Consider the following 133,109-nt stretch of genomic DNA (forward strand, 5'->3'; position numbering starts at 1 on the left):
ACAATCCCCAAAAGTGTATTTTTTCCAGGATATATATAAAGACGTGCGTCGCGCCGATTGCGAGCTTTTTTTAAGATAATTAACAACAAAAATGGGGCAAATGTAGAGTGGGGATAACAAGAATCAATCATTAAAACACTTTCGGGATAACATACGCAATGTTTTAAAATTCACATATATAACTGCGCAATCTAAAATGCAACTGTTCTAGAGACTCCACTTCAAATGTACAGAAATCAACCAAAATTTGATGAAATGTTGCTTTTTAAGTCAAAATCGATAGCAGACATTGTTTGCAATAATGAAAAGAACGTCTGCATTTAAATGCATTTCATTAAATTAAAAGGTGACTATTTTTGTGATCGGCTTGTGCAATGAGTCGATTGTTTTATGTGGGGGCCTAAAATATTTATTTAATTTGTTCTTGTATTGCCATAATCTTTTATTAATTATTATCACTTTGTTGAAAACTAGCACAATTGGTTTCCGAGCCAAAATAAAAGGAGTAAAAGCACAAGCCTTGTGAGTATGGTTGTTACTAAAGCGATTTAAGAACTGACTGGGCACTGAATAAAACTTATTCCTCCAGATTTGGTAAGACGCGATTTAGTGAGTCGGAAGTCAAGTAAGATTGAATGTCATACCAAATGTGACTGTGTGATTCATGACTCCTGAATGTTGTATGTTGTTTGAATACTGTTTTGTGATGAGTCCCGAAACCGTACCGTATGCAAATATTATACGGTGTGTTCCAGGTAGAACGCACCATTGGGAAACGGTAATGTATGCCGTTTAGAGTACTACTCCAATCTCTTTCTAGCATGACGTAAGTGCAATTAATAACGTAAGTTGAACGCTAACTTCAAATAAATATCAAAGGGCTCCTTGATCCTTGCGAAAAAATACATTAATTCTGTTTCCCTATGGTGCGTTCTCCCTGGAACATACAGTATATTACATGTTATATAATCGGAATTCCACAGCGAACCAACGAGAATCTATTTTATGCACCGGGGAAATAAATAAATACTGAACAAAAAAAATACATGGATTGTGAAAAAAAAATGTCAAAACGAAAGCGTAATGCATGTCCCAGAAGAATTTTAGGCATTTTGGCCAATGGACGCTGAAATCTTTATTTCTGTAGAGAGGTTTATGTAACCTTTTTACACCTCACTGAATATTTCAAAAAGCAATATTTGTTTTTTGAATACCAAAGTGAGTACACAATAAATGCGTGAGTGGAGTATATCAAATAAACGCATTCGCAATCTTCGTGTTCATATTTTCTCATTAACCCGTTCTGCCGTGCGCAAATATGAAGCGAAATGTACAGCAAAAAAATATTACACATACGACTTTAATATTACCCTGAAATCAAAGTACGTTTATGACGTAAAAGATAAATTTATTTTCGCGTTCTCGTGATACCAAACAAAAGCAAACCATAACTATGTAAATTATCCCGTTATTAATAACGCGTTTTTTTTGTTTTTCTAACATTGGTGTCTAAAATTAGACGACGAACACTAATATTGCAGCCCGTTGCAAAGCTATTTATACATGCACGACATATTAAAATTAATTCATTTTCGTATTACTAACATGTAAACGTTATCTTTTAATCCAAGCAATTTTTAAGCAGAAAAGAATCAAGTAAAAATAGGGATTAATTGCGCTGGTGATACAATCTCGATCGACTAATGTCGTGCTGAAAATGATTTGTTTTACAACCACCTTTTAAAATGCAAACTGCAGTATCATTTATTACGGTACCATAACTTTTCTATTCATTTTTAAATTTTTTTTACACCCTATTTGTTCAAAGAGTTTACTCTTTCATAAATTCACGTGACTTTTTTGTAATGCAAAGCAGACTTGAGGATATTTATTTTTACGCGTTGTCGGATACATTTTACTATTTTTCAACTTTTACATAATTAAAATTTTAATTATTTACATGCCGTAAAGTTGAAATATTACGGGCGTTAAGTTCCAAGTTTGTGCCGTATTTAAATGTATAAATCAATTTTTTCTGTATGTGCTTTGACTATAAAGTGACTTAATCGACCCTTAAGCGTATAATTTATTCTACGGCGGCGGTCCATCCTTTTACCGGTGGAAAGAAGGGCGTCAATTAAAGTAAAGCCTAAGTCTAAGGGATTATAGAAAACCACTGCTCTGTATAAATTGTGAATACGTTCACAACAGGTCATTTATCTAACAATAGTTTGGGCTTTGTCGACCTAATCTCTATCCGCTACGTTTCAGGCAGCTATTTTCAGTAACACCTTCGCGTTTGTGGCCCCTCTGGTTCAGATATACGGAAGAGACATCAAAAGGTATAGTGTATTAAATCTAGTAGAAGTTATTAATGGTAGAGAATACCAGAGGAGGATTAATAAAGTCGGAACACGAATGAATATTAATGAAATCGAATTTTTCTACGTCTGCTTTGGAAATGGACAATAACTAACTCAAAATTATTTTAAATTTGGACAATTACAATAATAGAATACAATGTCAAACAATTTCTTTCATTTTGAACTTCTTTTGGTTTTGCTTTTAATTGGCGGAAATAATTCGCCTCGTAATTCGCGGATTGGTACTCTGATTGGCCGATTATTTTGGCGGTTCGCGGATTTAATTGAATAAATTTAATTATTTCTTTGAAATTAGACTTTGATTTTAACCAATTTTAATTTAATTAATTAAAATTCTGAGAATCTGGACAATTTGTTACCATTATTATTATTTCAATAACAATTAGTGTGAGTATTGAGCAGTTAAGTTGACCCTTTGATTCCACATAATATAAGTTAAATAATTTGTATGAAAGGGAGCGGCAGAGAAAAAGAGAGAGAAAGAGCCATATTGCAAACCAGTTATTTTTTCAAAAATGACAAATTGCTATACACTCTAAAATTTTTACAAGTTCTGACACGTATTTCAAATTGGCGGAGTGGAAAGGGTACGTGCAGACCATATCCACATGACAATTCAGCGAAAAGATGGTGGTTATAACGCTTCCCTTCATAAAGGCTCCTCCATTAGGCTACGAAACGATATATACAACGCTACAATACGCATGAAATTTAGGTGGAGATCGAGATGTCCTCACACAAAAGTGGTTGATAGTAACGTTCGACCATCAGCCGCTTTACTGGAATGTGAGAGAGATAGCCGCAGGAGCTCCCGCTGGTTCATTGCTATCAAATCCGCGATTCGCTTGGGTGGGCCATATGATATCTTATGTGTGGAATTGGCCTAAAAGAACTTTTGAGCACAGCATAGAGCAGTCAGAGGTCACCTGCTTGCAACAGGTTCACTGGCTAAAGGTTTCAAGGACGTGCTGTTTTTCCACGTTTTTAATGAATGCGATTCCCCATTTCGAAAAAGGAAGGTCGCATTTGCGAAGTTGTATCTAAAGTCGCCAGAGATTCAGAAAGGAGCAGCGGTCTTTTCAAAGCCTTCCTCCACCACCGCCAAAGTACAAAAGACGGCTTTGAGGTAGTATGGGGCTCCAGCGAAAGATGTCTCACTCAAAAGCTCAAAATGTTTCTCAGCATGGAAAAATTTGCAGGGGAACTGCTTGAAGTTGACTCCGAGGATGAAGAAGAACAAGAGGATCCTTTGACCGTTTCCCAATGCTCCGATGAAGAAGAAATTGGAGAAAATGAAGACGAGGATTATGGTCATTCCGAGGGTCATTCCCACCAAAAGAGAGCAAGAAATTGTAATGTTTTATGTTAATGTGACCCTTATACAAAACTATCTCGTTAGTAGATGCCAGAGAGTGATTTTAAATCACGTGCATTCTGATCTTGTGCCTGTTACAAGGGGTGTTCCTCAGGGATCTATCCTTGGACCCTTGTTATACACTCTCTACACCTTTAACTTGTTGTCTGGTTTAAACCATTGTAAGTACCATCTCTATGCTGATGATGTACAGCTATATCATTCGTTTCCTTTTAGTGAATTGAATTCCTCTGTGGCAAAGATCAACGAAGATCTTGCAAGGGTAGCCAAGGCATCGGATAATCACTCTTTGAAAATAAATGCAACTAAATCTTGCTTCATCGTGTTTTGTAGCGATAAACTTAAAAAGCACATTCAAGGCAAAATAATCTTGCAAATTGGTAACCAACCTGTCCCAATAGCCGATTGTGTAAAAAATTTGGGCATTTCTATTGATTGTAAATTAAGGTTTACTAAGCACATTGACAACCTTATTGCTTCGGCTTATTATCAGTTAAGATGCTTGTATTCTAGTCGTCACATTCTTGGCATCAAGCAGAAGGCTGTTCTTTGTGATGCACTGGTTCTATCACGGTTCAATTATTGTGACGTGGTATATGGACCGTGCTTATTACTCAAAGACTGTGATAGGATCCAGCGTGTCCAAAATTCATGCTTGCGCTTCATATTTGGAATTAGGAAGTTCGAACGGATTTCACATATCTTACCAATGCTAGGCTGGCTCAATATGATGGAAAGAAGGCTAGTTCACTCTTCTTTATTTTTTCATAAAATATTAAACAGTAAAATTCCCCCGTATCTCTACCGCAAAATTACCTTTCGTACAGACGTGCACCACTTAAATTTGAGGCACAGGGGACTTCTATCTATTGCTATGTTTAAATTATCATTATTCAAACGATCTTGCTTATTCAACATCTGTAAATTTTGCAACAACCCCAAAAATACAAAATTACTGTATCTGCCTGCTGCAGTCTTGAAAAGAAACATCAAACATCGAATCATTAGAGAGGGAATGTTAATGCGAACGTAATTGACACCACTACGATGTTTCCGTTGCATCTCCAAACGATAAGCTGCCTGTCAATAATTGTTTACTTTACAAATAACTTCTATTGCAGAATATTTATTTGTATTTACACAAGGGGGTTTCAAGGGGAAGAACAGGTGACCATATCAACGGGTTTACCTGACCTTGTGCCCATTGGTTATGGTGTAGGAACCATTATTTAACCAATAAAAACCATTATTATTAATTCATTTTGATGTCGATACGCTTCATGTAGGATACGTACCTAGTGCAAGAAATACTGCCTGACAGTAGGTAACTAACAGAGATTTCGAAACTGCCAAGTTAAAGAGTTCTACACCAATGACATGGCATGAGTCCCTTAACACAAATGCTTGTCAAACAATGACACCGAAGAAAATAGTCATAACAAGAATAAAGAATTGTGACATGCCACCAAAAAATTAAGAGTAAAAAATCACGAAGAAGCTGTTCGATGCATAGAAGTCATTGCAGAAATCAAGTATGCTCACAGTGTAATTTTATCCATAAAATTAAAATGCTGAAATATTAATAGAATGTGTTAAATAGCTGAAACCTGAAGTGCCTACTGTAAAACACTCGGAAACATTTATCATTTTGTCAACGACACTACGTGAAACGGACCATTTCCTTTTTACAGCATAATGCAAGACACACACGCCGTAAATTGTTTTAATTGTAATCTAGGACCATTAATTGTTTTCCTTTTGTCAATGGGGCCGAGACGCTCTGCACAAAAGGTTAGTTATTCCGTTCACGTGTAAAGTGTATACCCTCCATTCGAGATTAGTAATAATAGCGCAGGGTAATTTGATTCAACTGGGTCTGAAATAACTGAACACTTCTGTAGTTTAATTATCGTCTTTTAGTAAATACGGTAATACAAACTTTGCAACGGAGTGGAAGTTATGAGAAGTAAATACCGCAATATTAAAAAAGTACTGTTTTGCTTTAAAGAGTATGGATGTTGAGGAAGTTTGAAATTCGTATTGCAATAGCGGGAAACGATATTTTACAAGATTTATGTAATCAGAAAACGTTGGCAGTAAATCAACCCTTAGGGGAAACCCCGTCGCATGTGGTACATGACCTGGAACTCATTTCCTATTGTTTTACGTTCATACTTCTTTCACCACAAACATCTGGCACACGCGACAGCAAATATTTCTTTTAATATCTACAAAAATCCCATAATCATTAAAACGTTTAGGAGACTTTCAGTCCCATTTAAAACGAGTGTAACTCCAAGAAACCATTATTAGAAAGCGAGGTCGGTTTAAAACTAATCTGAAAGAATTAAGATAATCTGCGTAATGCTTCTTTTTGAATTAGCGGGCGAATTTACCGAATTTATAACTATATCATTTACATTTTACATGAAGCAGAATGCTGAACAAGTATTATCCCACGAAAATTGATTGCCTCACGCTATGTAAAATGCGCGTTTCGCTTTTGTTCCATCTAATCGTCTTTCTATTACACTGCCAAAAGAAATTCTAATTACTTTTATATTACGCGAGGAGTAATTAATATTGCCTTCGTGTGACAAATTTATTATAAAGTGAGTTTTAAATGCAAGACATGTTTCGTTGACGAATTATTAAGGAATAGTCCTCTTTTTGTCAAGTTTAGTGTCTTATTTCGGATTAGGGAGAGGCGCGCGAAACGTGTACTAATTTACAATATTAAAAGCAACGTACCTACATAATTAGGAAACTTGGGAACTCGTATTAGAACAAATTTATGCGGAAACTTCATATAAATGCACTTTGTGCAGCAAAGATTGTTAGTTCAATCGAGCTTGTATAGTTATATGGAGAAGATGTAAATTCTGACAAATTAGCAGCTTCCAACTTCTCTAAAAGTTATAACTGCAGCGATTGAAGACAATAATAATGCCGGGTTGGGATCTTCACGAGACCACAATGTCATTAATAACGGGAATCATTTTACTTCGAAACTATGGCAAAATGAGTTCGCATTAATGCACCTCTGATCCACGGAAACACTTACCGCATCGTACTGCAACATCAGTCAGATGTGGGAGACATTCTTACCTGCAACAAATGTACACAAATTAATGCTTGTAAGGTAATACTCAATTTATATCTCATACACATACTGCCAACTTTGAGTTACGTATAGTGTGGCAGGAATCTCAATTAATTGGGAGTCTATTGAATTGCACGAAATATGAAACTTCATTATAAGGAAACCGGAGATTTTATTTTACCTTTAGAATAACCAATTACTAAACTTTCTGAAAACAGGATCCCACATATTTTGAGGTTGCTATTAGGGGTACCTACGCATCAAAGTTTGAGGACGAAGTGCTCATTTGGCAAATTGGAAATATGCACCTTGTTCGATCAGATCATTCTATTAAAAGTACTTCATTTTCTGCACAAATCAATAAGTGCACGTAAATGTGCTAACAATACCCGACACGTGCAAACTAGCACTAATTTTCAACGTCAGTGCACAAATCAACTACGTATTTGCATGATTTCAATTATTTCTGTTTAGCAATGAGAGGATTTTGGTTCAAGATCACACTCTAGAAATCTCCTTTTTTTATTGAACAGCAAGCAACGATTTCAGTATGTGTAGCCGTATCCATCAATTAACTTTTTTCGATAAAATAAAAAAACCAAAACTTGGTGACGTTCAAAGATTTTCGAACACGCCAGATACTACATTTGACTTGTATAAAAAACATAGAGTTAAAGGGCATCAAAACAAACGGGTGCTACTCCAAATTTGTATACCAATTCTAATTTTTTCTCGAAAACTATCAAGAAGGATGGCACCTTTTTGGGTGTGCCGTTTTAGAATATTTAATAATTTCGCTCGTCAAGGAGGAACATTTTCTTTCAAGCTTCTGTACCGGTTTTGTATGTCCGAAGATTAATTTCTGTTGAGTTTCCCCGAGACAAATTTCCGAGGATAAGCTTTACTGAGCGAACCTATGAAAATGAGTTTCTCAGGTCGAATATTTTGCTCCACGAAATCGCGCCCAATTTACTTCGACCTCAAAATACATATTATGAACAAAAACCAACGAGGATATTGATCGTCTGGAGAAAATGCAATCCACACTTCCCGGGGCGAATATTCCGAGCGAATTTTTTTAGCCAATTATACCGGAGGATCCAAAAGAAATTCAATACAGGTTAAATCGCTCTGGTAAACTCTGCCCCTTCTGGAATATTTCATTCAACCAGATAAACACACCCTTCCACATAATTCACTACTCGATCGACATTAATCAAAAGTTCCATATAAAAATTGAAATGTTACATTAAAACACGATTTCGAATAAAATTTAATATAAAACTCGTCAGTAAAATGACATTACTTGACTCGGAAATTAAAGTACTCGGTCCCAAAGGGGCCTCGTACTTCAATACTTCCTCACCAGTAATGTGCCATATTCCTGACTTTTATGTAAATAACTATCACGGAAATGCGATTGTAGCTCCTTTTTTTCCTAAAAACATCAATAAGTAATACACCCCTAATGTAATAAGAGCTACTTTAGAAGCACACAGCATTTTAAAATAACGGTTTTCGTTGTTACAGCAGGAAAAATTGAACACGTCTAAATAATAAAAGAAAACAAGGCTTATCTCTATATCAAAATACAGTGAGTGACGTACACACTTTCATAAAATATAATTGAGTAAAATTATGCGGTAGTTATATTATTCAAAAACATCGGAAAAGTCACTTTATTAGAAGTGTGCGTGAGAAGTGGCGATTAATAGGGTGTATAAACGTCGACACCCCAGTGTAAGGCACGTTGTGGAGAGAATGTAACATTACAGAAATAAAGGGCAAAGTTATTCTTACTTTGTTTGCTATTTTTAAGCGTAGACCAACGTTTGCGGTTTATTATAAAAGCAAATTGATCAATTATTATGTCGGATAAAATGCGTCAGGGGATCATACATATTATAATTATACAGTTTAACGGGGTGCATACTTAAAGAACACTACGTGGTGCAACCAATATAAATGAGTCATGAAAATCAGAAGTGTACAGTTACGTCATTTGTTGGAATTATTTTCCATGATAAATACAAAAGAATTACAAAATAACAATGGCCGTCGCCGAAGTCAAACGAAAAACTAGCCACTAAGAAATTTTCAACTTGACAATTTCCCATTGAAAGTTTGAACACATCTGCAATCATAACTAGCTACGACTTGAGATCTGCTGTGTTTGAATTGTAAAAAACCATGCAATTTGGATTGCGATCATTGCAAATTCTGATAGAAATAGTATGTTGCACCCTCAATAATGCAATGATACGCGATCTCTATTTGTTAAAGCCTAAACGTTGTACAATCCGAGTTTCCACTGGAATTGTAACAGTCGGATGCAAAACAAAATATAAAGTGGAAATTTAAATAGTACACATCAATACAAAAGGAAAACGCAAAGTTAATTAGATATAAACCGTTCCGACTTTCGCCAATTAAAAAGCGAATAACAAAAAAAGGTTTTTACTAATGCTACTACTAAAATAAAACCTTTTAGAAAAAAGCTGTTTCCTTCACTTGAAATAAAACTGAGTTAACGTTTAATTTTTGTTCATAATTTAAAATAAATTCCTGGAATGGACCTTATAAAGGTCTCCGCCCTGCACGTGCAACTTCTACCGTTTGTTCTATTTTTCAGGTGAAATAATTCGTGTTTAAGAGTAAGTGTTCGTGAATTATTTTTGCCCGATTGAAAAACCCGGTTTGGACGAGGAACTAATTTTTTTTAAATAAATTACTTTTTAGGCTATCATCACAAAAACGTTGATTTTATGGTTGCTTTTGCGGCCATAAAGTTTCACTTTATTGTACGCTTCTGTCAAACTTTACTTTATTGTACACATCTGTCAAACTGTACTTATTTGAAACTGATGTTTGAGAAACAGTGATCTGTTTGATACAAAGCGTCTATCTGGTCTCGCCCCATCAAGGATTGGGCCATCCACGTGCGTTTTTTTCATTTTCGTACTTGTAGGAATGTTTCACACCATTTTGCATAATCACAATGTTCACATTTAAAATTATAGTTTGACGTTTCAATCTTTGCTGCTTGCAGACCGTTTTGAAGTATAGAACCAAAACATGAGGAAGATGTTATTGCTTACATTATTATACGAAGAATCACCAGCAATTAACCGAAAACACAAGTAGCTACCTATACCTACCATCAAAGTAGGTAATCAAAGCAAAGATGCTAATTATAATTTATTACATATGACAGGAAATGCTTTGTTTTTAATTGTCTAAGATAACTATGATTTTCAGAAAAAATATGTTTATGAGCAAATTTTTGAATTCTTTTTTGATGATCGCCTAAAAAATGTTGTGTGCACCTTGGCCAAAAGTGATTTGTTAGGCCTCATCTGAATTGCGGCCTCGGCTACCGCCTCGGCCACAAACAGCAGCTTCGGCCAAAAAAGATCACTTTTACGGCCTTGGTACACAAATAACTATTAGAGCTATTTGGCCTGAACTACTAACGTTGGAATAATTAGTGTCCAAACACCCCTAAATTGACGTGAGCCTAAGTTTGAAAATTCTCATGTATTTATTGAAATTGTTGAAGAACTGCAGGTTTCGTATCAATCACCCTGACTATATGAATCTTTTCTCTAAAAATAATTGGGAACCTGTAATGAAGCATGGAAAAAAAATAAATAAATTTAGTGGTTTGTCAGTTTACGGAAGAAAATTGCGCTGGTTTTGGAAAAGTAGTTGTAGTGCATAATAGAAGCGCTTTAGAACGTTATCCTATTAACAAAAGGTTAAAGTGTTTCCCGTTTGAATAGCCATAAGAAAGTAATTTTGTCCTTTAATTCAACAAATCAGTTCAAGTGATGAGTTCAGTGTAACAGAAAAGAAAAGAAGCTTCCTGTGTTAGTTCTACATGCCCTGCATATCGCAACACCACTAGGACGACCAAATTTAGGATTATTTTAAAAAAAACTGTAATGCATTTTAAGTTTTTCCTGAATTATTTGTGATTGGACATCTGAGAGTGGGGTAAATGTAAGAGCGGGCTTGTGCCCCACTTTATTTCAGATTGTTGATTTACTACGTATGTGTTTCGGAATACATTTTCTTGAATGTCATTGTCAATCAATTAATTGTGTGTTTGTTTGAATCCATTGTACGATCCAGATAAGAGTTTTCATGTTCAGATTTTTCTGTTGTGCCCAAGATTTATCACAGGTGTTAAACAAAAGGTGTATAATTGATTATTTGGAATTTTCGTAAGGCTACTGAATCTTTTCTGAGCCATTGGGATTTTGTTTTGTACCGAATGTCAAAGGTGCAGGAGAGATCATAAAAATTCATTGATTTGTTTGAGCTAGCTGAACAGGTGTTTTGTGTGTGTTGTAGTTGACCGCACGCTGTACCCCACAGCAATATTTGTAGAAAATCCTGAAACACGTCAAATTATTCAACATGAAAGTGTGATCCTCACCTTCATTCGCTTTCGAGTGACAGTTGCAACCCCTAATTTTTTAAATAGAAAGTATGGGCTTGTGATATATCGTTTGAGACGTATCTTCATTCCCCATCAAAAAATGTTATTGCTTTCAAATATGTTGCAAAAATTCAAACAAAAATAAAATGTTATTACCAGCTGGTTATTGCTAACTTCACACGGGATTGTCTTGAAAGGAATTATTTAGACTCAGAAATGTAATTTTTGTTTCGAGTTTTTCCTTTTTGCATGGGTACATAGTTGAAAGTGCAGACATTTAGAAACAGATTTTTTTACACGTTAGTGACCTATTAACAAGGCCTTTGGACGATTCAAATTTACGTATAATAAATATTGAATCCATTTTAATTTCGCACCCCCTCTGCCCGTAGTAATTAACCTTAATGCGCTCTTATGTAGGCTGTGGACAGCTTAATGTAATCAGTCTGTTAACTGCGAGGTAATTTGTGATTCAATTTGAGCTTATTTGTCTAACGATCGCAGTTCAAAATCGGATTGAGGCGTCATGAGCAAATGCACTGCAGAAGACAGATCATATAAACGATTGAACATTTACCTTCGAGCTCTATGCGGCAATATCAATGTCCGATGTAACAACATGTATCACTATGCGCGGGTTTATTAAAAACGTATGTACTTAAAATCGGAAGTTGTTATAGATTCAAATGAGGCGTTTCGGTCATCACAACCTACTTCAAGTAAAATTTTGAATAGTCTCGAGAACGGTAAGGTCACACAATTATGAAATAAATCACATTGAAATGGTCTAATTGTGATACATTATCTGTGTAACTGGAAATAGTTTTCCAGATTAAGGAAACCTAATGAAATTAATAAAAATTTCGTATATCTTCTCTGTTTGGAACTCTCGCTATTATTAAGTTCCTCGAAATGAGATTTATGATATATAAGTTAGCACCCAGACGATTTAATTAAGTTACCAACGTCCAAATATAATTTCGTTGTCAAATAAAAGAACGAGGATACATGTGATAAGTTGAACTTTGGCGAAAAAGAATTTTGTAAATGAAGGAAATTTCAGCTCAGAAGGTATACCTATAGGACTGAGGTTTCCCGTACATAACACTGTATTGGCTTTAGAAATAGTAACAACCAAAAGCTATTGGACTCGATTTATGTACACACAACGGTATGCGAATATATCCAATGCAATATAAATATAGGTATTTGATTAGTTTAGACAAACATTAAAGGTAAATAGATTTTTCATATTATTTTGCAAAAAATCAACATGGGCATCTTAACCTCCCCAGATTAAATTTAATATCGTACCACGTATTTCCATGCGGGGATAAATCCCAGATGAAGTCGACAGCTTTCATCTAACAGGTTAATAGTACAACACACGACGTTGCTATCCAATTTAAACTCTCGCTTTAATTAGTGTGGGTGTACAGACAAAATAAATAATCTAATTTTAGGTAGCTATTTTAAGTATGTGAATGGTCAACCGCTTTTACTATGAATTAGTTCAATGAAACTACTGTAGTACGGTTTTGATACCAATTTTAATGGCACATTCGTTAATTTAAACGAACGAATTCAATTAAAAAACGTTAAAAAAAAATGATAAAATCAATTCCCAGACAATGAATAAATAGCAGATGTCGATAGGAAAGTGAAAAAGTTGAGGGAAGTTCATAATTTATAAACGTATGCCGGAACGTGCCTTAGTAATTTTCAAACTTTTCATCAGTTACAGTCCTACCTTTGCGCTGAAAATCGCGACCATCTGAATATTAATTTTTCAATTTTCTACTTTCGGTTCATTTATTGGGTGGGAAATGCTGAAAACAACATTCATTTGAATGGAAACGAGAAAAGGTTTAAATATTTTAGGCAATTCGCAAGGAATTTAGTTTTTTTTTTAAATCTATTATTCTCTCTGGTGACCTTAATTACCGTGCACCCCATTTACAGTTCCAGGAAGGAGTGCTTTATAATTTATTAGGCGCGTTATGTTCCCTTCTACGTTGGAACTAATTTCTTATGGAGTTCAATGCCGAGAAAATTAATTTATGTGGCGTCTTTTTTTCTACAATAAGATTGTACCACAAACTCAGCAGTAAGAATTATTCTCATGCGAAGCAACCGATATATTACGAGTAATTTACCCAAAATTGGCTTAGATCCAATACACTAACTAGACCAAAAGACAAGCTAAAGCTGTGCTACGTTCTGTGTTGCCATAAACAAATCGTAACAAACGCAAATATTTCAGCAGTGAAATGCAAAAAAAAACCGTGATTTTTAAGAGAATCCGTATAGGTATTTTGCCTCTTTTCCTCCTTCCTTAATACCCTTGGAGTAAAGCTGAATAAAATAGTAAATAATATATACCGACGCGACCCGTAGAACGGCTTCTATTTCTCTTTTATGGAAATGCACTCGCAAAAAATACATCCAGGCAAAAGCAGCCTTCAAGAAGGGCTTATAACTTGAAAACTGATGATGCTATAGAAAAAAGAACTCCCAAAGTGAAAAGTGAAGAAATGCTGTTTTAAAAAAATGTATTCCTTCATTTACAATTTGTAAGACGTTAACGACCATCCAAGAAGACTACCACGGGTTAAACGAAGTTGAGCAGATCATCAGGGACATGGCTAGTCAAGGAATAATTGAACCATCCAGCAGCCATTGGACCTCACCTGTGGTTCCAATGAAGAAGAAAGACGGCAGCAGTGTTTTTGTGGCGTCTTTCTAAAAACCGCTAATTTAGGCCCGTAATGTGAACAATTTTCCTAAGTTCTCAAATCTATACTACATTGTAGAAATTATTTATTTTATTTGTGACAATAATGTGCTATGTTGGGGGTTTGCAACCATAGCGCTAGGGTATGAAGAATTTGTGAGTGATTTTATTGCAAATGTTATGTATGCTCCTCCAATCTAAAATTGGCCTTATACCGTCAACAGTCAATTTTCAAAAATTCGATAACAAAAGACTCCCGGTAGACCCTACCTTTGGGAAAGATTTTGTCTTCTAGTGTAGTGGACTAAAAGTCAAAAATTCAACCCTCTCCATATTGAGGGAAACAGGCAATTTTATGATGTAATAAAAATTTACTTATACAATTTAAACAAGACAGAAGAAATGTATGGCTATATCAATAGTAAAGCAAAGCATATAGTAATTGCTATCGTCAACACATTAATATTTAATACAAAGGATCAAATTTATATTTCTTAACGACTTCTTGTTTCTCCTAAATAAATACGAATTATTTATTCTTATTGTACCTTAATGTTACGAGTTAGTAATTCCGAGCTTTCAGTCGACCTTTTTGAGCACGAATTTGATTTAAAGATGCAAGACGTTCTAAGCGGAATTGCGTATAGCTACAATGGTTCATTCCAACTTAAAATTCATGTCGATCGCGACGCTTTCAGCGTAATTTTATTCGCAACATTAAATTTACAAATGCAATTCAGTTTAGTTTAATCATATGGCATGTATTTACGAGTAGGTACAACCGGCTGGAGGGTTGCGATTTTACAATTGCATATGTTTGATGTTTCGGCATTTGTAACGCAATAGAAAGAATTATTCGTCAACAGTGCGAGGGTAATGGATTTTGATTGAAATCGCCGTAACTATTTACGTACTGCTATTTAAATTTGTCCATTGCAGGATATTAATATTTTCAATCGTGATTCACCGTACTTCACCGCAAAATTTGGTTGCCTAGTGATTGTTTATGTAGTCACAGTAGTCGTAAAAATAGTACTAAGCAACATGTTTATTCGAAACAAAGTCGACCATAAAAGTCGAAATTTCGTGATGAATAAAAAAATATCCAAACCGCATTGATTTATTAAGAAAGTTTGGTTCAGTGCAAACCATAAAATTTTGTCATGTACATAAAAAATGGAATCTCTAACACTTTCAAGGCAAAGAACGCAAAGGCACCTTCACGTAGAACTATAAAAACAAAATAAAGAGGGTTCGAGCATTTTATTATTGTGTGATATCGTAAATAAGACACCCCCACATGCATTCTGTACAATTAATTTCGTTTCATTTCTGTTCTATAATCGTACCAATGTGCGAACAGTATTATTAAAAAGGCGCACTTGAATTTCCTTTAACATTACGCCGCCGAACGCATTTATTCCATCAGTGAACGCAGCCAAATGGAAACCGCCTCTGAACAACTCATCTTTGTGTTCAAACCTAATTACAGAACTTTGATAAAAATACGAAAAAAGTTTATATTGCAACGCATTGTGCAATATTAAAATTCCTCGTAAAAACCAACCTACCACGAAGTAAATTAATGGAAGGATATATACGCGGAAAATATTGTTAAATCGATATTAGATTTCCCTGAAAATGAATAACGATGAAAGTGAGCTTCGTGGTAAGTGTGCGCGATTTCAAGGTAATGGAAACGCAGTTTTCATCCCCACGTTACAGTTACAACAGAGCTTTTCGATTATACGTGAACTGTTCACATTGCAACTTTCTTCAAAATTTGCTAAACGTAACTGTGCAATAACAAATATCCTTGTTAGAAGATAGCATTGTACCTTAACGATATATCCCAGGACGACAATTTTTTATTCTTTATTAGACCGATAACATTTTATGCCAATTTTATTCTGCCATAATGGACTATTCAAATTTTACCTCGTTTGTCCTGCGACGAAATAAAGGAATTGTAATGTCGACAATTTGTTACCTACATTTCCTACTATTCAGTTTATTGAATACAGACACTAAGGAGGAACAAGGAAAATTGTTCTCGAATTTTCCACCGAGAGAGAAAAATAGTGATTAATTAAATGTTTTCATTTTCGTAATACTGTGGACAGAAGCTATTCTAGCACACAATAAATCTGAAAAATTGCACATTTTTCCTTTGTTTAGCCCGACGCGACGTAACTGGTAATAAACTGATATTATTCAAAGCAGGGCCTACGGTATTATATTTTCTTGGGAAAATGAAAATAGATAATGAAGAGGAGATGTTTTTTATACTTTTGAAAACTGAATATGGTACAGTCGTAATCGATATTCTACATCTTGTTTTATACAGCTGTTACCTTGCAATGTGCAAAATAAGCCATATTTCCAATGGTAGATTCAACATTTGGTACACAATTGCACTAATTTCAATTAATTACCTCTTTTTTTATTAACACATACTCGCAAATTTAATTTAAGTTTGGCTCAGCTAATAGTTTTCCTACAGTGTTTCACTTCAATTAATGTGTCGAATTATATGTATTTTTTAATAGTTACAATGTTGTACATGATTAAAAATTAGTTAAATGGTAAATGAGTGCACTAATTACATCTCAACACAAATCTTAAATGTTTGTACCCAATTGCAGATGGAAATTAGATATTTCAGATAATGTACAGGGTGGTTCAAATTCGTCGCTCTCACTATTGGAATGTCCGTAACGTTAGCGTTAGGGTTGCAAATCATAATGCTCACCTTAAGCAAACTTACACGGTTCTCGTCGTTTTGGCTTCCCGCTCGATTCCCGTCTCCTTTGGTAGTGTCTTCCTTGACCAAATTTTGCATAACTCTCTAGGTTCTACGTAGCCCAGTCCCGAGGTTGCGAAATGGTGTGCCATATTTACCCGTACGGGTGGGAGATATCCCGATAACTGTTGCAAAAATCTAGTATTTCGCGTGTCGAAATTCGTCAGAAAATGACAGGTTTTTTTGACAGTTAATTTTTATCGCATTTTTGAAAAAAAATACGCTATTATATTCGTTATGGCTGGCTGTCCGGATGAGATCTCAGCAATGACAATAGCTAGAGATTTTCACTAAAAGCCTTCTGATATAGTGTAACTTGATATGCAGGCTCAGTTTATTTTGAGTAAGATTACTCGCGAGATCGATCATTTTAAAGTTTGCTAATAAAATACTAATCTGTATTATCAAAAATGCGCTTTCGCCTATCCTGATTTACAACTTGTTTGTTATGTAATAGAAACATGTTTCAGAAATTGATATTAATGAAATAGACCACTACTTATTTCAAAATCTGTTACAAAATTCCTTCTATTGTAAACAAAATTCGATTGGTTTAAAAAGATGTTGTTTAGTTATTTTAGTACATTCTTAATACCTCCCAAATAATTACTACCATGGCACCATTCCCAACCAAATTAGTTGAACAGTTTAAACAAATAGAAACTAAAAATTCATTATTATAGTACGTGCAAATTCTTAAGATTTAAGTAATTTTATCGTACTAGTTTTATAACATAACTATTTCAATTTCCCTCGCAGTAAATTTCTAAAGCCAATTCGACGCTCGTCATAATTTCTATCAACGTAGCGTTACCAATATCTATGCCAAAGTTGTTCGCAACTTTGCTAATCTAGCTGCACACAAAGAAGGTCTTGATGCTGCTTTATTAACACATATAATTTCACTTTAAGCCACTGTCGGTTTGTTGGATGCCCTTTCATAGCAATGGAAAACCTGATTGCTTTGATATTTTAATTTCGTTATGAATGAATGTAACTAAAACAATTTAGGTGTAAGTTTTTCCCCCATCACTTTGAAATTCGTTACACGCATGTTTTAACATGCAAAATTTACACACGAGAAAACACTAACGTTAATTAGCGATATTGAAAATCAAATATCGGGTGAGCTTCTGTCGGAAATGGTTATTTCAAAAATTAATCAATCAAAATAATAATCATGCGGTAAATGGAATAAATTATATAACATCGAATAATATTGTTAGCTTAAATAATACAATGACCTATTCAAAGCAGACAATTTACGGCAAAAAGTGGCCATAACGCACCACTTGTGGTGTAATGAACAAAAACGCGTCTATGTGTAATCTAATTATGTGGATGATAATTTCGAACATCTGCAGTCATTAAAGTGCATTCACTATTTACATGTACAAGTTACCGCTTTCATAAATGAAGATCAATGTGACTCGAATTATGTTAGTTCGTTATGTTTGTATTTGGTCCAATCCTTATCATGGAGAAAAGTACAGTATCTTGCATCTTTTATAAAACAGAAGAAACAGTAAAAAAAAACAATGTCATGGTTTAAATAAAAGAATCTTTGTAACAAATTAAATTAACACATTTGGGAATTAAATGGCATTCTGGAACTGTAATTGAGAAGAGTTTTATGAAATATTTTTATGAAATTCTAAAGATTGAAGAAGATGCAGCGTTGCCATCAAATCAACATATTTCATATTTTCACAAAAATTGTTCAATTCAGATTGGGCAGAACCTGATAAAGAAAGAAAAAGTCAAAACAATATCTAAGTCAACTACCAGAAGGTTAAAAAAAATTCTAAGAAAAATGTAAGAACAATCTAAGATACCAAATCTTTTTAACATCAGAGGAGTTTATAAAACTATCAATGAATAGTCTCTGAAGAACTTTTAATCCAGTCAGAAGTTTAATCGAAAAAGTACGAATCGTTTTGGATTCTACGCACCAAAATTAATAAGAAAAAGTGTTTTCCCGAGAAATTTTGGTGCAGTCGATTTTTGGTAAAAAACGAAGTGTACACTTGCTTTTTTTGAGGCGGGAAAAAAAATTGTCTCAGATCGACCGGGAAAAAACATTTTCTTATAGAATGTGGCCTGTAGAATCCATAATTTCAAACAGTTCCAAGATTGGGCTACTAGTTCAAAAGTTACAGCCCTTTGAATTTTCTTTCGAAATTGGTTTCTAGTCTATAACTTTTGATTGAGAAGTTATCCAGTACACGAAAAATATAAAAATAGTTGCTTAAGATTCACTAAAAAAACACTGGAGAGTTTTATTTTTAAGTCCCAAGGATTTATCCTAGGTTGCTCTAGCAAAGCCACTTTTTGGGGCTTTTTTAGACCACGCTAATTGGTGGTACACCACTCAAAGGCATTTTTAAAGAGCTTTCCAATTATTTATTAGTCACATTATACTGTGTGGAATTTTTTATGAGGCGCAAACTTCGCTTATTTACTATTTTTCATATTTCACGTGGCACGACCGACCACTATTAACTTTCACTAGTACCTTTACTCTTCCACATTCAAATGTACCCGCTTAAGTTTGAAATTGTCTCATTAAACTAGTGAAGCATTATTAAGCACTTGCAGTTAAATCGAATAAAGAAATAACATTGAAGAACAATCACTGAGGATCTGTCACAACTTTAGATACACTAACTTTTCCAAAAAGCACTAACAACAACATGGCAAGTTGAGATCATCAATCTGATCACTTAAGACACATTTTTGGATTGCAAAAAAGTAGTCTAGTGAGATTCGATCTGTTGCCTTGTGAACGGATTTATAGATGAAGTGCAGAAAGACATGAAAGAGCAACTTTCAAGGCTGCACAAAAATTATAGATTCCTTAAAGAGGTTGCACTCATGAAACGAACCTGGTCGATTGGCTAAAGGTTGAAATGAAAATTTGACCGTTTATATACGAATTTAAAAAAAAATGCATCAAGTTTTACATATCAATTACGAAAGCTTTATTGTAAGTAACGGATTATATATTGTTAAAAATTATTATCTGCGGTTCGGGATGCTGCTTCTCAATCGCCTCCACAACATAATCGGGCAGCTTGTTACCTCCCAAGCGTACTTGACGTAGCTTGGGAAGATTGTTGAAGACGTCTGGATTCAAGTCGGAGATCTCGTTATGCATGAGATTAAGCGAATACATATTTATAAGACCTTGAAATATGTCGGAGTTGATGTGTTTCAAGGTGTTGTTGGATAAATCCAAAGTCAGGATAGACTTTAAGTCTCTGAACGTGCCCGATTTGACGTCGTCAATATCGTTGCCGACCACACTCAAAAATTTCAATTGAGGTCCGCTGGGTATAGAGCCTTTTTCCAGAGACTTCAGCTTGTTGAAATCCAGGGTGAGCGTCGTAAGTGACGTTAGCGTTTTGAAAATATCGGATGGAAAGATCTCGATTGAGTTGCGCGACAGGTCTAATTGGGTTAATTTTGTGATAGTAGTAAATTCGTCACCTTTGAATTTGTGAAGGTTATTTGAATCCAAGTACAAGTACCGTAAGTGTGGAAAGTGGTCAAAGATATCGGAGTCGATTGAGGAAATTTTGTTTTCGCTCAAGATTAGAAGGTCGACCTTGACTAGACCGGTGAACATATCAGCTTTGATTTCGGAGAGATGATTTTGATTTAATGATAGAGTTTCCAACTCTACAAGTCCCTCGAAGGCGCCCACTTCTATGTCCTTGATGTGGTTTTCCGTCAAATAGAGAGCTTTCAAATTGTCCATACCTGCGAAATTTCCTTTCTTCAGTAGGTTTAGCTTGGAGTTCCTAATTGTAAAACTTGACAAGTTTTTCAAATTAGAAAAGCAGTTAGATGGAAAGTTTTCAAGATGGACGCCTCCTATTGTCAAAGAATCTAAAGATGATAGATCCTGGAATGGATCACAATGAAAGCTCTTAATTGGATTATTTGAAATGGAAAAGTAAGTCAACGAGCTTAGTCCTTCAAACATCTTCGGGGAGAGAGTTTGCAGCTCATTGTTACTAATATGCAGTGATTCAACTTGCTTCAAGTTTTTAAAAGTGCCACTTTCGAAATTCTTAATCCGGTTACTGGCCAAGTCTAAACGTTTCAAATTGGACAAATTGTTAAAGATCCCTTTGTCCAGACCCTCGATCTCGTTTTCCCTTAGGTATAGTGATTCTAGCTCTACGTTTTTATCAAAAATTCCCGAAGGAAGCGATGCAAGTTTATTCTTTTCAAGACTCAAACTGGTAAGTGATGATAGATCATCAAAGGACGAAGGTTCAATGGTGGTTATATTGTTGGATCGTAATTCCAGATTTTTCAATCCGCTTAAACCTTTAAATATCCCAGGTGTGATTTTGTCGAATTCGTTTCCAGAAAGACCCAGTTTGGTAAGACTTGATAACCCAGAAAACATACCGTCGGAGATTGATGTCAACTGATTTCTGCTCAGTATAATTTTGTTAAGCTTCGAGAGGCCCGTGAAATCATCAAGTTTTCTAAGTTGATTATCTGAAAGATCAATGATCTCTATATCAAGAGTGCTTTTGAAGAGGTCTCTGGGTAAACTTTCAATTTTGTTATTGGAAAGGTACACTTCCTTCAGAGACTTTGCGTTAGTTAGTAAACCATCTGGTATATTTTTTATTTCATTAATCTCCAAATGCAGGTCTGTTAAAGAATATTGGTCGTTAAAAATTTGCGCTGGTAAGGTTTCCAACTGATTGTCCTCTAGATGGAGCACCTTTAACTTGTGTAACCCTTTGAAGGTATCTTCATCTAAGGCACTTAACGAGTTTTCGGAGAGATAAGCTGTTTCAAGCGAAACCAATTTTTCTAGCAGGTTTTTGGGAAGGTGCGTTAGTTTATTATCATAAACGTTCAGGTCAAGCAAATTCGGTAAATGATCAAATGCACCTTCTTCAATTTCTTCTAAACCATTACCACGTAAGTTAACTTCAACCAATGCGTGCATGTCGATAAACGATTCCTTGGGAAAATGTGGTACTTTTGTTGCGTATATCAGACACTTTTTTAGACTAAACATTTCCCTAAACGCTTTATTCTCGATGTTACCTAAGCTGCTATAACCAATTTCTAATTCTTCCACATTCTTTAGGTTTTTGAAGCTCCCGTTAGGTATATTTGTTACGTTACTAAAAAGAAACCTTACAGCCTTTAAATGCTTGTAACCTTCAAAAATATTGGGTTCAAGAAACCCAATCTCGCTGTTGTGGAACTCCAAACCAGTGAAATCCTCCATTACTATCTTATCCTCCTCAATGCACTGCTGGATACCCTTCTTTAATTGGTCCAATGAATTGATATCCTCACACGAGATACTCTTCCAAAAGCGATAGTTGCAGACATTCGACTGCATACTGACCAATCCAATGAGGAACAACAGTTTCATAAGCGACGTCATCATGAACTAATGTAATAGTCTCATTAGTCTAGAAAGCGACAGTAATGCACTTACTATTTAAGAATATCCACTACAACTCTTAAGCACAAAACAGAAAACCTGTCGATTAAATAGGGAAGGTTAAAAAATTTGCTTCCCGATGATAAGACAAACGTTACTAACTTTATCTGACATAATTTTGTTAATTGGTATCTGTTCATATCAAAAAGGTCGAGAAATGTAATACTTTGACCAAACTATTAACGAATTTGTATTGGAGATATCGCGAATGTTTCATAATAGTATTGTAAATAGATACAGTTTTCGGGGGATTAAGAATAATGGCAAACTTCAGATACCTAATTGGAAATGTTTCTTATTTTTTAATATTCGAATTGCTTAAAGTTTGAACGTCGGTCGGTCTGAATGTTCGAAATTGCGAAAAAGAATCGCAATCTCAAAACATTCAATCTTGAAATCCTATATCCAAAGACATAGTCTACGGTGTTTATTGTTTTGAAATTGCGTAAAGTTGAAACCTTAGACATGAAATATAATCATTATCAAATGCCATAATTCCAAAAAATTAGAATTTGCAAGTTTGGAGAAACTGAGCCTGTAAGTTCAAAAATAGTCACCCGTTTTTTTCCAAAATCCAAAATTCACAAAATCCGAGAATTTCAGAAACTCGAAAAAGTTTTAGAAACACGGTTCCAGTTTAATGACTTGAAAATCTTCCAAATTAAAAAAATAAGTTTGAGTTTTCAAAATGTTCCATTTACTGCTCATTCAAGATTGCACATCTTGCGCGGTTCGGGATGTTCTTAAGCTAGTCTTGAAAACGAGTAATCTGAAAGTGTACCCCTTGAGCATAACTTTTGGTGCTCCAAAAACGTCAAAATTTTTGGACTCTCTTTAGTTTTTCGTTTGTAATTCTTAAACAACGCATCCTAGCGAAAACCTTACCAAGAGACAAATTAAAGAGCATTAAATTCTGTGTAGATTGACCCCCTTAACTTTGCTACTGGACCAATTTGTAAGGTAGTAATAGAGGACTCAAGCACGACAATTTTTCCCATATTCGTTAAAATGTACCATCTGTCACTACTTTGGATATAGTAACTTTCCAAAAAAAAAGCACTAACAACAAAATGGTAAGTCAAGTTTAAATCCACCAATGATCAATATTTTTGGATTGCAAAAAAGTACTCTACAAATCTAGTGAGATTCGAACTGTTGCGTTTTCAACAGGCTTATCACAATAGAAATGAAGGAGCATTCTCAGATCGACAATTTCCAAATTGCATAAAAAATATAGATCTTCCTTAAAGAGGTTACACTCATAAAACGTAGCTAGTTGGTTGAAATTTTGATTTGGTGGTTTGTAATGAATTTTTCTAAAAAATCTCACGAAGTTTTAGGTATCATTTGCAAAACCTTTATTGTAAGTACAGGATTATATATCGTTTAAAATTGTTATCTCCCGTTCCGGATACTTCTTCTTAATCGCCTCCACAACAGAATCGGCCAGCTTGTTACCTTCCAAATGTAGTTGTTTTAGCTCCGGAAGATTGTTGAAGGCTTCTGGATTCAAGTCGGATATCTCGTTATGCTCAAGATTAAGATAATACATATTTATAAGGCCTTGAAACGTGTCAGCGTTAATGTGTTTTAAAGTGTTGTTAGATAAATCCAAACTCACGATGGACTTATAATCCTCAAAGGTGCCGGATTTGATGTCGTCAATATCGTTGCCGATCACGCTCAAAAATTCCAATTGAGGTCCGACTGGTATAGAGCCTTTTTCCAGCGTCTTCAGCTTGTTGAAATCTAGGATGAGGCTCGTAAGTGACGTTAGTGTTTTGAAAATATCGGATGGAAAGCTCTCGATTACATTGCGCGACAGGCTTAATTGGGTTAAGTTGGTGAGAATGGTAAATTCGTCACCTTTGAACTCGTGAAGATTATTTGAATCCAAGTGCAAGTACCGTAAGTGTGGAAAGAGGTCAAAGATATCGGAAGTAATTGAGGAAATGTTGTTTTCCCTCAAAACTAGAAAGTCGACCTTTGCTAGACCGGTGAACATATCCGCCTTGATTTCGGAGAGATGATTTTTGTGTAATGATAGAGTTTCCAATTCTGAAAGTCCCTCGAAGGCACCCGCCTCAACGTCCTTGATGTGGTTTTCTGTCAAATAGAGAGTTTTCAAACTGTTCAACCCAGCGAAATTTCCTTTCTTCAGTGCGTTTAGCTTGGAGTTCCTAATTGTGAAACTGGACAGGTTTTTCAAACTAGAAAAGCAGTTCGATGGGAAGCTTTCAAGATCAACGCCTTCTATGGTCAAAGAATCTAAGGACGATAGATCCTCAAAAGCATCACAGTGAATGCTCTTAATAGGATTATTTGAAATGGAAAAGTAAGTCAACGAGTTTAGTCCTTCAAACATCTTCGGGGAGAGAGTTTGCAGCTCATTGTTACTAATATACAGTGATTTAACTTGCTTCAAGTTTTTAAAAGTGCCACTTTCGAAATTCTTAATCCGGTTACTGTCCAAGTCTAAACGTTTCAAATTGGGCAAATTGGTGAAGATCCCCTTTTCCAGAGCTTCGATGTGATTTTCACTTAGGTATAGTGACTCTAGCTCTACGTTTTTGTCAAAAATTCCCGAAGGAAGCGATGCGAGTTTATTCTTCTCAAGACTCAAACTGGTAAGTGATGGTAGATCAGCAAATGACGATGGTTCAATTGTGGTCATATTGTTTAGTTGTAATTCCAAATTTTTCAATCCGCTTAAACCTTTAAATATCCCAGGTGTGATTTTGTCGATTTCGTTTCTAGAAAGACCCAGGTCGGAAAGATTTGGTAACCCAGAAAAGATACCGTCGGGTATAGATGTCAACTGATTATCCGAAAGATCAATGACCTCTATATCAGGAGTGTTTTTAAAGAGGTCTCTGGGTAAACTTTCAATTTTGTTCGTGGAAAAGTACACTTTCTTCAGAGACTTGGTGTTAGCTAGTAAACCTTCTGGTATATCTTTTATTTCATTATTCTCCAAATAGAGGTCTGTCAAAGAATTTTGGTCGTTAAAAATTTGCACTGGTAAGGTTTCCAACTTATTGCTCCCTAGATGGAGCACGTTTAACTTAGATAACCCTTTGAAGGTATCCTCATCTAACTCACTTAACGAGTTCTCGGAGAGATAAGCTGTTTCAAGTAAAACCAATTTTTTGAGCAAATTTTTGGGAAGATTGGTTAGGTTATTATTATAAAGGTACAGCTCGACCAAATTTGGTGAATTATCAAATGCACCTTCTTCAATTTCTTCTAAATCATTACCATGAAACTTAACTTCAACCAACGCGTGCATGTCGATAAACGATTCCTTGGGAAAGTGTGGTACTTTTGTTCCGAAGATCAGAAACTTTTTCACACTGAACATATCCCTAAACGCTTTATCTTCAATGTTATCGATTGTGCTATATCCAAATTCTAATTCTTCCAAATTCTTCATGTTTTTAAAACTTCCGTTAGGTATATTTGTTACGCTGCTAAAAAGAAACTTTATAACCTTTAAATGGTTGTAACCTTCAAAAGTGTTGGGCTCAAGAAATCCAATTTTGCTCTTTTCGAACTCCAAACCATCGAAATCCTCTATTACCACCTTATCCTCTTCAATGGACTGCTGGATACCCTTCTTTAATTGGTCCACTGAACTGATACCCTCACACGAGATACTCTTCCAAAAGCGATAGTTGCAGACATTCGATTGCACACTAGCCAATCCAATAAGGAACAACAGCTTGATAGGCGACGTCATCATAAACTAATGGAATAGTTTCATTAGTCTAGAAAGCGACAGTAATGCACTTACTATTTAAGAACATCCACTACAACTCTAAGCACAAAACAGAAGACCTCTCGATTAAATATTAAAGGTTAAAAATTTGCTTCCCGATGATAAGACAAACGTTACTAACTTTATCTGACATAATTTTGTTAATTGGTATCTGTTCATATCAAAAAGGTCGAGAAATGTAATACTTTGACCAAACTATTTATATAATTAACGAAATTGTATTGGAGATATCGCGAATGTTTCATAATAGTATTGTAGATAGATACAGTTTTCTGGAGATTAAGAATAATGGCAAACTTCAGATACCCAATTGGAAATGTTTCTTATTTTTTAATATTCGAATCGCTTAAAGTTTGAACGTCGGTCGGTTTGAATGTTCGAAATTGCGAAAAAGAATCGCAATTCCAAAACATTCAATCTCGAAATCCTATATCCAAAGACATAGTCTACGGTGTTTATTATTTTGAAATTGCGTAAAGTTGAAACCTTAGACATGAAATATAATCATTATCAAATGCCATAATTCCAAAAAATTAGAATTTGCAAGTTTGGAGAAGCTGAGCCTGTAAGTTCAAAAACCCGTTTTTTTTCCAAAATCCAAAATTCACAAAATCCGAGAATTTCAGAAACTCGAAAAAGTTTTAGAAACACAGTTCCATTTTAACAACTTGAAAATCTTCCAAATTAAAAAATTGAACTTGAGTTTTCAAAATGTTCCAATTACTGCTCATTCAAGATTGAGCATCTTGCACGTTCGGGATGTCCTTAAAGTAGTCCTGAAAACGAGTAATCTGAAATTGTACCCCTTGAGCATAACTTTTGGTGCTCCAAAAACGTCGAAATTTTTGGACTTTCTTTAGTTTTTCGTTTGTAATTCTTAAACAACGCATCCTAGCCTTACCAAGAGACAAATTAAAGAGCATTAAATTTTGTGCCGATTGACCCCTTAAGGTTTGCAACTGGACCAATTTGTAAAGTAGTAATCGACGGCTGAAGCACGACAATTTTTCCCATATTCGTTAAAATGTACCATCTGTCACTACTTTGGATATACTAACTTTTCCAAAAAAAAGCACTAACAACAAAATGACAAGTCAAGTTTAAATTCACCTATGATCAATATTTTTGGATTGCAAAAAAGTACTCTACAAATCTAGTGAGATTCGAACTGTTGCCTTTTGGACAGGCTTATCACAATGGAAATGAAGGATCTTCCTTAAATAGGTTACACTCATAAAACGTAGCAGTCGGTTGAAATTTTGATTTGGTGGTTTGTAATGAATTTTTCTAAAAAAATCTCACGAAGTTTTAGGTATCATTTGCAAAACCTTTATTGTAAGTACAGGATTATATATCGTTTAAAACTGTTATCTCCGGTTCCTGATACTTCTTCTTAATCGCCTCCACAACAGAATCGGCCAGCTTGTTACCTTCCAAACGTACTTGTTTTAGCTCCGGAAGATTGTTGAAAGCGTCTGGATTCAAGTCGGAGATCTCGTTGTGCTCAAGACTAAGATAATACATATTTATAAGGCCTTGAAACGTGTCAGCGTTAATGTGTTTTAAAGTGTTGTTAGATAAATCCAAACTCAGGATGGACTTACAATCCTCGAAGGTGCCGGATTTGATGTCGTCAATATCGTTGCCGATCACACTCAAAAATTCCAATTGAGGTCCGACTGGTATAGAGCCTTTTTCCAGTGTCTTGAGCTTGTTGAAATCTAGAGTGAGGCTCGTAAGTGACGTTAGTGTTTTGAAAATATCGGATGGAAAGCTCTCGATTACGTTGCGCGACAGGCTTAATTGGGTTAAGTTGGTGAGAATGGTAAATTCGTCACCTTTGAACTTGTGAAGATTATTTGAATCCAAGTACAAGTACCGTAAGTGTGGAAAGAGGTCAAAGATATCGGAAGTAATTGAGGAAATGTTGTTTTCGCTCAAAACTAGAAAGTCGACCTTTGCTAGACCGGTGAACATATCCGCCTTGATTTCGGAGAGATGATTTTTGTCTAATGATAGAGTTTCCAATTCTGAAAGTCCCTCGAAGGCACCCACCTCAACGTCCTTGATGTGGTTTTCTGTCAAATAGAGAGTTTTCAAACTGTCCATCCCAGCGAAATTTCCTTTCTTCAGTGCGTTTAGCTTGGAGTTCCTAATTGTGAAACTGGACAGGTTTTTGAAACTAGAAAAGCAGTTCGATGGGAAGCTTTCAAGATCAACGCCTTCTATGGTCAAAGAATCTAAGGACGATAGATCCTCAAAAGCATCACAGTGAATGCTCTTAATAGGATTATTTGAAATGGAAAAGTAAGTCAACGAGCTTAGTCCTTCAAACATCTTCGGGGAGATAGTGTGCAGCACATTGTTACTAATATACAGTGATTCAACTTGCTTCAAGTTTTTAAAAGTGCCACTTTCGAAATTCTTTATCCGGTTACTGTCCAAGTCTAAACGTTTCAAATTGGACAAATTGGTGAAGATCCCCTTTTCCAGACCTTCGATGTGATTTTCACTTAGGTATAGTGACTCTAGCTCTACGTTTTTGTCAAAAATTCCCGAAGGAAGCGATGCGAGTTTATTCTTCTCAAGACTCAAACTGGTAAGTGATGGTAGATCATCAAATGACGATGGTTCAATTGTGGTCATATTGTTTAGTTGTAATTCCAGATTTTTCAATCCGCTTAAACCTTTAAATATCCCAGGTGTGATTTTGTCGATTTCGTTTCCAGGAAGACTCAGGTCGGAAAGATTTCGTAACCCAGAAAAGATACCGTCGGGTATAGATGTCAACTGATTTCTGCTCAGTATAATTCTGTTAAGCTTCGAGAGGCCCGTGAATATATCGTCCAGTTTTCCAAGTTGATTATCCGAAAGATCAATGACCTCTATATCAGGAGTGTTTTTAAAGAGGTCTCTGGGTAAGCTTTGAATTTTGTTCATGGAAAGGTACACTTCCTTCAGAGACTTGGCGTTAGCTAGTAAACCTTCTGGTATATCTTTTATTTCATTATTCTCCAAATGCAGGTCTGTTAAAGAATATTGGTCGTTAAAAATTTGCGCTGGTAAGGTTTCCAACTTATTGTTCTCTAGATGGAGCACGTTTAACTTAGATAACCCTTTGAAGGTATCCTCATCTAACTCACTTAACGAGTTCTCGGAGAGATAAGCTGTTTCAAGCAAAACCAATTTTTTGAGCAAATTTTTGGGAAGATTTGTTATGTTATTATTATAAAGGTACAGCTCGACCAAATTTGGTGAATTATCAAATGCACCTTCTTCAATTTCTTCTAAATCATTACCATGAAAGTTAACTTCAACCAACGCGTGCATGTCGACAAACGATTCCTTGGAAAAGTGTGGTACTTTTGTTCCGTAAATCAGAAACTTTTTCACACTGAACATTTCTTTAAACGCTTTATCTTCAATGTTATCTATTGTGCTATATCCAATTTCTAATTCTTCCAAATTCTTCATGTTTTTAAAACTTCCGTTAGGTATATTTGTTACGCTGCTAAAAAGAAACTTTATAACCTTTAAATGGTTGTAACCTTCAAGAGTGTTGGGCTCAAGAAATCCAATTTTGCTCTTTTCGAACTCCAAACCATCGAAATCCTCTATTACCACCTTATCCTCTTCAATGGACTGCTGGATACCCTTCTTTAATTGGTCCAGTGAAATGATACCCTCACACGAGATACTCTTCCAAAAACGATAGTTGCAGACATTCGATTGCACACTAGCCAATCCAATAAGGAACAACAGCCTGATAGGCGACGTCATCATAAACTAATGAAATAGTTTCATTAGCCTAGAAAGCGACAGTAATGCACTTACCATTTTAGAACGATGTCCACTACAACTCTACGCAAAAAATAGAAGACCCATCGATTAAATAGGGAAGGTTAGGAAATCTGTTTACCGATGATAACGGAAACCTTACTAACCTTATCATACATAATTCCGTTAATTGGTGTCTGTTCAAATCAAAATGTTGAGAAATGCAATACTTTGACCAAACTATTAATGAATTTGTGCTGGGATATCGTTAATGTTTTTCGAAGATGTTTCTTAATAATATTGTAAACAGCTACCATTTCCTGGGGATTAAACTTCAGATACTTAATCATTTATTTCGTTTATCATCGGAAATGTTTGTTATTTTTTAACCTTCGAATTGCTTAATTTTCGAAACCGGTCATTCGGACTTTCGAAATTGGAAACGAATCGCGTCGCAAGTCCAATCACAGCGTATTCAATCTGCGAAATCCTAGACCCAAAGACGATAAACAGTCAGGGTCTGTAAATTTGAAATTGCGTAAATTTAACAAAGGAAATCATCATAATTCCAAAAAGTTAGACGAACTTGCATTCAATTACCCGTCTTATTCGAAATCTAGGAAAGTTGGCCTATGGGAGATTGCGTATTTGACAGCTGCAATCAATGGATTGGTTAAAAAATCTGAAGCCAATTTGATAATATTAATTCACATCTTCATAGGGAACACAAATTAGCTTTAAGTGTCATATTCTATGATCATAACTGAATGTAATTTTCGAATTCGAAATAATAATAATATAATAATCTAGGAATACAAAAGATCGGAGTTTTAAGAAAGCTCAAAAGTTTTGAGACACGATTCCATTCTAACAATTTAAAAATCTGCTCAATTCAAAAAATTTCTGAATGTTGCCCTTATGGGATCAATAAAATCATAATTTTCAGAGCTGAGCCAGAATTTTAAGTTTCACCAAACAAAGCCACTTAAATACAAGATAATACAAAAAACATTTATTGTATTTTTCAGCAACATTACATTCGCTATTGTTACTACTTTTTGTTCGCCGTAAACAAGAATTCTAAACTTTTTAAAATGTACAGTTACTGCTTACTCAATATTGAGCGCTTTGCATTCTGCTGGGTTTGTGATAAAATTAATTTCTCGCCGGAATTAATTGAGCTCGAAGATTTTAAAATTTAGGAATCTCAAAATGCTCAGTGAGTACTCTGCAGAAGTTTTTAAGGGTCTTTAAAAAGCCTCCGATGAATCTGTGAAAAGCCTCTGGTCAACCTCTGACCAATATGTGAAGAAAATCGTGAAAGGTTCTTATAATCTAAAACACCACTTCTCGCAACTAAAATCTTGTGATTCCCAGTGCGTGTTCAAACACTACAACTTAAAAAAGCGAAGATATAAGCAACAAGTTAAACAAGCTAAACGCACATACTATCAAAAGGTTATATCAGACTCACAGAATAAACCCAAAACCCTGTGGACAATGGTGAATCGTGAAACTGGGCGAAATCGTGAAAAAAGTAGAATTGCACTAAATCATGAAAATACACTAATAACTCACACNGATGAAAAATAAAATGTTGTATGCACCTCAGGCATTACTCAATATTTAACCCTCGGGCGACGTACAATCCATCGGGCCGGAGGCCCTCGGGCTCTGTCGCCCTCGGCATAAATATCGCCTTAATGCCCTTGATGCATAAATAACTATTATAATCTCAGAGAAGTTTATAAACTATCTATGAATAGTGTCTGAAGAACTTCTAAAGAGTCTAGCAATAACTCCTGGAGTAGTACCCCCAAAGAATTATTTCTTAATATTAAATTAAATTAAAAAAATCTCATAGGACCACTGAAGAATGCTACAAGAATAAATAAAGATCTTGTAAAAATAGGTATCTAAATTCCTTCTATCCAATATATGAAAGGCATTAAAAAAGGGTCGTTTAAGCTTAAAAAAAATACTGGGGAATTAGTTTTATTTCCAGCGATTTAACCTAGGTAGCTACCAATATGATGACTGATTAGAATGTATTTTAGTATTCTTTCAATTCAGCTTATACATTTCTGCCTTTTTGGGTATTTTTTAGATAACGCTCATTAGTTGTATACCACCATTGAATCCTATGATTACTTATTCAATGATACCACTAAAAGGCATTTTAAAGAACTTCCCAAGTATTTATTACACGTGCGGGGTCTTTAATTAATTAAGCTAACGAAGCTGGTCGATTTGACAAACGTTGAAATTGTAATTTGGCGGTTTCAGAAGAACTTTTCTAAAAAAAATCAAACCAAGTATCTATTCCGAAAAATTTATTGTAAATTAGGATTTATATATCGTTTAAAACCAGTTCAGGATACTTCCTCGTAATCGCTTCCACAACAGAATCGTCCAGCTTGTTACCAGCCAAACGTACCTGTCTCAGTTCGGGAAGATTGTCAAAGACGTTTGGATTCAAGTCGGAGATCTCGTTATGCTCGAGATTAAGCGAATACATATTTCTAAGACCTTGGAACATGTCGTAATTGATGTGTTTCAAGGTGTTGTTGGATAAATCCAAATTTAGGATCGACTCAAAATCGTCGAACGTGCCCGACTTGATGTCGTCAATATCGTTGCCGACCACGCTCAAAAATTCCAATTGATGTCCGACGGGTATAGACCCTTTTTCCAGCGTCTTCAGCTTGTTGTAATCTAGGGTGAGGGTCGTAAGTGACGTTAGCGTTTTGAAAATATCGGATGGAAAGCTCTCGATTGCGTTGCGCGACAGATCTAATTGGGTTAAGTTTTTGATCATGGTAAATTCGTCACCTTTGAACTTATGGAGATTATTTGAATTCAAGTACAAGTGGCGTAAGTGTGGAATGAGGGCAAAGATATCGGAGTCAATTGAGGAAATTTTGTTTTCGCTCAAGATTAGAAGGTCAACATTTGCTAGACCGGTGAACATATCCGCTTTGATTTCGGTGAGATGATTTTGGTTTAAGGATAGACTTTCCAATTTTGAAAGTCCCTCGAAGGCGCCCACCTCTATGTTCTTGATGTGGTTGTTTGTCAAATGGAGATTTTTTAAACTGTCCATTCCAGCGAAATTTCCTTTCTTCAGTACGTTTAGCTTGGAGTTTCTAATTGTGAAAGTTGACAGGTTTTTCATACTAGAAAAGCAGTTAGATGGGAAGCTTTCAAGATGAACGTCTTCAATTATCAAAGAATATAGGGATGACAGTTCCTGGAATGGTTCACAGTGAATGCTCTTAATAGGATTATTTGAAATGTAAAGGTCGGTCAACGAGGTTAATCCTTCAAACATCTTCGGGGAGATAGTGTGTAACTTATTGTTACTAATATACAGTGATTCAACTTGCTTCAAGTTTTTGAAAGTGGCACTTTCGAAATTCTTAATTCGGTTACTGTACAAGTCTAAACGTTTTAAATTGGCCAAATTGCTGAAGATCTCCTTTTCCAGACCTTCGATCTCATTTTCACTTAGGTATAGTGACATTAGTTCCAAGTTTTTGTGAAAAATTTCCGGAGGAAGCGATGCGAGTTTATTCTTCTCAAGACTCAAACTAGTAAGTGATGGTAGATCATCAAAGGACGAAGGTTCAATGATGGTCATGGTGTTGGATCGTAATTCCAGACTTTTCAAACCGTTTAAACCTTTAAATATCCCAGGTGTGATCTTATTGATTTCGTTTCCAGAAAGATCGAGTTCGAAAAGACTTGATAACCCAGAAAAGATACCGTCGGGGATGGATGTCAACTGATTGTGGCTTAGTATAATTTTTTTGAGCTTCGAAAGGCCCGTGAATATATTGTCCAGTGTTCTAAGTGGATTGTCGGATACTTCAATCACCTGTATATCAGGAGTGTTTTTGAAGAGATCTCTGGGTAAACCTTCAATTTCGTTTATGGAGAGGTACACTTCCTTTAGAGACTTTACGTTAGCTAATAGGTCTTCTGGTATATGTTTGATTTTATTATTCTTCAAATGCAGCTCTGTTAAAGAATCTTGGTCATTAAAAATGTGTGCTGGTAAGGTTTCCAACTGATTGTTCTCTAGATGGAGCACTTTTAACTTGGATAACCCTTTGAAGGTATCCTCATCTAACACACACAACGAGTTCTGAGAGAGATAAACCGATTCAAGCAAAACCAATTTGTTGAGCAAGTTATTGGGAAGATGCGTTAGTTTATTATCATAAACGTGCAGCTCGACCAAATTCGGTGAATTATCAAATGCGCCTTCTTCAATTCGTTCTAACTCATTGCCATGCAAGTTAAATTCAACCAACGCGTGCATGTCGATAAACAATTCCTTGGGAATGTGTGGTACTTTTGTTCCGTAGATCGAAACTTTTTTAAACTGAACAATTCCCTAAACGCTTTATCGTCAATGTCTACTGTGCTAAATGCAATTTCTAATTCTTGCAAATTCTTCAAGTTTTTGAAACATCCGTTAGCTATATTTGTTACGTTGCTAAAAAGAAACTTCATAACCTTTAAATGCTCGTAACCTTCAAAAATGTTGGGCTCATGAAATCCAATATCGCTCTTGTAGAACTCCAAATGATCGAAATCTTCCATTACCATCTTATACTCCTCAATCCACTGCTGAATGCCGTGCTTTAATTGGTCCAATGAGCTGATATGTTCACACGAGATAATCTTCCAAAAGCGATAGTTGCAGACATTCGATTGCACACTGGCCAATCCAATGAGGAACAACAGGGTTATAAGTGACGTCATCATAAACTAATGGACTAGTTCATTAACCTAAAAAGCCACAGTAATTTACTTACCATTTAGAACGATGTCCACTACAAGTCTTAACACAAAACAGCAGGACTGTCGATTAAATAGAGAAGGTTAGGAAATTTGTTTATCAATGATAACCCAACTAACCTATCGTTACTAATGTTATCATGCATAATTCCGACAATTGGTGTTTGCTCATATCAAAACATTGAACGATACTTCGACCAAACCAAACATTAATTTGTTTTCATTGAGGTTACTTAATAGTTCTGTAAACTGCTACCATTTCCTGGGGCTTAAGAGTAATGTGAAACTTTCAGAGACCTAATCATCTATTCTATTTATTATCGGAAATGTTTAAAGTATGAAAACCGGCCGTTTGGACTTAAGGGTTTCCAAAAGCCCCCAAGATCTCTCCCAGAATACCACAAGTTTTTATTTTATTAAGCTATTTACACATAAATTAAACTTTTAAAAGCAAAAACCATTCCGAAGGCTAGAAAGGTCCATCTTTGTGGGCCGGAAAGGGGATTTTGCAAATTGTTGATCGTGAAAAAAGAACAATGGTTACTGACTCTTTTGGACCAGGAAACATTACTGTTTCCTGGGAAAACAGACCGAACACGTTGGTAATAATAATTTTAAAGTGAAAATTGGTTTAAAAACTCTTTGTGCCGCTATCAAGTAACCACTTTACGCTTGGTTAATACAACAAACAATTACCTTAACTGCCTTAGTAAAGACATAAACGTGCGCCATTAAAGGAAATCAATATATCAAATTGCGAGGGTGATCCGATTACAGTATTTATTTTGATAGCACCATGTAATTAAAATGCCGCGTATTTTAAAGAAAAAAGGCCGTAATATCTCGATTATTAAGCTGCCGTTAACGTTTGAAGTTTGAAATAAGCGACTTAACAAAGTTACATTAAGCTCAAACGTATTTATTTGTGTTAATTTACATTAGCGGTCAATTATGGAAGGGGTTTATATTCCTCTTTTTCTTGTATTTCAAAATTATTTGAATTGACCATCAATCGTTTTTAAAACGGAGGGTGGAAATGAAATCAAATTACCTTTTCGTTCTTTGTACATGTTGTATATTGCTTTTGACATTTGTGCTGCTATAAATTCGGTTAATACAGAATGTGTAGCACGAATGGGTTCTTTACTAGTCGCTTTGGTAAAGGTTTCGAACGGAAACGAATGCTCACATTTTGCAATAATTAAAATGCATATTAAAATAGTAAATCTTTGCATTGTACCATATTATATAAAGACGATGGGTAAACGATGATCGCCGAATATGAACGAATAAAATGGGAAGAAGAGGTAGGGTGTGGATCAATACCCCAACAGGCCTACGTTGGTTATATGATACTTTTAATAGGATTAGCAAAATTACAGAGCATTCAAAGAGAAAACATTTAATTCGGAAAATACGAGTTTGCGGTACTAATAAGGAAGCAGCTTTATGGTATTGGAAGTCGAACAATCTTTAATAAATTTCCTTTTAATGAAGCTAGAATTTTACCATATACGACAATGAAAAATAAAAATATAGCCCCATTTTCATTTTTCACACGCCCTTTAAGTAAACCTAATATGAAAATGTTCATTAATGCAATAATTTGTTCCAATTAGAAACAATACACGCCGAATTCACTTGCAACAAAATAAATTAGGGTTGTACTCGCTGTTCCGTGTAATAATAACCAAGATAACGCCGCACGTGACAGAGAAAAATAATTAGAGAAATTACGTGCCGCATTCTGTAACTGACAATAGTAAATTTTCCTCTTAGTAACTATACGTTTTGATTAGGCTCGTAATTAATAAAGCAAATCTCATATATATTACAAAAAAAGGGAGGCGGTATACAATGTGTACCGTTATTTCTTCTGCGTTATTACAACCGCTTCTTTTTCATTTGGCTGATTTATGAATAGCAATCGTGTGTACAAAGGCAATATGACGGATATTTGTTTTACATAATTCATTCGCAATTTATGAATGTTATTTCATATTCTTAAAAGGCCTTTTTGGTTATTTTTCATTGCTGCGGCGTATCCGAAAAAAACAACGTCGAAAACGAATGACTTATTTGCATAAAGATGTCTAGCTTTACTTTCTATGCCAAATAAATTCACAACGAGGACACATCATGGAAACTCCTGTTCCAATGAAAATATTATTCAGTTAAAAGGATAAAGTGTAGAAGCATTCGTTATTGCATTATAATTGCATGATAACGAAGTGTCTAGTATGAAATAATGAAATTTGCCAGGTAGCAAATCACAAATCCCGTTATTGATATTTGCGCAGTATGCGTTCGTATAGTGCCATGTTTTTGTACTAGTGGAAACTGAAATAATTGGAAATTATTATAAATTCGTGTTACCATACAAACTGCAGTGTCAGTATTTACAGCATGTTATTCAACAAAAATTAAAACCAAACGGCAAATAGAAAGCTACACTAGAAACTCCAAAAAATTGTAAGAAAAATGTTATTCCCAATTGTTTAGGTATGTGTTGAAATTTTAAGGTTGTAGCTCTGTTATTAATTAATTAGGTAAGGGTAGTTTTCATCTGTCTCAGTAAAAATATAAAGGGGACTGAATTAAAAAATTGCAGTTTTTGCCATTTGTGCAAATTGCCTTGTTTGCGCAAGTAAATGGTTGCATGAAAACTAAAATCGTTTACTTAGAGGTGATGTACGTAATGAGGCTCATTGCATTACACTTCACTTCCCTTCCATGTTAATCCTGGAAATTAACTGTTTTTGAATTTTCTTGATTTTGTGAAAAAATCTATTAATTTAATTTAATTTATCAATATTTCATAAACCATTTAATCTCAACATGCATTTTTTCCGGGAGCGATATGTCCTGAGAGCGAATTGGCCGGGCGCGTATTCTCCTACAACCATCGGCTTCTATAATAATAACTTACTCTTATGGCTACTGAGAAAAAAATTAAAGAAAAAATGCAAATTTCACCACATTTTTGAGGGTGGCTCCCACACGAAACACGTTTGGAAAACTCTACCACCCAATTTTTTTATATACTTATATGTCACCCCTGTAGATACAAATTTATTAATATTTAGGTCGTTATTGAAACTATTTTTGGATAGTCAAGTTATATGGATGGTGTTTGATTGGTACTATTTGCTTGTGAGAAGTTCCCTTAGGAATCCAAAGTTGGAAGTCTAAAAATGAAAAAAAAACTCTAATTAAAGGGCAAAGAAGAAGAAGAAGAAAAACAACGTGATTATGCGCAATTAGCTATTACATAAAATAACTAGGCACTTTTCTTGCACGGTATTCCACGTTTACGTGTAATTTTGTTAGCTTTTTAGCAATGTTTAAATATTAAATTTATTTGTGTTGTTTTATGGTACAATAGCAGTTGTTTCTTCGTGGTTTTGTTCAAAGGTAATTAATAATTGAAAATGTTTCAATAGTAACTGTGCATAAAAGTTCATTTTTACATAGAGATGTAATTACAAACTGCTTTTATGTGTTTTATGTCTGAAAGGAAAATGGGCTTTTCCATTTAAACATTAAGTTTTTAATTATGAAATTTGCTGGTCATGCTGTATAATTTTTTTGATCATTTGCTATATATTAGATATAGTTTAGTTTAGACATTAGTTCAGCATACATTATCGTCATTATCGAAAACTACTTATTTCTATACCGCATGCAACACAGGTTGATATAACTACCAATTTTAAATATCGCGAAGGGGTAAGACGGTGTACTGTCACAAAAATACCAGTCAATAGCAAAAGAAACCCAGATATTTCTATATAATACCATTACAACCGAAAAATTGAAACAATGCCAGAGAATTCCCCTACGAAATATCGCTATTGCTTAATTAATTAAATTATTTAAAAAAGATTGGCCTATAAACATGGGTTCTGCATATGTAATGCGATGGAGGGCCTGGATCGGACAGCCGGATTAGAAAATATATCGACGGGAAGAAGAAAAAAATATCTAATGTGAAGAGAAGATAAGTTGTGACAGTTTTAGTTCAAGAAATTTTCAAAAAATGTTGATTTTTTTAAATGGATGTTTTGAGGAAATTTTAAAAAAATGTTTCAAAAACGGTAATGTAATTAGTTAATGACCGTGTAGCAAATTTGAAGTCTGAACAACTTTTCTTAATAACATTTGTGCGGATTTCGTCCCCAAAGAGCACTTTACTGGTAAGCAAAAAAAGCGTTTTTTAAACAATTTTAAGAAACTAAAATTATGCCACAAATTCGTTTTCCAACCAAGTAGGGGTGATCCCCAGAAGCTCAAAATTCAATTCGAACATTCTTTGTACTTTATAAGAGACGACCAAACAATCGGGGGACACAATGTATATCCGCCTAAGAACTGTATTCAGATGCCGTTTTCTTGCGACCAATATCTTTAAGTCCCTTTACTGTGACACGTGTTTTTGGGGACAATATTCCAGTTACTTTCTTGGGGGAGAATTTTCTGTGAGAGATTTTTTAATTGCTGCTATACTGCAATATAGTCCTAGCCCAACAAGTGAAGAAAACGCAAATTTTATATTGGACCAAGACAAACATTTTTAGAAGAGATCCACCCACACCCCTCTCAACGTGCCTTCTTTAAAATTTTTTAGCATTTCACAGGAAAACTACGCTAATTAGCAAAAAGAGATTCACATAACCTTTTGGATCAGACAAAGACAATTAATAATGTTGCAATAAAATTTCAAAGCTTGAAACAATTATTGAAGAGAGAAGCAACGCTTCCAAAACTTTACGAGGAAAAGATAAAAAGCAATTTAAAGGAAATCACCCAAATAATTGATGAAAAGGAGGGAGATGCAGTGATGCAATGGCAGTCATATTAGTGACAGAAAAATTGCAGTTACAAATATTATAAAAAAAAGGTGGAATGGCAACGATCGCATATCAAAATTTTAAGTGCGCAAAGTCAAAAAATAAGAGAAAAATTAAATAAATACGTCAATGGTTGCCGGTTACGTACAAATTTGAAAAGTTTAGTTAACAGATAATTCAAAAAGTCGCAGTATTTAATTAAGCCCACATTTAGGACTAAATCTTATTAGCCTATCAATTAAAAACTGATAGTAATGAATGTCACCGTCCTGAAACAGCGAAGCGGAAAGAGAGCAAAAATCTAAGCGAAACCATTTAAGCATAAATACAATTTAGAAGTTTTCGTAGTCAAGCAATTAATTTCATTCCCTGGTGCATAATGTGACATTTCAGACAAGAAGAAGAACTTCCTACATTTAGTTGCAATCGTATCGGATACAAACCCTTGTCGCATTTTCCGATGCCAAAAATGTTAATCGATTTACGAAATTCTTACATTTGGAATAATATCTTGTCGGGCGTTATTGCAATACATTGGTAGTGGTGATATTCCAAAAGAATGTTCAGTAAAGAGACTGCGAAAGAATGTAATTACTTGCTTCAAGGGTATGATTTAGCATGCGGTTAATAAGAGTTATTGTTCATTCACTAGCGTACCGTTGCTAGATGTTCCATTAATTATTTCTCTAAGAAAAAATTGAATTCAATTAATAATAATAAATTAGTTGCATGCGTGAATTGAGGCCACTATCTCTATTACCGTATACCACTGTTCACTTTTCTCCCCATTCACATGCAAAACAACTAGGTGCCCCAATGAACTCTTTTCAGCTTATATGGGGGTAGGAAGTTTTAGTTACTAAAAGCTTCCACCCTATAAGATATAAAGGGTAACTGACACGTATCTAGGGGTGAGTAAAAAGTGCTTCGCTATAAGAATCTCGAGTACGCAAATTAAGTACCGTTTTCGGCTTCGTGTAAAGTTTTGATCAATTATCGAAAAAGTTTGAACACAAAAAAATGTAGAGCAATTCATAGGGCACCTATTTATCTTTTGTTTAGGGGAGATTTACTGCGGCCGCGGCGGGTTCAGAAATTTTAAAGATAATGTAGATTTGTGGATGACATACATAATATATGTTTCCGAATAGTTGAAAAACTCATAAATCTGTTAGTGGAAAATAAGACCGAGAAAAGTATGAGATATAAGAAGGCGCACCGAGCTACTAAATGAAGTCTAAGTTACCACGCCCATTCCTTTTCTAAAAATTTTAACTTTATTACTGCTTTCATAATCTCCATGAATAAAGAAATTACAACCTATGAATAATTTCAAAGCAGTCCATCCACTCTATTAAAATTTCATACCGTTATCACACCATTTAATGGGTTTATTAAAAATAAAAATATCGCTTAAATTCTGAAAGCTAATTTCAGAACTGGAATACTGATCCGTTAATATTTTAAGCGGGTATAAATTACGTCAGGTAACAAAACGATAGATAATTGTTCCACGCTCTACGAAACAAACAATTTCTCGCATCAATTTGGCGTACAAGTAATTAGTTTATAATAACAGACGTTAAAAAATGGTATAATTATTATAAATGTTTCTAGCTAATAATAGAGAGCCCATTTTTCCTGGAATGGATTCTGAATATTTCAACAGGAAGACACAGCGTTCTCGTAAAACATTTTTGTGCGGGTCATATGAAAATTGTATTTTGTTTCGAGTGGGACTTGTCCCAATTGGATGGAATTTTTCAACATGAGCGAAAATTCGCATACATGAAAAAATCCGTTTTTTAAACCAAAATCTACGTTGGCTACGACAATCGAAAGTAAAATCGGAAGATTTTCGGTTTTATTTTCCGCGGACCTAAAAAAGCGACAAAGCACCTCGGTGAAGAAGCCGATGGGCCGTTTAAATACATTTTTTTTAAATTTTCGACTTAAACTTAAGTCGTATTGGAGCCGCCTGTATTTTTAGCATATTTTCTAACTCATGTTGGTCGTCCGTCCGTCCGAGGCCTTAACTATTTTAAGTTTTTCCTTGGCCCTTCTATGAAGGTCTTCGGTTTGCACGATATTACTCGAGCGCGACGCATGACAAAAAAGATGATTTTACTCCCGTCCAAATCATATAGTGCATACCGAGCGATAGGAAGTAATCAGTTAACAAACAAACAAAAGTCTGCTCAAATTTTGTTTAGATTTCCGACTTCAACATTTTAGAGCAAGATCTTATAATGAATAGTTGCATAACTTGTATGGGATGATCCGGAACGTCTGTATAAACAGTTTCAGTGCCTCTGAATGGTCATCCGAAACCTTATACAGAACTTTACAATTCTACCAAATACAGCCCCAACGATGAAGATATAGATTGTATTTTTTCAACCTGAAAATTCCTCGAAAAAATCTTCCTACTTTTTAGTATGTCGCCAGTGAAAACCTTATTACATCCGGAAAAATAATGAGACAAAAGAATGAACCAAAATATTCCTTTGGTACTTGTAATACAAAAAATCCTCAAACTTATAATAGTAATCAAACTTACCCCATAACTTCATTACGGCCAGTTTACGCATTTTCAAAAGTGGGAAAAAGCAGCCAATTTTAGTCGTTTAATAATGGCTACTTCCGTTCGTACTTTGATGTAAATTAAATGTGATTTATTTTATGAACTAGCGAAAATGCGCTAACAGTATTAATGTACGCATTTCTTGCACAAGAAAATGTCGATTATCGTTTCAGATACAAGATACTATGTTTTATAACACAATAAGGTTTCGATCATTTCATTTCGGACGGTTTTGACCGGAATTCATGTTTAAACCTCTCCCCTCCGGAACGTTTTTAATTTTTGTGTGTTTTTTCCATTAGGGCATCTAATCCTCTGGAGTAGGGTATGCCACTTTTGTTTCGTAATATCGCAAAAGCCCTCGCGAACTTAACAAAATACGTAACGAAGTGAAGTACTGCCCCTATTATTTTCAAAATGAAAAAGAACGCGATAAGTTCACCGCACAGCTTTAATGGCACATTAAGCAACACTATAAAAATTTGCTATTTATACGGCAAACGCTCCTGATTGGGTTTAGTATCTATAATTTAGCGATTTTGTGCCAAAAAATTGTAAAATATCCAGTTCACGAAACATCTCCCCAACTCTTAGGTGATGTAACCAACAGCGATATGAATAAATCATTTTTATAGCGTGTAGGGGCACAGCTTTTTCTGTTTGCTCCTTAATTTATGCTTGTAAGTTATTTTTCGTAAATAAAGGAGGTAATTCGAAAAGGATGTTCAATAACAAACCAGTATTTTACCAAACACAAAGGTGCACAATTCTTTCGATGGTTATAAATTTATTCCGGCGGTGTTGTTGGTAGCCTGACTGGAATAAGTTCGCCTGCGTCAGAGGCAATAAACATTGGTTTGCATATATTTGTGGACCGTCTGATTGTGAACGATGAGAGGATCGTGGTTTCCTTTATTTGTTCCTTTACTTGTCTCTTATACGTTACACTTTTTCCTTGTTTTATGCCCGTATAAAAATGTAAACGCGCCCGATTTGTATACAGTCACCCTAAAACTTATGCAGGTTAAGAGGGTGTTAAAAATCCCCTATCAAACGTAAACATGGAATCACGTTAAAAAAGAATAAAGGCTATGGCTTCCTATTAAAAAAGTAGGTTGCTGAAGAGGATTAGACATAATCGAATTATAGGAGAAGGCTACGCATTTTTAAGAACACCGCCTAACAATTCTTTGGAATTTTGATGAATGGGGATATTTTATTCTTCCATTATGTTCACGATCTAGAAAGGATTTATGAGGTTTTATTTCTCTAGCATTTTCCATGTTAAAGTTTTCGAAGATCCTCTTAAACGAACTGAACTAGAATTTTGCTTGAAGATTCAGAACGTTGACTACGATTCACATAAAGAGAATGTCATATTGGATTTATGCAATTTTTGCACCAACCCACTTGCAGCTATAGAAATACGAAGTGACGAATATCGTCAGAACGAGCTCTAACCAAATTTACTATTTACAAAAAGGGAGTCGCAAAACCAGAATAATAAAGTGCGGTTGTTTTGAGATGGATTCTTACACTACCGACCGATTGAGAAACGAACAATGCGAAAGCATTAGGATTAGGACATGCAAAAAGTAGAAAGACAGTAGGCACTAGAAGAGATTTATGCTGAAAGCTGAAAAAACAAGTGTAGTGAATAGCATAAAGAACGCATCGCAATTTGAGGGGAAAAATCGTACGTCTTACCGGCATTCAGAGGGAATTCGCTACCGGGGCGGGTAAGTATAAATGTCAAAATAAATTCAAGATATGTCAGTTGTACTTTTTTTCTCTCGCCCCGATAAATTATTCCAGTTTGCAGCATTTTGTAACTTTACGATTTATATCTTACACGGAACATTATAGGGTCGAAGTGGGATACTGTCCAAATAAAAAATAGATACACAGATGCTTAAATGACCTACATGATTTATTATATAAACATCTAAAAATATAGGCGATAAATTTGAAAGTTAGAAAATCATCATGGAAAAGTTTAACTCCGTCCGTGATCGACAAAAGGAAATGTCAATGTTAGTCTCTCTCACGACTCATCCATATTACAAATATTGTCATTATCACTCCTTTATTAAATTTGGTTTAGTAAATGTTAGGTTAGCTCGTATTTGATCCTACTAAATTAAGTACATAGGCATTTTCTTATTTTTAGCTCTATTTTTATGGAAACATAGCAGATCTGTTCTTCCACATTCCATTACGTTACTAAATTACACGAGAACTTACAAAATTGACATGTTCGATAACATGTATCAATCTTCTAAGCCTTTATTACACTTCAGCAGCTCCGAAGATATTGGACATCTGAGCATAATCTGGATTTATTCATGGTGAACAAAACAAAATAAATTGTCATGCAGCTTCCTTGTTTTACTGTGCTGCAATAGATTACATTCAACCTGATATTTGATAATATGAATGAGTAGAGGCAAGTATAATCAATCTGCAACTCGCTTGGAAAAGTATTGATTTTACTTGCATAAACTTAGCAACACTCCAGCAAGAGATTTGTATAATGCGCGTGAAGAATACTACACCATAATCAGAAAGGTTAAGTTTGCGCACTTTATTTGTCATTGTGTAATGTTTGTTTAAATTGTATCATTTGTGTAATATATTATAGTTAGATAAGACGCTTTAAGTAAGAAACATCTGGTCAGGTTTGCGTACGTTATAAAAGGTTTCATCTGGTTGTTTTGCAGTAAGGAGTGTTGTCGGACGTAATTTAATTAACGCACGTGTTCCGGTGCGGATAGCAAGAGACACAGGTGGTCAACGATGTGCGCATTATTTTCGGCGTAAGTGGGGACGCGTTACGTCGCGGTCGGCGTTATCTAATCTAATTGTAATTGGCGCTTTATTTGTGGTTTATCTGCCGGTATAAATGTCTATTCTTATTTTGGTACACATGCATCCTCGGTGTAAAAATGTACTGAAAAGCTCGTGGCGGATTTTCCTTCATATGGACCTTCCATTTTAATCGGAGTTAAGGGCTCAGTGACGGACAACATTTCACATCTCAAAAGGAGAAGACTGGAAGGAAGTCCTGGCACATTAAAGAAGATTAAGAGAAGATTTAACGCAATCTAAGGCGATTTGAGAAAATTCAAGGCAACCTAAGGATATTTTGGCGAAATCTTATATAGATACAGATAGACGGGGAACCGAATTAATCTCTCGCGTAAATAAACAATTTTCTGAACGTCACAAGAAATAAGACAGTAATAGCCTAAACACAAAAATCCAGAAAAATCGAGAAAAAAATTCAACTGCAATTTTTTCTCCAACACCGGAAAAATATTAAAATTAAATGAATTCATACTTCCGATTTTGGAAATCCTGTGAATTTCAGTTTGTTATAAAATACCTCCGATTTATTTTAAACACCCCATTGCCCATCTGGTATGGATCACCAGATTTTTTTAATCTGAAAAACTATTTTTGGTGAACGGTGCATTTTCTTCGTGTACCTACTTCTGTACGAGTATAAATACTACCTACACTTTTTTACTATTTTATGTCTACATGTGACGAAGTTAACGTGTGACGCACTAAGAGAAAAAGATATTGTACTCGATTTCTACGCAAGAGGATACAGCGTTTTCCAAAAACGATGCAAAGATGATTTCACAAGCTCGATAAAGTTCGCAACGAGCATTTCCAGCAACATAACGCCATTCCGTGGCAAGTTTGTTGCTAACTTTATGGACCTGATTTCGCATTGTTCATCAAAATTGCCTAACACGTATTAAATGAGCTCGAGATTATTAGAAAAAATGAGAAATTAATGTAGACACACCTAACTAGAAAAATCGTAAAATACAATCAGTCTTAAGGAATTTAATTCACTTAAATACAAAAAGCATATAACCTGACAATCAAATAGGCTTATAAGCCTTGAGCTTATTTCGGGGGTGTCCTAAGCTTGTAGGAACCTGTCACAGCACAGCTGTTTAGTCACAACCGGATTATCGTGATATGGAAGGTCTGTAAATGATCAAGTAAGAAAGTTCAGAAAAAAGATAATCTCCAACGCACTTAATAAAAAAACGAAGTGAAGCATGAAACGTTGGGACCCCGGCGTAATTCCTAGTATTTGATAAAATCGAGTCCAGCTAGATCGGCTCGCATTAAGCGGGGAAAAAGTAGAAAATTAATGCGGAAAAGTTTGCGTCGTTAAATTCGGAATTTAGTAAATTTGAGTAAAATATAAGTTTACAAACTGGAAATATCATCAAAATTTTAGCTGGGTAACGTCCAATTAATTTTGAATCAAATTGGGATCATAGCCATCTAAATTCGAGTTGGGAAAAGTTTGTAAGTTAAGTCGAAGTCATGTAGGTAGGTAGGTATGTATTACATGTAGCTTTACAACACCCCCTTTTTAATATGTTGGTATAACAAAACCAATTAAGAACTTTGTGTCGGTTGCTTACAAAAAGAAGTCTCTCCATGGATTTCGCATAATAAAAACGGATCCAAACTTTTAGATCCTGCGTCGTCAATACATAAAAATTCCCATAAATTTCTAACGCAATTATTAAATGTCGGAATATTAAACGCCATTGCCGTTTAACGACAATTAAATTATCACGTATAGCAGAACTCGTCACGAGCACATCACTTCGATTACTTGAGTTTCCCCTATCTAGGGAGACACTTTTACGTGAGCATCCATAAAGGGTTAACTGTCAAGCATATATTGAAAACACAATCATCTCTCGTAAAATTCTGTCAACCATAAACTGGCGTGATTGTAAACTAATTACCCGAACGAATTAAAAATTGTAATTCAGGACTCACAACATACATATTTTAGGAACCCGTGCAATTTTCTAAATTTAAATTACTACCAACCGGGAATAAAATCCGAAAGATCACTGTATATCAAAAAAAAGCTCGTCCATCATTCAAATGAACTGTGCATAAGTTTATATACGGGTTCTCTTATTACGAACTAGGTACTTTCAACCGAATGGTGCTTCTTCTAGTAGATTAATTGCGCAAATTTTTCCCATTTTCTTGCTAACGTTGAAAACTTTCGGACGTTAACCTCAGAATATGAGAAACGATGACGCTAAAACTCGATTGACAAACTGGCAATATCGTTATTTTGTCATTATTTGCAAAATCGTACACGGGGACAACTCAGATTTACAAGCCGTAATTAACTCGGAATTTAAAGTTGCAACCCCCTTTTGGCCCTCGAGTTTAGGTCTGGTGATTTTGATGCAGTAGGTTTTTTTAAATTAAACCTGTCTTGTTTTCTCCTCACGAATGAATCCTGCACAGGAAAATTAGGGTAGTTTGTAACAACATCCATACATTTAAAGAGGAATGAAGTCTTAACTATATTGTTCAATTATCAGCTGAATCGCAGCTGAAGAATAGGATAAAGGTGATTGGGAGTAACACAAACCAGGGAAACAAAATCGAGGAGAAGCTTTTAGACGGGGGTATCCGTGGGACTGGAACCATATGACTGGTTTGCTAAGACTGGTTGAAAAGCATCCAACTCATCCGAATTCAACTATCAGGGCCTCACGCAGCTGCAAGATACTTTTCATCTGAGCATTATACCCCCAGTATTTTAAAAAATTGGCTTCAAAAACGTATTTAGTGAAATCAAGAGGGATACTTCCTGGATGATGAAATCGTAGCTGAAGACCCGTCGACCGTGCTTCACGATTTAAAGAAAATTCAGGACATGGCTAGCTAACTCTAAATCATGCAAAATGCGAACTGGGAATACTAGGATGTAGCAGTAATGAGAAGCATGAAGTTCTGCAGAAGTTTCTCATTTTTTCTCTTGGAATACAGTTGATGACGCCTAAAAAACCAGTGCTTTGGGGAGGCCCACTTACAACTGAATCAACCGAGGAAGTACTTAAAGATAAAATCACTCAGTTTATAAACAAGCTGTATAAAATATCATCCCACTCCGCATTTTGTCTACTCAGAACCTCAATCTCCATCCCATTGCTTAATTTCTTATTGAGAGTTGCTCCTACTTCGAAGCACAGGGAAAAACTGGTTGAGTACCATAGGGCACTAACAGTTCCCCTTGAAACTATCCTCAAATGTAAACTGAGTGAAAATTCTTGGGCACAATCCTCTCTTCCAGTTATGTTAGGTGGCTTGGGAATTAACAATTGAATTGATCTAGCCATCCCTCGCTACTTGGCTACACAGTGTTTTTTTTCACCACTACTCTCTTCCCTCCTCTAAGCCTGGAACAAGTTCATAAAATTAGGCTTTGGAATGCGTGTACGGCTTTTCAACTACCACCCCTAGACAAACGAGAGTTCCAGTCCGCCTGGAGTACTCCCATCCATGTTTCGACTCAGATGACCCTACTAGAGAATACTTAAGAACTACCCGCCAAGACTCAACATACACTCAGCCGGAGGCTGGCTCAAGACTCTCCGGTCTGCCAGCGCCACAGCTGAGAACGGTCTTGGAAAACGAATCTTTCCTAGTTAAATAAGCAAACAGCTTGTTTAATTTAAACAACAGAAAGTTAATAAACAACAACAACCGCCAAGTTCCTAGTTAAATAAGCAAACAGCTTGTTTAATTTAAACAACAGAAAGTTAATAAACAACAACAACCGCCAAGTTAAATCCAGGGCCCCAACAATAAATGTACCAATAATTTCAACACAAACTCTAATTAAGTCGCCGAAACAAGTAACCACCCCAACGAACTCCAAAAAAAGGGGAACAAAATTACCCCATTTATCCCCCCTATGTATTCGACACAAATATACCGAGCAGCAGGGAATTATATCTGCTACAACTGCACATGTACGCAATACGAAATTGAAAACCCGAATAAATATTATCTAAAACTACAAATTAACAAGATACGAAAAATCGCATACGATTTTCAGTAGGGGAATTTTTGACCACTCAGCTCGCATTCGGAAACCAGACTTTTAATCCGGCTCATATTCAATAGCACTGGTATTTGTACAGGTATTTGTACAGCTAAACTGCTGCAGCAAACAAAACGCAAATGTATATAAATAGATCGTAAACTCGGCACGAAATCACAGCAAGTTCAATTCTATCTAATTCTAAGCATGCACAATTGTTATAGAAACCCATTGAATATTGATTAGCAAGCATCCACTGGAACCCGACCCAAAACAATGTAAATAAACTTTACGATAAACACACATAAAATACCTGTATTTGATTTGTCGATCACTCGATAGTAATTATCAAATTTGGTACGTTATTAAATTTCCAAATGTTTACATAACTAATTTGTACAAGTACCAAACATCCAGCCAAAAAAGGTGAATAGGTACAAATTCTTCAAAAGCGTAATCTCTCAACACGAGATGATTTCAACCAGTTACTAATAACGGGATTAAGCCCCCAATTCGACATTAACTCCAACCCGCAGCTTCTCTATTAATAAACAATTTATGTGAAGCTTCCAAATTTCGACCAAAATTTCGAATCGTCAAACGGCATCCAGGCAATTCCCAATCTGTTTTCTGCAAACCAACCAAACGGATGTCCCGATTTTTAACCAAAATTACAACATCGCTATCTTTAATCTTGTCGCGATATTTCTACAAGAAGATCTCGAATCGTGCAAATTCCAAAAGCTCACGAAGATCACCAATAATCATACCACAGCGTACAAAATTTCATACGGGATGATGATACATAAGACCTTAAGGTCGAGTTATTCTGAACGTAAGTGAACCTTGAAGTGAGTTTTCTGGAAAGGGCGCACTTGGAATTTTCTTCTTTTATACATGTCTTTCTTTTTATTTGGTCAGACAGATAGAAGTTTCATGTGGCGATGAAAATCACAATATACTGTCTATTGACTAAATTAAAAAAAATTAACTTAACAAATGCGAAAAATTTAAATTTAAATTGATGTTTTCTACATTTTTATATCGTTACACGTTCTGGTTAGTTAACTTTACACTGATATGTTACTGAACAGATATAATCAATTGTACCTACCTACCGTTGGAAGTTTATGTAAATAGAGAACCTGTTATCATACCGAATCTAAAGTTACTTTCGCATATATTTAAACAAATTTATGCCATAGACTTATTGGTGCGTTTAATTTAATGTTTGTTTTAAATGTTTTTGTTGTGGTGTAATACCGAAAACAAACACATATTAAAGCCAGCGTAAAATAATCGTGCATGTAATTTGATTACATTGCTCTCATAACGGTTCATTTTGCAGTATATATGAAGTCAAAACCAAATTTTAGTAAAATGCGTGCAGGAATGGGATTAATCAGTTGATTGCAGTGCACTTACACTTCATTTCGATTCAAAGGTCGTAGTGCCGTTGTGTATTAGAACAATTTTTCTATTTCTGAATTAAATTGCCAAACGACCTGCTATCACACCGATACAAAAAAACTTACTAGAATAATTAACTTTGTCGTCTGTCTTGGCGCCGTTATGTTACAATACTGCAGGTCAAGTTTGGCTTCTGACCTCATTAAATCAAATCTGAACGTGGGCTATTTGGGATCACTGATATAGCTATAATTTGCATGATGAAAACGAATTCTCGACCATCGAGAAAAAATTATACGGTCACTAAACTTAGATGAAACGAAGATCTAAAAGAAATTAAATTAGATTCAGCTACTTTTGTCGCAATGCCCTAAATAAATATATTCCCCTATCAATGGACATCAACAAAGGGAAGAGTCAAGAATCGAAATTCATGAAACTAATCACTTTGTAACTTGGTACCCTTAGTTTAAGCTAGAATGCTAATTGCTAATCATAATGATGTTAGAGCTACTGTAATTCAATTTAAGTTTGAAATTGTACGCGTCGGTATGTCAATAGTAGGCGCATTCTCCGGAATATTTGGATGCCGTAAATTCTAAAAGGTTTAACGCAATAGTAAATCGCGGTAAATGCCGGTTTAATAAGATCCTTGTTACTTTGAAAGTCGAAGTATTAAGTGTACAATTTTATTACTTCCGTAAAGTATCTTAATTAATTCTCCATTATTTTGTGGGCTTTCGGGCTTCTTTCCGCTATTATTATTGACAATTAAGATTGCAGCGTTTTCGAGACTCGCGAGAGAAACTTTTGTATTGTGTAAGCACACAAATCCCTTCTGTTTTGAGTAGCATGCGAAACCCTCGTTTAATACATTTTTTAACAGTACGTGTATGAATTATTTATTTCGCTTTGTGCGATAGCTAACAAACTCTAAATAATAAAAGTGAACTTTACAAATATGTGTATCACTAGGTATCAAATGACTGTATGATTAGCACTTGGTAGAGAGGGAGTTATGTTGTTTGATATAGGGAATTCGATTGGCAATTTGTAACGAACGCATGAGAATTTCAATCAATAGCAGCAATAATTGGAAAGTTGAACATAAAATATAAAGTTTTACTTTTAACAGTCGTGGCTAAATCATTAGAGCCAAAGTTAATGGAGACCATTTGAAATTTACTCCACAATAAATTTATAATTGAAATAGCAAAGCACTACATTTAACGTTGGTGACACGCGATACCTTTCACATTTATGTTTCATGATTGGTACATAACCATAACTAGGAGTTTATTTGATCAAAATTTATATCTTTGGATTTCGCTAGGCATTATACACGCCGATAATGAAAGCTAACACTAGTATAAAAATGATCATTTATTAAGCGTCAGAGCAAAGTGCAGTCGATGGTGTTCGTCTGTCTGTCCGTGAACACGATAACTTCCTTGCATGTAACAAATGGGTCAAATCCAATGACCCGTAAGATCACACCGCTCTGCCGCTTTACTAGATCCGCTTTACACGCGTCTTATTTGTGTTGCTGCTTATGGCATCTGCAGAATCCTTGACGATAAAGATGAATTCACAAACGTGTTTACGTGCATTTTTGTTGTGCATTCAGTGGTTGGTTTGCAAAGCTCGCTGTTTTGGAATCTCCCAATCCTATGGCCTCCATTGTTTTTGGAGAAATGTTGATTTGTTGGCGTCCCAAATTCGATACGTTTACGGCATACTGTTTTTCCGGACACGGTGAATTAAAATTACAGTCATATTCGCAGAAAATTCATCTCAGTAAATTGGCCCCCGGGTACCCCGAGGAAGATTCGCCCCAAAAGATTCGTCTCCTGGAAATTCGTCCCCTGCATAGTTTCTGCTAATTTTCTTTTCTTAGTTGTATCAAACCCAAAAAAAATGGGTCTTGGTCGTATTGTTATTTTCTCGAGTCTTTGCACAGGCAGTAGCTTTTTAATTCAGTTGCATAAGTTAAGATTGCTATCTTAACGGTAACTAAAAAGTACTAACGACTGCGATATACAGGGTCTCTAACAAGGAACTAATTGATCGTTACCTGCGAAACTAATGCGAATAAATTTCTGAAATTTTTTAGTCACTTTTACATTTGTTATTGATTTGAACAATCTGATTACTATCAATTTTATTTATTTTGAATTCATGCAAATATATTGATTATGAATTTTGGAAATCGCGAATTCTTAAAATTTTTTGAGTTTTCGCCTTTATTTAATTTTGTCGATTGAAAACTGTCGTACATTTTTGTGATATTTTTTGAAAAAGAATTTAATATGCTATTGTTTAGATTAAAATATACAGGGGTGTTCTTTAAAAAAAATGATATTAGGTCTGATAACTTTTTTATCTGATCGCGTATACTTATTCTGAAAACGGTAAATTATTCAGCAATCATTGTAAAGAAACATGTTTTTGTATATCTTTTTACTAAGCAAGTATATGTTGATTCTGAAATTTATCATTTTTCTATTTTCCCCGGGGCTCAAGTAGAACCGGAGAAGATAAAAGAACGAACTCCAAAATGCTGGAATTACAACCCAGCAATTGGCGTGTGGTAAACAGGAAGGAGGATCCTAAGGGACAAACTTTGATTGTCCTTATGGACCAGACTCACTAAGACGAAGGTGGATGCAGAAGAGGTGACAAACACTGTGTGCTAAGTGAGGAGTCCTCAGGGGAACCATAACCAACTGTGCCAACCACCGCATTTTAGTAGGCAAGCCCAGTTTTACGATTTTATTAATGGTAAAAGTAGCACAAATTAATCTGCACCACAGTAGGGTGGCATTTGCACACTCAGTGCGTACATGAGCAAACATCGTTTTAATGTAGCCCTAGTACCTTGAACCTACAAGGGGTTAATACGAGATCTGGAACTGAAAGGAGAGCGACGCATTACTGAGCCAATCAAAATCAATCCCAGATCGTGCATCTTAGCTTAGCGTTAAGTTACTACCACTATTGAAGTTTTGTTGCAGAGATCTGGCGGCAGTAATGCCGACAGTGGAAAGATGTGGGAGCGAGAGGGGGGCTTGTGCTCGGGGTTTTCCTCAGACGTACGTCGGGCGGGTGCTGGAGAAGTACCAATTCCTCTCAGCGCCCTAACTCCGTTCCTTCCGTTCCCATCCTTAACTTTACCTATCCTTACATTCCCGTTCTCTGGCTGAAGACTGCCAGGAATCTCTGAGCAACCCGTCTTCGATTTAATAAAACCTTTTCCGCATACCTCCATTACGATCCACCAATAAAAAAAGCAAAACGTGACTGGGGGAAGAAATACTGCGAGAAAATTGAACAAATTCCAGAAGGTGCCAGACTCCAACGAGCCTTACAAAAAGGAATAAAGGGTAGAATTGGTTCCTTGAAGAAAATTGAGGTGGTTTATACTGAAACGCAAAGGAGACCTTGAAGGCTCAAAGTACTAAACTGAACTAAAAGAGGGTATATTCGCCTTTGAAAATAAGGAAGAAGGTGGTGATAAACAACAAGCCACCAAAGGCAATTTTCAGACATACTAAATCAATATGCCCTTATGCCATGAATAACTTCCCTGGTAAAACGAATAAGTCAATTAGAAACCTGTCACGTTTCTAAATTAACGAATGAGTAGCAAACGAGCACTACTTAGTTCAAAATTGTCGGTTAATGTCCTGATGCGAAACTGCCACTGTCAGTTTTGACATTTTAATTTCACATGGAAGAATTTATTAGAATGTACAATCACGTATATTTAAATCTGTGGTACAATTAACAAATTGAGGGGCGGCTTTCAGTTACATTTTTTCCTCGGCTGAAATATTCATACAAAATGCGAAAAATTATCAGCGATTTGACATGGACTCGGAATGTAGCTAACCGGAAACAAAATTTTTCGCAGTTCTAAAATTTCAACTCTTCAAATGAATTGTAACACTACCCAACTCGTGACTTGCGGCGCTTGATGCATTTAGTAATATGTTGTACAAGGGTGTGTTGGCTCTAGGGAAATGAAATTTCCACTAAGTACGGCCACACTTCATATCAAAAATCGTAAAATACGAAACCATTATAATTAACTAGTATAATGAACATGCGACAAATTCTACCAGGAAATATTGTTGAAATAAGCCATGATATCCTCTCCTACCGCTATAAATAATTAATTTTTTTCGTTTTAGATAATTAAATTGGAAAAGACAGTTAGGTATTTCGTTTGTAATCAAATAAATTGGTGCCTGATTCATAAGACAGTTATTTTAAAACTGCTTTCAGTTTCCTTGTCAGTTGTTACCTATGCACTTACAGAGAATAATCTTGTTAACTAAGATAAACAAGGTTAGTTAAATTTTAAATTATTATGGTTGTTTGTTTTGTCACGCCTTTTACACTCGAAGAAGATTTCACGCCACGAAATTCTCACGTCTTGGAAGAGCCAGTAGATCTTTGTGTAAAACACAATGTTGTAAATGAACAAGTAAATTGTGCACCAGCCTAGACTAAAATTCAAGGTGATTAACTTGTGTATGTTTTGGTTGATCACTACGTTTTACTAATCGATCATCTTTCTAATATTTCGAAACAACCCTCAATCTAAATATAACTTACACATCTTATCCCCCTTAATCCATAACGCAGTTAAGTAAATCAATAGAATGACTCAACCCAAACCACGTTTAAAAACAGAACAAGTCAAATCAGTAACAAAATTAATTAATTGAATTAATAATAAAAGTAAAGAGACTGAAGTGGTCAAATTAAATGTAAGAATGCGTGACTGCTAAACGTAAACCGATTAAAGTTAAATAGTGTAATTGAATGAGATTTTTTAATCACAAAGAGAATAACCTCACTGTCGTAAGAAGAAATTAAAACCATAATTCAATTTCGGGAAACAGTGATTGCTCATCTAAAATAAATTGGCCTGTGTGTATATGGTTTAAATTAGCGATAAACTCGTGGATTTATAAACTCCCAATCCGACAGTACATTCGATCAATAAATAACAGATTTAGAAAGATTAGTCATACTGATCATTTGACCGGCCATAAATTATTTTCGACAGATTTCACGAATTCTTCCAACAATGGTTAACGATGGAAAAACAAATTGTTTTTTAATTCACTAGAGCAGCGCGAAAATACCGAGGAATGCGTATGAGAAAAATCGATTCTTTTAGGAATAAAACGTGAGGGTTACGTAAGAAAATGTTTTCCGAGCTTTTCTCATTCTTTCTTTCCATTAATTTTCATATTTTAAATTTATTGATAATAATAAGAACCGTTTTTATGAAAGAGGTCTGATAGGGCGAGTTATAAATTAGACAAGAAAACTAACATTTCTAAAGCGATCTTTTGTTCCATTGGTTCTTTGGGTGCATTGTTACTCTTGTTCCCATATCATTAAATAACCCCGTTCGAAGGATTTCGTGTAATTAAAATTATGAGTAGCGACTTCGCAGTAACAAACCCGCCGGCTATTAATTTAAATTTCACAATCTTGATAGTGAACGAATTTATTCGGAAAACGTTCTCATTTTCCATAATGTACCTAGAAAAAATGATAGATTGGACTTACCTAATTGGACGTACATCTTAGGCCTGACATTGTCCTGCCAGGCTGCAAAACACGCGGAAAGGGCCCACGCGGTGATAACGAAAAAGCCCTTCATGTTCAATCACTGCTACCACATAATCATGTCAAAAAGCACTGCACTCAAAAGTTCGATTAAAAAACTATTTCGTAACAGTTTTCATCACAGATCCAAAAAACACTTAAAATTCTCACAGCAACCTCATGATTTTAGACAAGCGTCACGTTGCGTTGGGATGCCAAACGTCGACTAGTGTATCGCAACGTCGCGACGCCAGTACCAGCTGACTTCCCCTCCACTGCGGTGGCAGCGTCGACAACCTGCAACAGACACAGTAACTTCATAAGGATAATATTACGCAATTGACAATAGTAAATAAATCATATTTATACAGCTATAACAAAAAATTTCACCCCCTCGTACGCATTTATCAGAAACATCCGCAACGCGCCAATCAATATCGGTTTTGGACTTTGAAAGAGAAACTAGAGCGCGATCAGCTTCTCAAATCAAAGAAACAAAGAGTGTACCAAAAAAGAATCGCAATTTAAATAAAGGAGGGGGTCTTTATTTCGCTAATCAAATTACAACTGTTTGAAATGAAACCGTTAGGTATTAATTAAAAAAATTTGCCCGGCGTTCAAAATTTATAATGCAAAAGCGTTTAAGCGAGAAAAGTGTTGGTGCTATTCATTATAGTGTACGTACCATATAGAGAGACAGGCATGCAACACAAATGGATTATACATGTGTAGGAGACTGAAAGCCTGCGTTTGCTCATACTTTTTGATGCACAATAGTTTGAGGTACGAAAAAGACCCGTTGTTAAATTCCAATACAAAATAAAACTTATTTTCATTAAAATATCCTGAAAATATATCGCCATAAAAAATCCCCACACCAAGTGTTCGGCCCAAAACAGTATGAAATCTTGGTTGGGTCCCGCGTCATACGTAATTATACTATTTCCTCTTCACTTTGACATGATCACTCGATTGCCGATTTTTTTGAGTTTTTTTTTTCATTTTTGGGACTGAAGTACCTACCCTTTTTGGGGCGATTAGAGGATACCAACATGCCACTTTGCATACGTAAAGTATAAAGCGAGGTATAAAGCATGGGACGATCTTCGTAGTGCATTGAGAATTTACTCCACCACATTTTGAAAGATGTCTTTTAAAATACGACATAATTCAAAATTGTGCATGTTATCAATATTGCAAAAAAATAGTACAGTAAGAGATAAGTGTATAATCATGTCTTTAAAGAACGCGCAACGAGTTTAATGGCCTTCGAATACATGTCTAATTAAGTGGACTGTTTATTCGTAATTCCACGATTGCCATGGAAGTGCCGTAGCATGGTCGGAATAGTAGCGGGGGCGAATGGTAAATCGATGTAAGAAAATTATCTTTAATTTTAGAAAATTTCGATTTTTCAATGAACGTTTCCATGACGATGAGATACTATTCAAGAAGATTTATAGAAGGGTTCCTAAACGAAATAAGAATATTTCGAATTTCTAAAAGATTCCTAGAGGATTAAGATAGTGAAAAAAATTTAAAAAAAAATTTATTAAAGGCGATTGAAAATCTCCTAGGAAAACTTTCGATTATTGTAAATAGCTTCTAATAAAATTGATTAGAAGACTTCTAAGGTTTGTACGAAATTTACTAAAATTATATCAAAGGTCTCCAAGAGAAAAATGATTCCTAGGATTGTAAAAACTCTATACAAGACATTTTCAAGAAAACTTTTGTACGAAATATTTCTAAAGAAACTACTAAGAATAATCCCCAATTCAAACATTTCAACTAAGTATACGAAAATAATTTTGTCTCATTTTTAACTTTATCTACACGCAAGTTTCTTGTGAAAGATTGAAAACTCCAAAGACTAAGATTCACAGTTTGGCAAAACTAGCTCTTATTCATATTGTTGTATAAAAACGTCAGCTGGACTTTTTTTAGATTGAAATAATGCCGAAGATATCAGGAGACACACTGTATGTGTCAATGCTTTAATTTAATTTAAATCTAGAGAAATAAGCACGGAATTTGTTATTTTTGTTGCTTAATTTTTATTGTTTATATTGTGCGATGTAAAAATTACGCGTCAGATTGTTAATCATCTGGTCGAGTGCATTTCAGTGATATCTGGTCGTTTTGCGATAAGAAATCTTATTGGACATAATTTAATTAACTCACGTGTTCCTTATCGCGGTGAAAGAGGCAGGTGCACGTTTCTTTTTGGGAATTAATATTGGCGTAAGTGGGGACGCGCGACGCGTTATTTTTGTGATGGATTGAAATTGGCGGAAGTTTGATGGAGTAATGGTGGTGGTTTACCTTAAATAGGAAAAATAAGAAAGGGACGAAGCTGTTCGGATCACGGCAGATTAAAGAGCGTGTGTTTCTTTGCACGCTTAATTATTATTTCTATTTGTCGATGCAGAAGTTAAAGTCTTGCGAAAAGTTAATATGGTCTGGCCGTTTAAGGAAGAAGATAGGTTGTTGTAGTGCATAACGGGACCTTGTTAGTAAATCCATTTGTGTAATAAGAGTAAAAGTTGCCCGTTTGAATAGCCATCCCATTGAAAATTAGTGTTAAATAAACCAGTCTGTGTTAACATTTTTTTCTATTTCGTCGGCTTGTACGAGCGATCGGAGGTTTCTGTCGGAGTTCATTCATTGTATTTGTTCTTGTATTGCCATCAACTTTTAACCAATAATTGATGATACTTTTGGTTTAAATGTAGCATGATTGGTTTTCGAACCAAAATAAATGGGGCAAACCCTCTGGCCTCCCTGGTGTGCCTGCTACTGATGCGATTCAGAGAAACGGACAGGGTATGTGAATGAGAATCATTCTCCCTGAGGTATAGAAGCGACTAGTAGGTTTCTTGAATGGTTTTTCTCAGACTTGATCCTTCTGTGCGAAAATGTTGGCTAGCCGCAAGGAGCCTTCAAATGGTTTAGATTGAGGTCCATGGAATTAACCCTTCTAGATTGCCGTGTTCTTGTTTAGTTTAGAGACCATGTTTAAGATCATATTGTAATGTTTTGTACCTGGAATGAAACTCGGCCTTCGCTTGGTCCGGAAGTCAATGATTTGAATGATACTTCCACTCCTCGTTCCACTCCTTTCCCTCTATTTTATGCCCGAGTATTATTATTATTTATTTATCACGAAATTAAAGAAAAATGTGGAATCTGTATCATCATGTTACAATTTGCTCATTTTTGAAACTGTAGCTACCCCAACAAACAGGTACAATCAAGTCATGAAATTGCAAAAATCATTTATTACAACAAAAGAAAAGGTTAGCAAACATTGAATTTAACGTACAATTTCGTCTACTGTGGAGTAGCAGATTGTTCCAGAAGCAAGTGATAAAGGGTACAAATAATAAGTGGGTGGTTGAAAAAGAACAGTGGGAGGCTATATCTGAGAATGTAATAAATATAAGACCTTTAGGTAGTTTTTTTACATGAATTTGGACAAGAATAAATGCTGGAAAATATCGTTTCATGAAAGTATAGATTTCAGGCGTTAATTCCTATTCAATGCCGCTAGCGAGATCTAGTTGTGTATAATTGCATTAGTATAAAAAAAAAATACGTACCTTTTCATTAGAAGGCGAGTGATATATCAAAAGTATTGTACCTGGGTGTATTTTTTTTAATTACAAGAGAATATATAAACCTTGGTGTTTTGTGGGCTTTATTTGGCAAATATTGCACTATTTAGTTTAGCAGTTCATTCAATCTATGTTTACATTCCAAGGTTCACCTTTCAATGGTACGCCTTGCTCAAAGATCAAGGAGCGACGTTTAGTAGTTCCAGACGTATTGGTTTCAAGCTGTATTCTTTTTACCACTTTTAAGTGAGCGTCTCAGCTTATCTCAGTTACTAATTGAGAAAAGTTATTCTTTTTAGCTGTCAACAACTGAGACGAACTAAGACATTTTACCTCCCCCTTTACCCCAACTGAGCTTGCTGTTAGGTAGAGTTTTAAATTGAGCCGGATTGAAATTTTAAGTTTGAGGTTATAATTCTGAAAATGTCAATAAACTATAGTACCCATTCATTCAATGCAGTGTATATTATTTTCAGTTAGTTGTGATGTGACTATTAACATTTAAAAAAGACAAAGAATTAATTATCACTCATCAACAAACATTTTAAGGATATGTTTTCTTGCTTGTACCAAAAAGATATTCTTTTTAGCGAGCGATTGACTCAGATAAATTCAGCTCAGTTTGTCTTAGTTAAGTTAGTCGATTTCCTCACTTATAATGTAAAAAGAATACACCTTAATTGCGGCCCTTTACAAGACAAGGTTGTTGAAATCACATTATTGTTTCATGTACCTCCTTGTGTCGCTGAATTCTGTATAATTCGATTTTTCTTAACGACAGGCAGAATAAATAAGCGCTACCACACAAAAGTCGTATTTCCATATTGAATCAATGCCTAGAAAGCGCGAACGCTCAATAAAACAGCTTCACTAACTTACCCAAAAAATAATCATCCGACGGAATACCGAGACTGCGGAATTAAACAATCGAATAATACACCAATATGTTTTCCACATTTCTCCTTATTTCATATAATATTAACCTCAGAGTGCCTTTCACAGTTAATTTATTGAGTTTCCATCAAACAATGGGCAATTGGGAATACAAGACAAACGAAATTAGGGAACGTCGAAAGCGAAACACTATAAAAACTCCTTAAATATAGATTGCTGCCGTCCAATCAATACTTTCAAATCAGTTTTCGATTATCTTTTTAACCCCATCTCAATAGACCACCGCAATAATGCCAAGAGCGTGTTAAAAATTCAGCAATTTGTTATGCGCGGGTCAGAAAAAAAGGGAGAGAATCTCAATAACATAAATATTATGTATAACAACGATTTCTAAGAGGAAGGGCAAAAAATAAAGGCGAGAAAATACATTTCTTCTCAGAGGTAATAGTTATTTATTACATCGCTTTACCTCAGAATAAGAAAGTATGGACATGAAAACGCTTACAAAATACGAACCGGGGAGAAAGAATAAGACGGTATGAAGAAACAGGATTAACAAAATGCGTCATCCATCATTTAGAAAAAAAGCAATGAAACGTTATTTAGATTGTATTATTAAGATTCTTTTGGTTGTTTATGCAATTTTCTTTACTGCCGTGTTTTTCGTTTAAGATCCCACTAATGCTACACGTACCTATTTATCTATACAGATAATTTTAACTATTAATGGATACGCCATATTAGATTTGATATCCTTATATTAAATCGAGCCAACGGCACTGCAAATTATGCTGTAAGATTGGAGTAGGATTATATAGGATAGAAGGGAATTAAGTAGGATATAAGAGCGTATATAAAGGATGTGGTACGATATTATGGTTTACGTTCATTAACGTTTAACTTTGACATTATTGTGTTACTGTAATACATAATTCTGCATTGTCTTATTAAAAGTATAAGACATCCCCATAATCCACGAATCGCCACTTTGTGGCAAAGAATTATTATAATGGCCCACTTCACTTTACGTAACGCCACAAAGGCGCGTTCGCCGTAATTCTAAACTAATTATTTCGAACGCTTACTGGTCGACGCCCTTATTGTTCCTTAAATTTAGAGAAAGTGAAACCGTCATCATAGGTGCAATAATGACGGAGAGTAAGTTGGATTAAGTCAATGGTCCAAAGAAGGGTCTTTGTTTACATTTCTGGCTCGGAATAAAAAGAGGGTACTTGATTTATAATACGTGGCATTACGCTTTACACTATTTATTTTGTGCAATTTTGTGCCGCCGCGATTAATGATGCCATAAATTCATTCAAAATAATAAAATTTAAACAAAACAATGATACATTTTCTTGAGACGTGACAATAATCCTTGCGTTAATATCGTCCGTCCAGTTGTGCAAGAGAATTTTTAAGGACAGATATGAGACATTATAGTAGTCACAGTTTTATATTCACTGCAAATTGTTGTTTGAGATGCGCTATCGTATCTGTCATTTCGTTGTAGCGTTGTTTCCATGAGGTGAATTGCACAATTAAATTAGAAGCTTTTCTACCGTTGGCGATTCATTCATTTTGGGTGTGAGCTCGAAGTTTCAGTTGGGTCTCCTGTATGGTGGCTATATTTGGTAGTTAGCCACAATTTTCGCCATCCAATCCATGTTGCATTCTTTCCGTTGACTCTATTATCTTGCAGCTTTTGTGCCAGTAGAAGTTCGGAGTAATTAATTCATCATCGTTGCGTTGATAATCATTATTTTCTGGTAACCCTCTCGTGGATTAGAGGATTGTGGGAAGTAGCGATAGAAGGGATTTTTGGTTATGTAACTTTTTGTAGAGGGTTTGCGTACGAGCTTCAATTCAATCTATGTCCGAGTTGAAGGTATAATTTAAATACGAGAATCTACCTATCAAGAGCAATCAAAGTAGCCACTTTGATTGAGATATCAGATCACTCATTTTGTGGAAACACGCACTCATCGGCACCTTGATATTTAGAAGTAGGTCATGTCTAGGAACATAATTAGTTTAACGAATTACGTATTTAAATTTGCTTCACAGATTAATGTAATTGTCAGTAGTCGATCATTGTTGAATTGAGATTTCAATTTTGAAGTGATTTCACTTGCCATTAAAGAGAAATGTACTCGTAGCCCGGGCGCTAAATAGACTTGAGTGTGCAAAATATGAGGACCGCATTCTGTAAATAGTGTTGAACTCTGAAAAGCTTGCAGAATATAATTCTGGATGTTGCCAGCAGCTTTGTTGGTCCAATTATTTTTTATACCCCTCCTCTTTAGATATCAAGTAAATAGACTGAACCAATTATGCTTTGGAAGTATTTTAATGACAATATCCAATTGCTTCTTATGTTTAAAGATTAACATAGGTAGTCAATTGTTACAATATAAAATAATTGAAATAAAAACAAGAACTGTTGACAAAAAAATTATTTAATACGAAAAAGCAAATGTTAACATAAGTTATCAAAAAAGCAAAAGAGCTTTCTGTACAAAATTCAACGATGCAGCTTGTAAACTATTTCGAACTCAATCTGCTAGTTGAATCACAGAGTGTAATGATGGCAAAATACGACAAATGTTTTCGCCAAGGGATTGAGCAGCCAAATGACATTCTGAAATGTATTTCCTCTTATATAAGTCATAAGAGCATTCAAACTATACACCTAAACAACCTAGACGAGCTAGCTTCTTCCAGAAATAGATTCCTAGGATGAAACCATCTGTATCAGGCTAAGGATTATGATGTGAGCAGATTGGGTTTTTACTGCGTGAAATATGTTATAAAACATCCCTGAATCGGCTTCTAAATGGTTCGAGTTCAAGTCAGGTACTTCAAATTATGAAGAGCCTTGAAACATTTCGTTGGATCATCAAATCCTCCACAGATATAGATCGCGATCTTCTTGTACTTGTGTATATCTAGGAGTGGCAGTACAGAGCATTCGAACGAGCTGTATCTAATTTATTTTCAGGTTTTTACAATTTTTGGCTTTTTGTGCGATCATTTGAAATTATCAAATTTTTAATCTTTTGACCTTTACTACGTACCTAAGGTTGACTCTAAAGTTTTTATCGAAATATCATCAATTCGTCTTATTATATTTAGCTGCAACAAAAGGTTACAGATTTTTTTGAAGAATGCCTCAGAAAATCACCAAAGGTGTTGAACTTTTTTTAATTGAATTCAATGAACAAGTGCCATTCCATTAACAATATTAATTTTTGTAGTATTCAAATTTAAAACGTCCTCTGTCGCGTGTTTGTGGTTATTTTCAATTTCGAGAGCGAGTTCCCATTTTGAAAATTTCCTGTAACATCCTTCTGCGTCCAAATTTTATATTTTAAAGCTATATTATCATATTTGTTGCTGCTATATTTCGTCTTCCTTGTAATTACTTGTGAGTTTGCGTTATATTTATATATTATTTTTATTGACGTGTAAATAATTGTTATTGCAATTTCTTTTGCAAATATATGATGTGCTTGATATGATATCTAACAAGGACAATGTCGACAATCTTTTCACATTTTCTCATATCAATATATTTGCATTTTTTTGAAGATTATTGATTTTTCACGTGTACCTATTGAATTTATGAATTCTTTATTCATCATTTCTGTTTTAATTTCATTTTCCAACCTTTAAATATGGTTAAACATTAAAAAAAAACAATAATTGTCACAAAATTATCATCAGGATAGAAATATAACATGCACTCAGGCAACTTACTCTCGGCGCAAGAGGAGGGGGTATAACACAAAATTGGACCAAGAGGTGTTCCGGCAACATCCGAATTATTAATCTGCAAGCTTTTCTGAACTGGGATCAATTGGCAGAATGCGGTCCTCCGTTTTTGCACACTCCAATCCATCCAGCGCCTGCACTATCGTATTCTTTTGTTAATTTTGATTGTCACTTTCCTTGTATTTTCCTAGTTTTTTATTTATTATTACCTTATACTGTCGTGCGAGTCCCATGATCGCCTCTTTTCGTTTATTTCGCTTCATAATAAATTATTTTTATCGTGCGGGGTGAAACTCACCCCCTTAGGCTGGCGGTACGAGTCATTTTGTGCCCGAGTAGCAAATCTACAACCCCGAAATTACTTTTAAACCCCGACGCTTCTGTCTTTTTATTTTTCCACTTCATAATAAATCATATTACATTATGCAGAATAGATCCCTCCCTCCTTAAATTTTTGTGCGACTGTTTTCGTACCTGAATAATAATTGTACTAACCCGCAGTTAATTACTTAGCTCTATGGCTCAGTGGTAGAGCGTTGGAGTATAAATCCGGAGGTCGGGTGTTCGAACCTGGGTTGAGGTTTTTCATCTGTGGCAGAGATGGAAATTACATCGGAAATTACCTTAGACCAGTTTCGAGCATTCTGCCGGCTAGTCCGAATTAGGTTTTCCTGCAGTTTTCCTAATTCGTAAGGTAAATACCGGAGTAGTATAGAACAACTTAAAACCTTCTGCAGAGGCACCTCTAAAAAGCATTATGCGGGTCACTCTGTAATTGGGCGCAAGCCCGTTGAGGGTCCAGAACAAGAGAAGGATAATAAACAAATAAAAAAAATAAAATGATACCACAAGAATAACTGAAATTTCCAGGTTAAGAAACTCTATACTACCCTTTTTACTCGTACCACATTCTTAAATTGTGCAAAGGCACTTTTGGTGTAGCTTGCATTGTATTAGATATATCTTCCACCCCAATCGTTGCGGGGCGATGTCGAGGGTGCCACCTTACAATGCGCTCGTTTTGTTTGCTTTTAGGTATTCATCTCTGGTCTCGACGTAATTGTCTCTTGTAGTGTGGATTCCATTTCGGTTACACTCTTACGTTATTATTTTTCGAGTACCTGTTAATTAGCTGCACACAAACGTGCTGTAATCAATTATCCGTCCTTTGACAGTGTTCCGGAGAAAACGCTCGAACTAAATAAAACTTGTCACAATGTAATGCTCTCAATTCGAATACTTTTATATTATTGTTGCGCAATGAGTATGCTAGGAATGTAACATTTTAACCCAATTTTTATAAATAAATCTACGCCAGTACTAAACTCAATTTAACTTGCTTTCTATTATGTCTGTGTTAGTCGCAGGTGTTCCCACTGTCGTAAATTTATTAGAAATTCTCACCTTGTTAAGAAATTCATAGCGCACCCTTTATTAGAATTCCATAAAGCATATTAGAATAGCACAAACGTTAACAAAACAGTCGAGTTTTGCTACTTAGGTCTTTCCTATATAGAGAGGTTTCAATTTTATGGCAGATAAGTTTCATTTCAATAATAAACAAATTCAAATTATACTAGGGTCAATGAGTTTTAATGTAAAAAATAGCACGGGTTATCTTTTGTTTATTCTAGATTGCTGAATGGTAATTAAGAGACTTGCAAAAAACGTGCACATTCGTTGGGACGTAAACATTACAACTGTAGTAAAACTCGAAGAAAAAAACTAATAACACTAAGAGTTTCTGGGTTTATATTACCGTTATTCTTTAGTTAGAGTATGGCATAAGGAGTTCTAAGGTTTACAATTTGATTAGAACAGCCAAAGTGCACATATTCCTAGATTATGGCCGTCTCTAGTTACTTGTTCGCCTGTGACGATCGTGGGTTAGGTGCTACAAGGTAAAGTTTGATTGCGCATTACACGAGGACTCCAATGAGTTGCCGTTACCTTAATTAAACGCAAGCAAGGTGTATAAACCTATTCTTTCAAGTCGAACGACTTGCCGGGTTTAAATCGTCGTGTACACACAATTTATTGTGCTACCCTCTCGCTATTTCATCAGTAATAACAATAATAAACTGTACCTTCATTAGAATCTTACGTAAGCGCCTCTGTAGGCCATTTAATTTACAACTGTCATTCATCTAATGCGTCTTTGTAGGTGGTGGCATTATCCTTTCTCTGAACAAGCGTGCTTTCCACTTATGTGTGCTCTCAACATGAGAGTTTTAAACCTTATCAGTTATGTCCAATGACAACACCAACCGTGAGAACGTTCCCACTGTGGTTATGGAGATGAATTTTCTTGTTCAAGTTTACTTTAATAATGTGAAAAACGGACGGAAAGGCTTTTATTATGTATATACCTACATTTTGTTTTAATTTTATAACCTAGGAAACTGCAAATGGTATGTAGCGTTACTTTTCGACTAAATGAAAAATAACAGTTGTTAAAGATATGTGTTGCACATTACGTTTATTATGGTCTCGTATTTCGAAATGGTAAAAACTGATCTTGATACGAGAGGGGTAGTAAAAAAAACATTTTCAAATTTGACATCGAATTCTTTTGTTCGGACAAAAAGTAGGAGCAATGGTTCTACTCTCCAATTACAACGAAATGCGGCCACTGGAAGTTTTCGGGATGAAAGAAAAAAATTTTGAAGGTGTCCTTTTATTCCAAGCGCTTCTAGACTGTCTTCTAAAGCTTTAGTTTCAGTAGCCACCCAAAAATTGATGATATTGAATTTATTTTACAAATGTTTTGTTTTCATTTTGTTTAATTGCTTGTTTCCCTCCGATAACGCATATAAATTAAAGAGTGAATTTATCAGTTTTGCAACTTTTCCTGTAAGAATATTTAAATTGTTTTTACCGCCGCCGAATCTTTCTTGAAGAGGCAAATTAATATTTTAGAATTTCAAACATGATAAAGCCATTATTTGCAGCTATTGTTTTCTATGGTAAATTTAAAGCGTGAATTAAAACGGAAAGATCGTGAAGTTTTGGTAGATACCAGGTCATATCGATGATTTCATTCCGACTAATTGAATAAGTATAATTAAGTACTGACATTTAAATGAGTTTCAGCAAAACCTGTGCGTTTGAGCCAGACTTTATTTCATAAGAAGCGCGCTTAAAAAACTTAAAGTTTGACATCAGCCCCATATTTTTCCGATACCGAGGAAAGGAGTTATTACTTAAAAAATGGTTTAATTTGGCGTAACTTATTGAAGGTATAAACGTAATTCCAGTTACTCTCTACTCGAAATGGACATTTAGATAAACTAGAAAACGCAATATGACTTTGGATCTTTTGGAGTTTGCATTTTCGCCCCTACGTTTTGTAAGTACTTACCGAAATTTTGAGGTTTACCGTAACATTACCTTTGCAACCGTAACGTATTTAGATCTTTATACTTGTGCATTTTTGCCTATTACACATGTAAGTACCGTATTAATCTCTATCCTTGCCGGAAATTCATTTTGCATTCGTACCGTTTTATTTTGCCGATGTGACCTCCGCCATCTTCTGGACCCGTTCGATTCCTGGCTGTCGTTTCTCCGATTGCGTTTGCCCGAGTCTACCGAGACCAGCCTGCTGGTACCGCCGACCTGGAGCAGGCGCGAGATTTTTCACTTGGTAGCGGCCGAGTCCGACACTCCGTCCGTTTCTGCCATTTCTTGCCACCGTTTCACCGACAAGTTAGGTTGCCACCGACTGCCGCTGCTGTGTTTAATGAATATAATTTGTATATTTATTTATTGTAAATTAAACTCCAATTATTATTCCACTAATATTCTTAAGTTTTAAAGCACACCGCTTGTGCGCGAACTACCCCAGTTCGTCGCAATATACCTTCCACTTCCGGTTGGTGCAAGTGTAAAAATACCATGTATCGTTTTACCACGGATTTTCTGCTACTGCTTCGTTTTTTAACTTGACAAAACATTTTCCGTTAATGAACAACACACGTTAAACTTTTTACTCCACTTTAGTTAACTTATTGCTTCTATATTCTATTTGTTATAAAAAATGACGAACAGCAATAACACAAATCGGGTTGACTGCCCGTAATTTTGCGTAAACACGTTGTAAATCAGCATATGCATGATGAAAGCGCATTTTTCGTAATCCAGATCGGTATTTTATTAGTAACGTTTAAAATTATCGATCTCATGAGGGATCTAATTCAAAATAGGCTAGAGCACATCTACACTATAGCAGAAAGATTTTAGTTGAAAATTTGAAGTCTAACTATTGTAATTACAGAGATCTCAGCCGAACAGCCAGCCAGCCAGGCATAACGAATATAATAGCGTATTTTTTTGTAAAAATGCGCTAAAAATGTACACGCTTTTCAACAGTCGCATAAACTAGCAGCAGCACCAGCCGCGTTTACCCGTTGTCTCATGTATTTAAGGAAACACCTCTTCCACCATGAACGCCACAGCATTATTAAGGAATTATTATGAAAACATTATTCTCGGTCAGACCAAATGTGAGTTTCTGGGCAAATGGGCCACCGTTATACTTTAATGCTGATATTTGGGAAATATCTGAACTATCAGTTCAGCTTGAGGTTCAGCTACAACTGTAATTTCAATCATAGTTATTTGCACTTTTGCATTAAACCGTCAAATTAGTCTGCCATCGTGCTACATTGAGAAGCATACAAAAGGGAAACCTTAAAAAATCATTAGAATAAAGCGCTCACAGCTTTGCCAAGTTATATGCAAACAGTTTAAAGAAAAATCACCCCCTGAATTATGTGGGACAATATAAACTCATAATTTACTTAAACAAGGCCGAAAAGGCTAACACATTCGTGTATAAATGTATTTCAAACGTTATTTATACGCAACCTAGTATTATTGTACAGTGCAGTGGCTGCTAACAGTAATACCCTTTAATAACCAGTAATTACAGTTTATTCCGCAGTATCTGTTTAGTTTACGCTACGACGATTACCATCAGCAATTATAACACGTAGTTAAACCTTGGAATATTTAAGTTGCTAAGTTTATGGCGAGGGCGTGATTACATTTTAGGTAATACTTACGTTCTATGTACATGCATGCCTTCGTTTGTTCGGAGGCCCTTTCAGTTTTAATTAGACGAAATGTATGGTATGATCGAAACCCAATCATTTCCAAAATATAGGGGTACACTTTCCGTATGGTGTGTATCTCACTCTGTGTTTATGCCGTCTTATTGATAGCTCTTTGTTATTCCTTACACCACCCGACTAATATAAATGGTGCATGTCAGATAAGAAAGTTGATTTATTATGGCAATGAGGGAGTATAACCCCGCTCAAATCGCTACCTAATATTCGGCAATTAACACTTCTATTTTAAATCTGAAGTTAATTTGCAAATAATGTTGATTTTTCATTCTGGATGAAAATATCCGCATTGCATCATTTGAGTATAATTCTGTTGACTCCTTATTACTTGATCCACATGTACGTTTCATAAATTTTAATAAAGATGATTTCATGGTTTGATGCAGTAACGAAGGATTACCAATTGTGCTCATGGACGAACTAATTTAAATGGGAAATGGATTAATTTATCCATTCTCAAGTGACAGTCCGGAATCGTCATATCTTTACTACCTCCGATATTCTTCTATTACCAGTGGAGCATTTACAAGTTTAAAGTCTCAAGTAAGATCCAGGAGTTTCGAAATGTTACTAAGAGATCAAGATTGTTTGCGGTTGTTTGATCCACTTAGATTGGTAAGTCCCATTATTGTCAAAGCTAAGATTTTTATACAGAAATTATGGATCGACAAGGCGCGTTGGGATGACAAATTGAACAAAGAATTGAATTGAACCCTAGGAGACAATAATTTTTTGTGGTGACATGGTCCAGATAGTGATTTGTTGAATTATGAAAATCAGGATTCTCAAAGCTGCATTAAAGAACTAAGAAAGAATTGATGCCAGTCAAAAGTTCAGTTTGTTTAGTTACCATTGAAAAATTGAAACGTTTCGACCCTGGTTTCGACATATTCCAGAAAATTCAAACACTTCAAATTGTTGTTGCATTCATGATGAGATTCTACAGTAATGTCGGAAGTCAGTACAAGATCGCAGTTTTGGAAGATCATCAACTATTGAGTTGAATTCTGCTATGGAAGTCCTGGTGAAAATGGTGCAACTGGCAGTGTTTGATAAAGAAATTGAAATTTTACAGAAGAAGGAAGAATTTCCTACGAAACATCGAATGAAGTCATTAAAGTTGATTTTGTCTAAAGGCGGCTCCACACGCAACGGAAAAACCGAAGGCATGCCTCGGGGCGACGGGACTTGAGGCGAACCTAAATTATAGAGGGTCTCCACACACTACGGAATATACGAAGGCCAGCCTTAAGGCACGCCAGTTTCGCGCAAAAATGACGTCGACAGATAACGTTCTTCCTGTTGTTGGATTATTGTTTTGTTAGCTGTCGAAAGTAATAAAAAAGAGTGAAGCGAAAGTTCTGGACTAAAGACTGGTTACAGAAAAGGAAATGTTACTTCCATGTAAATTTATTAAAAGACCTGAGGTTCAGTCCGAAAGATTGGCACAATTATTTGCGGATGGATGAGGACACATACTTAAGAAGGCTCTTATCATTGGTGACGTCGATCATTTACAAAAAGGACACCATAATGAGGACCGCAATTACACCTCATGAAAGATTGAATGCCACATTACGATTTCTGGCTATAAATTCCTCTTGTTTTTGCTTTGCACGGGCCATGACTATATGAAAACTTGATGCAACGGACCTCTTTTCACACAAAACTACACCGTGTGTCAATATGACATTAAACAAAATATATATTTCATATGGATACTCATATTTCTTCTTAAAAATTGTGTAATTTTAAATGTGTCTATGGCCAGGTTTGGTGGTTGACACACGGTATACGTATAAGGTATTATAACGCAATCCCCTCAAGGCCTACCTCCCACCCATCCACACAATACGATCGGCCTTGGGACGCTATAAAAGAAGAGGCAAATCGAATGAGATTTTGTATTGAAATTTCCGACCCCCAGGCGTCAAATGCGCAGGAAAACCTCAACAGAATTCTCCATACACACATAGAGGTTTTCCTTGAGGTCTTGCGCCTCGAGGCATACCTTCGGTTTTTCCGTTGCGTATGGAGCCGCCTTAACGTAGTTTTGGGTGTTGATTGGACGTATCTCAAACTCACGATTTAATTTGGATAAGCGTCATCAGATGCATTTGCCAAAAGGTAATCAAATTACTGAAATGTAGGTGAAGGATCTTCACATCAGGTTTCTGCGTGTTGGACAACAAGGTCTCCTGGCGATTCTATGCGAAAAATTTTGGATTGTCAATGGAAAAAATGACATCAAGAGAATTTTGTAGTCGTGTTTGAAATGTTTCCAAATCAACCCGAAAGATGTTGAAACGTTCATGGGAGATCTTCCAAAATACGTGGTGGGAATAATTGGTGACGCATTTGACATGTGCCACATTCATTGCTTGTTTGCAGCGCTTCATTAGTCGTCGTGGTCGTCCTCAGAAAATGCATTCAGATAACGGAACGAACTTCATTGGAGCCAAGAATGATTTGCAAGAGCTGAAAATTAATAACATTTTGTTACAAGCGCATTGCTGGAACTGAAGAGACCTTGACATTGTTGCTTCATATTGAAATATCCTGAATTCGAGGCCAGTTTATAATTTCCGTAATTTCTCCGATTTTCCACAACAAAAAATTACAAATGGGCACTTTAATATACCCACAATTTGACAACCTACAAAAAATGTATCTACAACTTTGCTGTAAAATAATTACCTAGAGGAGAAAATATTTCCCTATAAATAAGTAAATTACCATTGAGATCTCTATGGTGCGTAAACCGTTTCTACACCCTGTATATGAAGTTGTGGCATTGAACATGAACTGAAATACGTTAATAAATAAATTTCTATTTCTTAGAAATTAGTCATTTCATTTAATTTGAATACAGTCCATATTCGAACATAGTGCATTGAAGTGCTGAAAAACCGAACAACGACAAGTTAAAATAAACCATTTTTCAAAACGGGGATTGAAAAAGTGAAAACAGCTTCGATAAAAAACATTGAACGATTTTTGTGCTCCTGCTTGTCCTGCCCAACCCAAAAATTGTTTGTAAAAAGCGAGGTAAAAAGTAATTTTGACTTTGATATGGCCAATTGGACTCGAGATTGGACTACACTTTATCAAACCACCTCGACGCACTAATTTTTCATTCATTAATAATAAATAATCACGTCTGAAATTCAATTACGGCTCTCCTCAAAAAGGGAATTGCGAGCAGCGCTGTTGTATTCAATTAACTTTAACATTAACTTTCCAATGCAGGAATCCTCCATAAATAAGAAAAAAGTGAATCGTCTAACGTACCGGTTCAAGTGTATTAGCCCCGTTGTAATAGATTAACGTTCTCGTTCAATATCAGTATGACCTGATCAAGTAATTGTATAGCTTTAATTTATAATAACCCGAGTAGGCATTATTTGAATGAGTTTTTGGACTGCAGATACGTAATTCGGTTGGAATAAGGGTGTGTTTTATTGAAATTTAGAGGAAACAATTTCAGTTATTCCATATCCTGGATGCCAAATTATCTTACAGGATATTTGTTTATGCGCAATTTATATTGTATACGTGCGACGCGACGCCGAGCAGAACTGATTTCAATAAGGAAACGAAATGTGTTATTTTTAATTTTTCAATTCGCATAGAACGGAAATAAATTTCCCCCTAAGCGAGTAAAATGCATACCTAGCAGAGATTGCCGTATTAAATCAAACAATTGATTACACCCTACTCTATTCTCGCAAAGTTAAAATAGAAGAACGTATTCCCCAGATTCTATCAAGATCATTCGGTCATTGTTTATAACGCATACGCCATCCCCAGCCAACGAAGTCTAAAGATGCAGAAGAGAATTCAAGTCCCCACCGTCATATTTCCTTCGAGTTTATTATTATCAGCTAACACTGCAAGGTTTACAACTCCTGCAAACGGAATTGATAATGGTGAATTATTTACCAATCGTGCTCGAAGCAGCAACATTACGTGCTGAGAATTTTGATTATGGAACAGAAAATTTCGAAAACTTTGCTATAAACTGCAAAATCTAATTTCCTTTAATTTAATTTTAAATAGACTTGTGTAGCTAACGTTAATAATAACATTAAAATTATTGGTACACTTGGAGCTTGCGATATTGCGCGAATGAAACATGTAATAAGCATAGGATCAATAAATTCCCAACTCAACAAAATACCCTGAACATTAAACGAGATACGAAAAATCGCATACGATTTTCAGGAGGGGAATTTTTTGACACCTCGCACTCGGAAACGCCACTTTTAATCCTGCTCATATCAATAGCACTGGTCATTGTTGTCTCTCTTCGTTCTCGAGGTAAACGAGGAATCGACGGACGGACGGAAGGAGAGACAGAATCATCACATAAGGAGAATTTTTTTTCTTTCGAAAAATTCCCCTAAAAAGGATTTAACTATTGTGTGCAAGTTAATAAGCAAGGTGACAAATTTTCATGCGGTTTCATTTCGGTAACGAAGTAATTACATAAATTAAAATTTCGGCGCGCCTTTATTGTAGCTACACATGAAACACTACAACTGCAAGTATAATTTTTATCCACTAATTTATCAATTTTTTAGCGCAAATTTCCTATAAAATGGGAAAATTAGTTACTTTTAATAGAAATCTTATCTGAATTTAATATATTCATCAATGTATGACTGCACTGAACAGCAAAGGAGGGAGTTCAAAACCGTTTTATTATTTTGAATATTTATCAGATCATAAATTTTTGTTGAGGAAGGTTCATTTCCTCTCAAACTCGATAAAGATACACACAGTGACCACCTTAAATAGATGAAAATTTAAAAAATGGTGACTGCAAAAGACATATTTTACCTTACCCGTGGTAGCGTGAACCAGATATCCCTTCTCTGTCAAACTTCGACAAAGTAGATGTTCAATGAAATCATTAGAGTGGAGAATGGGGTTGGAAAATAGGGTTGATTTTGGTGGTACACGCTTTTCCGTTAATTTAAAAAAATAAATTAAAATATTCCCATAAATAAAAAATACAAAATGTAACCCCTTCCGGTTTTAAAGTTTAGTAAAATTTTAAAAATTGCTCTTAGTCTAGGAAATGAAGGTTTTGCTCTGTCAATTTTTTCAAAATGAATGGATTAACTTGAAATTGACAGTAGGTATCGTATCGTATGGGTGGCACTCCCCAGGTACCTACAGACGTTTTCAGGTCGCATTAACAGCCGTCTGTGTGGCTTAACGACAGTTGTAATTGCCGAGACCGCTAGCTTTACATGCCCTCCGAAGCATGGCAGCCAGGAGATGGTCTGTAGGTAGGGAATAGCCTTAAGGATCAAATTCTATATCATGCCGAAGGGCGCTTTCACATCTCGGGGGTTGCAGTTTTTATTGTAATTTTAACACAGGAATAGATAGAAACATTAATTCTAAGCAAAAAGTGTTCTTGGAAAGTGTTTTTGGAAAGTTAATATTTCTCTAGTTATTCGCGACCCATTTTTGTAATTTGTAGCGTGTTATGTAATTACTCGTCTGAGTTATTAACCTCTGAAGCAACATTCACCTCCATAGAAATCTATTTTCAGGAATTTGATTTGTGAATAGCACAAGATTTTGTCAACATTCGAATTTTTCCCACACCTCCCATTTAAAACTGCGTCGCCTTGGGATTTTAAAGAAAAAATACTGGAAACAACATGCCGAAGTAAACTCCTACGTGTTGTGGTTGCTGAGAAAGAAATGAAAAAGAAACCGCAAATTTTGAAATTTTGGAGGCACACGAAACAGATCGGGTTCATGTTAATTTTTCTCTCTCCATACTTTTATTGACATACCCGTTTCACTCTTTACATGTTTTTAACTTCCCAATCTTAATGTAATCTATTTTTTAAAAAATATTGATCCGATTAATGTAATGAAATCCAAACTCTTTTGCTAAAGAAAATTATCGGTTATTCGTATGCGAAAGTTCTTGCATTGTTATTACTTATTATATTGTTGCTGAACGCTTAATTTCGTGTAGCAGTAGGTAGTGACCTAAACATCATCGTATACAAAAAGGTTGTTCATTTCCAGATGCAAGCTTAAGAAGTATCCCACATTAATGCAATAAAAACCATATCGTTTAAAGCGTTCGAGCTTATAAAGGACCCTGCAAGAATATTATATTACACCCTCTTCAGTAAACGATCGCGAATAAAATCGTGCGAAATAAACAGTGGGCTGTATACCATAATGGCGACTATAGTGATGTCAAGCCTACATTCAACAATCCGTTAGGGGTGCTAAAAGTTCAAGTAGTATTTGTTTTAGGGAATTGATGCGTACAACTGCAGAAAAACCTCAGAGCGATATCGCATCTGTTCCTCTCCTACACTATATAATGGCTACGAAACGAAATAGAGGCAGCATGGGGTTAGCATCCCTACGAAGGTCACTGCACTCACTGCGGGAAGTTTTCCGGTAATCGCTGAATGCATTTTCTAAATTGATGGATAAAAAATAAAAGAACGAAAGATGAAAAATGGGGATAATTCAATGCGTAAGCAAAAAGAAAATTATATGAGAGATTGAATACAAACTACTACAATGGCGAGCAATTTTAACAAATGACGCAAATTTCGAAAGGAATTTCCTTCGGGAATTTTAATTTTTCTCTTTGAACATCCCGCGACCTACCGTATTTAATCAAGAAAAGGGCGCAGAAAACAAGTTTATCTACAACAAATTAATTATTTGAAAGAGAAATAACGAAAGATAAGACCGCATTCGTAGCGGATCAAGAGGTCTTTAGAAATAGCTTTATATTCCAAGGAATATACCCCTAAATCTATCCTTTGTCGTTCTAACAATGCAGCTTTGGTCATTGTCCAAATCATGAAAGAAATTATTATATACTAAGGGCAATTGTCGGAAAATCAAAACGACGAATTACTGTACTTTACGAAAATAATGCCTCTAGCGACTGCAGCGGAAGCGGAAATGTGCCAATATAAAATTATTATAAAATACCTCTAACGTATTAGAGCCACTCATCCTTTTTTTTAAATGAATATGGGTTCGGTTTGGACAGGTAAATTGGGTCATGCTAGTTCTACCACGTTAAAAATATTAAAATCCACAATTATTAGTACGAGTATCATTACCCAATTCCTTAAGCTTCAATGCGAAAATTAAATAATTACGCGAACTCATTGGGAATTACAACGAAATGGTTGTTACATAGTTTGAAAATGCGCATTCTATTTTGCAAAATGACAAACTTCACAAAATTGCAATTTTAAAATGTGAGTAATAACATTCTTGAAAATTGTTAACTACTTTGCTCAAAAGTAAATTAGTTGTTAACGACCACAATAATCGGAACATCAGTAATACAGTTAAATAAATTCGAAGAAACTGCACCTCTAAATGAACCAAATTACACTTCTGTCATCATATAATGAGTTATTTATGGTAATATAGGTACCATGGAATGCTATAATTCAAGTAGGTAGTCACATTTATAATATAAAAACATGAATTAAGCAACACGCATTATATTATTGTAGATTTTATAGGAAAAATAGATTCCATTTATGCACAAATTTGACTAGTAACTCAGTCAAAAGAATTAACTTGTAATAAATGGAAGTGAGAGATGCAAATATCTAAACACATCCCTACAACCCTTAATTATAACCTCGAAGTGTTACGACCACAATTAAAATTTACTTTGAACGTTTTTAAATCGAAGTTATAAAAGTAAATATAAATTTATTGGAACGCTAATGAAAAAACCTACCAAATATGGAGAAACTTTGTGGTCATTAACGTAATTTAGTGCATGTGTGAAATCCACTAGGTTTAAGGCCAGAATGATTGATGAAAGTTCTGTCCCACTTCAGAGGGATGCTGATAAAACTACTCCGATAAGTATGATATCGAAGTTTCTTCTCCCAAAGGGCGTCTCTGTTTGTAAGTGTATATACTTACACATATATAGGAAAATTTCAATAGTCGATGACGACGTTGAAGGCGCGATAGTAATTGCAAAATCGATATTCGCTTTTTATGTATTCTCCAATAATTTTATTCTTTGGTACTTTCATTAAAATATAAATGGTCCATTCGAATTTGACGTCTAATATCTAAAATAACGACAGTGCTTTTATTAAATAAGTACCGTACCAGATTTATAGGCCAGATAGGTATTAAAGTTAATAAAATGCTATTTTTACATAATATCGTCTATGGGATTAATGCAGCAACATTTTTAGAATAAAATAATCCTCGCGTGAAGCCTCCATTATAGCAATAGATTTGTATTTCCTGTCCAGTTAGGAATAAATGAGATAAATTTTGCGATTTTTTTTTAATGGGAAAATGCGTAAAACTGATTGATTCAAGGGATTGCAATTAATTTTTGTCTAAATCGTATTTCTTAAGATCAAAGATCGATCACGAAAAGCGGTGCAGATGATTCAAAAACAAGTGGCCAAGACGATATGGCTTGTGGCAGTTTGTATAAGTTAATTGACGATACGTGTCGCCCCTCCTCATCCCTAAATGGGCTCGTCATCTTGGAATAAATTTGATTAACATGGAGATGAATCAGCATCTCAATCCCAACTACGAACTTCGTACCGTCTTTGGGGAATTCTGGGAAAGACCTGCATCATCCTGTTCAATGTTTCGTTTTGAAGATATACTTTTGCGCGATAGGATCTACCCGTGTACAATAGACCGCGCAGTCTGACAGCACACGGTATGCTAGATTTTATAAGTTCTTTAAATATTAAATCACGAGTTTCTCCATGTTTTTGTACATCATCCATATGCATATTTTATATTTTCGTGCAGCAAAATGATTGCTTTTTTTAAATATATTAAAAAACAGGCATTGCATTTGAAAAACAAAAGTTCCATCGATTTCCGGTTTAAACGGCAGTGATATACGAAGTATGTCGTAAAATAGATCGTAATGTCACATATAAAATTATAGTTAACAAGTTTGTCGTATTTCGCCAAATAAAAGAGATATTTTGGTGACCCTCTTATCATGAATGCACTGTAAATTAATTACATTAGGCCCAGTTGTAGTAGGATTAAAAATGTCGAAATTAAATAAAACGATTGAGCAATAGATACTGTTGGAAGGGTCAATAGAATCTCAAAATGGGGTTCAGTAGCAACGAAGAAAATGATGACATATGGGGAAGGTTTTAAACCTTTAAAAATTATTTAATATATGAATACATTAAAATAATTTTTGAGTAAGAACCAAATTCTTTTGCCTTATGGATTGACAGGACTAAACTCCGTGGAAACAGGCAGGGACAAGTCGCCGTTGCCGACTGGCCGTTGGCAACTCGCCGTCGGGAAATCTCGCCATCGGCCAACTTGCCGTCGGTTAACTCGCCGTCACCGGAAACAAAATAAAGATGATTTTTTTTTAATATTTAAATCTAACACTTAGATGTCTATAACTGCAATCAGTTTAGTCATATAATATTATTTAGCAATCTCGTTTCATCATTGGAATGGTGTAGTTATTTGAAGGTGTTGTGTAAGATCCTTTAATTCTGGATCTAGATAGAGATCCAGATACATTTAAAAATCATCATTTGATCAAGATCCAAGAGCCCCCAAAACGATCTAAATCCTTTTATCGTATGCAAAATAGCAAGAAAAATTGTACCTAAACCGTTGTGAAAAAGACCTTCCTTGAAAATTAATACCCGCCTACACCCTTTTAAGAATTCACAACAGTTGTAAATTATAATTGCACTTCGGTTTTCGTGCTTGGACATCAAAGTATGTTATCCTTTCTTTCTTCTAATGCTGACAGACTAATCCTTTACCTGTACCCGTCGTAAAATACACGGATTGATTGATTGATAGTGATATTTCGGAATATCTTAGGGGGTTATCCCATAATTATGAAATGTAAATGTATAATGATAATTAACCAAACATATTTTTGTAATTTAAGAGTGTTTTGTTTGATAAGAACAAACTGATTGCACTTACAAACATTTAGTAGTATTTTTTATTATTTATTCTGCTGACGGCGACTTGACCGACGGCGAGTTTGCCCGACGGCGAGTTTGTTCGACGGGTCGGCGGTCCTAGACCCCGTGGAAACGCATAGTAAAAATCGTGAAAAAAAGTACCACTTTCCATACGATTTTTCGTTAAAAAAAGTCCGATAATTTCATCACTGCCTTCCGTGGAACTCCTCGACCGAGTAACAGGATGGACAGTACTCGAGAAAGAGAGCTTGAGCGATCATCGCTATGTGTATTAGGAGAAGGTGAAGGGGGGAAAAACATACGACCAAAGCACTCGGTTGGAATACCAACAAACTAACCAAGCGAAGACTAAAGGCCTAAAGGGAAACCTCCAGACCAACTGCATAACGGATGCTGAACATCTAAAGTGCGAGCAAGATGAGGGAAATATGCAATGCCAACACGTCTGTGGGGAAGCCGAGAGGCAGAGTCGTGTACTGGTGGAATACCAAAATAAAAGAGCTTTGCAGAACGTGTGCCCCAAAGAAACGAGCGAGGAAGGCCTCTTGGCAATTGTTGCCCTCAAGCAATCTAGAGAACGTAGCAACGACAGCCTCTGGCAAAGGCTGTGCGATGAACTTGAAAGGATTGGGGTAAAGGGTATAGAATAGGGTAAATTCGGCAAGGAATGGTACGGATTTGGCGTTCTGCGACGTACTATTGACCAGCCCTAGCCCAAACGTGAGCCCCCCGAACCGGTTGAAAGGGAAGAACGTGAATTTGAGGTTACACACTGCGAGGTGGTAACGGAAGCACGGGAATTCTCGAATAACAAGGCCTGGTCCTGGGTTATCCTGGCTAATGGATATTTGATGCGGGGGCAATACGCGGGAGTGCAGACTGCTACTGACCAAGATATAGGGCGATAAATCTTCTTGATTTCTCTGGAAAAATCCTTGAAAAAAGAATTAAAAAATAGTACCAACATATCCACTAAACATCACAAGGAGGGACGGCGGAGGTACCCAAACTGGAGAGAGGAACTACCTATTTAGACCAGAGGCAGGGATTTTTCGCCGTTAATATTTGACCTAGACTAAAACCAATTACACTTCTCTATAGTGACTTTTAATGCTACTTAAGGTGGCGTTAATTTTTTAATGCAACGTTTCATCTTTGCGGAATCATCCACTTCATTTTTGTAAAAACCGCCCTGAAATTGTGATATCACATTCATAAAGCCCTTTTATTCTGAATATGCACCTTATAGTGAAATTCCGGTGTAGCCTTTTTTAGGGCTTAATTAAGAAAAGTATTCAGAACGATGGAGAAAGAAAAAATAGATGACAAGCTGAAAAACCAGAATAAAGGACAAGATACAGGGTAAGAATACCAGAGAAGGTCAGAGGTGTTGTGGACAGTAAAAGGGCACGTATGTCCACTCCCACAAACAGTATTTAGTCTACTCTTAACTTTGTTTTGACTCCTCCATCAGTCAGATCTTGTCGGAGGCTACCACATTCCCATTGTCGGTACCCACTCCCTACGTCCCGTCCACACGTAATTCTCATTTGAAGTTTCGACCCCACTATCAGTCAGATCTTGTCCGGGCTTACTACATTCCCTTTGCCGGTACCCATTTCTGACGCCCCCACAGTCATATAAAAGCACAATTTTGATGGTTCGCTAAAAACCCTCCACAAAATTCCGTCATGCAGGAATTGTGCGCGTTTATATGATAAAAAATTAAAAAATCACCGCGTTAGTCAACGCTCGGTGATGGCAGCCGGATGTCGCCTACCCCACATAATGTAGCTCCGTCCCTAAAGTTGTTAATTACTCGTTCCGACAGGTACACGTATAGTGCTCGTCTTGCTACAAGTTTTTTTCTACGGGCCCGTATTTGCTGCCAAGGAAGAAGTGAGAGAATTTAGGATAGCATATGAAATAATCAAGCACACGTGCAAGGGTGTGTGGCAACGCCACAAAGTGAATGAAACGATCGAAGCCGCTAACTGCGAGGTAAACATTTAATTAGCTGACACCCCCACCACAGAAATCGGGTATAAAAGAGCGTACATCGGCATGAAAATTCAGACGACTTCTGTCCACCCAGAGCGTAGGTGTCTCAGGTCCTATTGTTCACCCCAGTCCCGTCAATACATGTTGCTGACACGAATCTCCATATTTCCTTCCCTGGACACAGAATTGGCTCAATTATCACCAGTAACACCTCATTAAGGTTATCTAAGAGAAGAAATCGCCTGTCGAAAAAAAGGCCTAGGATATAAATGGGAATGTTATGTTGAGAGATACAGAAAAATAGGGGAAAGTGTGGAAGAAGAAATATCCAAACGGGACTGAGACATAGAACAGAGGGAAGAATATGGAACATTTTATTCGTACGTTGATCCCATTTGCATCCAATAACACAATAAAACAAACATGGAGCACTTCAGCACATACATAAGGAGGCAATCATGGAGCGAGTACTTACCGTTCTTATTTTAAAGGATGACGAAAAAAATATAAAAATAATAGGTTCGAAAAAATCTTAGACAAAGAAGGAAAGGAGGAGAACTGAACAAAGACGACTATATACAAGGTCATGTTTGTTCCTAATTTTTGTTAATAGGTATACAAGTGCATCAACCAAACAAGTGATTTAGTAATTTTGAAATGGCAAATTTAGAAAGGAGCTTGCTATCCCAATTAAATTCGTGGAAGGATAGCCGACGTCGAGGCCGACGCTGTAGTCATCGAAACTGCATGATTTTTGAGCATGATTCGTTTAGACGTATAAGCAGCAAATTTAGAGCATAATTGAGATGCCGAATGTCTTCTCGTTAAAGTTTATTAACCATGACAACCTAAATAATGTTTTCCAATTTTAGTTGCACTAATTATGATCAATCCCACTTAAATTGTTTAAAGGATACCTACAGGAGGAATAAAAAATAGCAAATGCAAGTTGGATCTGAAATTTGAATATGTTAAGTTTATCGGCTGGGAAATCGCAATGTAATTAAACATTTCCACAAATTTTCCTCGTTAAAACCTTTACTGTGTATAATCAACATCAAATTCCTAGTAATTATTATTTCTCCTGTAATTATATTTATTATTAGAACTATATAATCATTTTGAAATAATTAACTGTTACAAACAGCGATTGTAGTTTTCAAATTATGCGTAGAATCACCCTCAATTATTTCTGAACGAGAAAGTATCTGAAATTTCCTGTTAACAGAAACACAAGAGAAGTGCGTTAGTGCTAGGGCGAATTTTCAACTTTTGGTTCACGGATTTCGTCGAGAAAACCACAAAACACCTTGCCATGGTGCATAAGATTAAGTGCCCTTCTGCATTACTTAGTTTTTGTGAAATCTCGTTCGTGATACACTGCCCCGTGGAGAGAACCAACCTTTCCCATTATTACAAATCAACTGGCGTACAATATGCATTACATAGGAAGAATGTTATCGTAATCCGCTCGTTTGCGGATTTGATTCTATGATGTTGGGAAAGAGGAAAGTTAGTGAATTAATCAAATTTCTTTGTAAGTTCGGTGTTGTAAACAATTGTCCCTAATCTCATTTCAGCGGATATGCAACTATGCAGAAATCATTGTGATAATAATTGTATAAGGTGAAATTGCACCGCAATGAATGGAATTAGAATTGGGCACATGTCCTACGCCGATTCTATTTAAATTTCACCCCTTTAACTTCGGGCTTCTTTCACTTCCGTACAATAGACATCTGGAAACCGTCGTTGAACTTTGAACTCTTCTGAATTACTTGACATTGTTTTGTGCAGAACTCCACTACGTTTCTGAAATATGCAATTACATAACTTGGGCAACTTGTATAGAAAGAACTTTGTAGGAATTGTCTTTATATTATTTCCTAAAGCGCAATGCTCGTATTTTCTAGTTTTCCTATATATTTAATCTCTATATCTCCGTATAAAACTTTTCACATTGAATATTTAATTTCGAGTTCAAAATTTGCAAATACAAATCATTCGAGCCAGACGATTTATCTTACGGGCGAAAGTTATGTATCTGTTTTGTTTTACAGAATTTGCTTTTTTTTGGTCAACGATTATACGCAATGCGTGCACTACACACGCCCGAATTGCTGGACCTTCTTCTATTGATCTACACATTTTCGGCGATTCGTTGAAACTGTAGCTACGACAAAGCATGTCCATCTCTCTTTTCTTTTAATTGTATTCATATTTTCACTTTATAGCTACGCCCTACAGAACCCACAAAACTTTTGTTCCTGACTCAACACTAAAAAACTACCTACCTACTTTCAATTAAGCTTAGTTTAAAGGTTACGGCGTTTCGTTCATTTTACTTTCCTCTCTAGAATAATAAAGTTCATTCTATCTTGCGATCCGCAATTTGGGTGCAACATTAACCAATTGTGCGTTTGGCCTTTTTAAATTCCCATGATAATGCCCGTCGACAGTTTTAAAACGTGCGTGCTGATTTTATTTTAAGAAATTATATGGTCGTTAATCTTTTCCAGACAACGATTAATTTCTGCGGTAGGTAGGTATCGTAAAAAAACATACGTTTCCTAATATTCTTCTGCGTGTAACAAAAATTTGAAAAGCCAATTACTGCACTCAAGCGGAAAAATCCAGTTCACGTAACCGTACTTATGAAAAACCTTCGCTTAAAAGGATCGACCACCTACATACGGATTTTTTTTTCTTTTAGTTTATAAGCGACCTATATTGATATGCGAGCAGTTTAAATTATTCCATGGAACAACTAAGCAACGATTATAATTAGCAGCATAAATTATGTACGCAATAGAGCGGTACTCCCCTTGTGATATTGTGCGGTTTATACGAATTTCCGTTCAAAATTACAGCTTATGTTCTATTATTCATACACCTGTGAATAGGTATTTCAACAATCTGATTAACCTGAGAAAGTCAATGGCACATTGTTATTAGTTTTGCTAAAGGGTTAATAATTAAACGTCATCTGAGCATTATTATCACCTCTGTAGCCTTCTGATTCCTTAGTTCAATATTGTAGGTTATGTCCTGCTGACTACTTGTATTTTGTCACAGTGGGAGAAGAAGGAGCATCTCATGTAAAGGTTAAACAAAAGGATTGAATGATTGAATCGTAACAATAAGCACTTAAGTTCAACCAAATTTTCGACAATTACTGCATGGCGTTATTACGTATAAAAGCATATGAGAGACTACAAAACTGTTGGTATTTTCGTCATACTGCGACGCTGTGACAAAATGGATTTTAAATCTGTGCAAAAACGTGTATTGTATATCCTGTGGTCTCCAGCCTATTATGGGAAAACGTAGCGAACTGTGTCGGCATTAAAGTCTACTTTAAAATGGTGTGGTACGTTTTAAATTCTTTTACGGATAAACAGTCAGTTGAAAATGATTCTGAATACGTGCGTGTCTTGAACCCAAAATACTCAAGTGCTGTTGAAGTTAATTTGAAAATACGGAGATAACCATTTGATGCAACAGGGCGTTTTTGCATCGCGCTGGACCCAGACCCCCCACTATTGTAAATCAATTTATGAATTATATCCAATTTATGAGTTTGTAGGAGCTTTTCATGTCGCAAACACAAAATTTCAGAGCTGGTTTAAATCACTAGGAATATAAAATTTATTATGGGGTGGCCGAGTCTACTTGGATTCAGGAGGGCACTGATTGGAATTACTTTTTGTTAATTAAATTTTATACTGGAATTACGAGCTATTTAAGAGCTTTTTACAAGTAATTCCGATTTTTGAGCGCCACTCTTAAAGAGCAAATAGATACAATCGTTGGTGCGGCCACTTCCACTTAGACGCAGCTCCTCTTCTGTTTTCCATTAGACATTGTATAGTGTGGTATGGTATGGTACATTTTCTACAAAAATAAACAGGATCAGTTGAAAATATCCCTTTAGTTTAGTTTAATTGGAAGTATGAATGTAGAAATTGCTTTTCGCCCATTTCAGTGAATATAATTAACGGAAGCTAATTAAATGAGTTGCAGAACAGCACCCGATTAAATCGTGAATGGTCTCAAAAAAAGCGCTCTTAATTAATTTGAATTTCAATGCCAATTACAGATTTTTATGTTTATGGCCGCACAATTAATTAAAGAAGTTTTCATTTTTGGATATAAACAATCGAATACGCTGTGTCGACTGAAAAAATCGTCGAGCCCTCATTTAAACGGCCGTAAAAACCAAACAAAATTCATTCTAAAATCTCAAGGGATGAAATTTAACCCACACGGCAACATAATTAATTCTGAGTTGACGTAAAAAAAGTCAAGATCAAGCGTGGTTGAGAAATAAGAAGAAAGTAGTATAATTATTTAAAAATAAAAAGACTGGCACGAAGGTATACAAATATGAAATGAAGTAAATGAAAAAAATTGCCTCAAACATGATTTGAAGTTAAGTTGGGGGTAGTAAAAATGTTATTTAATACCACTAGAAAAGAATCTTCCAAGGTAAACTAAATAAAAACAAAAAAACTTCCACGAGAGTTTACAAGTCGAAATTTATCATGCAATTTTAATGGAAGTAACAAAAGCGTTGTGGATTTTCTTAGGGAGAAGTTACTAATAAATACAACCCCAATTTAAGGGTGGTCGCGCAATAATGATTGTGTTTTATTAAAATTTACTGTACATATACCAACCCTTAAATATTGTCATTGAAATTGATACTTACATTCTCAATTTGAACGTAGCCGGAGAAGTTGTAATTAGGAGTGGTTGGTATTTTGGTTAAAAGTTAATCTATACATTGACGCACACGTTTTCAATTTATTTATTACTTACAAGAACAATATCATTGTTAACGTTAAATTTGGGATTAAGCCCAATTTCGATCATATTAGTTGAATTCGAGGGCATTGTTGATGTATCAGAATGATTTAATTATTTGATATTTGATTTTGTTTAAATAATTTATTGTTTGGTTTATTTTGTTTTGGTAATTGTAAATTTAAATCAAGCGTTAAAAGACTAGATTAATTCAGTTAGGAATTATTTGTTAAAGTTTCTCATGTGTTTCTCCGGTCGTAGATAGAAGTTTTCTTATCGCTCGTAAGCTAATTAATTTCAAGATATGCGGGTGTTATCGCCGAAGTAAGCATATGTTAATTCTTTCGAAAGGAAGTGAGATAGATAAACTATATTCACATTTACCGTAAGGTGTTGAATAATCTTGCACAATGAGAAGGGGAAACTGTCCTAAGTGTGTAGAATAAAGCTATAGAGTGTAAGAAGCATTTTCTTTACGCCGTGATTCGAATCCACTGTACGACCCAGATAGAGTTTTCATGTCAGATTTTTTTCTATTCATAACCGAGATTTATTTCAAGTGTTCAATCAAAACTTTTCGGAACTTGATCGAGGCTCGCAAATTAAGAAATAATTTTAAGTTAATATTGAGATTTTTCTTAATGCGGGATGTGTATGAGGAGAGGTTATAAAAAATTCTAAGTTTGAATTTTGATTGGTCTTGAGCTAGCTGAACACGTGTTTTGTGGGTGGTGGAGTTGCCATTGCACACAGCAGTATAGTTTCAAGATAGGTTAGTACCATTGAATACATTTATGGGGGTAAAATCAAGATTTTATCAATAAGTTCATATTGATAGGGGGTGTTACTGGAGGTGGATAGAATTGGCGAGGAACAAGGACATTTCCTGAGACGATGGATTTTAAATGCAAAACAATAACTAAACTACTTTGTCTTTGTCGCCAAATCCAAGATTATGGGAAATGCGTAGAGGGGTCACGCGTATTATTTTATTCTATGGATTTACTAATATAAATTTTCTTGTTACTGGCAAGAAAAAATTATAAATGGAAGAAAATAAAACAATGTGGCAACGAAAACTTATTGTAACGCCCATAATTCGAATTCAGCTCAGTACTCGTTCTTCTTATACTTCCTATGTTTCAACGTTCGAGCCGTAAGGATTGAAATTATAAGTATTAAATCGGTTTATATAACTAAATCGCACATTTTCCCAAATTTTCATCCTGAAAACACTATAATCAATATTTGTATTACCAAGAGGAAAATATCAATTCGCCTTAAGATCCGTTAAATGCAAAGGAAGTAAATCATTGTCATACAATACGTAAATTTAATCTCGGCGAATACCAAATAAACATAAAACAAAATCTTTAAACAGAAGAATATGTCAAAAAGACTTACGTTACGATAGAGAATAATGTATGTTTTACATGTACCGTAAAATAGAGGTAGAGACTTGTACGTGATCTGACATACAAGAAATGATTTGTGGAAATACGTAAAGGAATAGCTGTTTGAATACTGTTTTTAAAAATAAACCACGTCGTTCTGACATTTTCATTAGTTGGATAGCACTGAACGAAAGAGGCTTGATCCATCAAACAGATAAAATGTTGAAAGTTCATTTTGTTACTTCAGTCGAAAATATGCCAGATTACGTTATATAAATGTTAATTTCGTGGATCTTGTTTCTCTTATTGCGATTGCGAACTACAATCAAACTTGGGACAGACAAAATTTACCTTAAGCGTAACACTCCATATCATCCGTAGGGTTACGTTCAGCCTGAAACAATAAGACAACATTAGAGACGGGAAGCACTAATAATTTTAAGTCGAGACACCAACTTTGGAAATTCGGTTAAGGAAAATCAATGTTATAGGTGGAAAATCGCCACTAACGTAAAGCCACTGACCATAAATGCGTTTGCCTCACCTCGAAGGATAAGGTTACCTTCGTCTATGTACTGTAAATATTCAAAATTGATTATCAACGCATACAGAAGTTGATTGATTAACGAGTTTTGCCTTTTTGCAGGTTACGTGATACACTGCGCTGTTATACTAGCGGTCATAAATAGTCTAAACACAGTTCGTTTAACTTGGATAAAACATTGCAAATTCTGGTGAAACTGAAAGAGCACGAAGTAAGCGTATAATAAAACGTCGAAAAATCTGATATCCGATTGCGGATCATAGTCATACATAATGTTAATTGAACACTAAATACTCATACTGGGATTCAGAGCATCCACAATTTGAATATTTCGTATTTAAAAATTTAATACGCACTAAATTAGTGACCATTTGCGTCACAGCGTTTCATTAATGAAAAAAAAATATTAATCACCCCAATAGCTAATTATTGTTTAATACCCCCGAACCTACATTTCCAATGTTCATAATAATTTCAGTGTAATAAATCACAAGGCAGGAAATCAACGTGACACAAATCACCTGCTAAACAAATTGCAATTTCGCGAGCGTTAATGAAAATGTCCTACAGTGCGCTCGTGCAAAACTACGTTGATGTAACAAAAGCAAAAAGTAGAAGAACGTTTAGCCGTAGAAAATAATACGGCCACCACTAGCACGGCAATAGTGGGTCATGTAAGATTTGAATTTTAAATTGGGACATGCGAAGAGCAAAAAAGAATTTGAACGTTAGCAAACTTCTGAAAACCATTTAATTTAATTACTGAACTTCTTTGTTATAAGAAGAACAACTAATCTTAAATTCACTTAGTTTGCAAGTAACTTTAAAACATCTTATTGCAATATTGTGAAATTTGTTTTCTTTGTTAATTAATTTCTAACGTAAAAATTGTGTACATGATGAATTTTACCGTTCGCTGCTAAGAAAGTTCAAATACAGCTTGGGGCTTTCAGAACAAGCTTGATTTCCACTAAGGTATATAAGCTTTGAATACAATTTGAAATGGTTTCTGTATTTTATGCAATGAACTCACTGATCTCTGAGATACATCATTAGAAAGGTTTGGTTTCTGTAAGGCCCATCGATCCGAGAATTTTTTTTAATTTTATAGAGCCTAACCAAACCAAATACGATCCCTTAATCTACCCTATCTTAACCCTCTGTAACGATCACAAAACGTAACCCACCCCACTCCTTAATTTGCTAACCTTACCTTCAAAGTATATCAACTTTAGCTTTGTGCTGTTTCAAAAGTTGATACCTTAAAGGAAAAGTTGGTGAATAAGGAAAACATATTTGATTTTTGTGCGTTAATACCAAAAATGAACTTTTTAGAATGTGTCTAAAGCAAACGTTAATATACTTAAAACCTTTCTACCTGAAAAATCTGGGGTTGAGTGTTAAGGGCATACAACAAAGTTTTCAATAAACTATTTTGAGCCGAAACTTTGAAACATTAAGTTTCGGAGATCTTGGACGAGCACGAAGAGCAAAAAAGTAATATCGAGCACAGTTGTTTCAAAGAAATTTAAACGTTAGGGACTTTTAGTTTGAAAACACAATTTTCAAATTTGTGCCACGAGATCAAGAGAGGCTAATTACTATATACTGCAGCGCACATTCCAGAAATCACGGTAGATATCGAGGCCCCATGGAAGATTAGTCATCGGCGATCAAGAACGAATGCGGATGTGACGAAATCCTTCCGGAAAACATGATGTGTTTATTCTGGAACATATCGAAGCGTTCTAGAACATTCTAGGACAATAAGCGGGGAGTTACGTTTCAGTCTGTTCCAACTTCGATACGCTTGTGTTATGTTATAAATTATAAGTGATAAATAATAATTACTGTTATAAATTAATTCATTTTTTATAACACTGACATTTTAAAGACTCATTTAAACTCGTTTCTTAAGTTATCTATACTCAGTGACATGAAAATTGCAACACCAAGAAGGAGTTGGAATTTTTTGACCAAACTTGGCAGAAACGTTTAGCTACTAAAAGGTAACAATTGATTAAAATTTAAAAGAAAAAGGATGAAATATAAACATATTTTTATTAATAATAATAGTAGTCCCTCCCTATTGGTTACGCACTCCCTCACGCTTCGTAGCATCGATTTTAGCAGACGGCCGATTTCCTCTTGAGGTATTGTGTCCCAAGCAACTGTGAGTAACCTCTAATTCATTGTGTAGAGCTTGCAGCGTCTGCGGAGGATGCGGTAAGTTCATCAGTCTTTTCTTCATAATGTCCCAAACTTGCTCGATAGGCAATATACTGGGAGATCTGGGTGGCTATGGCAAGAAATTGACATTATCATGTGCAAATAAGTCCATAGAACGTCTTTCAATGTGGGGAGGGGCATTATCCTGCTGGAAAAGTGGGTCTTCCAACTGCTGAAGAGATGGAAGAATATCGGGTTCTATCACGTCATCCACATATCGCTGGGGGGGTCATATTACCTCGAATGAATAATAAACGAGCCCTACTCCCATAAGTTATAGTACTCCATACCATAGTCCCCACAGCTTAGTGCACATGCCTCATAACAGAAAATTCAACATTGCGACGTTCCCCACGTCTTCGGCTGCCCTTCATACGGCCATCATGCATACCCAAACAAAATCGGGATTCATCACTGAACACCACCCAATGCTACTCTAGGTTCCAGTGCAGTCGCAACCTACACCACTCCAAACGCTGCTGGCGGTGTTGAGCTGTTAATGGTAACAAAAGATGTGGCCGATAGGATTGCAAGTCGTAAGCTCTGATTCTGCGGTAAACCGTTCGAAGTGTTACAGGACGACCTTCGTTAGCTAACAATTGATCGGCAATTGACCTGGTACTAGAGAATCGGTTTCTTGTTGCCATAAGTCAAAGATGGCGATCCCGCACTTCAATTGTTCTTTTTCGCCCCCCACCCTTTCCTGCCCCCTCCCTTTCCTCTCTACGACGATCCTGCCCCTTCCCAAATCCATGCCCGATTGCAACGAATCATGGTGGATTGACTTCGGTTAAGGTGACTTGCAATTTTTGTGAACGAAAAACCACCTCCGCCCAAACCAACAATACGACACCTGTCAACTCCTCTTAATTCGCGGTAATTTCCACTTTGGCGTATCTAGGCATGATCACAGCCTCAAAAGAAACGATTAAAAGCGAAAACAATAAGAACTGAACAAAATCTCGCAAAACATACACCATATAAAATTAGTATAGAAAGAAATGAAAGAACTGTCAAATAAGCCATTACCACTTGATCCATATGAACGAAATTTTAATCAATTGTTACCTTTTAGTAGTTACACGTTTCTGCCAAGTTTGGTCAAAAAATTCCAACTCCTTCTTGGTGTTGCAATTTCCATGTCACTGAGTATATAAAATTCATTGTTTCTTATTATTAAGTACGTCATCAATGGCAACGTCCTTTGCACTCCACTTAAAGTACGCTGCTTCATCAAAATATGTCAAACAGGTTGTTAAGGAAACGATATCAAAAACCAAAAAATGTCTCGCATTTATAAAAATTCCTTAATTTGACGATGTTGATACACAATCTACTATTACAATCGGTTTCACAAATTTCTGTTAACGTTACCATCATTCTTTTTTCTGTAATAATTTTCAAACTCGAATATTACCTACGACACGCCATTCTTCTACATCCCTCATTTGAAATGAAAGTTTTTTTTCTATTAACTTCGTGTAGGTTAAGTACCCGTGTTGTTTCTTTAATATTAGTTTTTTTTTTCGAAAATCCTGTACAGACAACTTTATTGGCGAATGGGGTTAGAGGCGACATGTCTGTTCAACTTTCTGCTTTGTAAATTTTCGTTCTTTTATTAATCATTTTTTCTCAAACGATTTAATATGTCAAGAACTGTTGTTCCAAATGAAACATGCGACTTTGTGAAAGTCAAATGAAATTTAATTTTGAACACAAACCTGCTAGTTCCTTTTCAGAATTGAGGTATGTGTTAACTTACTGTTCATACTTTTTTGTATTTGTCATAAGACTCAAGTGCCGTTATTGTTTTAATGCTACACCACTTCTAGCTGATTAAATTGCAAGATTCAAATTAATTGATTCATTGATAAGTTTGAAATTAAATGGAAACCGTTGGGAGGTGCCATCTACTTGCCCCTTTAATCGTTGCTAATTAATTAGAAAATGGCGATAAAAATAAAAGCAATGAATAGAAAAAGGGGCTCTTTGATTAATCTTTTGTATAACAAAACCACAATTTTTCTCAAACAAACAGAGGGCCCAAAATGACCCAAAATTTGGGTTTCTTCCTCCTCAGCAACTATAACAGAAAGATGTAACGACTTTACGAAATTTCTTATGTCGTTCTGATTTTACAGTATTTTCAAAAAATTCCTACTGACAGGTGTCGCTAAATGGAGGTACCAAACTCAACGGCATTTTGCGTCTGGTGTTTTTTCAACATGAAAATAACGAATCTAATATTTTTACAATAGGAGTGCAGTTTTTGGAAGGGCTTTTTTAAACATCACAAGCCTCTAGGGGTTCACTGAATATTAAAAGTGAAGTAATTTTTGTGCGACGTGTCTTCTGAGGGTCGGAATGATATGAAATCAAATTTGCTGTTAAATCTCAAACTGTGAAAAACTAAGTTACGATTCCTTAGTGTCCACAGAGACACAGGCACCAAATTCTGTCCAGATCGAACTTTTTCTTCGCGCCCCCGCAATTTATATGAAAAACATGCTCGCTTTGGTTTTCTCTACCTTAGCGGATTTTTGAGGATATAGATGTTTACTTAGGGTTTCCAAAGAATGTTCAAGTGGTTTCACAAAATAATAGATTTTTTAGAAATTCTTCAGAAGAATCTTTGGAGATCCTTTTTTTTTAAATAATTTTTGAAAATTTTTAGAAATGAAACAAACACATAGCAAAAAAAAACAAGAAACGATTCTAATAATGTTTCTAAGCGGTATTCTATGAAATTTCCAAGCTCATGAGTGATCTAATAGGTTAGCCCTCTGGCCTAGCTGGTGTGCCTGGTACTGATGCGATTTAAACAAACGGACAGGGAACGTGAATGAGAATCATTCTCCCTGAACTGTATAAAGCGACTCCGTAGGTTTCTTGGATGGTTTTTCTCAGACCTGACCCCTCTGTTCGAAAATGCTAGCTGAAAGAGTCTCGCAAGGGGTTTCAAATGGTCTTGATTGATGTCCATAGAATTTTACGCTCGAGCACAAATTATGCTAATATTTTATTATCCTTATGTTATTTTCCATAAATCGGAAACATAATTATTTTCATGACTATGGAATATTTGAATACCATTATGTGATGGGTATCGAAACCCTACTTTGTGTGCAAATATTATACCCCTGTATTATATTATGAGACAGAACATACCTCTATATTGTTGTTATGGTGAGACAGGTGATGTCCTAAGCCCGAAATCTTACACATTAACAGAAGAAATGATATTATGTGTATTCTTCGTACCGTGAGATCTTGGCGTCAATATCGGGCTCCTTTATATAACAGTCTTTCGTATGGAGTGCAGCCGAAGATTAGGTATTGATTTTGCTATACCTCTTTTTTATCTTGTGCTTTCCTTTTAAATTCCAATGTTATGTTAGATGGTTTTCTTTTTCTTGCTAGTAAAGATTAATTTGTTCATGATATAAATGTCAACGGAACAATAAAGATTATTATTATTATATAAAGTCTTAGTAAATAATTTCAAGTCTGTGAAACATGGTGATACAATATCTTAAATATCGGAGTAAAGTCGCGATTAAAAGAGAAATAAAATTGTTAATGTAATTATTACTCAATTTAGGTGGCAGATTAAGCAAAATCCAACGTTGCTTTCGCACAAATACTTAATTAGAGAATTAATTAAGATTAAATAGCCTAACAGAATTGTTGCACATATTCGATCCTATAAGAAAATTTAGATCCACAACCTGCCACGTCATTCAACCGCTTTGGGGAAAGGATCCAAATGCTACTTTGCCACGGACAAGAACCTAAAATGTTTTCGCTTGAAACAAATTTCAAAATAAACATCCGTTCCATTGAGAGCGTAAAAATGAAATCTGGACTTCATTATCTAGCTAGACGATAACAAAGCCAATTTTCCAAGCAAACCCTTGTAAATAAAATTACAAACAAACGCTATTCCAGTAAGGTAGTCTTGTCTTTAAATTCAAAACTACTGAAAGATAGGGATGTACCATACCTTTTATCTTGTTGTAGATTCCATCACCTTTCAGCCATGGTCAGTATAATAAATCAATGATAAATAAATGGTTTGAATAGGAACGCTAACGAAACGACCGGTACCTAAAATGTACACGACACAACTGCATATTAACAAATTGAATTACACGTTATCAGTTGAACAGGTTTCTTTTACTTTAGTTCGTAAAAGTTTTGTGCACGTGTCTTATTACTCATATTTTTAGTGTTGGCATTTTATCTGTTTTCTCTCTTAATTTCCAAATCAAATCAAGAATGGATAAATTTAACGAAAAAAAATTAAGGCGGATCAAAGATCTTTGCTTCATATCTCTTCAGCAAGGAAGGAAAAAGATTAAAATGGTTCAAACCCTTGATAGACCATGTACATGAAACATTTAATATTACACAGCCTCCCCTGCAAAAGTATTAATGCGATTATATTACTTTTGGGGTCGACTGGAAATTTAGGTTGGCATCCAAAATACAAGAACTCGCGACAATTTCTATGTTTACCTTGTCCAAAAGTAATGACCATTCTAAGTCGAATTGAACCTTAGGTGATGGTGGTTAAATAAGGCAATTAATTGTCGAAAAAGTACCTATGTCGTGGAGGCCAGGTGTGTCAAGAACTATTCCAAATGACAAATGCGACTTAGTCAAAAACGAAGAGAATCGAATTTTGAATGTAAAGATCCCAATTTTGTTGAATTTTCGGAGTTTTATACAAAAACAAAAAATAGTCGTACAAAACTGTATGGTTCATTTGTGGTTTCGTAACGCAAACTATGCAATGAGAAGAGTTACTATTGAAATATTAAGAATAAAAAGCGATGTTACTGCTAGACAAAGTGAGATATTCTCTTGAGAGCAATAAACGTACAAGTGTAAAGATCTGTTTTATTAAAGTGATTGAAGAAAAATTCAATTACTTGACGTTGCTTAAGATTACGTCGTAGTATACAGGGTAATAAAAACTACGTATCAGATCAGACGAGATAAGCATTATTATTTAAATAAAGTAAGGGAGCCCGATATACAATTTTCAGTCATTTGAACCAAACACCTGCTTAACTCGTCACCTGAAGAAAACAACGCCCCATATAACGAGGAAATGGAAGAAGACCTGAAAACGAGTCCTTTTAGATTATTATTCTCTGCATATTGTACAGGGTGGTTGAAATTCGTTCCTCGTAATTGGGATTTCCGTAATGGTAAGGGATACAGTGCAGCTCATATGGGGGCAAAGCTTCCCCTTTTTATGATTAAGAAAGCACCTTAAATGGGCACTTTTTATTGGATAATCTGAATCTGTATTCAGGATTTTCTTATTTCTTATAGACGCCATATTGGATTTTGTTTATCGTTCCTCTGTTTTGTGGTGTGCCAAATTGGGGTAAGCATTTTGAAAAAAATTATAAAATAGAGAGGAACACTAAAAATCTAGGTAAAGTCCTTAGTTCTATCCTTCGATGGAAAACCGATAAGGGAAAGGTTTACTCGATTCGTTGATCTGAAGTTACTGGAACATTCGTTTCCTGTTTTACACGACGCCATGACGCCTGCCCGGTGGATTTTTAGCTGCAAACAGAAACCGCAAACACTTGCACTTCGTGTATCTGCAACTAGAAATCCAACGTAGTTATCAGAGCAAACACCCGGCTTGATAACGTTTTCCTGTTGCAAAAGGAAACAACGCGCACCAATTTTCCTCATAATAAAAGCATTTCTAGTACAACTCCAACAACAGAGAAGATCTTAGCAATTGCTCCTCCAAATTAAAAAAAAAACGAAACCTTCAAACATTTGTGCTCGTATTGTGCTGATTTGTGGGCAAACTCTCACGTTTTGTAGTTGTATGTTTTTTGATAGAGCAACTCAATTTTGCTCGTTTTGTGTTAATTTGAGTGGAGGTTTACCATCTTTGTGCTGAAAATACCACCAAACTTTTCGTCGATTAGTGCTCATTTGTACAATTTGAACGGAAATTGTGTTCAACAAAGGTAGCGATTTGTTATCTATAATATTCTATAAGACATTAATTGGTCATTGCCTAAAGGCCCAAAAAAGAGAGGCCTTTCTCGAACTTCCACATTATTTTCCTTCCAATTCTTCACCTTGGATTCTTCAATTGTAGTGCGGGTTCGAATTTTTCTGAATCCATCTTTATTTGACACATTTTTTACAATTTAAATTATAACTAAAATGCGATTTCTGGTCCATCCATAATTCCATAATTTCTTCAAATTCTGCGAATCTCTCTTCGTATTTTTCCGATTCTATTGAGATACTTCGGAGTTATTAGTAATTTGGATTGCTTCAGATTCTAGTATATAAAAGAAAACGAAAGGACCTGAATCTCAATGTTCGGATAGTCCGCTTCTGAACAGAACTAAAAACTCGCTAAAGGTGTAACATATAAGTGTATTTAAAAAAAGTGGATGATGAGGGAAACTAAAGCACTTTTTTCAATAAATCTCAAAAAAGTCCTTCCACAAAGCCACAAAAATTTGCGTTTGAAACATTTTTTTTTTCTAAAATTCATACCTCAAAATCGGATCTTAATCAAATTTCATATCTGGACATTCCCCGTTCATTTTGATTAAAGATGCCATATTTCTTGGATCTTAATATGGATGCACAAAACGCGAGTTGACAAATTAGCATAAAACGAGCACATAAGGTTGTTTTTCTAGAGAAAATGGTATATGAATAAATGAGTGGCCGCACTCGCGCGAAGCCTTACTGCATCTTGACAAACTATTACATTGATTATTAACTTGCTATAATTTAATATTAGGTGTCTGTCTAAATTTATATGTAAAACGACAGGAAGGATGGAGATTAGCTCCTCAAGCAACATTTTCTCTTCAAACGAAACCGCATTTTCTATGATCCAATTTTGAACCAGCCTGTATGTTTTTTGATTGGATCTATACTGAGCTACTCATTTCGTATCGTATTTAATAACTAGATAAGGGTGATAACACCCTCATTTTTACTTAACTGGAGAATTACATCAATTGACGAGACTAATCACCCCCTAAAGCTACGTTCATTAAGATCGTTCATCATTAATTACCATCCATGATTAACTTCAGCGATGAAGTACGGCGTTAGGGATGCTGTATTTTTCATTTAGAAAATGACAAGTTTCGTCATTTACATGTCACACTTACGTGATTCATATTTATCCCTGGATGATACAGGCGAGCATATGGCGCAAAAATTAAGCTCCGTAAACATTAATTTTGTAGCAAGTGCAGAGTGCTGAAGTGAAATATTGAACGGTACGCAATTAGGCGTACAAAACAAATACGTTAGCGTTCAATTACCGATTTACGGGGCGGTTTGGGTATTAGCATTTGCATCCGTTTTTTTACAAGTAGTAGCCTTAATGATTCTGATCGTCCCGATTGGTCCCGACGATAAATTACTGAACAGAACCCCCATTTTTCTTTTTAATGTGATTTCCTCTGTGCGGAACTTTGTAAAAAAATCCACACAAATTCTGTCACGGAAAGTCACGGGAAATTAAGAACACTCATTATTTCGTATACTTCTGACCGTGATGCTGTTAATTGGGGTAGAAACTGAAATGCTCATGAACAGGATGAAGAGAGATTTGGATAGGCCCTAACGGAGTATAACACAATTTTTTATAAGACATTAAAGATTGTCGTTCATTCGGAATTAATCTGGTTTGTTTCGTACGACATAATACAGGCGACTCTGAGGAAAAGCATTTCCACAAGAGTGACGATCTGTAAGCTTTCTGTGTAGGAAATTGCTAGAGCAACTAACATAAACTTTTGCTGTAACATCCTGCTGTACCCCAAATGCGAAAATTCACGGCTTTGTACTTTAATTAGGTCATTGTACTTGTATGTATGACGTATAAAATTAGATGTGGAAACATAACTTGACCTTTCAAGCTCTGTTAATTTTCTTTGTAAAGAAAGTTTTAATTAAATAATTTAATCTGGTTAGTGGACCGGTAATTTAAATCTGTCTTTATTATTTAAATTACTTCATATTCGTAGGCACGTAGAGAAGGGTTACAACGACTACCATTTAAGCATTAGAGCACTATCCAACAAACGAGATCATTCTACCTTTCAGGACGCTATTCCAAAAATAAAGAAACCGACCTTTCTCCAAGAAGATATTTTTTCTAGGGCAATCCGTCAAAAAGCTACACCAGAAAAACGATTATTACCTACTTATCCTCATCCTTTGTATCTAAAGTTCAAAATAATAAAACATTGGTTGACTTTTAAGCTTTTACTGGTCATGCCAACTTCAGGAACCTAAGCTTCTATTATAATTTAACGTTCATGAGTTAACATCGTGATACCTATACACTCGTGTACGTTTTGATTTTCTATAATATAATATGCCAGCGGATACAATTTCCGCACGTTAATTGGTTCTTCTAAAGTCGTATAGCTTATCCGGTGATGCTATTATCTACAGTAAAGTGCACGTGTAATGAATGCATTGTGAAGATCAATACTCATGCATTAAGGAAACCGCTTCAACATAATCACATTTAATTGCTCAGACGTCGATGACACTTGATTGTGCATCGAAATTAATTCTAGCATAACACAGTTAATTTAAGTTGACATTAGTCGAATATAATTACATTATCACTCGCGCACTATCGTACATGCACTATAATAGTCGAAGAATGTAGTATTGCAGGGTTGTAAGTTGATATGGTAACACAATTATTATAATGTAATAGTACGAATACGAAACAGATATAGTACATACAAGAAAAACTACCCCAGTAATGTCAGCAAATTGAGTGCATACTGCATTTTAAGTTACAGTTTCCGCATTTCCTCAATATCAAAATTATCGATAAATTAAATTATACCTCTGGAAATTATTTTTAAAAAAATAATGCTTATGTGTATGCATTTTATTGACGTAATTTAAGGGATGAAATGTGTAGATTAAATAGCAATCACAATATTTGGTAGCATTGGTGTCCAAACATCCCCAATTTATATTTGTTTGTTCATGAACAATGAGGTTTGCATGATGGTAGCACCAGCTCATTTTAATGTAGTTGCTTGGCAGTTTTTAACAGCAGACCTTAATTATGGGCCCCCCGATCCCCGGATTTAAACCCCCTGGATTATTTCCTATGGGGTTATATAATAATAATTTATTGTGAAAAACAAAGAAAATTTTCACAAATGGAAACAGAGTTCGCCATAGGCGATCTTCCACTCTTCCAGTAAAAACTGTGACATAATATGCTTAAATGAAGACAACATTCTTTGACATGAGACGCATAACATGATCTAATTAACGTAAATATACATGCTTGAAAAACACTAAAAAATAATGAAAAAATAAAGAACAAAGAAAAAAGAATTGCACATTTCGTACCTATTTAAACATTATTGGCAATGGTATTCTAAAAAATTTGCTTTTATTTCAAAAATGTTCAAAACACATGTCAAATATTATTTTTTTGAAATTATCCAAAGATAAATTTAGGTATTCTTGAATTTGATTTAAGGTTGAAACTGCAATGTATGTGAAACTGCCTCGAAATTTTTTTGTTCTGTAATTGGGTATTGTGAGACTATCAATTCGTAAGTTCACTGCATGCCTACTTGACCGCTTTTCTAAGGTTTCCAGTAAGTATCCAGGAGAACCACTTTTACACAATTTGTAAAGAAAAATGCATAGCAAATAATGAATTCGTCCTTTCACATTTGATAAATGGATTCATTCAAGATAAGGGCTTACATGGTCTCTAAAAGGTATACCTAAAGCGAATCTATAACACGCGTTTTGCAAGCGTTGTAATTTGTGTTTATATTGTTGCGTTAGAGAATCGTAATACACCACACTACAATATTCAAATATGGGAAAAATAAGAGCTTGTATCAACTTCAGTTTTGTATCCACTGGTCAATTTTTCAAGTGATAAATTGCTTTTAATTTAAAGAAGCCCAGCCCATATGCTCTATCGACATGCTTTTGAAAAGATAAGTGTTCGTCTAAGATGAGCCCTAGGTTTTTCGTGTGTGTTACCCATTTAATTGCCGCACCGTTCAGTTTTAAAATATGATAGATTAAATTAATTTCATTTGTCCTCATTCTATTTGATATGCAGAGGCCAACAGTTTTGTCTGAGTTCAGACATAATCCATTCTTATTGCTCCAAAGATTTATATTGGCTAGGTCATCATTGATTTTAGTTATGACATGAATCATATGAGTTATGTTGCATTATGCATATAATTGGATGTCGTCAGCGTACATATGTGACTTACAGTACTTTAAAGAAGCCGGTAGATATCTAGTATATATTGAAAATAATATGGGGCCCGAAATACTACCTTGGGGGACGCTTTTATATGTCTTTCCAAATTTAGATATCTCTTTCCCAAACATGACAGCTTGACTTCGTCCTTGGAGGTAATTGTGCATCCATGTTATTGATGAATTGTTAAATCCTATGTAGTGTAACATTGATGTAAACAACTCTGGCACTACTTGATCAAAGGCTTTACTTTGATCTAAAAATACTATAATAGTTACCTCAGATTTATCTAGTGCCATATGTACATCGTTTGTAACCTTAAGTAGAGCCGTTTGTGTACTATGTTTCTTCCTAAACCCAGATTGCAGAGTAGGTAATAAATTATTTTGCTCTAGATATCGATTTACCTGCTCAGCTACAAATTTTTCAACAATCTTTGACGTTGTAGGAAGTATAAGAGCACTATAAAATAATAAAATCATAAGTTTACAGTAGGCCAGTGGAAGATGTGCACGATTTAAGGGATTGGATAATTGCTGAGTGTAACTCAATAAGAAACAACACTTTTTTTGAAGTCCGGGAGTCAATGAGGAGAAGATTGGATGGTCGCTTCCGGGCTGGAGGTAGTCATTCTAAAAAATTCTTGTAGATTAAGAAATGATATATGTAATTTTTAGTGATAAATTGTTATTGTTAAAAATGTTCTGCCTGCCTCTTCCCAACAAAGAACTTTTTCAAAAATCTTTCAAGGATAAAATATGCTGAGAATAGACGTAGTAATTACCATTAAAAAAAACAAATCAAAATGGAAACTTACAATTTTATAATCTCTCCTTATACATCCCGGCAACTGCTATCCAGAAAATTCCCAATATTGTCTTAAAATTTCTCAATTTGAAAGACCCGGTGGCCTCGAGCAACTTCCGAAAATTCCAAAGATTTTATTACATCTGAAATAAATCTTGAGAACCAATAGAAAAAATCTGACATGACAATTCTATCTGGGTCGCACTTTGATACGAATAAGCACACAATTAATTGATTGACAAGGACAAAAATTCTATCCCGCAGAACAAAACGTAAAACAACAATGCTGGAAGAAATAAAAGAATTCAGAGCTTGTTTTTACACAGATGTTCGACAAACAAATAAATGAAAAATCTTAATTATCTATAGTTAATAACTTAAATCTTTTATTTCAGATTGCTTGACTTCTGCACACTTTATTACAATACTGATGACATACGTCGTCATATACACAGGTCGACTGCTCGAAAAATGTAGCGCAAAGAAAAAATCCACGCTTTCAAACCGTTGCGAAAGAAATGCGCAATTCTTCGTAACACTTGCATCTCCTGTTATCAGCGAAAGAACACATTTCGTCTAACAATAACATTCCTTATCGCAACGACCACATGTAACCTTTTAAGTAACAAAAGACCCTTTCGTATATCCTTAAGAACATGTTTTCCAATTTTCAAAGCGATCGAAGGTTTCTAAACAAAGTTGTCGTGCACACGCAGAAACAGACAGACGGACAGACATGCAGCATACAAAATTAGTACCGATATCGAACATCGTTAATAATTTAGCAGAGTGCGATATTTCAATCTCGATATTCCCTCCCAACATGCGCCCTGGCTCGAAACCATTTATTAACGATATAATTTGTTTACACATAAAAAAATTTTAGTGGGCTCAGATTAGCCCTTAATTTATACGTTGTACCTCGCGTTGCATTTCTTTTTATTTATTTTGAGAATTGCACTTTTGTAGTTCAACATTGTTTGAGTAATGTGGGTGTAACTTGCCTAAAAAAAGAAAATCTAACTTGGGTACAAATTAGTCTGTAATTCATAGCTTTTGATGGACTAAGAAAATTTAAGTAAGAAAAAGTGGGGGCACTCTCACTTTAAAAATCTGTTTTCCCGTTTCCGGCGAAACTAAGCGGGTTCAAATTCTATTTGTAGGTACGAATTAGTCTTGAATTAGTTCTAAATTATAGGGATATTTTTATTTTATTCGGGCAATGTGGGGGTGCCAACTTTACAATTAAAATAATTTTGATATTACTAGCGACTTTGGGACAGGAAAAGGGAAAACTAGTACAAATTCCGCACGTCCGTCTGAAGATTTTAGATATGAGCGCTCAGGTCGCGTAGAAAGTATTTATTTATTTAATAATTCGCATTCCAACTTTCTTGTTGGTGTTGAAATGAAGAGCGGCAGAAGGTTAATTAAATCCGGCTTTGCTTAAATCCAATTACTTAAAAAAATTCAGATGAACGAGATAAAATATTTAGCTGCAAAGCATAGAAAATCATTTTAAATCCCCATATTTAAAGTATGTTCTAGTTATTTCGGTTGGATATTACTCGTCAACTTACAAATGAATAATGTAATCGCATGACAGCATTTCTGAAAGATGCCCCTACCTAACAAATGTTGCAAATCATCTTCATCAGAATCCGTTGAAGTCCCAACTTACTTACGTGTCACTGGATTAATGGTAGTGTCCAATCAGCTGTCTTATTTCGCAGTATCACAACGTTGCACTTTTGTTAAGACTTGAAAATATACTATTCGCCAGTAAAGTAATGTGCCAATCGCACTGATAACTACAGAAACGATTAAGTTATAACAAGCTTATCGCTTCCGTAAATACAAAAAAAGGTGAATGGAACGAAAAAGTATTTGATAACATTAATCTGGAGGAAGTTATATTAGGTTGTTAAATGGGGATGCCTGCACCTCAAAAATCTTTAACAGTTATGTAAAATGCAAATCGTTAGCCATAAATTGACGATCGTTCGGATTTTATCAGGCAAATTTGTGGTCATTAAATTGATACAACCGTTAAGAAAATCATGCTCTTACAAGCAAAGTGCATTTAAAGTACTTGAACTTATGACACTGGATACAACGTAATCTCTAAGCTAAGTACCCCATTGAGATTTTCTAACATCTGAAAAGGAACTGGCGTACGTATTCAACTTCCTTCATTAAGATATAGAGTCAATATCATCAAAAAACTAGAACAGCATCCCAATTGAGTAGGTTTACCCTAGTTTTGCACACACCATTGCTGGAAAATACAATCGATGCACAATTTAGTAACGCGCTACAAAGTGCAATTCAGAATGCAGATGGCCATAAGGGCCGATCAATACAAACAGAGTATTTTCTTTTGTTCGTTACTCCCATGCAATATTTGATTTAAATTGAAATATCGTTATTTCTGTTGTAAATATTGATTACATTCGGAAGTTCTTGAGAACAATGGAATCGGCAAGCTGAGAACGTTCATTAATTTTAATTATTGTAAGGCACCATCAATATTACAAATCTCTCACCTTACTTTTAAAATCAAAAAAATTTAACGAAAAAAAAGGTCTGCAATTGATTTTAAACAACATGTCATTCAGATTGCTCTAACCAAGGGAGGGGGGGTTCATAGTGTTTTGGATAGGTGAATTAAGTGTAATTGAATTTTAATAATCAAAGGCCCAGCGACTTAACCTTCATACTTTAATTATAAAAAGGCGTAACACCCTAATTAAATGATAATTAATCTCAGGCTTAATTGCAGTGCTCACGTGCTGGGTTTAGTACTCGGTTTAGTATATACAAATATGTTTTAGAGTAGTTTGCTCCCAAACATTTTTAATTAATTGAACCATTTAAAGATTCCCAAAATAAAGACAGTCCATACTAAAATTTCGACACGCTACTAAATCAGTTTTAGGAAAAGTACCAAAAAAACGAGCTGTAACACGTCAAAAATGTGTTGCAGAGAATTCTCTCAAACACATTTTCAATTTTTACATTTAATTCTCCTATCTACATAGTTCACCCCGTTACCCATTTCTTATTTTGGCGAATGAGTTAGAATAGCGCATAAATAAAATGAAAGTAGAATTATTGAATGCACTGTCCGAAACAATACATGGTGTCAAATCATGTTATCTTTGCACCTTGGCGATCATTCTATCGCTGTAGAACACACAGTGAGAAAAATCCCAGACAATTGTCGCAGTTCGACCAGAAGGAAACGATGTCTAATGTCCTGTAGAATCCTCGGTACAATCCAAAAAATCAGGAACAGAGATAGAGCCACAGATAGGATACCTGTTACGCATTCTCCTTATAGTACAAACTATACGTTTTTGGACAAAAAAATTAGTTCTCTGGGTTTTTCATACAAATCAAATGATTAGAAATTGGGGAAAAATAATTTAAAACAGCTGAATTTTTGCGGGCAACATTTTGGGGGTTTAAAAGTAGTAATTTGTGGGGGGTTCCAATTATTTACAAGAGTAAAATCCTATACATAAATTAGTTGCAAATAATTAGCATAGAGGGTGGTTTACTAATAAAGCCACAGCGGCAATAAATTTATTTAAGGCACCCGCTTTTTAGTTAATCGAGATTTCACCAGGGGATTTATGGCGCCACCGTCGCTTTCTAGTTCATGGAGATTCCACCAGGGGATTTATGGCGCCACCGTCGCTTTTTAGTTCATCGAGATTTCATCAGGGGATTTATGGCGCCACCGTCGCTTTTTAGTTCATCGAAATTTCATCAGGGGAATGGCGCCACCGTCGCTTTTTAGTTCATCGAGATTTCACCAGGGGATGGCGCCAACGTCGCTTTCTAGTTCATGGAGATTCCACCAGGGGATTTATGGCGCCACAGTCGCTTTTTAGTTCATCGAGATTTCATTAGGGGATTTATGGCGCCACCGTCGCTTTTTAGTTCATCGAAATTTCACCAGGGGATTTATGGCGCCACCGTTGCTTTTAGTTCATCGAGATTCCACCAGGGGATTTATGGCGCCACCGTAGCTTTTTAATCATCGAGATTCCACCAGGGGCTTAAATGGCGCCACCGTTGCTTTTTAGTTCATCGAGATTTCACCAGGGGATTTATGGCGCCACCGTCGCTTTTTAGTTCATCAAGATTTCACCAGGGGCTTAAATGGCGCCAACGTCGCTTTTAGTTCATCAAGATTTCACCAGGGGCTTAAATGGCGCCAACGTCGCTTTTAGTTCATAGAGATTTCACCAGGGGATTTATGGCGCCACCGTCGCTTTTTTTTTAGTTCATCGAGATTTCACCAGGGGCTTAAATGGCGCCAACGTCGCTTTTTAGTTCATAGAGATTTCACCAGGGGATTTATGGCGCCACAGTCGATTTTTAGTTCATCGAGATTTCACCAGAGGATTTATGGCGCCACCGTCGCTTTTAGTTCATCGAGATTTCACTAGTCGAATCGTTCGAAGGCGGGTGTAGGGGATTGAAATACGGGCAGATTATTGTGTCAGGGCACGGAATTTGCTTTGGTTCCGTTTCGTCTTTTTATTTTGACACCTACATATAGAAAATTAAAGAGAGAGAAACGGGAGTTCCACTTCGATTGCAGTATTCCATTGTTACATGCGAAATGGCGCGATTTAAACAGAGATCGCCGCAATCAACGCGTACTGGAGGGCGTAAAATAAACCATTTGCGAATGAGCGAGACGACAAATAAAAAATCAGTTAGCGCAAATAATAGTAACTTGTGACCTTGAAGTAAAACAAACTGCAGCAAAACTAAAAACGTCTACGGACGCATTTCGCCAGCGAAGCGGTAATCATGAGCAAGCAACGGAATGTTATCGACAGTCCTTCACTGATGATGATGATTTAGCTAACGAAATGCATATTAAAGTTTATTTTTAGATTTTTTTGTTATTGCACATTGTTTTTACCCACATTATGAACTGCGAAAACTTCCTTATATGTGGGGTCCACTCTTTCTCTCAAATTATTGTTAATAGTAATTTTTGTACTCAGTGGAGTATAATTAGTCTCAACTACGTTCGTTAAACGACCCTTTCTCACACGAATAGCAACAATTCCTTCAGCTTTTGAAGAGAAATTGTCCAGAATCAACTTAAATAAAGCATTTCACATTGACCTCACTGTCAGATTTTAGATTTGTAGATCTGTAACAAGTTGGAAGTTCACCCAAATTAGAATCGCAGCCGCCTTTCTGAAACGACACTCTACATAATCGGATTGGCAAAGCGCGAGTGCTATCAGGTGAACAAGCAATAACGTAAAAGGGCTAAATCGTTATGAAAACCACGTGTGTTGGCACGTGATACACGCTTACCAGATGTTCACAATCCAACAGCTATAAATAACAGATATTTTACCTTGGTACCGTATCAATTAAGTTCGTACGTCGTTTTACATAATTCGGTATTGTTTTTAAAGCACGAATGATTACTACATATTTATAAGAATTCAATTTGCTTCTCGTTGGAAGACAGAGAGGCAGATGTTAAATATTTTGAGCCCCGCACCTGGCCTGCTGAAAACTTGTGGGCCACACACGTAACCGGTATTTGTAAATAATGAATTGAGTCAAGACTTCTTTAATTTTGTTCCTTTTTTCGTGATGTCTTAAGGTTTTCGTTTCGTTCGATTCGTTTATCATCGTGTCACAAATAACATTCTTAAATTAATTACATAAACTACCAAATTACTCACCTCTCAATGTGAATACTCCATACGATTCAAGCAAATCCCTAATGATGTGAAAAAGTTACCATCCTATTAAGCCACATATTGCACCGACGCTGCAAACTCGTAATTAGTTAACAGGTAATTAGGAACATTTATTTTTGCACCTTGGCGCGAAAGAAAACGCATTAAAACACCTGGAGATACCACAGTTATTAGGTGCAGGAATGCTGGAATGAGTCGATTCATTTACTTGCTGCAATTTGTAGTAATAGAATTGATCGGTAATGCTTTGTAATTATTTCAGCATTCGATCTAGTACCTATTCCTTGTTTAATCGTGCAATAACATTTTACTTTGACAAAGTGTCCTGATGGTTTAACGAAATTCGAAACAACAGTTTCAAACTCTATACTGCAGAACAAGTCTATTAACTAAGGGAGTCCACATTATTTACTAGGGACGACATGCGAAACCATGAATTCGGATTACAAACAATTTACAAAATTACAACCGTATTTGTATTTCTATTCTTTGAGGATGTATGTTATGCTTAACAGTACCAAATATAAAAAGATTCAATGGTAAGTCAAATGTAACCTTTGGGAAATACGTATTTTTAAGTGCTATTTAATTTGAATTCCCTAACGTCATAATGTAATCTACTGAAAAGGATACATAAGGTTATTATTCTCCTCGTTATTCTCTTAAAAAAAATCTTTCTAAATTGCGTTAGTGTTGAATCTCTAAAAACCTAAAGCCTTTACTTTGGCTTTTAGGAGAAAGTCTTGCCCATGGGTGTAATGTTGTAAGCACCATTATGAAAAACATTTCGAAGGCGCAAGTGTCCCACTTGGTTACCCTGGGGACAAGTGTCCATGATTCGGAAAATGCTCCTATACCATACAACCTTTAATGTACGTCCGGTACTAAACATACGCTTTATTATTAGGAATGTTGCTCCACTGCATATCCTTGTGCAAAAGAAAAATTTTTGTTTTGAATGGTGGGTTTCCAAAGCACGTTTCGCAAAAAAAGGTTTTTCCATTTTTTGACGGAATCTTAAAGTTGAAACATATCATATGATACACCATTGTAATCAGAAAAACGAGCTTTATTAAATAATGCTAAAATCCAATATGGCTCCCATATGACGTTTTCGAAAAAAGGGAACATTGAAAATTTCAGTTTTTTTTTTTAAATCGTGACACGAATGTTAATTAATTGTGTTACTGCTAAAAGTTCTTAATGCCAAATTTAATGCTTGTAAGTAATGCTAACAAAGTGTGCAGCAAATGCCAGTAGTGGATGACTCCTCGGAAAAAGTGCATGACAATTTTGTTCTTAATCTCTCAAAAGGCGTACACAGAAAATTTGGTGAAACTGTAAATCTTTTTCAAATTTCTAGGGCCCGTGAAAGTGGGCGTGGTTGGTGAATGTCACATTCTTGAAAACGTACCTTGGGAAGTGAACGTTCCTGGCGCGAGTTTTCCCATCTTTTACTTAAGAGAAAACGAAATTCAGCCAGGATGTACTCAATTTTACCGGGAGTGAACTAGTATTGCGGGAACGCTCCCTTCGCAGAAATTAAAGAATAAGGGCTCAGGACAATTTCTTAGTTCTCCCTTTTAGCGTGCATCTCTCAAAAATTTTTAATCACTAACCTATAGCAATATGGTCAATACTAATTCCACTGATTCCGAGCTGTAGGTATACCAAAATTGTATTGCCATTTCCCTCTGGGTTTAAATATTCCTTTAATAAAACAGCAAAAAACAATATAGACTGTATATTAACGAATTATTTACAGTATTTCAAACACGAGTTTGTGGCAATGTTTTCTAGTTGTTGTATATGCCCTGCTGTTTGTATGATATCTGTCAGTATTGAGATGGGGAAAAAAACTTTCCATTTCTATGGATTCATAAAATATGTATTGTCTCTTCCTGATGTCTAGAGTATCCAATTTTATTTTTTTACGGCAATTTTAGAATGCTCGTACAAATTGAAACTTTTATTCCGTGTCATGAGTATTTGTTGACAATTTTTATAAATGATTGGCAAATTCCGAGATGAATACAATAAATTATTTTGGAATTAGTAAATTATTGGTAACTTTAATAATTATTTTTTGTAATTTATGTAAACGAAAACGACGTACAACCATTTTGGAAATGATCAACCTTATATTTATCATTGTTGTATTAACAAATGTTCTAGACATAATGTACACTTTCTTGCCATAATTTTGGCATAACTATTCAAAAGTGGAAACATGTTAGGATTTGCACCAGGTCTTTCGAAGTTATAAGCCTAGATTCGTGCGACTAAACAAAGTCGATGTATAATCACTGACATATGTCACCAAATGTACTGTCTGAAACGCCTTGGTTATTAATCCCTTTTGTAGTTTCCTATTTAATCAACACGAAGCTATATTCACCAACTGCTTTTATTTCAACTTTGCGGTTACATTGTACTCTCAGACTACCGTTACTGGTTACTCAATCTTTGTAGCTGCCGAAATTGTATTCAGGTAGTGGAATTTTCAGCCACCTTCGTGCATACCTTTATGAGTCATGCTCAACCTTTAACATAATTTCAGCCATTTTAATTTTAAGACGGTCGTAATTTCACCTTCGCATGCACTACTGCTCATTACACCATTTGAAGTGCTTATATACGTACGTAGGTTGAACTTAACACCTGTTTACCTCGAGGCCTTTGATAATTGCCGTAGATCTAACTCATGCTTACTATTTACTTTTACATAGCGGAAAGGTGCATGCTGTAGCTTTTACTTTAAGCCCCTCGATTATTCACAGTGGACGAATTTCACTTTTATCCTCGAAGGATATGAGGGTATATTAATGCCGCTTTCTTTTCAAATCATAAATGTATGAAATTGTTAAAAGACCTCGGGCATACGTGACTTAGTAAAAATAAATTGGATGCGTCGCAAAGTTGCGGTGAGCTTTGGGAGAAAATTTGTACCTTACGTCGTTATAATTTGTTTCTTTTTATATCAATAACTTCTTCCGCATAGGCAAATTGATCTGTATTACCTATTATTACCCAATTAGTGTTTTTAGAGTCAATACTAATGCAAATTACAATAATAGTTTACTGAGATGATATGTGGCCAATTCGAACGAGTACAGATAATCCTTAACCGCAAACATAGTCGACAATGTCGTTGGATACCACAATAATCGGCTCCGGGATTACTCGGCTCTGGGACTACTCGGTTCTGTGATAACTCGGCTCTGGGATTACTGGCCTCTAGGATAACTCGGCTCTAGCATTACCCGGCACTGTGAGAATCATTCGGCTCTGAAAAAAACCCTCCGTTCGTATGGCTTCTTTATGCACATACAAATTTCAACTTTACGAATTGTTTTATCACCAAGGTCTAATTAATATTTTTCGTTTTAGTATCAATACATGGTATATCCTGCGAAGATGCATACAGGGTGAGGCTAGAGGAATGGAAGTCATTGTAAGGGTGTAATAGTACTAGTAATAATAATAATTATTATTAATCGGCTCTGTAGCTCAGCGGTAGCGCGTTGGGCTATAAAGCCGGTGGTCGGATGTTCGAATCTGGGATGAGGTAATTTTTCATCTGTGGCAGAGATGGAGAATTTCCTTATATCAGTTTCGAGCATTCTGCCGGCTACTCCGAGTTAGGTTTTCCTCTAGTTTCCCTAATTCGTAAGGGAAATACCGGAGGAGAATAGAACAACTTAAGACCTTCTGCAGGGGCACCTCAAAAGAGTTATGCGGGTCACTCTGTAATTGGGTGCAAGCCTGTTGAGGACCCAATACAAAAGGCACAACAAATAAATTAAATAAATTAATTAATTAAATGAATTAGGTTATTATTATTATTAGTTAACCAGGCTAGACCTGAGTTCTAAAAAGGAAATCGGACCATAATAATAATCATAGTAATGATTAGGGCTATAACGTGTTTGTTCGAGAACATTCAGAAGCGTCCTTGAACACTCGAAAACATTCTAGAAAGAGTGTCTATATAAGCAAATCGAATTGTGTTTTGAGTTCAGTTCGTAATTAAATTTACGTTACAATATCTTTTATGGGAAAGGAATTATGATCCAAGAAGTCTTAGATGCTACACCTCGTGCTACACCCTGTAGATAAACCAGTTTTCAAAAAGCTATATACAACTGAGAATCAGATAGTAGGGTACAGTATCAGGATCTCGGTCCCTTGAGCTATGATATCAGAAACAATCAAAAACAAGATGACTGGAGAAATAGGGCGACATATCTCCTGATAGATTTCTAAATTTTATGAAGAAAATTATAATTAAAAAGTGGCTTCTTTAACTTAATTTTTCTTAATTCACTCAACAACAAAATGACAGTTTCCAGGATCTTATCACAAAAAAGATCAGCAACGAATATTACGAAAATGCCGCGACTATAATTTGTACTTCTCAAATAAACGTGTATGAATAAACTTCGCATCCCTTTAATCAATTTTTCTATTTCATTTTTCAAACGTATAGTTTACATCTTGACTATTATAAGACGTACTTATAGCTTTAAAGTTTATAGTTCAGTATCTTCATTATAGTGCATCTTGCGCTGACGAAAATTATCTTGGATTAAAACCTAATTTTGTTAAAATGTTTACTATCCCTCCTCCATTTGTGATGGCACTTGGAACAGCAAAAAAACTTCATTTAACGAACTTTGCGGAAGCATGGGTTATACTTTACTACACTTTACAGCATGTTAGCATCAAGCATCACTAAAACCAGGTGAGCCTTTTCCAAACAATTTTATAATAGGAACCAGACGCATTTTAGTCACAGAGAAGAAGCCAATATCCGTATTACAAGAGCACAACCCTAGAATTAATTCGCAATAGGTACTGTAAGTGCAACGTTAGGGATGTATCTTCGATCCTCGAGCAGCAGTAAAAAAAGTAAGCGAGGTAAGTGTCAATTAGCAGGTTATGAAATTTTCTTACCTTATTACGTTAAAACTGTAGAAAAAACGGGGCAAATAAACTTGAAAAAAAAGCGATGAAAGTGAGCAAACGCTTTAATTTCCTTCTGATATAATTATTTCCTTCCTTTGACCTTAATAACCATCCACGGAATCCTTAGACTAACGGTAGATTACGTTGCATCAACGCGATCGAATATTTGCACAACTACTGCACTTAAAACTGTTTCAATTGCTGCATTCTTTGACGACCACGCCGAAATTTACAATTACACGAGCAATTACTTATTCTAAGAATTTTGGCAACGAATAAAAACGGAAATTCTTCAAGGTTGACGCAAACGGCGTAATAGGCTGACGCGTCCTAGCTAGATATCTAAATAAGATAATGTAAGGTAATGAAATTAAAATATTCAGGGCATGTACAAACCTTGAGACGAATTGCGAAAGTATTGTTTATAATTGGCTTGTAATCATCGACCGACGTGTACAATAATGTGAAGGATTAAAGATATTAAGATTATGTCAAAATCCACCATTATCGAAATTGAAAATGCCAAAATTGTTGAGAAACTGGATTATGTTTGCCGAGGCTGGTTTGGGAAACGATACACATGTATCACTACGACAGGAATTTCTTATTAGGGGGCAAAGATTTCCTTCACTGCTTAAAAATTGCCACTATTTCCCTTAATTTCCCCAACACTTTTAGCATTGCCTAAAATCTTTCCAAATTTAAACAAATTTTCTCCGAATTAACGTGAAATGAGTAACGTTTACTTCCTTATAGAAACCTTGTATTTCCTTAAAATTTCCTCCCTAATCCCTCAGAATTTCCTCAAAATTTACTAATATTTTCCCACAATTTCCTTTAATGTCGTCCATTTCTTACATATTTCCCAGTTACTTCCTCGATATTTCCTAAATGAGGTCAATAATTTCCTTCGTGATCATCCCCTCGATGGCATATGTATGCAGATGTTGGAGGGCTCTTGAAACCTCAGAGGTCAAACAAATTTAATATACCCCCATAAGTATGTATATGAATTTAAATATGGTATACAATATCCGCCATAAAAATTCCAGAACTTTGTCATAAAGTCATACCTAATCTACTCCTGTACATATTACATATCGGACACCAGGCATTTCAGGATTTAGAGGGAGTTATAGGCAGTAATCGAGCATTGTAGGCATTATAAAAGCATTACGGGAATACGAGTAGTAGAAGGGCATTGTTGGCAAAATGGTCAATACTGCCGAATCGACATTTGGTGTACTGTATTTTGCTTGGTGGATGTCCCTTCGCAAAGATATTAACAAAAAATCGAGCAAAAAATGAAAAATTCAAGATGGCTGTCATGTCTCGCTATAAGTTTACCAAATGGGATTATATGCCATCTCAGTTTATAAAAAAAATTAACGAAATAAAAGAAAAATAACATGACTATATCCCCCTATCTTGGATTTGGGGTGATATCTTTTCCGGCGTCCACTTTCAAAGACCAAAATTCATCATAAATGACGCCCTATCATAATACATAATAAAACACCTCCATTTAAAGTAGTTTCCGCATCCTGTAGATAGTCTCAGTTTTTTTAATCGCAATTTTTCCAGTTATAAAGCGTAACAAAACGTAAACATTTATTGTTGTGTTGATTTAAAGTCGTTGAAAAATAGTACGAAACCCGTGATGTTCTGTACTTTTTTTTGCAACATGACAGTGGACTTACATTGCACGGTTCGCTTTAGTTGGGTGATCATGATAGGCATATAGGAAAATTCAGTCACAGTACCTTTTTGACGTGTTTTCCGAAATGGAAAAAGTTCCTGACCACTTGGTCTATCCATCAGTCTGATAAGAACCACCTTAGATAAAAAAGAAAAATAATTTCCTACCTTAATAATCGACTATGATTATACAACGCATTAAAAGTCGATTTAGAGAATTAGTTTGTTACTATATGATGTATATTTTTTGCTGAATAATTATCGTATTGCTAACTTCATGTAATTTTCGAGAACAACATGGCCTGACTTTTGAAGTTAGAATTAATGTACTTTTATAGCCTCAATGATCATTCAAATCTTGATTCAAATTATCTTCGAAGTAGAAGTATGCAGGTATTACTTACTTTCGAGTTGTACCAAAAAATCAAGTGAAAGAGGGAGCAACAAATAATTTTTTTTAATAAACCAATAAGTCGAGGTGTAAGAGATAGAAATTCTTAAAATCGCATTTCTGTTTTTATTTTTGTTCTCGAGAACCAAAGATCAAAATTTCATGAATTACCGAAACGGCGCCGGCGGGTGTTACCTAATAAACATTGAAAGAATGTATAGTACTGTGAATATTTCAATTCGAGTTTCAATTCCTTTAAGTGGTCTTTTGGACACCAAGCTTGTGTGTCTGAATAAGAAAATGGTTTCTGAAAACAAAGTTCATTGGCGATGTTGGTAAAAGCAATGGATCCATAGTGTCCATTTTTTTTTTCAGTTTTTATACCTAATCTTTATTGTTTCAGAAAAAATTATTTGGCTAAAATCGGAGTAACGAATACTACATGAACGAAACTTAGAAGTGTTCGTAAAGCCTGCTATTTTTAAACCTACTCGTATCTGCGGTTTGTTGTTAATATTCCTTATCATAATCCCAAAAAAGGAACCGCCTGTTATGAATAGTAGTGACAAGCATGCATAATATTATCAGATTATCAACAACAACAAACCTCAGAGGTGCCTATTATATGACCACAATGACAGTGGATAACGGCAGCTAAGAGTTAAAAAGTTCGAGGAATGAATACCAAGCGTTGTCATTCATGGCTTCGTTTCATATACGGATTACCACAATAATTTTTTGTCTTCCAATATGAAACCTAGTCAGGCATGACATGCAATAAAACAAGGATCGAAGACCGCCGCCCCGATTTCATTTTAAGGATTCCAGCGATTCATATAAAAAAGCAGATATCCGACACGGTTAGATTTAGGTATATTGTAACGGTCGTTTTGTCGCATACGATTACGTACACTTTTTGATTAGTAATTAGGTTCGTGATTGCAATTTTAAAATTGATACCTACTACTTACACGTATATCGGCTTCATCTAATTTCAACGTTAAAACCCCTTTTAGCCTTCCTTCTTCGGGAATTATGTAATCTGCTCATAAATTTTAATAAGACGTCAGGATTTATCAGTCATCCCGAAAAAAATACTTACTAAGGATAATGGCAAGATTATGTTATTATTATCGTTCTTAGTAGTCGTACTTCATTCACAACTAGAAACACCTGCAGAACAGGAAGTATAAATTAAAGGAATGCGTGAGCGTAAACTACATCTTCTTCACTAGTACTAGGTTGAGATACTTATAAGGATTGAAACGTGGAGTTACGCCCTGATTTACAAATTGAAAGTTGAACATCGATGGGATTGTGGAACGGTTGAGGTATTCATGGCATGTTAATAATAACGTAATGTAGTGAAAAAGCGAGAGGTAAGAATTTCCAATCCTTACGACAGACTGTCTAATAAAGCTTTTAAACTTCATTAATTTATCTAGTTCCGCGATGGCTTTCTAATTAAGGAACGTTTCAGTGCTGGCTGGTACAGTTCAATTAGCTTCTTTCTTGTTAAACACAATGCGTGTACTAAAAAATGTTACCGCCACTAATTCTTTGGATGCCATAACTAATGGAATGCAAATATCGAGGTAAATAACATACACTGTGTCCAAGATAAGGATGTCTGTCATGGGGATCTCGGAAACCATAGAAGATACGACGATGGTCTAAAAGAATCTAAAGGTCAATCTCGAGAACTGCTCCACCAGGGTAAGTGCGAAACCATTCGTAGGACCCGAATCGGCCTGTGGGATTACGTGTAAGTAACACCGCCGAAAAGGAGATCCAGACAAAACTCACGAAAGATCCGAGGAAAGATCACTGCAGACATTGGTCGAAAACTCATGGACAGAACCATTCCAAGATCTTGCTGGAAACCCCAAATGGGGAATTAGGTTCGTTTATCTTATGGCTAAGTAGGATGAAGATAAAACTCGTGACAGAAACAAATGTGAATCAAGGCAAGAGACACCCGAGGAGACACCTATTTGGAAATAAAAAAATTAGGCAAGAGGAAATAACGAGGATTTCGTCCCCCAACAAACGCAGAACGCGGACGCAAAGAAACTTTGAAAATCGAAGGCGTTTTTAGTTAACCAACAACGAACAATTTGCATAGTCATTGAAGAAGTTGGTGACACTGGGACCGTAGAACAAATTTATTGAAGGATTATTTTGAACTAATAATAATCGATAAACGGATTTTGATCATTTGGTGTTAATCTACTACGGAACTGATTATTTACCATTGATTTTCTGAATCCATTATTTCATAATTGGCGAGAATAATAGTAAAGTTTATTCGTGTAGTATTATCTGAAGATATTTACACATGTCAATTGTCAAGTACAGAACACAATAAAACTTAAATTTAAGAACAAAGTACTCGTCTATACAATATAGGGGATTGCGAGGGGGATTGCAAAGCAACGTTTCCTTTAAATGTTACTTAAACAAATGTGTCGGTAAATTTTTTATTTCAGTAGGTACTTAAGGCATTGAAGAACTTTACGGACCAGAAGTTAGGCCTGTAATGTGAGGTGGCTAGTCTGAGGAAGGGAGTTTTCGCTGTTTCTTGTTCTGTGTGAGTGGACATCTTTACATGTATTAAAACAGTGTAATTGGTTATAGGTACCTCGCATTATACTTTTGAGGAATCTAAAATTGATTTAAAAAAACGAATTTTTGTTGATAATATAATTAATTAAATAATGCAATCGATTATTTTTGGCAAACGATTATTGCTGCACACAAAAAAGTGCATTTTTATGACTCGAATAGAGTTATTCTCCAAGATCAAAATTCATGCTGCACACTCCAACCAAATACGCTTTCAGCCATTTAACCAAAATGATGGCACGTTTGAAGAGCACCTTCTGTTAAAATTTGGCTTTGCGTATGCACAATCCTGAGCGATCGAAACAATGCCATAACAAAATTCATAAAAGATGCAAATTTGACAAATTTACAAAGCACATTAATAGTTAATTATTCCTTAATTAGCTACCTCGTTAATTATATTTGTGAAAATTTGTTTGTACATGTTCGCTTCGACCGCACATTTATTCAGCCTTGCAAACAATCGCGATTTTGAGCCGGGGACACTTGCCCATAATAACCATGCAAACACATAATATTTGGTTGCTACGTCGGTTTCTAATATTGTCGGAATGCTTTTTCTGGTTCGCTATTAGCCGTATCCCAAGATAAGGCACCCTTCTAAACATATCCCTAACTCTCAAAGCAGTATCATTGGCTAAGGGTAATTAGTCCATGGCAGTATCTATCCTGGTAATTGGCAAATTGAAAAAATAAGGTATTTATTTTTGGTTCATGGCTAAAATTAAATAGATATTATTGGTTGCCAAGCATCAAACAGAGGAAACAGAGGGAAAAACAATGCAAAAAAATTTACGTAAAGATATACAGGGTGTTGCATTTAACAAATACCAACTTTGGGTCAAGTCTCAGACCTGGTGAGCAAAAAAAAAATGTGTACTATGCCACTGCATTCTACGTAAAAATGTCTAAAATAAACAGTTTTTATTATTTATATTTATACAAATACCGAACGCAGAAAAAATCACGGAACCTTCTCGAAAAAGTCGCATCCGTTTTCATTGCTTATCGTGGGTGACTAATCTTTAATCTGCAGGTGCCCTGATGCATTGATGATGATTATGCAATTCTACAATCTATTTAAAAGGCACGTTAAAAAATATGAATAACGCCTATTGGTATTTTACAAAACACTCAGAATCCCTTGGATTTAAAATTAGTAAAAAAAATGCAATCACTAATCAAAACTGTGTTCGAATGGATTAAAACCGTAGTCAATGTAATCAATTAGTTTGTTGAGGAATCCATACTATGTAATCCAGCAATGAATGTGCAATCAAAATATTTATAGTAAGTGCGATAGTAACTGTATTTTGATGTGTATTTATAGCAATCAAATTGATATTGAAGTACTCAACATTTTTCTGTGTGCGCCAACGAAGGCTCCTTAGTCAGGATTTTCCTCGGGAATTTCTTTTGAAATGCATTTTACACATTGTGAAAATAGGTAATTTTCCAATTCATACAAAAATTCGGGGTAAAAAAGAATATAATAAGAGTTAATAAAGTTTCATTGAGCTTAATTTTTTTATTATGTACCTACTTAAATAAAAATAACCAACATTGTTCCATAGTATCGTACATCTTCAAAATTTTGTCACCTGAACACCTGCAGGAAATCGAGCAAGAAATAATTTCAAGCTGAGCGCGATGGCAACAAAGTAGTGTTGTAACACCCCTGATACCAGGAACGACAGTTGACTAAATCCTGGGAGAGGCGGCGACGCCAGGCATAATATTTCAAAGTATCAAGTATCTTGGAAGGCGAACTTTAAAAATATGAGGATGCAAAAGTTTCAAGATTGAACCTTTCAAGCGAACCAGTCGATAAAATATTTTGAAAATTTCTGGTATACAGTGAGCGATAAATATCGAGATAAATATGCACAAAAATAATTCCTGTCCTCGAAATTGTCTGTATGAATTGTGTATTTACGAAGCTAGAAAAGGTACGTGGGGCGATGGCACTCACGTTGAGAAGAATAATTTTTTTACAATGAATGAGCTGTAACGTTAGTCGATTAATGAGGACCATCATAGTTTCAAGTAAACTACCATTGAAGCAATTGTAAGTTTAGTTTGAGAAGCCGTGGTAGTTGCTATTATTGAACACTAGCAAGAAATAACAAATTACTGACGGTTGGTAGAAATTTAAGCTTAGACTGTGAATTGATCCCTTACCAAATACATTTTTGTCAAAATTTCCCATTGGCTATATTGATATCGCTTATCAATAGTAGGGCTCCTACCACAGATAGATAGATTATTGAGGCGTGTCCCTATAATTTATTTGTTAAAAGTATAAAGTGACAAGCGAGGTGGTAAGTATACCCGAGAGCATACCTTACTACTATGTGGTTCTGGTTATAACTGGAGACGTAAATACGTAGTTATCATCTGCACAATTTACTTTTGTTCTCGCTTGTGTTTATAATGCGACTTGGTTCTCTTTCAAAATTTAAATATGTACATAATAATTTCCAATATAGACACTATCTTTACCAATACAAGAATGCCAACACAGATTTAAGTTAAAGAAAAATTTCTTTGGTACTGAAATGCAATTACTTTTTTCCTTGAATGGAATAAATATTATCTAGGCACTATTAATTTATCAACAAGTGAGTAAATAGATATCCGGTGCATGTTATAAAAATAATAAGATTATAAAAGTAAGGCATTTATCATAAACAGTCAAGGGGTACCTCTGGTACCGTACCACAGGGGTTACGAAAAGGCAGGTATTCTTGTCACAATTTCATTAACACGTGTGTTATTATGTTAACGTTAAATTCAATTATTGGACACGACTCCTAATTTAATTCAATTGCACGTTAACAATAAAGATGGTTAACCTTATAAATTGTGCAAGACCTATTCGTTAGAGCTAAATACTCACAGAAAAATTATATAAAAAAATAGCTTGTTTATAATATAAATTGTGTACTCTTGGGAGATAAAAATAAACCAGTGAAAGTAGCTAAATTGAGCCAGATGCTATAACTTGGGTACTTATTTTTGAAAAATGTAACATTTAAAATGCACTTACAATTTGTATTGTAAAATAGATATTGTTGGCACCCCTTAAAAACACAACAACAGACGATGGAGGGTTGGCACGGCACAAACTGGAGGCACACACATACACTAAACAAAGAATAACATAAAAACGTTAGATAATAACGAAATTACGATGACAATTAAAATTAGTTACTTTGTTTTTAGAATTACACGTTTATTTAATATAAAACCGCATGATAAACATGAATGCACCAACAAATCGATGTTACACGCAACGCGCCTGCTCCGGCCAAATGCTGCACGCATGACGTTTCGGTTTCAGTTTCAGTCTTTCTGAATTTACGAACTTTTACGACTCCTGTCTTCACTACTTGCGACATCTAAGTTTATATGTCGACACTTATTTCTATATTTAATATCACTGGTGCTACTACCATTATATACACTTTACAGAGAGGACGTTAATTTTTTGGAACGCATTATTCTAGTACTGGGAGCCTACCAGAAATGAGGAGATTTAGCGCTGCGACTGCGACCGTCTGTAGGTCGGTGATTAACTCAAGACGCGTTACAGCGATCTACCACGTCTATCATTGCATACCTACAGGATTCTATCTAATCAAATCGAATGAATCTTAGCAAAGAGTAAATTATGGTTCCTCATTGATCTTAGATTGAAGAGCTTTAGATCAACAGCAAATAATTCAGAAACATCCTAATTAATAAATAATAATCTGAACTTGCATAAAAAGAAATTTTTGGTCTTCATTGCGATGTCAGATTCGTAAACGGCAGTTTCAATATTAAATTACACCATTATACATTACACAATAATAAAATTTAGATACATAAAGTGCCTTCCACCTTCCACATCAAAATATGAGCGTAATGAATCAGAATGTGTGCAATAAATAGGTGATAGTAAAAAGTGCATTCACTGAAACTGGGCAGTAGGTGAGAATAAGGTCATTGCCACTTTACGTTTGAGATATCAAGATAAAGAGAATTTTCTTCTGTTGTATTCCCATGAAATAAAACCATTATTTAATATCAAAACAATTTCAAAAGCTACCGGGCTATCTTCATAATTTTTTATTTTGGTTATACAGACCTAAAAAATGATTTCCAGTTGTAAGAGCGGTAAATAGCCGGTTAGTAAGGGACCAACGCATACGTGTGTGAAGTTAGACATTATAGGATTCGCAATTGATGAAGTAAAATTTTTTTAGAAACTGACCTCGTAAATCATTCCTACTTTGCAGTAACAAAATTACAGTATTGATACCATTGGCCTATTTTGACTAATACCATTGTATTTACGTTTATAAATGCAGTGCTAATACCTATAGTCATGGAATGTGAACAAATTAACGACACTTGCTCTTATATAAACAACCTGAGAAAAAATGAAATTTATACTTACCAGGTGAAAATTTACAAATTAATTATTTTCAAACGGCGTATAAACGGATAGGGTATTTCCCCAAGCCAAGGTAGGGTATATCCGCTTTTTTTATGTTTCTCCTATTGACGTAGTCCACCAACATTAATCAGCAAAAGTTTTGAAAGTGAGGAACGTGGAAAAATTAATAATCATCGGTTTCAAAAAATTACGATGGCAAAATGACAGATGTTCTCTGAACGAAAAAAATTAGGCAGGCAGCTTATATAGCTGAAGGTGGAAATAAAATTGTTACGATGAAAATGCAGGTGAAAAAAAGTTGAAATATTCTTATATTTGATCTAAGCAGGCGAGATCTGACTACGACTTATGTCTAGAAATGCCACTAAAAAAATGAAGTGATGCAGCTAGCTATAAAAATAGCTGACTGTTGCAAAAATTTATGTTGGCAAGTTGCAGCTGGACGTTGAAAAAAAAAAGGCGATGGCAGCTGTTCCCCGAACGAAAAAAATTAGGAAGGCAGCTAAAGTAGCTGAAGGTGGAAACAAAAGAGTTTTACGATGAAACAATGCCAAGCTGAAACAAAATTGGAATTATTCTTATATCTAAGCAGGCGAAATCTAACTACGACTTATGTCTAAGTACGGTGGATTGCATGAAGGTGCTATCCTAAGTGGCCTCCTTTACCTCCCCTCACAGCCACCATCAGCCTCTCGAATTATGCAGTATAAATTAACTCGGATAACACCTTTCAAAATCCACCTTCATTGATATCAAGCAAGCAAGTTGAAATCAAACAGGCGAGATCTAACTACGACTTATGTCTAGAAAAGCCACTAAAAAAATTAAGGGATGCAGCTATAAAAATAGCTGACTGTTGCAAAAATTTATGTTGGCAAGTTGCAGCTGGACGTTGAAAAAAAAAGGCGATGGCAGCTGTTCCCCGAACGAAAAAAATTAGGAAGGCAGCTAAAGAGTAGCTGAAGGTGGAAACAAAAGAGTTTTACGATGAAACAATGCGCAGCTGAAAAAAAATTGGAATTATTCTTATATCTAAGCAGGCGAGATCTAACTACGACTTATGTCTAGAAAAGCCACTAAAAAAATTAAGGGATGCAGCTATAAAAATAGCTGACTGTTGCAAAAATTTATGTTGGCAAGTTGCAGCTGGACGTTGAAAAAAAAAAGGCGATGGCAGCTGTTCCCCGAACGAAAAAAATTAGGATGGCAGCTAAAGTAGCTGAAGGTGGAAACAAAAGAGTTTTACGATGAAACAATGCGCAGCTGAAAAAAAATTGGAATTATTCTTATATCTAAGCAGGCGAGATCTAACTACGACTTATGTCTAAGTACGGTGGATTGCATGAAGGTGCTATCCTAAGTGGCCTCCTTTACCTCCCCTCACAGCCACCCTCAGCCTCTCGAATTATGCAGTATAAATTAACTCGGATAACACCTTTCGAAATCCACCTTCATTGATATTATCAAGCAAGCAAGTTGAAATCAAACAGGCGAGATCTAACTACGACTTATGTCTAGAAAAGCCACTAAAAAAATTAAGGGATGCAGCTATAAAAATAGCTGACTGTTGCAAAAATTTATGTTGGCAAGTTGCAGCTGGACGTTGAAAAAAAAAAGGCGATGTCAGCTGTTCCCCGAACGAAAAAAATTAGGAAGGCAGCTAAAGTAGCTGAAGGTGGAAACAAAAGAGTTTTACGATGAAACAATGCGCAGCTGAAAAAAAATTGGAATTATTCTTATATCTAAGCAGGCGAGATCTAACTACGACTTATGTCTAGAAAAGCCACTAAAAAAATTAAGAAAAATAGCTGACTGTTGCAAAAATTTATGTTGGCAAGTTGCAGCTGGACGTTGAAAAAAAAAGGCGATGGCAGCTGTTCCCCGAACGAAAAAAATTAGGAAGGCAGCTAAAGAGTAGCTGAAGGTGGAATCAAAAGAGTTTTACGATGAAACAATGCGCAGCTGAAAAAAATTTGGAATTATTCTTATATCTAAGCAGGCGAGATCTAACTACGACTTATGTCTAAGTACGGTGGATTGCATGAAGGTGCTATCCTAAGTGGCCTCCTTTACCTCCCCTCACAGCCACCATCAGCCTCTCGAATTATGCAGTATAAATTAACTCGGATAACACCTTTCGAAATCCACCTTCATTGATATTATCAAGCAAGCAAGTTGAAATCAAACAGGCGAGATCTAACTACGACTTATGTCTAGAAAAGCCACTAAAAAAATTAAGGGATGCAGCTATAAAAATAGCTGACTGTTGCAAAAATTTATGTTGGCAAGTTGCAGCTGGACGTTGAAAAAAAAAGGCGATGGCAGCTGTTCCCCGAACGAAAAAAATTAGGAAGGCAGCTAAAGAGTAGCTGAAGGTGGAAACAAAAGAGTTTTACGATGAAACAATGCGCAGCTGAAAAAAAATTGGAATTATTCTTATATCTAAGCAGGCGAAATCTAACTACGACTTATGTCTAGAAAAGCCACTAAAAAAATTAAGGGATGCAGCTATAAAAATAGCTGACTGTTGCAAATATTTATGTTGGCAAGTTGCAGCTGAACGTTGAAAAAAAAAAGGCGATGGCAGCTGTTCCCCGAACGAAAAAAATTAGGAAGGCAGCTAAAGTAGCTGAAGGTGGAATCAAAAGAGTTTTACGATGAAACAATGCGCAGCTGAAAAAAAATTGGAATTATTCTTATATCTAAGCAGGCGAGATCTATCTAACTACGACTTATGTCTAGAAAAGCCACTAAAAAAATTAAGGGATGCAGCTATAAAAATAGCTGACTGTTGCAAAAATTTATGTTGGCAAGTTGCAGCTGAACGTTGAAAAAAAAAAGGCGATGGCAGCTGTTCCCCGAACGAAAAAAATTAGGATGGCAGCTAAAGTAGCTGAAGGTGGAAACAAAAGAGTTTTACGATGAAACAATGCGCAGCTGAAAAAAAATTGGAATTATTCTTATATCTAAGCAGGCGAGATCTAACTACGACTTATGTCTAGAAAAGCCACTAAAAAAATTAAGGGATGCAGCTATAAAAATAGCTGACTGTTGCAAAAATTTATGTTGGCAAGTTGCAGCTGAACGTTGAAAAAAAAAGGCGATGGCAGCTGTTCCCCGAACGAAAAAAATTAGGATGGCAGCTAAAGTAGCTGAAGGTGGAAACAAAAGAGTTTTACGATGAAACAATGCGCAGCTGAAAAAAAAATGGAATTATTCTTATATCTAAGCAGGCGAGATCTAACTACGACTTATGTCTAGAAAAGCCACTAAAAAATTAAGGGATGCAGCTATAAAAATAGCTGACTGTTGCAAATATTTATGTTGGCAAGTTGCAGCTGAACGTTGAAAAAAAAAAGGCGATGGCAGCTGTTCCCCGAACGAAAAAAATTAGGATGGCAGCTAAAGTAGCTGAAGGTGGAAACAAAAGAGTTTTACGATGAAACAATGCGCAGCTGAAAAAAAATTGGAATTATTCTTATATCTAAGCAGGCGAGATCTAACTACGACTTATGTCTAAGTACGGTGGATTGCATGAAGGTGCTATCCTAAGTGGCCTCCTTTACCTCCCCTCACAGCCACCCTCAGCCTCTCGAATTATGCAGTATAAATTAACTCTCGGATAACACCTTTCAAAATCCACCTTCATTGATATCAAGCAAGCAAGTTGAAATCAAACAAGCGAGATCTAACTACGACTTATGTCTAGAAAAGCCACTAAAAAATTAAGGGATGCAGCTATAAAAATAGCTGACTGTTGCAAAAATTTATGTTGGCAAGTTGCAGCTGAACGTTGAAAAAAAAAAGGCGATGGCAGCTGTTCCCCGAACGAAAAAATTAGGATGGCAGCTAAAGTAGCTGAAGGTGGAAACAAAAGAGTTTTACGATGAAACAATGCGCAGCTGAAAAAAAATTGGAATTATTCTTATATCTAAGCAGGCAAGATCTAACTACGACTTATGTCTAAGTACGGTGGATTGCATGAAGGTGCTATCCTAAGTGGCCTCCTTTACCTCCCCTCACAGCCACCCTCAGCCTCTCGAATTATGCAGTATAAATTAACTCTCGGATAACACCTTTCAAAATCCACCTTCATTGATATCAAGCAAGCAAGTTGAAATCAAACAAGCGAGATCTAACTACGACTTATGTCTAGAAAAGCCACTAAAAAAATTAAGGGATGCAGCTATAAAAATAGCTGACTGTTGCAAAAATTTATGTTGGCAAGTTGCAGCTGAACGTTGAAAAAAAAAAGGCGATGGCAGCTGTTCCCCGAACGAAAAAAATTAGGATGGCAGCTAAAGTAGCTGAAGGTGGAAACAAAAGAGTTTTACGATGAAACAATGCGCAGCTGAAAAAAAATTGGAATTATTCTTATATCTAAGCAGGCGAGATCTAACTACGACTTATGTCTAGAAAAGCCACTAAAAAAATTAAGGGATGCAGCTATAAAAATAGCTGACTGTTGCAAAAATTTATGTTGGCAAGTTGCAGCTGAACGTTGAAAAAAAAAAGGCGATGGCAGCTGTTCCCCGAACGAAAAAAATTAGGATGGCAGCTAAAGTAGCTGAAGGTGGAAACAAAAGAGTTTTACGATGAAACAATGCGCAGCTGAAAAAAAATTGGAATTATTCTTATATCTAAGCAGGCGAGATCTAACTACGACTTATGTCTAGAAAAGCCACTAAAAAAATTAAGGGATGCAGCTATAAAAATAGCTGACTGTTGCAAAAATTTATGTTGGCAAGTTGCAGCTGGACGTTGAAAAAAAAAGGCGATGGCAGCTGTTCCCCGAACGAAAAAAATTAGGAAGGCAGCTAAAGTAGCTGAAGGTGGAATCAAAAGAGTTTTACGATGAAACAATGCGCAGCTGAAAAAAAATTGGAATTATTCTTATATCTAAGCAGGCGAATCTAACTACGACTTATGTCTAAGTACGGTGGATTGCATGAAGGTGCTATCCTAAGTGGCCTCCTTTACCTCCCCTCACAGCCACCCTCAGCCTCTCGAATTATGCAGTATAAATTAACTCTCGGATAACACCTTTCAAAATCCACCTTCATTGATATCAAGCAAGCAAGTTGAAATCAAACAGGCAAAATCTAACTACGACTTATGTCTAGAAAAGCCACTAAAAAAGTTAAGGGATGCAGCTATAAAAATAGCTGACTGTTGCAAAAATTTATGTTGGCAAGTTGCAGCTGAACGTTGAAAAAAAAAGGCGATGGCAGCTGTTCCCCGAACGAAAAAAATTAGGATGGCAGCTAAAGTAGCTGAAGGTGGAAACAAAAGAGTTTACGATGAAACAATGCGCAGCTGAAAAAAAATTGGAATTATTCTTAAATCTAAGCAGGCGAGATCTAACTACGACTTATGTCTAGAAAAGCCACTAAAAAAATTAAGGGATGCAGCTATAAAAATAGCTGACTGTTGCAAAAATTTATGTTGGCAAGTTGCAGCTGAACGTTAAAAAAAAAAGGCGATGGCAGCTGTTCCCCGAACGAAAAAAATTAGGATGGCAGCTAAAGTAGCTGAAGGTGGAAACAAAAGAGTTTTACGATGAAACAATGCGCAGCTGAAAAAAATTGGGATTATTCTTATATCTAAGCAGGCGAGATCTAACTACGACTTATGTCTAGAAAAGCCACTAAAAAAATTAAGGGATGCAGCTATAATCTAACTACGACTTATGTCTAGAAAAGCCACTAAAAAAAATAAGGGATGCAGCTATAAAAATAGCTGACTGTTGCAAATATTTATGTTGGCAAGTTGCAGCTGAACGTTGAAAAAAAAAGGCGATGGCAGCTGTTCCCCGAACGAAAAAAATTAGGAAGGGAGCTAAAGTAGCTGAAGGTGGAAACAAAAGAGATTTACGATGAAACAATGCGCAGCTGAAAAAAAATTGGAATTATTCTTATATCTAAGCAGGCGAAATCTAACTACGACTTAAGTCTCAGTACGGTGGATTGCATGAAGGTGCTATCCTAAGTGGCCTCCTTTACCTCCCCTCACAGCCACCCTCAGCCTCTCAAATTATACAGAATAAATTAACTCTCGGATAACATCTTTCGAAATCCACCTTCATTGATATCAAGCAAGCAAGTTGAAATCAAAAGCGATATCTAACTACGACTTATGTCTAGAAAAGCCACTAAAAAAATTAAGGGATGCAGCTATAAAAATAGCTGACTGGCAAGTTGCAGCTGAACGTTGAAAAAAAAAAGGCGATGGCAGCTGTTCCCCGAACGAAAAAAATTAGGAAGGCAGCTAAAGTAGCTGAAGGTGGAAACAAAAGAGTTTTACGATGAAACAATGCGCAGCTGAAAAAAAATTGGAATTATTCTTATATCTAAGCAGGCGAGATCTAACTACGACTTATGTCTAGAAAAGCCACTAAAAAAATTAGGGGATGCAGCTATAAAAATAGCTGACTGTTGCAAAAATTTATGTTGGCAAGTTGCAGCTGAACGTTGAAAAAAAAAAAAAGGCGATGGCAGCTGTTCCCCGAACGAAAAAAATTAGGATGGCAGCTAAAGTAGCTGAAGGTGGAAACAAAAGAGTTTTACGATGAAACAATGCGCAGCTGAAAAAAATTGGAATTATTCTTATATCTAAGCAGGCGAAATCTAACTACGACTTATGTCTAGAAAAGCCACTAAAAAAATTAAGGGATGCAGCTATAAAAATAGCTGACTGTTGCAAAAATTTATGTTGGCAAGTTGCAGCTGAACGTTGAAAAAAAAAAAGGCGATGGCAGCTGTTCCCCGAACGAAAAAAATTAGGATGGCAGCTAAAGTAGCTGAAGGTGGAAACAAAAGAGTTTTACGATGAAACAATGCGCAGCTGAAAAAAAATTGGAATTATTCTTATATCTAAGCAGGCGAGATCTAACTACGACTTATGTCTAGAAAAGCCACTAAAAAATTAAGGGATGCAGCTATAAAAATAGCTGACTGTTGCAAAAATTTATGTTGGCAAGTTGCAGCTGAACGTTGAAAAAAAAAGGCGATGGCAGCTGTTCCCCGAACGAAAAAAAATAGGATGGCAGCTAAAGTAGCTGAAGGTGGAAACAAAAGAGTTTTACGATGAAACAATGCGCAGCTGAAAAAAAATTGGAATTATTCTTATATCTAAGCAGGCGAGATCTAACTACGACTTATGTCTAGAAAAGCCACTAAAAAAATTAAGGGATGCAGCTATAAAAATAGCTGACTGTTGCAAAAATTTATGTTGGCAAGTTGCAGCTGAACGTTGAAAAAAAAAAGGCGATGGCAGCTGTTCCCCGAACGAAAAAAATTAGGATGGCAGCTAAAGTAGCTGAAGGTGGAAACAAAAAGAGTTTTACGATGAAACAATGCGCAGCTGAAAAAAATTGAAATTATTCTTATATCTAAGCAGGCAAGATCTAACTACGACTTATGTCTAGGAAAGCCACTAAAAAAATTAAGGGATGCAGCTATAAAAATAGCTGACTGTTGCAAAAATTTATGTTGGCAAGTTGCAGCTGAACGTTGAAAAAAAAAAAGGCGATGGCAGCTGTTCCCCGAACGAAAAAAATTAGGATGGCAGCAAAAGTAGCTGAAGGTGGAAACAAAAGAGTTTTACGATGAAACAATAATGCGCAGCTGAAAAAAATTGGAATTATTCTTATATCTAAGCAGGCGAGATCTAACTACGACTTATGTCTAAGTACGGTGGATTGCATGAAGGTGCTATCCTAAGTGGCCTCCTTTACCTCCCCTCACAGCCACCCTCAGCCTCTCGAATTATGCAGTATAAATTAACTTTCGGATAACACCTTTCAAAATCCACCTTCATTGATATCAAGCAAGCAAGTTGAAATCAAACAAGCGAGATCTAACTGCGACTTATGTCTAGAAAAGCCACTAAAAAAAATTAAGGGATGCAGCTATAAAAATAGCTGACTGTTGCAAAAATTTATGTTGGCAAGTTGCAGCTGAACGTTGAAAAAAAAAAAAAGGCGATGGCAGCTGTTCCCCGAACGAAAAAAATTAGGATGGCAGCTAAAGTAGCTGAAGGTGGAAACAAAAGAGTTTTACGATGAAACAATGCGCAGCTGAAAAAAAATTGGAATTATTCTTATATTATCTAAGCAGGCGAGATCTAACTACGACTTATGTCTAAGTACGGTGGATTGCATGAAGGTGCTATCCTAAGTGGCCTCCTTTACCTCCCCTCACAGCCACCCTCAGCCTCTCGAATTATGCAGTATAAATTAACTCTCGGATAACACCTTTCGAAATCCACCTTCATTGATATCAAGCAAGTAAGTTGAAATCAAACAGGCGAGATCTAACTACGACTTATGTCTAGGAAATTCACTAAAAAAATTAAGGAATTTTAATTCCTTTACCCATCGGTTAAGCGAAACAGCTAAGCATTAACAGCCCCTCAGAGTCCGAGACCAATTAAGTGAGTAGTACTCGTGTAAATAAAGTTTCCATTATCACCAAGCAAGTCAGGGTTGAGTCCGATTGCTCGAAACTCTGCTCCTATTTGCGACAAATGACAATCGACCTTTTACCAGAATATCCTGGAATCAGAAGCTGATCAAATGTCTACGACGCATGCCTCAGGAGTGAACGTACTGCTTGATCATGTCGATAAAATTCCTTTGTATCACGTTTGATAAGTCGAGAATTCTTTCGAATATCTCTACTCCATGAAGAATTTGAATGATACGGCATCCTTTAAACCAGGTTTAATGGAATCGGGTAGCACGGATCATACTTTATGGGTTAAAGCCATGGAGTCTAGCAATCACCAGCTTCGCCAAATCGCCACAGAAAATTGTGACTACTGAGCCCCACCACCACGACAAGGTGCATCTACGGGTGGGGGGGGAGGGGCATTGACAGATAACATCGCGTCCCTTTAACCACTTTCCTTTGGCCCCTCCAACGCGTACATAGCGTCCCTACCCCCCACTTTCCTCTGACCCCACCGATAAATACATCACCCCCAACATCCAGTTTCCTTTGACCCTGATACATCGTTTCCTTGCCCGTCACTTTCCGTTGGCCTTATCAACGAACGTATCGCGTCTCTACGCTTTGGCCCCACCCACGAACATATCGCGATGCCATCTCCTCAATCTTCCTTTGGTCCCATTGACGGATACATCGCGGTACAACGTTTGCTTAGTAAGTACCCTCTTCCCACACTTTGAGATATTGACATTTGAAGTTTGAAAACCATTACCTACTTTCGTTGAGAACTGTCATTCGAATACCATGAAAATGGGGAGCATTGACATTCCCCAACATTCATTTCAACGGGGGTTTCGACCAATACAAAAGTAGGAAGGAAAAGCAGAACACTACATGCAAAAAAATCAAATTGCATCAAGGTGCTATACCCAGTGGCCTCCTTTACCACCCCTCACAGCCACCCTCAACCTCTCTTTTAAGCATTTAATTTATTAATACATCAATGATTATCTAAAAAAACATGACCGAGGTATAACACCTTATGAAATGCACTTTAATTTACAACAAACAATACCTACAGTACCTACTTATACAATAAAAAAAGATTATGATGGATAAAAAAATTGAATGTGTAAATGAATACAAGAAAAGTGAAAGTTATGCAAATAGACAATAGACAGTGAAGAAAAGATAAATAATAGAGACAGTGAAAATCTCGAGAAGTGTGGAAACCCGATACCGGAAGACGAAAGTAAATGGGCCAAAAACAGATGAACCTGAAGTAAAAGCAAGAATTGAAGACCAAAAAAAAATCGAGAGCCAAATTTATAGAAAAATGACAATACAGAACGAAACAAAACTTTTCAGTAGAAAAAATTAACAATGATCGGTCATACAATTATAATGCGCAATAGGTGAAAGAAAAATGAAATTGCCAAAAAGTCAACTTTTGATGTAAGTTCGAAAAAAGTCCTAAAGAAAGCCTTCTACAAAAACAGTACCTACTTAATATGGAAGGGATTTTACAATTAGACTAATAGGCCAGTGGGTTAAGGTAATAATTAAGGCCAGTGATAACTGGCAGAGAGAACTGAAGAACAAAAAAAACCCAAGGAGAAATGCAGGAGACAAGACAAAAGAAGTTGTAATGGAACACAACTCTAAATATGTTTATAAACAATGGGCAAAACAAAAAATGATTATACAAAAACAGTACCTACACAGAAATTGCGAAAACTGAAAAAGAAAATAAGAGTAAACGCAGGATACAAAATAATGCAATCGCTTATATGAAACGTTGAAAATTTGGAACGGCAAATCTTAGCATCTATAATTTGGGATACAAATGATTAAGCACAAGCAACTAAGTATACACACAACAAGGTATTACAACGCACATTAAAAAAGAACACAATACGGAAATCGTACAAACAGATCGATCAGCCAGTAATTGTTGCCTCAAAAAAAAGAAAAACATTCAAAAACTTAACGAACCCACGAAGAGAAAAGGGCAAAGTAACTGGCAATCAAATACAAAAAGGTGAAAATACGAGGTACAAACTGGAAAAAAGCAAGGAATTAAAAACAGATTTGGATGCATTAGCGATTACTAAAACCAAGAAAAAGGTAAAAGAGCAAGAAATATTTAAAAGGGAGATATTTATTCTTATGCAATGAAGAACCAAAAATGAATGGGTGGCGGAAGTAGGCACATATCTAAATAAGGCAAATTACATGTAGGTGCTATATCCCTTTTAGTGGCCTCCTTTACCACCCCTTACAGCCACCCTCAATCTCTCGACTCGAAATGTTTAATTTTTTAATCTCAATCATGATTATAACAAACAAACAACACTACACGAAAGGGTTATAACACCACATGAAATGAGCTTTAATTTAAAACAGTACTACTTCTAACTAAGGTCCACCTGACATACGCCTTAGAAACCCCTGTCAAACGAACTGCTTCTAAAATGGTGTACCTACTGTAAGGAAAATGTATTTAGGTATGTATTATTGCATAATCATAAGAAAAAACGAAAATTATTGTGTTAAGAATTGGGCGTTGACTATCACTCAACTTGGGAACGGAAGACATGATTCCAATGTGTCTGCACAGGTTTGTTCGCAAAGACAATCGTTTTGCTTCATAAAAAAAGTAAAATTATGAATTCATACTTCTACAAATTAATATGATGCAAATTGATTGAATCCGCCAAAGAGACCTTTGCAGAATCATTGCAATCAATCTTATGTCACCAAGATAAGAAGACAACTAAACTGTACTTACGATGTACGAAGATCAGTGGAAAATATCTCCAGACACTATTCACTTTTCCCCCACTGCTTAAAATTAATAAAAGAAAAATCCTACCTTTAGCTGCCCTTCTCGAATCTGTAACAAGAAGAAAAATTCTGTTAAGAACATTGCCAAACTGTGGGTACGTACTTAAAATTAAGCGTGAAATTTCCCTACAAAGCCTTATGAGAAAAAGAACTAAAACTTTCCACGTTAAATAAATAAATATACCAAGAAATTCTCTTAGAAACGCAATTTTAGTTTGCTTAATGGATCTGGTCTATTGGGTGTACTCACCTCTCTCATATTCAATATCCATACAATTATTCAACAGGGACGACGATAATCTTGAATCAAGATCCACTACCAGAGTTGTTTGTGTAGAACTGATGCTGGCAGTAGACCGATCACTTGGCCCTGTGAATAACCAATGAAAT

General features: G+C 35.6%; 3 protein-coding genes and 2 long non-coding RNA genes across 5 annotated transcripts; all 5 read right to left on the bottom strand.

The window, feature by feature from the left end:
• Positions 1 to 19,841: 19,841 nt before the first annotated feature.
• LOC116182173 (chaoptin-like) lies at positions 19,842 to 26,282 on the bottom strand. Its single transcript, XM_031502683.1, has 3 exons — positions 26,125 to 26,282; positions 23,710 to 26,076; positions 19,842 to 22,277 (listed from the first exon to the last, which is right to left on the bottom strand). The coding sequence occupies exons 2-3, from the start codon at positions 26,071 to 26,073 to the stop codon at positions 19,842 to 19,844; spliced, it is 4,800 nt and encodes a 1,599-aa protein (XP_031358543.1). The 5' UTR covers positions 26,074 to 26,076; positions 26,125 to 26,282.
• Positions 26,283 to 27,415: 1,133 nt separating this feature from the next.
• On the bottom strand, positions 27,416 to 29,985 carry LOC116182155 (insulin-like growth factor-binding protein complex acid labile subunit). The gene is made up of 2 exons (XM_031502656.1): positions 29,944 to 29,985; positions 27,416 to 29,895 (listed from the first exon to the last, which is right to left on the bottom strand). The coding sequence occupies exons 1-2, from the start codon at positions 29,944 to 29,946 to the stop codon at positions 27,457 to 27,459; spliced, it is 2,442 nt and encodes an 813-aa protein (XP_031358516.1). The 5' UTR covers positions 29,947 to 29,985; the 3' UTR covers positions 27,416 to 27,456.
• A 2,233-nt stretch (positions 29,986 to 32,218) lies between these two features.
• Positions 32,219 to 34,268, bottom strand: LOC116182157 (insulin-like growth factor-binding protein complex acid labile subunit). The gene has a single exon (XM_031502657.1). It carries the CDS (start codon positions 34,208 to 34,210, stop codon positions 32,237 to 32,239), a length of 1,974 nt encoding a protein of 657 aa, XP_031358517.1. The 5' UTR covers positions 34,211 to 34,268; the 3' UTR covers positions 32,219 to 32,236.
• A 21,753-nt stretch (positions 34,269 to 56,021) lies between these two features.
• Positions 56,022 to 120,525, bottom strand: LOC116182158. Its single transcript, XR_004147435.1, has 3 exons — positions 120,028 to 120,525; positions 88,024 to 88,066; positions 56,022 to 56,356 (listed from the first exon to the last, which is right to left on the bottom strand). It is a non-coding gene; the product is annotated as an uncharacterized LOC116182158 (long non-coding RNA).
• Positions 111,733 to 112,583, bottom strand: LOC116182159. The gene is made up of 2 exons (XR_004147436.1): positions 112,253 to 112,583; positions 111,733 to 112,130 (listed from the first exon to the last, which is right to left on the bottom strand). It is a non-coding gene; the product is annotated as an uncharacterized LOC116182159 (long non-coding RNA).
• Positions 120,526 to 133,109: the final 12,584 nt, after the last annotated feature.

The sequence above is a fragment of the Photinus pyralis genome, unplaced genomic scaffold (genome assembly GCF_008802855.1).
Source record: "Photinus pyralis isolate 1611_PpyrPB1 unplaced genomic scaffold, Ppyr1.3 Ppyr1.4_unclustered_Scaffold4085, whole genome shotgun sequence".
NCBI classification, from domain to species: domain Eukaryota; kingdom Metazoa; phylum Arthropoda; class Insecta; order Coleoptera; family Lampyridae; genus Photinus; species Photinus pyralis.

What these genes read in the sequence shown, in the direction of transcription:
- LOC116182173 (XM_031502683.1), bottom strand. Translation starts at nt 26,073, where the DNA reads ATGATGACGTCGCCTATCAAGCTGTTGTTCCTTATTGGATTGGCTAGT. An exon ending in TAACAATTTTAAACGATATA is followed by an intron (nt 22,278 to 23,709) that starts TAATCCTGTACT and finishes CTATTACATTAG; the next exon opens with TTCATGATGACGTCGCTTAT.
- LOC116182157 (XM_031502657.1), bottom strand. Translation starts at nt 34,210, where the DNA reads ATGCACGCGTTGGTTGAATTTAACTTGCATGGCAATGAGTTAGAACGA.